General features: G+C 34.8%; 11 protein-coding genes and 1 pseudogene across 29 annotated transcripts in view; 3 read left to right on the top strand and 9 right to left on the bottom strand.

The window, feature by feature from the left end:
* LOC147412228 (LRR receptor-like serine/threonine-protein kinase ER2) overlaps positions 1–2,878 on the bottom strand; it is an 8,743-nt gene extending 5,865 nt beyond the window's left edge. Inside the window, exons 1-8 of one of the 3 annotated variants that reach the window (XM_086457933.1) lie at positions 2,368–2,878; positions 2,039–2,132; positions 1,757–1,892; positions 1,568–1,639; positions 1,339–1,410; positions 418–489; positions 252–323; positions 104–175 (exon numbers count right to left, since the gene is read on the bottom strand). In XM_086457933.1, coding sequence (XP_086314059.1) covers positions 104–175; positions 252–323; positions 418–489; positions 1,339–1,410; positions 1,568–1,639; positions 1,757–1,892; positions 2,039–2,132; positions 2,368–2,382 — 605 coding nt within the window. In that variant the 5' untranslated portion in view covers positions 2,383–2,878. Of the gene's footprint in view, positions 1–103; positions 176–251; positions 324–417; positions 490–1,338; positions 1,411–1,567; positions 1,640–1,756; positions 1,893–2,038 lie in introns of all 3 variants that reach the window. The other 2 variants (XM_086457924.1, XM_086457940.1) reach the window with 2 other exon arrangements.
* An 8,551-nt stretch (positions 2,879–11,429) lies between these two features.
* Positions 11,430–14,382, top strand: LOC147412227 (GCN5-related N-acetyltransferase 6, chloroplastic-like). 4 transcript variants are annotated; one of them, XM_086457908.1, is made up of 10 exons: positions 11,433–11,877; positions 11,954–12,010; positions 12,359–12,569; positions 12,683–12,735; positions 12,949–12,985; positions 13,101–13,166; positions 13,265–13,369; positions 13,474–13,627; positions 13,870–13,946; positions 14,034–14,382. In XM_086457908.1, coding segments are annotated over exons 2-10 (771 nt in total). In that variant the 5' UTR covers positions 11,433–11,877; positions 11,954–12,008; the 3' UTR covers positions 14,100–14,382. The 4 variants fall into 4 exon arrangements, 3 of the variants coding, with proteins under 3 accessions (XP_086314043.1, XP_086314034.1, XP_086314026.1); XM_086457917.1 differs by having other exon boundaries at positions 11,430–12,010; positions 13,474–13,532; XR_015182645.1 differs by having other exon boundaries at positions 11,431–12,010; positions 13,775–13,946; positions 14,034–14,106.
* Positions 14,187–17,262, bottom strand: LOC147412226 (pentatricopeptide repeat-containing protein At1g11290, chloroplastic pseudogene; annotated as a pseudogene).
* A 2,358-nt stretch (positions 17,263–19,620) lies between these two features.
* LOC147412225 (uncharacterized) lies at positions 19,621–27,843 on the bottom strand. The gene is made up of 2 exons (XM_086457876.1): positions 27,527–27,843; positions 19,621–20,322 (listed from the first exon to the last, which is right to left on the bottom strand). Exons 1-2 carry the CDS (start codon positions 27,591–27,593, stop codon positions 19,736–19,738), a joined length of 654 nt encoding a protein of 217 aa, XP_086314002.1. The 5' UTR covers positions 27,594–27,843; the 3' UTR covers positions 19,621–19,735.
* Positions 27,844–33,053: 5,210 nt separating this feature from the next.
* On the top strand, positions 33,054–38,999 carry LOC147412224 (O-fucosyltransferase 35-like). The gene is made up of 9 exons (XM_086457815.1): positions 33,054–33,617; positions 34,914–35,054; positions 35,170–35,242; positions 35,333–35,403; positions 35,498–35,586; positions 36,521–36,653; positions 37,116–37,348; positions 37,548–38,024; positions 38,230–38,999. The coding sequence occupies exons 1-9, from the start codon at positions 33,186–33,188 to the stop codon at positions 38,420–38,422; spliced, it is 1,842 nt and encodes a 613-aa protein (XP_086313941.1). The 5' UTR covers positions 33,054–33,185; the 3' UTR covers positions 38,423–38,999.
* A 5,598-nt stretch (positions 39,000–44,597) lies between these two features.
* Positions 44,598–49,127, bottom strand: LOC147412223 (cytochrome P450 CYP72A616-like). The gene is made up of 5 exons (XM_086457825.1): positions 48,511–49,127; positions 46,552–46,772; positions 46,188–46,432; positions 45,736–46,099; positions 44,598–45,296 (listed from the first exon to the last, which is right to left on the bottom strand). Exons 1-5 carry the CDS (start codon positions 48,977–48,979, stop codon positions 44,871–44,873), a joined length of 1,725 nt encoding a protein of 574 aa, XP_086313951.1. The 5' UTR covers positions 48,980–49,127; the 3' UTR covers positions 44,598–44,870.
* A 1,138-nt stretch (positions 49,128–50,265) lies between these two features.
* Positions 50,266–54,021, bottom strand: LOC147412222 (ubiquitin-like protein ATG12). Of its 6 annotated transcripts, none has more exons than XM_086457848.1 (6): positions 53,935–54,005; positions 53,746–53,804; positions 53,280–53,348; positions 53,109–53,171; positions 52,039–52,144; positions 50,434–51,002 (listed from the first exon to the last, which is right to left on the bottom strand). In XM_086457848.1, the coding sequence occupies exons 1-5, from the start codon at positions 53,966–53,968 to the stop codon at positions 52,085–52,087; spliced, it is 285 nt and encodes a 94-aa protein (XP_086313974.1). In that variant the 5' UTR covers positions 53,969–54,005; the 3' UTR covers positions 50,434–51,002; positions 52,039–52,084. The 6 variants fall into 6 exon arrangements, with proteins under 6 accessions (XP_086313992.1, XP_086313974.1, XP_086313968.1 ...); XM_086457842.1 differs by lacking the exon at positions 50,434–51,002 and adding an exon at positions 51,132–51,369; XM_086457834.1 differs by lacking the exon at positions 50,434–51,002 and adding an exon at positions 51,636–51,943.
* A 4,637-nt stretch (positions 54,022–58,658) lies between these two features.
* Positions 58,659–60,228, bottom strand: LOC147412221 (transcription factor MYB1-like). The gene is made up of 3 exons (XM_086459369.1): positions 59,991–60,228; positions 59,744–59,873; positions 58,659–59,454 (listed from the first exon to the last, which is right to left on the bottom strand). The coding sequence occupies exons 1-3, from the start codon at positions 60,124–60,126 to the stop codon at positions 58,776–58,778; spliced, it is 945 nt and encodes a 314-aa protein (XP_086315495.1). The 5' UTR covers positions 60,127–60,228; the 3' UTR covers positions 58,659–58,775.
* Positions 60,229–63,056: 2,828 nt separating this feature from the next.
* LOC147412220 (uncharacterized) lies at positions 63,057–73,397 on the top strand. Of its 3 annotated transcripts, XR_015182610.1 has the most exons (16): positions 63,057–63,428; positions 63,527–63,614; positions 64,864–64,939; positions 66,877–67,013; positions 68,188–68,258; positions 68,340–68,421; positions 68,507–68,637; positions 68,946–69,116; positions 69,200–69,583; positions 69,864–69,911; positions 70,017–70,057; positions 70,352–70,442; positions 70,535–70,733; positions 70,809–70,940; positions 71,751–72,521; positions 72,752–73,397. XR_015182610.1 is itself a non-coding variant. In XM_086457759.1 (15 exons), exons 1-15 carry the CDS (start codon positions 63,260–63,262, stop codon positions 72,430–72,432), a joined length of 2,502 nt encoding a protein of 833 aa, XP_086313885.1. In that variant the 5' UTR covers positions 63,057–63,259; the 3' UTR covers positions 72,433–72,805. The 3 variants fall into 3 exon arrangements, 2 of the variants coding, with proteins under 2 accessions (XP_086313885.1, XP_086313895.1); XM_086457759.1 differs by having other exon boundaries at positions 71,751–72,805; XM_086457769.1 differs by lacking the exon at positions 69,864–69,911 and having other exon boundaries at positions 71,751–72,805.
* Positions 73,398–76,329: 2,932 nt separating this feature from the next.
* LOC147412219 (mechanosensitive ion channel protein 10-like) lies at positions 76,330–85,749 on the bottom strand. Of its 5 annotated transcripts, XM_086457791.1 has the most exons (7): positions 85,444–85,749; positions 78,609–79,705; positions 78,166–78,524; positions 77,939–78,062; positions 77,549–77,842; positions 77,258–77,460; positions 76,330–76,841 (listed from the first exon to the last, which is right to left on the bottom strand). In XM_086457791.1, exons 2-7 carry the CDS (start codon positions 79,602–79,604, stop codon positions 76,601–76,603), a joined length of 2,217 nt encoding a protein of 738 aa, XP_086313917.1. In that variant the 5' UTR covers positions 79,605–79,705; positions 85,444–85,749; the 3' UTR covers positions 76,330–76,600. The 5 variants fall into 5 exon arrangements, with proteins under 5 accessions (XP_086313917.1, XP_086313902.1, XP_086313925.1 ...); XM_086457776.1 differs by having other exon boundaries at positions 78,166–79,705; positions 85,444–85,746; XM_086457799.1 differs by having other exon boundaries at positions 78,166–79,552; positions 85,444–85,743.
* Positions 85,750–94,538: 8,789 nt separating this feature from the next.
* Positions 94,539–107,441, bottom strand: LOC147412218 (mechanosensitive ion channel protein 10-like). The gene is given in 9 exon segments (XM_086457751.1): positions 94,539–94,983; positions 95,352–95,554; positions 95,651–95,944; positions 98,527–98,535; positions 99,226–99,228; positions 100,793–100,811; positions 100,941–101,033; positions 101,141–102,656; positions 107,214–107,441. Coding segments are annotated over 8 exon segments (2,382 nt in total). The 5' UTR covers positions 102,556–102,656; positions 107,214–107,441; the 3' UTR covers positions 94,539–94,637.
* Positions 107,442–131,103: 23,662 nt separating this feature from the next.
* LOC147412217 (mechanosensitive ion channel protein 10-like) lies at positions 131,104–137,313 on the bottom strand. Of its 3 annotated transcripts, XM_086457734.1 has the most exons (7): positions 137,050–137,313; positions 135,302–136,816; positions 135,097–135,220; positions 134,021–134,314; positions 133,738–133,940; positions 132,016–132,333; positions 131,104–131,402 (listed from the first exon to the last, which is right to left on the bottom strand). In XM_086457734.1, exons 2-6 carry the CDS (start codon positions 136,801–136,803, stop codon positions 132,060–132,062), a joined length of 2,397 nt encoding a protein of 798 aa, XP_086313860.1. In that variant the 5' UTR covers positions 136,804–136,816; positions 137,050–137,313; the 3' UTR covers positions 131,104–131,402; positions 132,016–132,059. The 3 variants fall into 3 exon arrangements, with proteins under 3 accessions (XP_086313860.1, XP_086313856.1, XP_086313866.1); XM_086457730.1 differs by lacking the exon at positions 137,050–137,313 and having other exon boundaries at positions 135,302–137,043; XM_086457740.1 differs by lacking the exon at positions 137,050–137,313 and having other exon boundaries at positions 132,025–132,333; positions 135,302–137,043.
* Positions 137,314–143,321: the final 6,008 nt, after the last annotated feature.

The following is a 143,321-nucleotide window of genomic DNA, read 5'->3' as shown; positions in this document are numbered from 1 at the left end:
GCAATGAAGGGAAAAAAGAAAAGAAATTAAACCAATTATCCATCGAACATATAAATTGAACGAAAAAAAAAAATCACTAGAAGACAAAATTTTGCATACTCACAGATATTGTAGAACTTCGTTCCAATAAATAAGCCTAGGTATGTCACCACTCAATTTATTTTGGGCCAGGTCCCTGGATTCAGATATTGTTATGGCCATACTAAGAATGGGATAGAAAAGGGATGAAATAGAAAAATACTGAAACTTACAATATTTTTAAGTTTGGAATCTGAGACAATGTCGAAGGAATGCGTCCAATCAACTGGTTATTTTTCAAAATTCTGAAAATATCCAACCAAAAAATTATCACATGCCATAGAACCAGTAACTTGAACAAGTTAAAACCAAAGCCATTCTGCATTTAGAAAAGCTTACAGTGATTCCAACTGCTTCAACTTTGAAATTGAAAATGGTATGTCCCCATCGATCTCATTGAAGGACAAATCCCTAAGAGAAAAACAAGGTATTCCATAATGTAAAATGATTGACATTCAGGTTTGTCGAATAATAAATATAGTAAGCCAGAATACAATCAATTGATAAACCAAGCAGCATGGACCCACAACCCTCATGCCACCAAACAAGACTTGCAAAATCCATAAACAAGATTGATGATCAGATCAGGATCATCGAACTATAATACAGTATGTGAAAATAAAATCAAATGCTTAGCCAAGGGCATAGACCCACCACACTCAAGTCACCGAACAAGAATAACAGGATCCATAAACGTGATCGATAATCATGTTTGTCGAATTATAATATAGTAAGCTAACATACAATCAAGTGCTAAACAGAGTGGAATAGACCCACAACTGATGTCACCAAACAAAGACTTACAAGACCCAAAAACATGATCGATGATCAAGTTTTTCAAATTATAATATAGTAACTCAAATAAAATACAATCAAATGCTAAACTGAACACATGGACCTACTAAACAAGACTTTCAGGACCCATAAACATGATTGATGGATGATCAGGTTTGTCGAATTATAATACAGTAAGCTAAAATACAATCAAATGCTAAACAGAGCGGCATGGACCCACCACTCATGTCACCAAACAATACTTACAGGACCCATAAACATTTTCAATGATCAGGTTAGTTGGATTATAATATAGTAAATGCTAAACCGAATACATGGACCCACCAAACAAGACTTACAGGACCCATAAACATGATTGATGGGTGATCAGGTTTGTTGAATTATAATATAGTAAGCTAAAATGCAATCAAATGCTAAACCCAAAGACATGAACCCACCACATTCATGCCACCAAACAAGACTTACAGGCTTTTCAGAGATGAACAATCACCAATCTCATCTGGAATCTGTCCTGAGAAATGGTTTCCCCTAAGATCACTGCCCAAGAAGACACCCAGTCAACAATATCAAAATAATAATAACTTGTAAACTATAATTCAACTCCACAATAAAACTTAAAAACAATACACCCAAAAAAAAAAAGGTCTAAATTTCAAAATAAGAAAAAAGACTTGAAAGAGTTATGAAATAATACAGAGAGAGTAGGCCTTTCAGATCTCCTACTGCGGGCGAGATTTCTCCATTGAGATTTAAACCAGACAGATTACTGCATTGATATAACATAAATTAAAATTACTGCATCTTCTACAAGAATTACTGAAGAAAAATCATAGAAACTGCATATGGAGAAATTGGGGGAAAAACAAAAAGATTGGGATCTTACAGAGCCATGACATCAAAGGTGACGTTGTCACAAGTTACACCTCTCCAATAACAGTAATCCGAAGTTGTATCAGTCCAGTCGTATAATACATTATCAACATCATGAATACCCTTCTTCATCTCCAATAGTGTCGCTCCTTCAAGGAAAGAAACAAAGCTAAGGATTAGTGTCTCGAGTCTCAACTCTAAAGAAATTAAAAACAATAGAAATTTCACTTGGAATAACTCCATAAAAATCAGAGAATTTAACATTGAAGAGGAGATGTGCTCAAAATACACTCACCATCGTCCGAATCAGCACAACAGAAGCTAAAAAGGCCGAGAAAAAGCAGCTGCAGAAGAAGTATTCGAAGAAGAAACCTGTGGGCTCGCTCGAACTTGAAACAGAATACCATTTTTACTTCAGGAACAAAGAAACTCGTCTATCTAACTAGGTCAACAAAAACCCATCTCAATCCTCTCTCTCTCTCTCTCTCTCTAAAAGATATAGAAGAGAAAAGCAGAAAAAAGTTTGGTGGAACCAAAGAATAAGAAAAATTCAAGGAAAATGAGCTAAACCCATTGTTTCAGAGAGATGAAAAAGACAACAAGAGGGGAGTTCAAAGTTCAAACCTCAACAGCCAGCATTTCCACTGCAACGACAACACTCTCTCAGTCTCTTTCACTCTCGTTCTCAAGATATAGAACCAAAAAAAAAGTTGGTGGAGGCTAAAAAAGAAAGCTTGACGGAAAATGAGTAAAACCCATTGTTTGTTTCGGAGAGACGAAGAAGAAAACAAAAGGAGAGTTCAAAGTGTTCTCGCATTCACCACCCGACATTGAAACGACGTCGTCGAAGGATTCAGAGAAATAGAAAGATATTTAGTAATTTGAGCTTTTGGAGAGTGGAGAGTGGAGAGTGGAGAGTGGAGAGTCAGTCGGAAGAGGTTTGCTTGTAAGATCACATCGTTGTGGTTGTGTTGTGTGCTCCCTCGCTCCTATAAAGGTGTAACTTAGTTCTCTCATATTCAAAGGAGAATGAATTATTTAGAAGATAAAGTTAAAATCCCTCCTGCCATCAAACCTGCAACTGCAACATTACAGCTATTCTTCCTCTCTCTCTGCTTCGCTTTCTGAGTAGCAGAGCTAAGGCTGCAATCCTTTTTCGTGTTGAAAACGACGAGTTTTACCTATCTCTCAAATTCGATAAAAAAATTTAAAAGAGGGATTTACCGGGCAGACCTATCTGTTATAATTTTATTAAAAAAAACACCCTTACTTTATCACGTTGGTTACCGAAGAAACCGTATTTCATGAAGAATCAGCTTATCATGACTAATTTAAGAAGATTCCAAATTTTACTAAGGTCGTTGGCCCACACAGATTGTCAAATTTTACTAAGGTCGTTGGCCCACATAGATTGTCAAATTTGCAATCGAATACCAGAGTCTTCTAGATTTCAAGTAAAAATTTAGATTAAAAGTTAAAAAATAAAAAATAAAACCTTTTTTATTTTGATTGAAGATGTTGAAAAAGGATTACTACCAAGTCCAAAATTTAAAATTTAAATTTAAAGATGAAACTTTTTTTTTAATCTCATCAATTTTAATTTTATGGCATGGATTCCCCTCCAAGATTTGTTGGGTAACAAACTTCATACAATAAGGAATTTTTTATAATAAAAGTGAAACAATTAAATTTATCAATAATTAATAGACAATTTTATACCAACTAAAACCTCTTCAACGACATTATCTCCCTGTTACTCACAGTGCTTGTAGGGTGATTTAGATACCACCTTACGTGTTTGAAACTGATGGAAATCTTTTTTTGAAGCGGATAACCTGTGCGTTTCAAAACTTTGAAGGACAAGGCATTTTCAAGGAGGTATTTCAAAATTTGACAAAATTACAGGAACATGAAATAAATTTAAAATATCATTTATCTTATAACAAAAGGGTTCCTTCAAAATTAACCTAACACCCTCATCTTTAACCTTTAAAACCCTTGATTTTTTCTAATAAAATTCTTCCATCTCTAAGCTATTTAAACTCTCTTGTAATTATTTTTAATCTATTCAACATTTGCTTCAATCCGTATAATTTATAGACTCCGCAACAAATATTCGAATGATTAGGTAGCTTTTTTCTTTCAACATTTCTTTCGTGGGGATGCAATTTGAGGTTCAAAATCTCAAGAGACTTATTTTCTTACAATGAGTAGATTCAGAATTAAAATAAGGAATGATAAATATGAAAAAGGGCCTTTGTTCATAAAATTTGTGAAAAATGTTGACTGATGCAAAGGCGGGGGCAAATTATAGTTATTTGTTCCAACTTGAGGTATGAACAGAGACAAAGATAATCTTTCTAAAAATGGATTCTCAATATATTTAGAACTGCCCTAACTCTTTATAGAAAATTGTTGATATTGTTATACCAAATTTTGTTGTCCTATTTCTCCAAAATTTTAATTTGTTCTTGGGATTTAAAGTAGAACAAATATTAAGGTTGGAAATGACGATGAAATTTTTTTACTTTAGATGTTGAAGATGACAACTTTTTTAGAAAAAGTCCACAATTTTAATTAAAGGTTAATGACAAAAACAATTGGATAATTTTATGACTCCACTTAGCACATCGAAGCCAAGAGGTTTACTATAACTTAAAAAAAAAAAAAAAAAGGTTATCTCAAATATTCCCCACAATGTGCAGGTTTATGACTAATTCACCTTTGAAAATTAGGATAATCAAGGGCTACCCATTGAGTTTTGGTGAATATTTGATATATTATGCACACCTTGATCTTTTATATAATTAACATAAAATATCAAAATATCCACTTTATTTCTCTTGCCACAAGATCTTAGTTCTTTAAAAAAGTAATATAAAAAAAGATTCGACCAAAATATATTTAAATCAAGGGTTCTAAGATAAATTCATCAAAACATCTATGTACCACCATCCAACATATAATTAGTTTAGTAAAATTTATACTCACAAAATTAAAAATGGAACATTTTTCATAAATATGGTGAAACCCCAAGGGGTTAGTCTAGTAGCAAGCCAAGCCTTATTAAGTTTATTAGGAAGGGTAGGTCAAGTATTTGAAATCCCATGAAACAATGAATTCCTTGTGGTCACCCTCCAAGGTTTGGATGACTCTCGACTCAACCAGTTGTACGTAAGACTTTTGAAGGGGGCGATGCGTGTGACTGTAGAATCAGTCTCACCTGAAGGGTTAGGATTCCCAAGATAAGAAAAACAAAAAAATTAAAAAATGATGTGGTGGATTTAATAATTTTTGTAAAAGACTCAACTGTTTTAATAATTTTCCCTCAAACAGGGGTGAGTGAAAAAATTAAAAATAAATAAATACTGGATATAGTTGATCAGGTCGAGGACAAGTGAAACTTTGCAGAGGAGGGTAAGTTGTTGGGTGCACAACAACAAGTAGATTAATACCGTGAAAGGAACCCACGTGAAATGGACCCCACGCCACTTCGTACCTCTGCCACTGCTTCTGCGCGGATGTAATAAGGATCTCGAGTTACTTTCAATTACCACCATTGAATTATTGAAATAAGAAGGATTAAAATTTATTTTAAAATTACCAACTTAATGATGAATCCTTCTTATTTCAAAAATTAAATGGTGTAAGGAGGCATTTCTAAATACTGGACTAATAAGAGAATGTTATCGTAAAATTACTAGTTTGAATTAAAATTCGAGAGCTGCTATTGGCACCCCAATTTGTACCTATTATATCACAAATTCTTAAATTATTTATCATACCCCAGTTAAAGTTTAAAACACACTCTTCCAACATTACAAAAGTATGACTTAAATCATAATCTCAACATTACAAGAGATTATAAGACTTGTCCAACAATATTGACGGTTGTTTACATTAGACAATTTTAGTAGTTAGACTCATGTAAAATCTTAAACCGAAGAATAGAAATTTAGAAAAGAAGAATGAGAGTATTTATATTGGCACCCCGACTTTTATTTATTTTCAATCATTTTTTATTGGGTGAATCTTCATTTCATGCGGTGAATAAGACAAAATTTTGAGTCCGATACATTGTTCATTTTAATTCTAAAATATGTTTTTCTAATGAAGTTGTCACTTTTATCTACAAAGTCATTGATAAAATATCAATGATTCTGTCATATCAACAACCTCGCTAGTAATTTATCAACAAATTTATTGATTAAAAAAGTGAAAAATTCATCGGAAAATATATGTTTTAGGAATTAAAATGAACAATATATTAGAACTATAATTTTGTTATAAGGTGTGCACGTTTTGGGCAAAAGGATCGACTAGTTGCACATCACTAATCATTGGTTGCAAATCAATCTTAAAAATGTTCTTTTTTGCTTTATTGTCTATAATTACTTTTTAAGGTTGCAAACACAATTTTAAAACGTTTAATTTATTTTCTTGCAATTTTATATTCTCTATTCATGTTCTACTTTGCACATGATCTCTACTGGTTTTTTATTTTTGTTGTGAGTGATTTTGCTTGTGTTGTCTTTTGAACCAAAGATTTTTTGCAAAATGATTTTTAAATATACAGTTTTGTAAACATGATTTAAAAACGACAAAGTATTTCTTGAAAAAAATTATTGAACCAACAATAACTTCTATGGATATAGGTGAGGAAGATGAAAAAAAGAAAAAGAAATTAATTGTAGAATGTAATCATCAAAATGGAGTACAAATGGAAAATTTTAAGTTATAGAGTGCAATTGATATTGTGTGGTGTGCAATTAATTGATCCCTTTGGAAAATATCTCTTCTTTATTTTTAATTGTGGTGTAATAATTAAAAGTAAAGGGTGCCAAATTGCAGCGTGTATGCAAGCAGTTACGTACAGGTAGACAGATTCTATCGCCACTAAGAAGAAATTGAAACAAATTATTAGCGCGGCCTGGGGAAGGATGGTGGGACCCGCATAAGAACATCAAGTGGCCGTGTAACGGTGTTAGTTGAAGCCATTAACGTCGTTTTGCAACAATTTTTAACTTGTCTGTTAAAGGTTATAATAATATTCTTTAGCGCTTTTCACCAAATTCAGGTTTGTTAAAATAATAGGTAACCAATCATGATCGAAAATGTTCCCCAGACACCGGATTAGAGACTGCTCCCCCTACGTGGAGCACATCTCTCTATTTCTCACACCCAATGACAATGACACAGCTGGAATTCATTATTTTACATTAAAAAACTGTTACACTTGGAACAATGGTCCGTGACTAAAGCCAATTTTGTGCAATTATTTGACACCCTAATTCTACGTGCTAGAGCTGTTAATGGATCTGGACTGGGTCGGAGAGCAATTTAAGGCCAATTCGATAAGGATTGGATTGGAACGTGACCAATTCAATAAGAATTGGAATAGATCCTCATTGGATTTTTCTTTTTTGAATCTAAATAACGAGATTCATTTTCGATTGAATAATTATAAAATGAAACTTTCAAACCTTACGTTTTTTATATGTCCCTGACATGGTAGTGTATAACATAGATCTTTTTCCTTGCGTGTATCGAAGAATTATTAGCGCGGCCTGGGGAAGGATGGTGGGACCCGCATAAGAACATCAAGTGGCCGTGTAACGGTGTTAGTTGAAGCCATTAACGTCGTTTTGCAACAATTTTTAACTTGTCTGTTAAAGGTTATAATAATATTCTTTAGCGCTTTTCACCAAATTCAGGTTTGTTAAAATAATAGGTAACCAATCATGATCGAAAATGTTCCCCAGACACCGGATTAGAGACTGCTCCCCCTACGTGGAGCACATCTCTCTATTTCTCACACCCAATGACAATGACACAGCTGGAATTCATTATTTTACATTAAAAAGCTCTTCTCATTGGTTGATTAACTGTTACACTTGCAACAATGGTCCGTGACTAAAGCCAATTTTGTGCAATTATTTGACACCCTAATTCTACGTGCTAGAGCTGTTAATGGATCTGGCCTGGGTCGGAGAGCAATTTAAGGCCAATTCGATAAGGATTGGATTGGAACGTGACCAATTCAATAAGAATTGGAATAGATCCTCATTGGATTTTTCTTTTTTGAATCTAAATAACGAGATTCATTTTCGATTGAATAATTATAAAATGAAACTTTCAAACCTTACGTTTTTTATATGTCCCTGACATGGTAGTGTATAGAATCATAGATCTTTTTCCTTGCGTGTATCGAAGAAAAAGATATATGATTCTGTGCATTGTCATGTAAGGAAATGTACAAAGAGCGTTAGTTTATCACAACTCTTTTTAATGCCCTTCACAAAATGTGAAAAAACTTCATATATTTTGATAAAATGTATATTATTTCTTCTATTTTATTGGATTGGGAAATATTGGATCCAAAATTAATCCAATAGGTTTTTTAATCCTTATCTTATAAGATCTTTATCGAAATGTTAAGTCCTCGATTTAGATCCAAAGTTATTGAATAGAATGAATAATATTTCAATTATGATTTAATTCACTCAAAGTCCTACTACCGACAAGTTAGACAGTGTCGATGAATGCATTTTCAAACCAAATTTTTGTAAACTCAAAAACATTTTATGGTGTTTAATTAGTGTTTCTTGATAGAACTAAAAATTTCTTGCAAAAATAAGAAGTCGGCTTCGACATCTCACATTTGCACAAAGAATCTTTCTCTATTGAATCATGTACCAAAATTCATGGTCATTCAAATACAATGTAGCATGTTAAAAAAAAAATCCTATTCCAAACAACTTCATTAGTTGCGTAATCGAGATTCCACCATAAGTCCATCCACTGAATAGAAATCTATGTTGTAGGCACCACATTCCAAACCAAGATCTTATGAGGCACCAAGGTTTTTAACCCAAGTAGGCAGCATCAACACACAAACTTTACTTATTACGTTGTAGTAACTAATGGATGAAAGTGAGTTTTGAATCCGTGTATTTTTGCTATTGGAAGTGTGGTCACATTCGTTTTCACCGTCTCAAATCTCATTCATTTGAGTCTTTCTATCGTTGTTTTAGAATTTCAAACTTGTATATTTCTTCTAACAAGGTTTTAAATGGCCTTCATTGAACAAGGTTTTAAATCATCTAATTCAACTTTCTTTTCATTTATCTTCCCTACTGGAGTTATTCTTGCATTTTCTTGAATTCATTCATTTTTTTTTTCTTATTATTTCCACTCATTGCACACTCAAATTCCAAGGGAAAGAAAAGCTTTGAAGCCACTAGCCTGTTTCAAGGTTCCGAACCTTCCACTTTATGTGACATGTGGCGTCCCCACCAATTGGTGAATATCTGATGCTGATGATAGCATTAATGTTTTTTTTGCATTAGTTCAAGAGTGCCATAACATCAGTTTAATAAAGATAGAGTCTTGCTGGAGTGACCTCAAGATTGTATCTCATATCTCACGTCATAAAGTGAAAGTGTGTAGGAATCACAAATGCTTTTTGACTTGTATTCCAATGAAAATTTTATGATTCTTAAACACTTTCACGTCAGGATATACGATATGATGTACTATCTTAAGGTCATTTCAGCATTATTCATAAAAATAAGGAGATATCCCAAGTATTTTAAGTTGGAATCGTGTTGGAGTGACCTCAACCTAGAATCTCATATCACACTTCTTGATGTGAAAGTTGATAAAAATCATTTTTCACTTGTATCTCGATGAAAAGCATCTATAATTCTCATACACTTTCACGTCAAGATCTGCAATTTGAGGTTTCAGCTTGAGATCACTTAAACATTATTCTTTCATAAGAGTTGTAATAGAGTAACTTTAAAATTTACATTGATTCACACTTTGTCGACATGGATGGAATCATAGTAAGGAAAGTGTGAATCAATGTAAATTTAAAAGTCACTACAATATTATTCATCTTAAAAATATAGAGAATATGTAATTGAGAAAAGAAAAGACAATGATGTATCATGTAAAAGGCAGTGTTTCATGCAAATCATGTCGGACCCATTATAAGATCTTGTCAAATTAAAAATTATCCTCTTGCACATTGAGAAACTTATGTGTGGTTAAGGTATACAACCAATTAATCCTTTATCCCAAGAGAGATGTGGGATACCCTACAATATTTAAAAGAAAAAAAGAAAAAAGTCCCATCAAATTGGAAAGATACTACCACATGTCGGGCAGTTTGAATCATTTGATTGTGTGATTTTTATGAGCTGCTCCACCAGAAATAACATTGCTTTTTACTGTGCAGGTGGTAAGAAAAAGGAAAACGCTGAAGTAACATTTAAATTGACAACATTTGGGACATTACTGATGTGTTTATAGAACTGTAGATGCTTTTCATCGAGATACAAGTGAAAAACATCTATGGTTCTGTTCACACCAATATCCAGAATATAAATACCTGCCATGTGGGACTATGCTATATCTATCCACTTGGCCTAACTAACCAACCCGGTAATTGGAGATATACCTGTCTGTTTCGGGTGAAAGTATATGAGATACCCCCAACTATTTTGAACCCTCGTCTCAATAGGCAATAAAATGATCAATTTTTTTTTTTTTTTTTTGATAACGAAGGGTATCTAGACCAGCTTACGCGCACCAGACTAGTCCCTACGTCCCGCACCCAGGCTTTGTCCATCACGTGTTAATCTACACATGTGCGACAGTGCGTGGCCACCAAGATTTTTTATGGGTAGTGGGATTCGAACTTGAGATAAAAAAGGAGCAGACTCCTTGACCCCAAGTCGGTATCATTCAAAATTTACCCTCACGTAAAAAAAAATGCCAAAACTTTTAATTTTTTTCTTTTCTCCCAAAAACCCCTTGTCTTTAAGCTTGGAATGAAAACATCCATTTATTTGAGATGGTCATTTAAGACTAACCGTTTTTTTTCTTTTTTCTTTTTCTTTCCTCTCCTCATCATTGATCTAGAAGATAAAAATCTATATAAAAAGTCAATTAGTTATCGATCAAGTTGAGGGGACAACAATTGGCAGTTGAATCATTAAAATTCAAGATTTAAGATATTTTTTTTATAAAAAAAATCAAGAATTTTGACCAAGAGATTGAAGATGAGAGTTTTGCCATCATTTTATTAATATCTGAAAGAAGTCAAATAATCATGAGGGTACGTCATTGGTTTAGAAATGTAAGGAGGTATCTCAAATATTCATCAGACTCGTGAGGGTATGTCTTTAAATCACCCTTCTTCTATGCCAATCAAGTGCCACGAACAAAATCAGTTTGTGACACGATTTATTTTTGGATTCATAAATCCTTGATCCCTACTCTTTTCATTGCATGCCAATGTTTCATACTAATTTGTAAATTTCTATTAATGTGGACCAAAAAATGGAAAATCATATTTGGTCAGGACCCACTAACACACTTCATCAGTCCATCAGAATGATCAGATAAATCAGCCAACCATTACTTGATTTGGACTCAATACAAACAACATCAATGACCATATTATATCTAGCCCTCTTAACCAGCGGCAGCATGACTCATAATGCTACTCGGGAAGACCATATATTAACTCACATATATTTATTTTTAGTATCTTTTTTTAATGTAAGGTAGAAAAGGAAGGGAGTTGGCTTCCACATTCCTCTCTGACAAACTATATCCATCCAATCTAAAATCCCAATCCTTAATACTATAATTAGTAGTTTCTCTTCCAAACTATGTTACTTCTCCCACCACACCAAGATTAAAAAAAAAAAAAAAAAAAAAAGGCAAACCAGTTATGACAGTTATATTGTCTCTTTAAGATCATCACCTAAAATTGGGCTCACCATTTCTAATATCTTCCCTGTAATTGGTGCACCTTAGCTACATTTGAAGTAATCCAGTGGGCTGCAACTGCATAAGCTTTTGCTACTCCAGAACATAGCCATTACAACACAGATTAACTGCTTGTATGAACTCAATTCTTCATCGGTTCGATCGGAATACAGGATGAAGTAATCTGGTGGTTGTTGTAACGGAAAGTCCAAGATTGATATGGCGTACCCAATGCCAGCTACACTGTTGCATAGACAAGACTAATTAAAATTTTGCTTCTTCTTCATGGTCCATCCCTCTCTCTAATATATTGAAAGCTTGTAGAAGTTTTCTCTCTACTCTTTAATTTTCTCAGGTAAATCTGGAGGGAGCAAGCTTCATCGATGTCGATTATTGGGTTTCAAAGGCCCAACCTCTCCAGATTTTCCTGCCATGGGATCGAAAACTGTTTTCGATCTTGTAGAACCACTGTTTCTCCTACAATGTTAGTTGTTCTCTTCTTTGTTCTGATTCAGATTTCTCTGCTTCCGCCGATAAGCTTTGAGTCTCTACCTGAAAATTTTTGGTGTTTCTAGCCCAATTTTTGCAGAATTTTGTTTCTCGAACAACAATCTTACTAATTTTAATTTGTATCTTCTTGAATTCAGTTTTTATTTTTATAGTTCAGATGGAGAAATTAAGGTTTAGAAATCACCCATGATTTAAGGAATTTCTGTAGGTCTAATAAACTGTTTCTACTAATGAGAAAAAAGTGTTTCAATTTACTTTATCCACAGAAATTCCACCTCATTCAAATCCAATTCGATTTTTATGAGATTGCTGAAAAATGCAGGAATTTCAATCAGCCAACCTCCAAGCCAAAAAAGAAAGAAGAATTCTCTGTTGAGCTTCAACCACAATTGGTTCCCCAACATCACACTCCGACACCTTCTAATCTGCGCTTTGATAGATCATTTCCTTCAGATCAAGGGAGTAACCACACACATAAAATTGATTTTGGACGGTTTGTGGTACGAGAGGTCATACTGGATGAAGAATATTGGGTAAGATGTGTTCAAATGAAATGGAATAGCAACCATGATTTATTTTTTTTGTTTTAGTTGTGTTTCGTTTATTTATTCATGTTCGTGGTTGTGGGGTTTTGATTTCATGGTAGACAGCAGCATGGTTGAGAGCTGAAAGTCACTGGGAGGATCGACCAAACGAACGGTTTGTATTAAATATCAGAAAAAGGAATTCCGAAGAACACCTTTTTTTAACCATTCAACCTATTGCACTCTATATAGAATGGATGGTTAAAGCAATTCAAGGCAGGTCGTGCTCCCCTGCATGTCAGCCGCCCTAAGATGGCTCTGAAAATTTCAAATATAAAAAAATGGAAGCATAAAATACAGCTAATTTTATAACCGGTTGTTGACACAGCTACATTGAAAGCTACAAAAGAAAATTCGCTGACCAGGTAAGTTTCAAATGTCATCTTTTAAGAATTACTTATATGCCCAAACATACAAATATAAACACACATATACTCAATTTGCATGTAATATCTCCTAATGAGTTCCTCTTGTGCCTAGGAATTTAATGAATTAAAGAGGCGATGCAGTGGGAAATATATAAAGAAGTGTGCCTGCATTGTTGCGGTATGATGTCATTGAACAAAGTTTGCATAATTTCCTCTCATTTACTCATGATTTACATAATAGGGGTTCTCTAATCCAGTTTGTTTGAAAAATAACAGGTAAAGAAAGATGAGAAGAGTGTGAAATGTACCATACTGAAGAGTGTGGTTGGAACTCTAGATCTAAGTTTCCAACAACTATTACTGGGAGAGACGTTTCCTGGGGTACAATTTGTTTTGATTGATCCATCTGATTCTGAGTTTCAGTCCATTGCCGAGTAATTATAATCTAATGTTACCTTAACCTGGTATTGGAATTCAACTAACAGGAACGCGTGAAGGCCCGGATGTTTTCCAGCATCAACAGAACAAGCCCACACAAATATGGGTATGTAGCAAATTTAAGTGTTTCCAAATTTGCACGTCGTCAGGGCATCGCAAGCAGCATGTTGCTTTTTGCTATCGCATCTTCCAGATCAAATGGTAAGATTACAAGCATCTAGTGCAACAACTTTTGTTTTTACGAATCGACTTTTGGGGCAAAACCCAACTTTCGTTTGTGCAAGCTGACTTTAGGGGCGAAATGCAATTTTTGTTGTGGGTATGCACGTGTATAATTCACAAATGAAGAAATGTAAAGCCCTGATGCATGTACATGAAGAAGCATGTGTGGGAGTGCACGGGAGCCGAAATACATTCTGCTGAAGTTGATGTTCATGTGGCAGGTGTAGAGCAGGTATTTGTGCATGTAGATAGGCAGAACATACCAGCAAGGGAACTATACCAAAAGATGGGGTTTAAGGTAGATTCATTTTTTTTTTTCTTGAATTTCTGACATCAATTTCTGCTCAGGATGACCCATTAAAGGCTGATGTACTGGTTCCCACAGATGGTTGAAATGGCAACCCCTCATTTGTTAGAGGAGAAGAAATACTTGCTTTGTTATAAGGCATGAAATACTCTCAATACATTGCTGGCCAGCCTCCCTTGGCAGTATGATCAAACTTGTCGACAACACAATTTGTGAAAATCTGAGAATTTCTGACCTTGACACATTAAACCTGAGAATCAGGTGGCGAAGCTGGCATAAGAAAACTGTTACAGTGCATTGTATTATCAAAATCGTAAATTCTTTATATGAATTGGATTATTATACTTGCACTACTGAATTATTCATGCCACTGCTGTAAGGTATCTCATTTTTAATAGAATGAAATTTTATTATTATTTTTTTCAAATTCTATTGCAAACAATGAACCTGAAATATATTTATATTATATTGTGACAACAACTTTTCTACTTCATTTATGTTGGAGAGGTAGAGAGAGAAACAAGGATGCTAAAAATGCTAATCATACCAAGTTCACATAAGTCACCTGGTTATGTCTTCCACCATAATCATGACTATATCAGGATTTGAAACAGAAAGATATGAGTTTAGGATGTAATACATATGACATGGGAAAAGTTGCTTGAGTCCAAAAACTTATTGGCTTAATTAATCTTGTACAAATAAGGAAACATATTAATAAGAATGCAAATAAGGCATAGCTATGAAATGTTGCATGAATTTGATGCTTTATTATCGATGGGATATCATAATCATCAATAACAAAAACAACAGTGCCTCATCCTAACTGTTTAGGGACAGGTGGGATATTTAAAATTTTCAACTCCTAAAATATGCACTTTAAGTGTAAAATTAAATGAAAAAAACAATCATTCATATATGGGGTGAATTGGTTGAATCTTCAGTGGCTCAATCTACATGATAAATAATTTGTTGCAAGTTGCAGTCAACATTTGCTGGTTCCCACTTAAAGCAAAGCGCCACCATCAGAACTCATGTTATCCCTCCAAGTTAAATCAATATTTGACTATTCTTTCTTCTAACCCTGAAATACCGTCAAGCCTAAAGAACCAATGAGTAGTTTAGCTATATTCATCCATGCCAACTAGTACATTGGCAGACAGTATGCGACGCTTTAAATGAATTCTGATTGTACATCAAATTAATCAATGAAGTTGAATAAATGCAGTATAAAACACACCCTTTCAAGTTCTCAGAATAGAATTCCTTTGAGATGGCTGAGTTCATCAATAATCAAATATGTTCTCTTTCATAAAGGACGTGATTTTGAGCCTGATAGAAATGTATGGAACCTCCAATTTATCTCAACCAAACTACGGCCAGGGATCTTCTTTAACTCTCTTTCTCTAATCAGTTTTCTCAACCTTTCTACATCTTCCCACCGACCAGCTTCTGCATAGATATTCGACATAAGAACATAGTATGTGACAGTTTGAGGATCCAATTGGAACAAATTCTCCGCCACAAGCTCAGCCAAATCAAGATTCCCATGGATTCTGCAAGCCCCGAGCAAAGCTCCCCATACACCGACATCGGGTTCGACCGGCATTCTCTTGATGAACTTGTAGGCCTCATTTAGCTGACCAGCTCGACCAAGAAGGTCCACCAAACAAGCACATTGTTCAACACCCGGCACAATTGAATAGTCTCTTGTCATGCTCTCAAAATGCCTTCTCCCTTCTTCTATGAGACCTGAATGCCTACAAGCCGTCAAAAGGACAGTAAACGTGAAACTGTTTGGTTTCACACCCTCCTTTATCATTTTTGAGAAGAGCTCAAGAGCATCCTTCCCATGCCCGTGAGCTGCACAGGCCCCAATCATTGCAGTCCAAGAGACTACACTTCTTTGAGGCAACCTCTCGAAAACATTTTTAGCCAAATCTATGCTCCCACATTTAGCATACATGTCTATAAGTGCATTTGTAATCGAAACATTGGTTTCAAGTCCTTTGCTTGTGACAAGCTCATGAACCCATCTTCCAGTGTTAAGTGCTCCCAAGCTAGCGCAAGCTGAAATCAGACTAACCATTGTGATATAATCAAATTCAACTTTTTCGGTTTGCATCCTCCGGAAAATCCTAATTGCATCCTCACCCGCATCGTTCTGTTCATATGCAGCAATCATGGCATTCCATGACACCAAGCTCCGTACATGCATCTTATCAAACAAAGAGCGAGCTCTCTCAACATCCCTACACCTACCGTACAATGCGATCAAAGCATTAACCAATGTGATATCAGAATCCACTCCCACCTTAAATCCATACCCATGAATCAACTTTCCTAAATTCAAAAATTCTAATCCCACACAAGCTGGAAGGATACTCACAAGCGTCACTGCATTGGGTTGAGTCCCCGAAGCCACCATATGCCGGAAAACACTCAACCCTTCCTTATAAAGCCCATTTTGTACATAGCCTGCAATCATCGCAGTCCAAGAAACTATGTTCCTTACAACCATTTCAACAAAAATCAATTCTGAATTTGAAGTCTCCCCACCCTGAGAGTACATCGTCACCAAAGAGCTCTGGACAAAGACATTTGAATCAAGCCCATTCTTAATTATATTACAATGAACTTCTTTCCCTTCTCTCAAAGCCGATACAACTGCACAAGACCGAATCACGAACGGGAAAGTATAGTGATCGGGCAACAACCCAGACAAATGCATGTTTTTGTAAAGTACTAGAGCTTCTTCGCAAGGACCCGAATCGGCATATCCCCTGATCAAGGTGTTCCAGAGGAAAACATCTTTTTGTGGAACTTCGTCGAACAGTTTGCGAGCATAGTACATGGTAGGCGCTAATATACACGCTAAGGTGACGAGTTTTGTTGATAGAAGTAGGTTTTGTGAGAAACCATCTGTTAGAATTCGGGCATGGATTCGTTTGAGATCCGTTAGAGAGGAACAGGAGTTCAAAAGGTAGTTATAAGGGAGGGAATGGTAGTTAGTACGGATGAATGATGGGAGTAAGGACAAAGGTTCTACTCTTCTTAAAAGCCTCGCCGACATGAATAATACATTGGTTAGTAGAGAGATAGGAAGTTAATATATTAAAGAGTTAAGCTACTAAATTAACCAAAACATGGTTGGAGGCTTGTAGCAAATCTCCTTAGTCCAACTAAGGTGAGCTTGTTTTTAAATGGATGAATTATTTTTGCTCAGATGAGTTCAAATTCTTATGGGTAATTTATATATACCTCTCTCGGGATATGTATAAATTAGAAGTGCATCCTTTCGAAAAAAGTGTAAGGTGTCATGTTCCTATATAAGAGGTAAAATACATTTGGCTCTTAACCAAGCCATTTTCTACATTGCACGCAGTCCAATGTATTAAATCTCTAATCAAAACATGTAAATAGACACCACATGTTACTACAGGAATGGGACACAATTCTAAATTGCAACTCTTCAAAAAAAAAAGAATAGTACTAAGAGTAATAAATTGAGAAAAAGTCGACTAAGATAATTTAGGTAAAGATTTTAAATGTGCTTATGTCCCAAAGCAAGTGCCAATTAACTTAGTTGGTAAAGTTGTTGGGTGATGATATTAAAGACCTGAATTCAAATTTTGTTAGAATCGAGTAATTGAATTAATTAAAAATTAACTTACCAATAAAAAAAGAAAAGATGGAGACAGTGAAAAACCTATATAACAATAACATAAGACTTGACTTTAAACAAAGTAAAATGAAGGATAAGACTTGTTTGGCATATTCTAAATATTTGGAATAAGGTTTTGTTATTGTTCGTTATAACTATTCTAAGTTTCAGTGAATATCTGAGATACCAATCTGAATTTCAATACCATGAAATGTCTCATTGATTGTACTTATTTTGTGAGAGAATTTAGATGGAAAATAACAAACTACCCCATTTTTCCTATAAACCTTTAGATATTGGTGACAAGATCACCACTTATTCTCGTCACGATATAATTAATTACTTAATCTTTTACTATTATTTCATCCAAAATTAATGAGAAGACGCCAAATAAATGTAAATATATTTTGTGGAATAAATATGTGTTTCTATTCAAATTCATTCATAGACTGTTATTACCATTATCAGATCATTTGTAAACATCTAAAGAAAAAAATCCCATAGTTCATAGATCACATATCCACAACCATAGTACCAAAATGGTTTCTAACAAAGAAGATCTTGTTCATGGAACTCAACGAATGGGAATCCTCAAATGAGATTGATTTCCTATAAAACCTAAATTGAAGACTCAAAAGCTTTAGCAGATCCTTCTTGGGATCTTGGGTGTTGAAGCAACTTAGTTATATTTACGGTGTGATCATGCTGAGAATTAGAGCTGTCAATGGATGGGCTTTGGAATGGATTGGTATTAAATTGGTGGTATGTATTATTATAAACTATGGATCTAATCTGATTCGATAAAAATATATACAAAAAATAATGTGTGTATATATATATATATATATAAATAAATATGAATTATTCATGTATTTTTTAATATATCATTGGATCCGGACATGGTTGATCCAAAATCAATCCAACAAGCTATCAAAGCAGGTCCTCATTGGAACCCAAATCCTTGATCTAAACCCAAAGTTATCAGATAGGAAGGGACCGTGTTTTGGATCTGGATCCATTGACAGCCCTACTACAGGTGATTTAAAGTATTCTTTTATTTAAAAATTAATGCATGTTATATAAAGTTCTTAATTTTTCATATAAACTATAGATTGAACTTAAGATGAGCTCTCTTCTAAAAAAATCATTATTTTTAAAGAAGATAAATTTTTATTTGAAAAAAAAAAAAAATCATTAACTGATATTAATAGTTTAATAAATTATAACAAAGTTAATAATTTTGTAGATAATACATTGATTTTTTGAAAGAATTTTTATAATTATAATGGTTTGAAATACTGTTTGCCACATTTGATTCTTGAGAATCAGAACCTATCAGTACCCTAGTTTTTTGGTAGTTTTGGTTCTGATTCCATTTATTTTGGAATCAAAACCAAAATCAACAAGAGTCAGAACTGAAAAAAATATAATGGTTATGGTTATAAGTGACCTACGAACTGAATTGGAACTGACCCATTGCCACCCCTACCTTGAGTTTTCGACGAGAATAATACTAAATTGACTCAAAAAGAGACATTCGAATACACACTCAAGTGAAATGTGCGTGGAGCCATGGATTTTTTCCTTGTGGATCTCACGAAAAAATAAAAAATCTGTGGATCCATGCGCATTCCACATCATTTGAGTGTTTTTTTAGTCAGTTTAGCACGGCTCTTTGAACAAAGGATCACCTGGTCCATCAGTTTATAGCATTTGCAAATTTTCTTTCAAAACTTCAGGGCAAGAAAAAGGTACAGTTCATGTACTCTCAACGCACACAAAAAGAGCGGGAGATTAAGAAACAAACAAATACAAATCAACAGAGGCCAACCCAAATTCCAATCAGGAAAAGATCACAACCCAAACACATACGATACTGTAATTAAAATTCCTGTGATATATGGCAATAGAGTTTTTTTAGTCAGTTTAGCACGGCTCTTTGAACAAAGGATCACCTGGTCCATCATTGATAAGCATTTGCAAATTTTCTTTCAAACTTCAGGGCAAGAAAAAGGTACAGTTCATGTACTCTCAACGCACACAAAAGAGGCGGGAGATTAAGAAACAAACAAATACAAATCAACAGAGGCCAACCCAAATTCCAATCAGGAAAAGATCACAACCCAAACACATACGATACTGTAATTAAAATTCCTGTGATATATGGCAATAGATGGCTTCGAGAACTTTCAACACCATTGCAATCATCATTGGTTCCACTAAAGCACCCGGGATGCTGTGGCTTTGCCTCACCACTATCCAAAACAAAGCTGCTTCCGGGTTTTCCACTGCTGAATAGAACACACCAGAAATATGGAGACCCACCATCAGAGCCACTCACTGCTGCTCCCACTTCAGTGTAATTCTTGTTATATATTATCTCCAAGCTCTTGTTGTTTGTAATCAGGAGTTTAGAGAATGCTTCCGAAGCACTGACGTAATGCGGCTGACACCCAAGTAGTCGGCCAGTGATGGGACCAAGACTTGAGACCTGGACACCACAGTTTGGTGCGAAAGTCTCAGCAAATTCAGCATCAATTGGCTTCTTGGCATCAGGTCCTCCAACCTCACCACATTTGCCTTGGTATGCTTTTATGTACTGCAAAGCAATGCAGGCCAGTCCTGCATTGTCGGCAAGGGCAGATGATTTGTGGGCAGTTCGATTGCTGTTGAGCACGGACACAAGTCCATCGGCTGGGTTATCTTTTTTTTTCCAAAGAAGGGAGATTTTAGTTAGAGCATGTGCACAATGATACCAATAAACAAAGATACAAATCAAGAAAGAATGGACTCAACAATTTAAAAATGCAAAGGATTGTGATAGCAAGAAGTAATAGAAGTCTGAATTAAAAGTAAAGCATTTAAAACATACAGCTGACAAATGATATTAACGTAGATTCATTATTTTTTTTTTCTGATATAATTGGGAAAATGAAATATAGAAAGCATATTTGATTTCATGTAAAGAGATGATAAACTTCGGAAAGAGAAAGAGATCAGGGGTGAAGACAACAGGTGAGTTATCCATTCTTGGACGCTACACACCTGGGATCAATGGCAAAATGTGTTTAAAGGGGAACAGTCGTACTCATAGATTTCTCACATTCTAGCCATTCTTGGACACTAGACATCTGGGATCGATGGCCAAATGTGTTTAAAGGGGAACAGCCTTACTCCTAGATTTCTCGCACAACATCGAGAGCACATTTTCCATCAATCAGTTAAGAGAACCCCTGGGACCTTATGGTGCTCTGGAGTTACAAGTAAATGAAGCAAACCTAAACCCAGCTTAACAAACAGAAAAGGTAGTGAACCCTAGTCATCAATTACAATCTATCAAAACAAACTTGCTTTTAAATTTAAACTTGTGTTCAATTTTTCACATGTACAAAGTATGCTGTTCTTAGTTGAGTGAGTTTCAAGTGAAAGCTAAAAGCCCATCATTTCAGTATTATGCAAATCACTCATAAATGAGCTGTATAGACATATATTCTTTTCACTACTAGCTGCATCAAATACTTATCTGATAATTTTTTGATAAGTATAATATATTAAATGAAGGAAAAAAAGTACAAAGAGGCCGAGGAAGCCTCTAAGAGAGCAACAAGCTAAAAAGAGAACAAAGCATCAAAGACTACATAAAGAATTCCATCTAAAAACGAAATCATCAAAAGTGATCCCCTTGAAATCGATGTTCTGATAATATGATACATTTAGTTCAGGGCATTAGATACTCAACACATTTGGAGAAAGCTTTGCTTAACAAGTGTGTGAGTGTAACCCTTAAATCAAAAGAATCATAGACGGAAGATTATTTTAGTTCATTCTACACAGTGAGTTCCCAACAATTCACTGGTATCCAGAAGCAACTCCAGTTCATAATGGCACACGGGAATATGCTTCACGTTAGCAAACTACTGAGGTACATAATATGTTATACAATACACACAGATAAAGTTGATGTTTCATACATGGGGATGATAGAGCTGGACACTCAAGTTGCAGCTTTTCTCAGGTTAATTGCACTATCTGAAAATCTGTTGCCTGGGGACATTCATCTTTTGGTTCCAATATGCTACATCTTTTTGGTTTTCCTAGATCACTCCAGGGATCAGGTGAGGGTGTTACGGGTCCTTTTGTTGTTGTTTCGAGGCTATGTCTGGTTTACATATCAATTTGCAAAAGAGCAAGATTTTTGGGGGTAGGAAACGTGAGTGATATACATCTGATGGCTGCGACCTTGGGATGTGGGCATGATGTTTTCCTACGACTTATCTGGGATTACATTGGGAGTTGGGAGCACCCTACAATAGCATCAAAATTTGGGAAGGGGTGCTAGAGAAAATGGAGAAAAGATTGAGTATGTGGAAGGCCAAGTACTTTTTTTTTGATAAGTATAATCTATTGATAAAGTGGTAAAGAGTACAAGGAGGCTGAGGAGGCCTCACAAAGAGCAACAAACAAAAAAAGAAAAGAAAGATAAAACTTCAAGAGTTACATAAGAGTTCCATCTAAAAACAAGTCATCAAAAGAAGTTCCCCCAAAGTCGATGTTCTGTTTAGACCAAAGATACAAATACCCCAAAATCTCCAAAAAACTGTCGTGTGGACTTCTCATCTTATTGTTGAACACCCTGTTATTTCTCTCATTCCACACCCCCCAAGCAATAGCCGAGGGAAGTATAGTCCAAAGGAATCTTTTTCTGGATGAGAAAGCATTGTTGGCCCACTCTACTAATAACGAGGAAAACTTACAAGGAAAGACCCAATGAATCCGGAATAGATCAAGGAAATTTGACCAGATATTATGAGAAAAGGAACAATGAATTAAAAGATGATCTACAGATTCTCCATCCCTCAAACAAAGTGGACAACAATTTGGAATGATCCACCCCCGAACAATCAAATTATCCAACGTAAGAATCCTCCCAAGGGAGGCCAACCAAACAAAAAAAGATATTTTAGAAGGAACTGACTTAGACCAAATGATGGATCCCAAGACGGATCTCTCGGCAAGGGGGGTAAGACACTTGTAAAGAGCACCTTGACGAGTATCCCGGTTTACCTTCTATCCCTATTCACGCTTCCTAGGTCGGTGGAAATTAGATTGGAGAGGCTTATGAGAAACTTTCTATGGAATGACAAGAATGGTAAGAGGAAGTATCACCTAGTTAGATGGAAGGTTGTGTGTATGCCCAAGAAAAATGGGGGGTTGGGGATTAGGGGTCTTAGACTTGCTAATAGAGCACTTTTAGGGAAATGGTTATAGAGGTTTGGGGAGGAAAGGGGTAGATTATGGAGGAGGGTCATTTTGGCAAAGTATGGGGAAAAGAGACTGGGTTGGTATAGTGGCGAGGCTAAAGGCTCGTACGGGTGTAGTGTTTGGAAGGGTATCTTGAAAATGAACGAGGAGTTCGAGAAAGGGATTAGGTTCAAGGCGGGAACGGGTAATAAAGATCAGATTATGGGAGGATAGTTGGTGTGGCACATCACCTCTAGCAATTCAATTTCCGTCTTTGTACGCCTGTTCTACAAAAAAGAACTGCTCGATTCAGCATGTTTGATTCGCAATGAGTTCACTTCCACTTGGGATTTTGGGATTCAGGAGAAGCTTTAATGATTGGGAGATAACTGATGTGATATCTTTCCTTGATCTCTTACACTCGTGTCCTCTCAACGAAAGTGAACAGGAATTGTTGTCCCCTGTGCATGAAAGATGGGGAGTCTGTCGACCACATCTTAATTCATTGCACATTCTCTTATCAAATTTGGGTCATTATTCCTGGTCTTTTTCGTATTCAGTGGGTCATTTCCTGTAAGTTCTCCTTGTTGTTAGAAGGGTGGGCCAATAATGTTTTCTCTTCCAGAAAAGATTCTTGTGGGCTATTCTTCCCTCGGCTATTGCTTGGGGGGGGGAATGAGAGAAATAACAGGGTGTTTAACATAAGATGAGAAGCTCCCACGGCACTTTCTTGGAGATTTGGGCTTGTTATACCTTTGGGCGAAGCAGAACATTGAGTTCAAGGGGATACTTTGGATGACTTCGTTTTTAGATGAAACTATTTATGAGTCTTTGAGCTTTTATTTCTTCTTGATTTGTAGTTTGTTTAGAGGCTTCTCGGCTCTTTGTCTTTTTGTTTCTTTCAATCAATTACATTACACATCAAAAAAAAAAATATGCTACACCTACACCCCGTCACCCCCACTAAATCATCCAAAAATGCTGTAACTGTTTCTTTTTTGTTTCACTTATTCCTCTCCATATCCTGACTTGAAGACCTCAGTTCACATATGTAAGTCAGCACATGTATTGAATACGATACACAATAATAAGTCACATTTTAACTCTATGTTAGCTCTCTAAAAATCGGTTTGCCCCCTTGACATATCTTAGTTGCCTTGTAAAACTCAGCATTGCCTTCTTTTCTCTGCATAGAAGGCAAACTTAAGATGACCTCCAGTATACAGATCATATTTCAAAGACATTTCTACATTCACAAAGCAATATAAACGGAATATTGCAATTAATCCTTGCATGACATTGGTTCAGATGTGGATGCTAAAAATCTTAAAAGAGAGTTGAATCCAAAGTGGAATGTCCCTATAGAGTTTGGAGAATTTATGATTTCTTGTCCATAGGTAAACTATATTCATCCATTTACAACTATTGAGATGACCTAGTTGGTCTAAGGCACCAGATTAAGGTTATGGTCCGAAAGGGCGTGGGTTCAAATCCCACTCCCAACAATATAATAATTTGAAGGTGCCTACTTAGCTAAGTTGGTAAAGGCGTGTGGAGTGTAGATCCATGACCTAGGTTAAAATCTCGTTGAACCCACCGATAGATTGCCTACTAACCACCTTGCTTGCCTAGCGGGAAAAAAAACCTATATTCATCCAATAACTAACTTCAGTAGATGTTTCCAAGGGATACCCTTTAGATCAAATTAGCCTTCCATCCGTTCTTCCCAATATTTAGGGTTTTTCAAGTCATTCCTAAGTGAAGGGGAAAGAAAGCAAAAAAGTTAAGAAAAATGAAACCTTAAGCAACAAGAAAGCATGAGAACGAGTAAAGGAAAAGAGAAGGTGACCCTGTTGGTTTGGATATGGTGGGTTGTCTAGGGAGGAGAAAATAAGAATTGGGTGTACGTAAGAATCACAACAGAATGAAAAGTAAAATAGGCTAGAATTCCCTAACAAGAGATCCATACAGCTCAAGAGTCAAGATTGCAAATCATAAGGAGTTTATAATCAAGAAAACTAGAGTCCATTTTGGTCATTATTGAAGCCATATCCCTAAAATTGGAAGTTAGTAGAACGAATTACATTGCTCCCCCATTCAATTATGTCTAAGAATTAGAAGAAATGCAGAACTTTTCATAGATTTCCATGCTTCTTCATGCCATTTTTTTATAGACAAAAGGAAATTACAAAAGACAATAAAGGAAGGTCAAGATGACCAACCCAGAAAAAGGGAAAAGCACAAAGCTAAGACTTCGATAAATTACACACTCTATCCCACTGAACTAGAAAAGCCTCAAAAAACACCCCTTTGAACTCTTGGTAGATCTTACACCAACAGAACAAAAGACCTAGGACAAAAATAAAGATTTCATGGCTCGAATGCACCTTTCCTTAGAAAATTCTAGAGTTACTTTCCTTCTAAATACCCCAAGTAATAGCAAACGGTGTAAGACTCCCAGATGACACCTCTAACTGATCTCGGGAAGCAAGATTCCACTCCAAACAAAGACAAGAAATGATTCCACAAATCCTTTCCCACAACACAATGGATTAGCAAATGATTAGCCGACTTCTCATCTGACAAACACATACAACAGTAGTTCGGACCACAAAAACCTCTTCATCTCAACTGATCAAGCATAAGGCCCTTTGAACTCTTGGTAGATCTTACACCAACAGAACAAAAGACCTAGGACAAAAATAAAGATTTCATGGCTCGAATGCACCTTTCCTTAGAAAATTCTAGAGTTACTTTCCTTCTAAATACCCCAAGTAATAGCAAACGGTGTAAGACTCCCAGATGACACCTCTAACTGATCTCGGGAAGCAAGATTCCACTCCAAACAAAGACAAGAAATGATTCCACAAATCCTTTCCCACAACACAATGGATTAGCAAATGATTAGCCGACTTCTCATCTGACAAACACATACAACAGTAGTTCGGACCACAAAAACCTCTTCATCTCAACTGATCAAGCATAAGGATCCTTCCATAAATTGTTGTCCAAACAAAGAAAGCCACTTTAGATGGCACCGTTGGGCCCCAAACAACAACATGAGGAAAGGTAAGATCCCACTCCTATTTAGATCATTATAAAGCTCTCTCATGGAGAAACATCCTTTACTATTAGTACTCCAAAATCTCAAATCCTCTCCAGTTGAGCCTTTTGTGACGCTGTCAAGGCAAGCTAACAAATCTACAACCTTCAAGATCTCCCAATCATTCAATGGTCTCCTGAACCCCTAGTTCCAATTTGTAATTCCAACATTTATCACCCGAAAATGAGCAACAAAAAGGTTCATCTTCCTCAAAATGGAAAACACCGATTCAAATCTAACCTTCAAGGGTCCCTCTCCACGCCATGAATCCTCCCAAAATATTACCTTGTCTCCCCTTCCAACCTTAAAGATCACCCTCTTTTGGATTGAGGGAGAACCTTTAGGGTGCCTTTTCAAACCCCAAACCCACTCTCCCAACCAAAAAGTTCCTCCCCATACTTTGCCACAATCACCTTGCGCCACAACCCTTCCCGTTCCACTCCAAAATTCCAAAGCCACTTTCCTAACAAAGCCTCATTCAAAGAACCCAGTTTTCTGAACCCAAGGCCCCCCAACCTTTTAGTTGTGCAGGTATTTCTCCAATAAATCCATTTCCAAACAACTATAGCTCAACATAAGACCACTGGTTCAAGTTCTAGAGTCCCACACATCATCAAGATTATAACTTCAAGTTCTAGAGTCCCACACATCATCAAGATTATAACTTCCTCGAAGGTTGATCCACAGAGAAAAAAAAAATCACAGATTACCATCATAATCTAGTTCCCCATGGACTAAAAGCCAAAGAAAAAAAATTATATACGAAGTGTAGGACACATTTACCGCAATGAAGATGACACGTGTCATCTCAATATATGAGACAGGCACTCGGTCTAAGTCTTTTATTATTAAGAGTGAGTTCATATCTTCTGCTTTCACTATCTCCATTCTTGTTCTTTTGGGTCATTCTCTTGATATTTGAGGACTTTCAACTTGAATATTTCTTCTAATTGAGGCTGTAATCAGCCCTCGAACTACGCAAACTATCTCAGCCAACTTTCTCCAATGCATTGCCTACTAGAGCTACTCCAAGACAGCTTGATGTTCAACATTATTAATCTTAAGGAGTTTAAACTAGGATCCATTTAAGGTTGAACTTTTCATAGATTTCTTTGATTCGTTGCCCCTCTCATGTCTCAGAAGTACAGTAAATTCTACAAACAGTTAATAACAAAGGTAGTATCAGCTAATCCACTCTCAAAAGTCCTATAACATAACTCCATTCGTTCCAATTCATAAGCTCCACACACACAAGGATCAAATTTTTCACGAAAAAAAAAATCCGAAACTTTAGCTAATGCAGATCAACCGAAAAAGAAACCTAATCAAACTTAACGGCAACTCAAATTTACAGCAATCAAGAGTAAAAGAGAAAATGTATGACGATAATCTACGATTTTTAAACCAATAATTACTGCATTTCACATCTATAGAGATTAGTATATAAACAAGCAGATTTGCACAGTTATTTAGCAGATCTACAAAGAAACCACAACTAAGAAACGTCACAGACGAATAGATTTTCTCTTCGATGGATGTAAAAGAAGAGAATGGGAAACTTACTTTTACTATCTGCAGAAGCAGAGATGAAGAGAAGAGAAGCGAAGAGAAACAACGTAGCAATCGCCATTACTGCTCAGCTTCTCTGGCTCTGAAGCGAGATCTGCGTTGATGAAACAGAGATGGACTGGTTCAGATTACAGAGAAACCTCGAAGTAAAATTACGGAAATGACCCCAACTTGAGACTCGGGTTTTTGTCCAGACGGGCAAATTGATGAGAAAATGTTGCCGTCAGTAACATTGTTTCTTTGAGAGGCAGGAACCGTTACCCATTTCCCTTTTTCTTTTGGCTAATGATGGCAAGAGTAGGTTGCACTTCAAATGATATTTTCCTTATTTACATTTAAATAATTGAAATAGAGAAAGAAAAGAACCCCCCAACCGCACATAAAAATAAAATATGTTTTTATAAAGAGTGTTACTATTGCCACACCAACTTTTGCTAATAGCACACTAATTCTTATGTAAATCATAATTAGTGTAGTATCTCTCTCTCTCTTTTTTTTTTTTTGTTGTTGTCAATTCTACCTTCTTTCCTTTCAATTAAAGAAGTTCCTTCATCTTACCAATTCAATATGAGTTAGTGCAATGACCTGTCAATAGTTCTCACGTTAGTGATGAATGATTGAAATAAAGAAAAATATATGCATATAAAGCGATCTAAACATACCCCTAGTGATTTTGGTGAATATTTGAGACACCCTTGACCATGGTCCTTTTTCTTTTCTTTTTTATTTTTTTAGAAACAACTCAAAGTGATGAAAATACCCTCATATCCAATCTCTTGGCAAGAAAACACCTCTATTTTCTTGAATAATGTTAAAGTAACTTTTTTTTTCCTTTTAACAACGCAAAATGATGAAAATACTCTTTCTCCAATCTCTTGATAATAAACACCTCTATTTTTCTTGAATAATGCTGAAGTGACCTTAAGATTGTTCTTATATCGCACTTTTCTGACGTACAAGTGCGTAGGAACCATAAATACTTTCATTGAGATACGAGTGAAAAAACATCAATGATTCCTACACCCATGTTAGAAAAAGGTGATATGAGGTCACTCTAATACAACTCATTTTTCTTATGCAAAAATTCATTTCCTTCATCTCTATTGGCAATGAAAATTATTTTTCTTCAAAATCTATTGAGAAAATGTAACGAATTCGGGGAGTTGCATAATAATATATGCTACGTTTCACAATAAAAACATTATTAAAAAATAAAAAAGGCTTTGTGACCATTAGGTTTTGTGGTGATCTATTGGATCTGTACTTAAATGGCTTGTTGCTAATTGGGTCTAAAATTCTTAGCCCACAAGTATATATATATATATATATATATATATATATATATATATATATACCTTTGACAATGACAACCTTATCTTCCGATCCCCAATCCAATTTAAGATCTCTTACTTTGAATTTAAAATGTTGATTTTGACTCCATCGATAATGGTTATAGTGAGAGATACTTCTGTTCTATACAAAAAAAAAAAAATGCAAATATTTGCATGACGCGATGGGATACCCCACATTATTATTTATATTAGCATACAAACTGGAATTACCTGGAATCCTTTGTATTGAAAGGGATTGATAGTTTGGTCGTAGATGAATAAATTATGAATAATGATCTTACACTCCCACGTGGCATGCTAAAATATTCTTCTGACATGGGATGTGTCAGATCCATAAATTTTCTCTCCAACTACACATATTTATGGAGATGTGTAATTGTGTATCTCGAGACATAAAACTTATGGTTCTAATACATGCCACGTCAAGAGAGCATTTTGGATATGCCTCATGGGGGGTGTCAAATTATAACCACTCATAAATTATAAGCATGAAATCATAAATTTCATCCAATAATCACTAATTGCATATTAATCCCACATCAAAGGTGAAATTTGTGAATTAATTTGGTCTCTAGATTGAATGGCTCTCATGGTTTTGGGTATCCCAATGAAGGGATTACTATATAACCGCTAAATTGGTACCTATTAAATAAGAACTTTATTAGATCTATTCCCAATGCAAATTTCAGAACTCATTTAATGTTTTCGATTGTGTCTAATCTAATATAATTTCTCACATATTGCTATTGCTAAATCTATGTATACATATATATTAAAAAAAAAAAAAAAAAAGTTTTTGATAATGGGATGTTTAGTGTTTGATGTACACGTGGTATATATAAATATAAGAGGTACACGGGGTCCACTAATGTTCTGAATTTGTACACGTGGATATTTAGTGTTTGATGTACACGTGGTATACATTAGTTGGCAGAAGTTTTAAAAATGACTTGGAGTTGGATAACATTAATCAACTTGCAGTCGATCACCGCCCGAATTATTATTCTTTTATAAAGTAACCAACAACTATCTATCATTAGTTTTTGACAACCATTATTCCTTCGCCGCGTCCTCCGCCTACACTCATTTGTGAAATTACTTAAATACCTTCCTCTCATTTATTCTTCTTGATGCAAAAGTAACCATCCCTACGTGTGCGTTTAGATCTCTTTAGCTTCTGTTTTAGAGATCATAAAACATCATATTGCTTACAAATAATAAGTCAGTCCTCTTCTACTCATAATTACATATTTGACAAAATAAATATAATTTTTTTTAGAAAATTGTTATTGTCACTGACTTTTACTAATATCACACCAATTCTTATGTAAATCATTAAAGAATTACACATTATAGATGTAACGATAGTAAAAGTTGGTGTGGCAATAATAGTTTTTTTTATATTTTAATTTAATCAAAATTTTTAAAAAGAATCGTGATGAATGCATGCGATAAATCATATGTGGTTGATGAGACAAGAATATAAAATCATACATATTTTTCTTTAGGATACATAAGAAAAAAGTTTTTATGGTTTTGTGTCTTTGTCACATCAACCACATGCAAACTGTGTATGATTTACCACATACATTCAACATTAGCCCATTAACAATATTTTTTTCCAAGAGGATTCTATATTCTCGGTCGGCAAATTGACTATCAAAAATTCACTATTTTTTTTTATTTTTGATTTTTTATATATTTTAATTCTTTTAAATAAAAATTAACTTTATTTTATTCTCCAAGTTTATAGGGGGATTGTGCATCCATTAATTTTAGTAGATTATAGAGTATGGACTGTGTCTAGAGAATTGATTTCAATTTTAATATTACTACAGCATTTTCCTTAAAAGGCTTCACATTATTCCAAATATCTCTTCTTTCCTATCTTCTTAATTTTTTAATTGAATTTTATTTAATAATTAATTATTTAACTGCATATTCTTTTTTAACAAATTATCTATTTTAATATCAAAATTAAATCTAATTACCATAAAAGTTTTTTGTTCTACAAACTCGGTGAAGTTTTATCATTAATAAAGGTAGATTTTGAATATTTTGAGGGGTAATCTTGTCTATTGCGATGGAGGTCAATGTTGGTGGGCATTGAAATGGCGATGAGTGTTTATACGTTCAAACGGCAGCTATCATTGTCACGACTACTTTTATTCTAAGACGTGTGCTTGGAAAATCAGGCTCAACATGCAAAACCATTTAAAATAATTAATAAGAAATTTAACACTTTCATTAGAAACTGCCCCGAAAACTTCAAAAATTTACCTCCTTGCCTCCTTTAGCTTTAATTTTCCGAAAGAAACTTCTAGAAAAAAGAGTGTATCAAGTTATGTATATTCCTATCCATTAGAAGTACCCGGCAACCAAAAATATGATCAATTACCACATGGATGTAAATACAAAAATTTAAATAAATAAATATTTTTCATTGTTCATTAGTGTATCTTAAATTTGGGAGATTAGAAGCCAATTAGTAAATGCACGTATGCATGGACCATACATTCAAGCCTTAACACAAAAGAGTCGTGATGAATGCATTCAATAAATCATATGCGGTTGACATGACAAGAGCATAGAATCATAGATATTTTTCTTCAAGATACACAAGAGAAAAAAGATCTACGATTTTGTACCCTTGCCACATAAACCGCTTACAAACCATGTGCATTCATCATTGTTTAACACAAAAGCATGATCTGATTTCATGCATATATAAAATACAAAATACGAAGAATCTCAATATAAAAGTAACATTTTTCATCTCCACGTGCTATCTTGTCGTTTCCATATGTCATAATTTTTTGCCACTTTTCTTTCAGTTGATCTTCATAGGGGTGGAGTTATCAAGGAGTCGGTGAGGGCAATAACCCCCTCTTAATTTTCCCTCCTTCTATTTATGCCTTAATTTTAGATGTTCTTGTATTTTGAACTAATGACATTGCCCCATTTACCCCCACTTCCACACCTTCTTCCGATTTTTGACCTTCCCTCAATATTTTGAAGATGATATTGCCTCTTGAATTGGGCCTTCTCTCATAGATTGATTGAAAGTGACTTAAATACCCTTTTCTTCAATTTATAATAATAATAAAAAATCATTGAATTTTCTCTAAAAAATCATTCAACTTCAAGCTCTTTAGCTTTACCACTGACTAAACTTTACCCCAATTGCAAGAGAATCCTACCTCTGTCCCTGGATCTTCACACATAAATTATTGAAGATCATTTTTTATCATTGGATATGTCAATTTTCATAAGTCATGAGCATTACATTTCACTTAAAATAAATATTTTTATTTTATTTTTACGATTTTCATTAATCATTGTTGATAAACTTATTTTTAGAGTTTTCATTAGTTATTATTGAAAAAGTTTCTCGTAGAGTCATGCTGAAGTAACATTGTGGGGGTCATTTCTGACGTGAAAGTGTATAGGAGTCATAAATGCTTTTCATCAAGATTTCAAATATTTTAGAATTATCCTTTTCCGTATTAAACCCTAATGGTTTAAGTGCAAACTCTATATTTGACTTTATGGTGATCCCATTATTGAATCATGTCATAATAAAATTTTATAAATTAAACTAAGATACATCATATATATATATATGGAAATGTTTAGCAACAAATATTTTGACAAAATATTATTCAAAACATGGGTTAGAGGTTTTGGAATGGGCTGATTTTTGGTGAGGATGATCTCTATGGTGAGGAGATTATCATCACCAAAAATCAGCTCATTCCAAAACTTCTAACCCCATAAAAAATGGTTTACAAAAAATGGATGATCCACGATTTTTCAACTTGTAAACTGGGACTAGAAGTTTTGGAATGGGCTGATTTTTGGTGAGGATGATCTCCTCACCGTAGAGATCATCCTAACCAAAAATCAGCCCATTTTAAAACCTCTAACCCATGTTTTGCCAAAATATTTGCCAAAATGTTTGTTCCTGAACGGGACCCATATATATATATATATTAAACAAAAATGTATAATGTAATTCTCATATCAGATTTGGATTTACAACAACGAGAAGAAGAGGGAGGGGTAGTTTCGATATTATCGTGGAAAATAGGGGCACTCTAGTGTTCTAGTCACCTCATTCCTTAAATCTTCAAACGTTTTTTTATTTTATTTTCTGCTCTTTTTTAAATTATATATTATATAATTCAGGGTTCCATACATGTGAGAAAAACTGCAGAACTAGTTCGTTAAATGGAGAATTCCATCTCCACCAATATTCTCATCCGCCATTAAAACCCATCGATCCGATCCTTTATCCTTTGATGGGTTTGCAACAACAGCATAGCAACAACTGCGATGGTCTCTCTCAGAGAATCAACAGTCCAAGATTTTCAGGCCCAATGACTCGAAGATCCCAATCCTTCAAACGCAACAACAGCAACAGCAACCAAAATACCCATCACGAGATCGATCTCCAACTCAACTCCCCAGGACCCGAAACCCCAAATAATACTGTTTTGATCGATGGGTTCGAGTTGATTTCGGAAAAGAAACAAACCAATCTTCCGAACCAGAGAGTACATCATGTGGGGTCTGTTGCTGTCCCTCTGTTCGGGAAGAATATAAGGGAGAAGAAGATACTGGGGCGTTGGTTGTTCTTGGTGTTTTGTGGGGCGTGTTTATTTTTGGGAGTTTTGAAGATTTGTGCAAATGGGTGGTTTGGATCTGCAGTTGAAAGAGCTTGGCCTTATCAGGTTAGTTTCCCCTCCAAAGATACTATTTTTCTTCTTAAAATTTGCGGGCTTTCCTTCATTTAGTTGGTTTTCACTTGTAGTAGTTGTTGTTGTTGCACTTTCACATTCCAATTATACATTCGAGCAAAAAAGATAAAAAAAACAGCACTAAAGAAAGAAAGAACAAAAAAGTTGTTTTCTTTGAGGAAATTTGTAGTTATGAGGATTAAATTGGGCATTTTGGCTGGATGCCTGGATCAATTGGATTTTTTTTTTTTATCCCTTTTTTTGGCTTCCTATAATTTGAGGATAAATGGTTGGAAAGTTTTTTCTGGGTGATTGTGAATATGTGCAATTTGTTGTTTCATTTAGATTTATTTTGTCTTGGGTGCACATTCTGTAGCTTAATGGTCTGTTTGGATCCGCAATGCAGAAAAGCAGAAAATCTATTTTTCGCGTGATAATGTCAATCCAAACAGATTCTTACGGATGTAGAGTTTTCAGATGATTTTTTATCTATGTAATTTGGCTCTCTAAATGGTAAAATCTTACCTCTTGTTACATTTTTGGGTGTTGAGGAAGAGGGGGGGGGGGGGGTGATCTCATCTCTTTGGCTTTGGTGGTTTTTTGTGCGATGATATTATCACACCATTATATTATGAATACGCACCATAAGTGATTTTATTATGATCACACTGTCATACCATGAATGAATGGATGCTACCGTCAGCATGGAGTGGGGACTCCATAATGTACACAAAGAGTCACTATGAATGGATAACTCAAACGCTGATGATATATGGCATTAGTGTGGTATTATTGCATTTTTTTTGCAGGATCAATATCTCATAATCAAGGATGGAAGGGAAAATGATGAGAACCATTCTCCGTGTTCTCATCTCATTGGTTTTAGTGGATCTTAGGAAGCAATATTTTCAAGTTACTGCTTTCGACTACAAAATGTATGGTTGTATTTGTACACATCAGTGGGGCAAGGGAACACTGTCATGGTGTTTGCTGACTGTAATTTGCTATACGTTCATATTTTGTAATTGTAGAAATTAATGTACCAGTTATTTTTATAGAAAATTGCTATATGTTATGATTTGATATTATAATTTTTATACTTAATCAGATTCATGTTTTATACATAAATTATTGTTTGTTTTGATTTTTTTTCCAGCTGAAGCACCTTTTTACTGTCATCTAACCTCGTGATAAGATTTTTTCTTCTTTGTGTTTTCCTTTTCCTGCCTTCTTTGTGGCCTCTTTTACCTGTAATCTTATTATGTCTAATTTATTCTCATTTCTCATTAGGATCTATCGAAAACCTACATTACTGATCCAACAGTCACAAGCTCTCATGAAAACGGGCGTATAGAGAGTGGAAGTGATGTTGAAAGAACATTAAAGATGGTAGAATTAGGGACAATCAGCAGCCAAAACAATGTGATTGAGGTGAGTCTCAATGGTCTCTCATTAGAGGACAAATTTATAGTGTTTCAAAAATTCCTTTAAGATAAAAAAAAAATGAATCCATTACGTCATTCACGAAGCTTCCTTCTTCTTTCAGTATTCAGGTATCTGGTCAAAGCCCAACAGTGAGAATTTCACACAGTGCGTCAACCAGCCTAGAAATAACAAAAGTAACCAATCTGTGCAATTAGATGTCTCTTATACTATTGTGGATTCCTTTCCACAGGATTTATTCTCATTTCCTTGTTTTTCTTGTGCAGAGTTGGATGCAAAGACGAATGGTTACATTCTCATAAATGCAAACGGTGGCTTGAATCAAATGAGATTTGGGGTCTGGCTATTATGTGTTCTAATGATTTAAATAGTCTGCTCTTGAAATGTTAATTCCAGCAATTCTCTGATAAATAAATATTTTTAGAATGCAGATCTGTGATATGGTTGCTGTTGCTAAGATCATGAAGGCCACACTAGTCCTTCCTTCGCTTGATCACAACTCCTATTGGGCCGATGAAAGGTTTCTTCTCAACTTCCTTTGTTTGGTTCATTCATTTTGAATTCATACTATGTTACAAAATAGTCAAAATTTTCCCCTAGATTTCCGAGGTTGAAATTCATTTTGGGACAATGTTCGAAACACTAACATTTGATTCCAATGTCCCTAATTGGCTTGGGTGTGAGAGGATGAACAAGGCTAAGTATACCTGGAGCCATAGTAATTTGATTAATTTGGATAAATTCAAGAGATTTTCGAGAAAAAAAAAACCTGGGAAATTTTGGGGCGTATGACCTATTGCATAGTTTGGAACCTTGTCAGCTCCTATCATATCGTCAATCTATGCATGGGCATCCTCGCTAGAAGAGAGATGCTGTCCCTTAAAGATGGGAGGGAAGGTCTCCTGCCCATGACTACTAAACCTTACCCTTTGTAATATACCTCTATCCATCAACCAGTCTCAATTTCAAGTCATCTCAAAGCACGTAATCTTTTCAAGGGATGACATCAAGAAGACAATGCACACAATGCCTTGGAGACATAGCAGTCGACACGCCAGATATTAGACAATGCACCCAGTAAAGAAAAACTATATGATCGTCGAGTTTTTGAAAAGTTGTGCAAGTTCAGTACCAGAAAAAATCAAGACTGTTGTGTCCAAGGCAACTCATGCAGTTTTCTCCTCTCTTCAGAACCATCCCAGAAACATGCATTAGCCACTCAACTCCACATCCATTAGAACAAAGAATTAGTTTTATTTTTCTGTTAGTATTACTTTCCAGTTTCTTTTTTTGAAGTATTATCTGCCTGTATGTGCTTTCATATTATTAAAAAATTTAAAAACTTTAATTCTATACTACTGATTTTACCTGTTCCAGGTAGATGTGTTTTTTGTGTCCAAGGTGCATAGGATCTCTACTCAGAATCTAACTGATACTTATGGTCTTATTTACAGTGGCTTCAAAGATCTATTTAATTGGCAGCACTTCATAGAGACACTTAAGGAAGACATCCACATTGTCGAGACCTTACCCCCTGCCTATGCTGAAATCGAACCTTTCACGAAGACCCCAATATCCTGGTCCAAGGTGACCCAGTTTGTTAAACTTTTTTCAGAAATTATATTATTTATAGGCCTGTGCATCACCATAGATGGTGTTGCAGTCCCTCTTTGATAACATTACTCTTGTCAACATAATTTGCAGGGACACTAATATCAACTGTCCTATCAGTTACTTTCTTTTGAACAGTCCTAAAAATATGTTGAATGGTCTGGATAGGATTTAACGGATGGTTAGATCCATCTTTTTTTTTTGTTGATAAATATACATATATACATATATACATTTTATTAAAAAAGGAGGTCGACGAGACCTCCCAAGATACAAGCAAAGGACAAGGACTAAGAAGAAAGATGGTTAGGGCATATTTGCTTCACTATAAAATAATTTTCATACAAAAGGTTGCCAATTTATTTGAAAACCTCAATCTATGCTCGGATACACATGTAGCAATTGATGACATTCAACTGACCCAGTTGCTTTGTTCAGGTCAGTTATTATAAGTTAGAGATTCTCCCACTTTTAAGGCAGCACAAAGTCATATACTTCACTCACACTGACTCCCGAATTGCCAACAATGGGCTCTCAAGTTCTATACAAAAGCTGAGATGCCGAGTAAACTACAGGGCACTGAAATATTCTGCCCCGATTGAAGAACTTGGTAACACCTTGGTTTCAAGGATGCGGCAGAATGGAAGCCCATTTATTGCTCTCCATTTAAGGCAAGTTCCCATTGATTTTTTTTCTATGGTATACTTCTATTGATTTGGTTGATGGTGTCCGTGATAGAATTTTTAGGTTAATATAATACATAGTTGGACTTGAATATAAAAAATGAGAAATCAGTAGGTTTATAAGGTAGGATTGCTACTATCTTGTTTGGATTCTTGTTTCCAACCTTTTTGTTATCTCCCTTTCCAGATATGAGAAGGATATGCTGGCATTTACGGGATGCAGTCATAATTTGACAGTGGAGGAAGATGAGGAGCTCCGAAGAATGCGGTATGATGTCAGCCATTGGAAGGAAAAGGAGATTGATGGGTCTGAGAGAAGGAAACTTGGAGGCTGCCCCCTGACCCCAAGGGAGACATCTCTTTTGCTCAAAGGATTGGGTTTCCCATCAAGCACCAGGATTTACTTGGTAGCTGGTGAAGCTTATGGGATTGGAAGCATGCAATATCTTAAGGATGAATTTCCCTATATCTACTCCCATTCTACACTTTCCATGGAAGAAGAGTTAAACCCTTTCATGAATCACCAAAACATGCTTGCTGGGTTGGACTATGTTGTCGCCCTTCAGAGTGATGTTTTTGTTTATACCTATGATGGTAATATGGCAAAGGCTGTGCAAGGTCACAGGCGTTTTGAGGATTTCAAGAAAACCATCAGCCCTGACAGGTAATGTTTAAATTTCTAATTTGTTGTTGTTAAGTGCTAGTGTGTTGTTGCAACCGAATGCATAGGGTTTGGGATAAGTAAGCAGTAGAGATGCACTCACATATCATTGTCAGTTTGTGAACCAATGGATTTCTTTATAACTCTTCTCATTCAAAGTAGGGGTTTTAAATGTGTATACAAATTTATTTATTTGTTGTTATTGCAGGATGAGTTTTGTAAAAATTGTTGATGAATTTGATGAGGGGAAGATCACTTGGAAGAAATTCAGTTCTAAAGTGAAAAATCTTCACAAAGATCGAATTGGAGCCCCATATAAAAGGGAGCCTGGAGAGTTTCCAAAACTGGAGGAGAGTTTCTATGCCAATCCTCTCCCAGGATGTATATGTGAAACAACATGAAACAACTGATACCCAAAATTACAGGTTTTTCTTGCTCTATTACTGTCGCGATGTGAGCCCTTGGTCCAACTGAGGAAGTTCTTGGCTTTGCTGCAGAGCAATTTATCGAGAAGTTGCAAATTCAAGATTCCCATACCCTGAGAATCATTAGACTATTCAAAATTCCTCAGTTTTAGGGATCTGCTTGGGGTTTGGTGAAACATGTATGATGAGATTGTTATAACATATGCAGTCAAACTACAGATTGCAATGAGAGATCACTCAGACAGATAACTTCTGAGGGATTAAAACAGAAACCAATATTCAAGCTTAAGGGCCTGCAACCACACAATTTCCCCTTTCACACAATTCAGTCGGGAAAAGTGGCACTTTGGGAGATTTTTGGTTTCGTGGTTTATGAAGTTTGTATAGTTGACGAGGATAGCAAAGGCAGGATAGAAACAAAATGTGTTGTATGTCATTCTATTACAATTATCTAATAAAGCTCAAAGGGAAGAGCTTGCTGTCTGGAACAGTCTTTCTTTGTAGTACTAATTACTGAATATCTGAAATCAAACTTTTTTTTTTCTTTTTTTTTTTTTCAAATGCTGCGAAAACAGGTTGTGGATTTCCAGTGCTGCACCCCCACAACATAACCAGGGAGTGTTTATCTCCTAATCGCAACTCAGGCAAGAACGTTGTTGCTTAAATTGACTAGTCATAAACAATGTTGTTGCTAGTAGAGCCTAGTTACATGGTACATAGTGCTTTTAGGTGTCAAAATTGCTTTTGGTATGGAATTGTAGATTGATCGCCAAAACTAAAATACCTCAGTTTTGGCTTGTGGCTTTTGTAGGAATGTGGTTGCAATGGGCAAAAACATATAAAATGGGATGAACATGTCCTCTTTGATCATATTTATAGAAACGCTCTCTCCAATATTCACACATCTTTAAGGGGTATTATGGTCAACCAAATATAATCAAGTAATCATAGTTCCTACAGAAGTGATTTCACAGCAGCGCTTCGATTGAAAGCATGTCTGGAATGAGCCCTTAGTCTCTTCCATCTTTAATATTGATGACCTTAAATTTAGGAATAATGCATACACAGTGATGGATGATGTTGATCATTTCTCATAGTTCTACTAAAAATATTCTACCAATCAGAGAGTGTGGATCAGTTACCAGGATGGTTTATGCAAATATTCTACTAATACTACTGCATCTTTCTATGATACACCAAATAAAAAGAAAAATCAAGAAGAAATGCTCAACTAACATGAAAAGATTTCCTGAATCTCCCAATTTTCAAATTGAAAAAGTCAAAACAAAAGTGGGGCTGTGAAAAAACCCAAAAAGTAAAAGAGAGAAGTAGAAGGGCTGGCTATACAACTTTGTTCTTTCACAATTTCACTACATTTCAATCCCACTCCCTTGTTTTGCTTATGGGTTTGAGTAAAAGGTGGAAGAGAAAAAAGAGCACAAACAAAAGTACTAGAGCAGAAAAAGAAGCATAAGAAGCTTTATCCATGAACAGAAGTTTTCTGCAACCAATAGACTCTGAATGAATACTTCCCTAAATATCAATGATGAGAAGTTTTCTGATTATTCTTCTTTTCCATGGTCTTTGAAGATTTTTTGTTGATTCTTCTAATGATGAGTGCAAGAGACAGAATTCTTTTCACTGTGATCGAGTTGAAAGAGCATGAGCATCAAACACTCATCTTCAAATACAAGGTATCAGGAATTTCCATCCCACCTGATCTCCTTTTTCCCTCTCAACAGAAGCTTGGACTATTCAATCTCTTCAGGGCTCTCCCGTCACCAAGCAAGTAAGAGAAGCAAGATAAACATCAAATTTACTATCTTATTTTCTGTTCAATTTGTGTGTGTGTGTGTGTGTGTGTGTTGAAAATGGAATCTGGGCATCTGTGGTTGCAGTGGGTAGGGGCTGTTTTCATCATGGCTAATTTTTATTTATTTTACCAATGATGGTTCTCAATTGTCTTTCCTTTTGTGATGAAGAAACAGGTATGTTCATGGATTGAAGGAAGAGGTAGATGAGAGGGATTTCTTCCCAGAAGCTTCAGGAACTCTTGAGGAATGTGCACTGATCTATCTATACAGCAACAAGAACAGCATTGCTTTGTTTTGGATAGTGATTTCAAATAAAAAAGACCTGTGAAGGTGAAGAGAGAAGAACAGCAGCAGCCAGTCCACCACTTCTCTTCCCTGATGAGTGGCCACTCAAGAGTAGAGACTCCTGGAGATCCATCCAACCAGGCATTGTTTTCAACAACCCAACTCTCAACTTTCATCCCCATGTCTTTTCTAGATTTCCCAGTCTCCAATTCCCAAACGCACAAAGGTAATTAAACTCCATTGATGTACACTTTCAATGTGTCATTGTTCTTGATTGTGTGTGTGGTGCACGTGTGTGTCTAACAGGAGGATTCCTTCTTTTGCTTTCTTGATTTTTTATCTTCCGTCTTCCCTTTTATAACTAGTTTTGAATGACTGAAGAGGGGATTTAGATAATCCCATGTCTTGATATTTTTGCTTTTTCATTGTTTGCAGTAAAGCATTTGTGCAGGCTTCCTATTATGTTTTATTTTTAATTAGTAATTCTCTAGTTAATCATTATTTTTAATGCATTAATGTAGTAGTTTTAGGAAGTTTTTTCTCATAATTGTGTATGGGCAAATCCCTAATTCAGAGAGGAACACATTTTAATATAATTAGGATGTTAGTGGCAGTAAGGAACGCTTCCCTCAACCCAGCGACCATATTTTAGTTTAAATTTACCCCTTTATAAGAAGAGAAGAGAGATATTTACATTTTCACCCATTTGTTAGTAGAATTCATGATATATGATTGAAGTTCGTAGGAGGGGTTGTATTTATTAAGCACACAGATTATTATTATTTGATAGATGTGTATTAAGCACACAAATATAGCTATATATCTAGGGTCCCGTTCAGCAACAAACATTTTGGCAAAACATTTTTCAAAACATGGGTTAGAGGTTTTGGAATGGGCTGATTTTTGGTGAGGATGATCTCTACGGTGAGGAGATCATCCTCACCAAAAATCAGCCCATTCCAAAACTTCTAGCCCCAGTTTACAAGTTGAAAAATCGTGGACCGTCCATTTTTTGTAAACCATTTTTGATGGGGTTAGAAGTTTTGGAATGGGCTGATTTTTGGTGATGATGATCTCCTCACCGTAGAGATCATCCTCACCAAAATTCAGCCCATTCCAAAACCTCTAACCCATGTTTTGAAAAATGTTTTGCCAAAATGTTTGTCAAAATGTGTGTTGCTGAACATTTCCCATATATCTATTCACATATTGTCTGCCCCAATTCTTTTGGGCAACCCTGGCTATGCTATATCATAATTTTGATTTGTTGCAAAAAGACTTACAAGCTTAACATTCTACGAAATATGACTTATGCTCTTTTAGGTTCTTTAAATTCCGTAGACGGTGTTGTAGCTACCAAGATTAATGCTGTCAATTATGTTTCTCTTAGAAGTTGATTAGTTACCTTTGATTTTTTTGGGTTCCTCTTAGTCAGCTTACTTGTTTATGTAGTTTGAAACACCCAAAACATCTATACAAGTAAAGAAAGTACTAGGAAAATGGGAGAAGGGCGAGGGGGTGTATTCAATTATTGTGAGAAGTGGTTTTGGCAGTATGATGTCGCAACATAACAATCAAAAGGTACTCAACAGAGAGAGTGCTTCAAGGTTCTAATGAGTTGTGGATTAATTCCTAAGACCACACTCTTGAGAAGTGAGTCCCGTTAGCCTGACAAACATAGTCGTTTTATGGTTTATCCTCAAGAAGCCAATCACTCTTGACAAACTTGGGTTTTTCATTTGATGAACTTATTATTGTTTCTTGTTTCCTAGAAAATTCTTACATCTTGCATGATATCTTAAGTTGTTTCTAAATTGTAGTAATAGATGCACATGCACGCACACGCACAACAAGAATAGATATTCTGAATTTCAATTCGCTCTAATAGAATGGTTATTATCCAAACAAGATCCAACTCCTCATCATGATTCCATTTCGCAAATTACTCACAAAAAACATGGAAGGATACAAGAAATTTTAGTAAAGAGAAAAAAAGACCAAAAAAAAAAACTGTTTAGCTCTCCTTCGAATTACAAACCGTGTGATCAAAAGATAAAAAAAAAAAAATGAAAGGAAATGAACTCAAAATTAAGTTTCAATGAAGAAGAAAATGCCAATTAACATATACCGATTTACAGAACAATGGCAAGAGCCCGATTCAAGAATTACAGCTCCATCAAGCAATGGGTCTTCGTCTTTCAACTTCCCCACCAAATCACCAAAGAAATCTCAATCAACAAAACCCGAATCAAGAAGAACAACTGTTATATCTGTCCTGAATCTTTGAAGTCTCCCATCTCATAAAAACTATGAAACCAACAACTACAACCTGCAAGAAGCCCGCGATCACAACAAACAAAAACCCAATCTTCTTCCCAAGATTAATCTTTCGATCTGCTGTCTTCTTAGGTGGACGATGATGATGATGAGCTGAGTGTTGATTATGGTGAGAGTTGAACGATTTTCCCGTAACGTTGTTCTTCGAACCATGTATAAATTTCGTCGAAGGGGATGGGGGTGGTGGTGGAGGCGGCGGAGGTGGCGGCGGAGGTGGTGGTGGGGATCGTGGCGGAGGCGAGGAAACGATGGAGGGTGTTTGCGGTGTGAGATCGATTTGATTCTTCTCTAACAAAGACAGCGCCAATAGCGGGAAAATGCTTCCAATAACTCCCAAAACTATGAAGATTGAGGACAACAATGAAGGTTCCATGAAGAACAGAGAAAAAGGTACTGCTTCAAGAGGAGGAACTAATGCCACTATTAGGGTTTCTGTTACGTCTCTGCATCTGGGTGTCGCCTTTCTTGCTTCTTCTTCACATTTAGAGTAATAGGCTTCTCAAAAGGTTCTTAAAAAAAGAACTTGCTTCAAGTAGAACTCGGATTTGATTAGGGTTTTCGTTGCATCTCTGCTTCTGGGTTTTCTTCCTTTCTTGCTCCTTAGTTGACTCAGTCAACTATTAGGTTAACAAATACTCTTGAAAATGATCTTCATTTCATCTTCTTTCGATCCAGATCCATCAAAGTGATTCTTCAGAGAGAGAGAGAGAGAGAGAGTACAGGAATCTGGATTCAACAGTTGGCAAAATTTGGGTGACAGATCGGCAAAGACAACGTGTCACTGTAATTTAATTTGTTTTATTGTAAGACAGTTTATTTGAGATTCACCCCTACAAAATGTTCTATATCAGTGTAACCTCCATTGAAAATTAAAATTAAAATAATGTTTAATATTGCTTTAATTTGCTTGCATCTACATCAAACATTCTACTGCGATGAGATAAAACACAACGGATTTCTCAAAATCCTTAGGAATACACCATTTTGTTTCATTTATTAAATTTCATCCATTTAGATACTCTTTTTTCAGATACCCCCCACCACAGAACCATAGATCCTTTACTTTGGGATACACAATAAAAAGATTCCAGTTCAAGGAGCGCGCATCAGGGTCATCTGAAAATAGAGATTATCATTAGTCTCATTTTATAAAAGAAGTTGTAGTAGTGTTGATGTAGGATCCAATGTTGTCAATGGATCCCATCCGTATTGGGATCTTTTATTGGATCTTAATGTTAGTATCCAAATCGAATCAGATAACAAACAAATTGAATCTGAATCAGATCAAATTGGATTTAATACATCAACTACAAGTGAACTTCATATATTGATGGGTGATTTATCCTCGCTTCAATAAGAGGTTATTGAATTGGGACCTATCAGAGTAAGCCATGGTTGACTCATAACCGATCTAATAGATTATCAAATTGGATTCTTATTAGAATTCAAATCCTTGATCCAAATCCAAAGTTATTGATTGAAATGGATCAGATTTGGGCGGGACTTGAACCATTGCCCTATTAGGATGTCTTTGACTGAGATTTAAATATGGATTTTTTTTTTTCGAATACCTCCTGTATTAATGTGGCATATTAGACATGTCTCCCTGAATTCAAAAGGAATATAAATTGCCTTCCTTTAATCTTCCTAGTTCTTGTCTAACAAATCGTAACATTGATGGGATTTGAACAAAAGGACCAACTCACGTCCATATATTGAACAAAATCAGTCATCCAAACTCTTTATTATGAAAAATTACAGTGCCTTTGTACCCTCTCCGGCCAAGAACATGGCAAAATATCGGTCCAGAGTTGTCTCAGTTGAGAAAAAAATGAGACTTTCTCCGGACAGAACAATGTCTCGAAACAAAATATTATACTTTAAACCATAACGGTGAACAAAACCATTCACCTTCTGTGATTCAAAATCACATTATTCTCACATAATACTTATACATATCGTGCACTATGAATATGTGCAGCGTAAACCTAAACTCGATGCATTATAAGTTGAGCTCCATGTTGGGGTTGAAGAGTTATGATAGTGTAAGGTGCGTGTGTATACGAGGGCGAGATTTCAAATGAGAAATGTTGCAGAATCATAACAAGAGCCATTTTAGCTTCTATCATGGCAAAGTTTTGGCCAAGGCAGATCCTTGGCCCCCACCCGAATGGAAAAAACGCGAATTGTTCCTTCGCGGCCTTTGAAATCCCTTCCGAAAATCTCTCTGGTTTGAATTCTTCTGCATCATCACCCCAAAACTCGGGATTATGATGAATGAGGAGGGTTGGTAACATGAGTTCGACCCCAGCTGGTAGTGAGAAATCTCCAATCTTCATTTTCTTGTAAGTATATCGAAATTGATGGATCACAGGTGGATATAATCTTATGACTTCATACAGTATCATGGTTACCTGCAATTGAAGTTTGTAAGCTGGTCTGTTTTTCTCAGATCAAATAACTACTAAATAGTGCCTTTAAAGATTTGAAGGGTTCGAAGTTAACGAATTATACTTGAAATTCTCTTAGGCTTGTAATTCATACCATATGATTGTTCTTAATAAAATATTAGATATGATGAATTGTAATAAGGTATAGCTTGAAGCTACACCAAACTAGGTCAGATTAGTTTTTCTTTAAGAGTTCAAATCTAATAGATAGATTTCAATTGTTCTCTACATAAGCCCTAGTTGGGTTCTTGTAATCTCATCAAGAATCAGTATCTACATTGTATTAGAGCTTCGTGTTATTACAGAGCATCGATCATATCTAATACTATATTATCTAATTAGGATTTGGAATTAGAATTCATAATCAAATTGGGCTCGGGTAAATTGAATTAGAAGTACTTACAATCTTGAATTGGTTTAAATTTTCGAATTTCGGCGTGTTCTTCCCACAGATTCGCATAATCTCTGCTCTTGCTTTCTCTTGCCAGCTTGGATGCATGGCTAAGACGACCATTGTCCATGTTAGCCAACTCGCGGTAGTTTCTTGGCCAGCAAAGTAGAACAACTTACATTCTTCTATCACCTCTTCTATTTTCATCTTATTATAGTTTGCATTATTAGATTGTAACAGCATGCCTAGTAAGTCATCAGAACTTGATTCTCCCATACTCATTGCTCGCTCTTTTCGAAGGATCATATCTCTTAACATTGCTTTGATCTCTTTATCAAGATTCATTCTCCTTCTGTTCTTCTTTGTGGGAACAAATCTATAAATAAAATTGAATTGAAACCTTAATTATCGTAACTCATAATCCGTAATTTGATGTAGAACAAATATAATTAATGTCAATGTACCTGAAACCCGGTACATATACCGATTGAGAAGCTTCGATGACAAGTATCGATTGCTCTCTTTGAAGTTCAAAGATCCTCTTTCCTTCCTCAAAATTGCTTCCAAAGGCAGTCCTTGAGATTACGTCACCACTAAAATGTTGGAGTTCAGGCCATATATCAACCTCACAAGATCCATTGCTACTAACCAAATCATCCAATCGTTCGATCAACTCAGTACAACTAGTTGAAAATGCAGGTGTCATCCCCTTTAATCAGAAACATAATCAATATTAGATGAGAGAAAATATGAGGTCTCCAATCAGCTAACATAAAATTCATTTTCCCTTGAAAATGATTTCTTTGTAAAATGATTAGAAAATAAGACCTGCAATTTCTCAAGATGGAAAGCAGGAGTCATTATCCTTCTGTGTTTGGCCCACTTTTCTGATTCCAAGCTTGAAAGTCCCAATGTTAGAAGATCAATAAGAGGATTTAATGGTGGCTTTTGAAAGTGACCAAACTTGTTAGACAGTATTTCCTTCATTACTTCTGGTTCAAACACAATCAGTCTAGGAGCTGTCCCAAACCAAAAGAAAGATACCTTCCCTGTGTAGTGTTCCCAAGATCCCACCAACACATCAGAACTAAACATGGTTTTTAAACTCGGTATTTGGTCTCGTCTCGTTCACCTCTGATACCGAGTTGACTCGGACGATACGTCTCGTCTCGTCGAGTCGTCTCGTTCAACATTGAAACAATGGTTTTTAACCATTTAAAAAATTTTAAAAAATCTGAAAAATTCAGGAAAAATTCAAAATTGATTCCTATTAAAAAATGAACCCCACAAAAAATATAAAATTAAAAAAAAGTTCATAATATACCTATCAATCAAATTCTAGGTAATTAAATAAGGGTCCCGTTCAATGGCTAATTTTTTGGCAAAACATTTTTCAGAAAATGACTTAGAAGTTTTGGAATGGGCTAATTTTTGGTGAGGATGATCTCTACGGTGAGGAGATCATCATCACCCAAAATCAGCCCATTCCAAAACTTCTAACCCCATAAAAAATAATTTACAAAAAATGAACGGTCCACGATTTTTCAACTTGTAAACATGGGTTAGAAGTTTTGGAATGGGCTGATTTTTTGTGAGGATGATCTCCTCACCGTAGAGATCATCCTCACCAAAAATCAGCCCATTCCAAAAATTCTAACTCATGTTTTGAAAAATGTTTTGCCAAAAAGTTAGTCATTGAACGCTACCCATTAAATAAAACACATGTTTCCTAAAGATTAGTATAAATTTCTAATGAAATTTTCATCAAAAAACTTCTAAAGAAAAAATAAAACAAATTATCAAAAATACATTTAAGTATTTATCACAACAAATTACAAATTCATTTGTAACTTTTTTTTTTTCGCAAAACTCGGTTGACTCGGTTAACTCGGACGAGATTTTGAAAATCTCGTCCGATACAACTCGTTTGTCTCGCGAGTTAATGTAAAATTTATAATGTCTCGGATATCTCGTTTGTCTCGGACGAGTTTTGCGAAAATATCGTCCGAGACGACTCGCATATCTCACGATACGCGGTTGTCTCATGACTCATTGTGAGTTTGTATCGTTAGGCTGCGATACCGAGTTAACTCGGGCGATACGTCTCGGTCTCGGACGAGTTTAAAAACCATGGTACTAAACTATATATTTATTTTTTGTTGAAATTAAAGTGTCAAAAATAGAAAATATAAACACACAAGATCTCAATTTAAAAACAAATTTTTTTTGGTTGAAATGAAAGTGTACGGATCCAATCCAATAAAATATGAGAAAATCTCTACTTTATATATCAAATTGTATTCCATCGTAAAATGATTCAATCCCATTGTTATCGGTTACGATTGGTCCCAGGACCCAGATCCGTTGGTAGCACTTTTGACGGATTAGGCTTACTTATATGGGAAATGTTCAGCACCCAACCATTTACCCAACAATTTGCCCCACAAGTTTCGTCCTACTTGGGTTAGAAGTTTTGAACTAGGCTGATTTTTGGTGAGGAGATCATCCTCACCAAAAATCAGCCCATTCTAAAACTTCTAACCCCGTCACAAATGGCTTACAAAAAATGGACAGTCCATGATTTTTCAACTTGTAAACATGGGTTAGAAGTTTTGGAATGAGCTGATTTTTGGTGACGATGATGTTTTAACCGTAGAATCAGCTTATTCCAAAACTTTTAACCCATGTAGGAGAAAACATATTAGGCAAATGGTTGGGTGCTGAACATTTCCCTACTTATGTAGTTCAGAAGTTTCCATTACTTTTAAGGATGATGTGTTCACATACCATAGGCTTGCACCATTTGATGGACTAATGGATTGACACGTGGAATAATATTGTGCGCAAGATTCATGGGTTTGGACCAAGCTTTCTGCGACGACTTTACATAGTCTTTCAAGTCCCCATGGAGAAGTCTGTAAGGAGAACCTTTTATCCCCTGTCCTTTCAATTGCTTCTGTATGCTTCTGGGTTTCCACCAAATGGTGTGAAATACTCTAACCGCACACCACAGGAGCAACAAAGATTCTATAGCACTAAAGAGCACAAGATATTCCATTTTTTTTTCTTTTTTAAGACGGGCGAGAGCTTGTAGTGGAGTTTTTGGTGCGTAAGAGACTGGAATGGAGGGGTACTTATAAGTGACAATCGTGATGACACGTGTCCTTACTTGGGGATCAAGTTGTAGGAAGCATTTACTCAAGTCAAAGCCACTTTTGCAAAAGTCTTGCTCCTCAAGCATGAATTCAGTGTGCATGAAAGATATGTCATCCTTATTTAGCAAATAAAGACATACGCTCTGGATGTCGGCAAATATTTAAGATAACCCCCCATTATCTTTTGAAACTAACGACATACCCACTTTTCATTGAACCTTGGGTTCTGCTGAGAAGATCCCAATTCGTTCTCCAGTTCTCCATTGTTTTTATCTACTAAATGAGAAAAGTTAATTATTATTTTTTTCATCCTAGGTGGCTTTTTTAAATAAATCAAGGGCTGAAAATGATGGTTCGTGGGGAAAACCTAAGAATATTTTCTACAGAAAAATAATAATAATCAAAATTTTAAGTTTCAAAAATGACATCACAATACATTAAATATTTATTTATTGTTATATAAGAGTCAATACTGTTGAGGCCAAATCTGTCTTAATAAAATGTTCAAATAATAAAAATATCTTCACATTACATTAAATGACACATCTTATAATACTTTAATATTTTTATAAAATTTCTAAAACAGTTTTTTAACTTAAGTATGAGACAATTAGCCTTATGAAGAATGTGCACGTACCAGTCATCATCAAACAGAGATTTGTTATTTTGCAATTTAAGAGTTATGCTGATGAACCAACGGGTTGATATCAAGTGTATTTAAAAAAAAAAAAAATTACTAAAATAAAACACTTAAAGTGCTTCAAAATTTATTACCAATCACTTTTGCTCATTTAATACATTGGGCGCGTCTTTGGCACATAAATTTCGAAACCCCAAATCTTCCACTAGTATTTATACTCTCACTATATACTTGTACTTAACTCATAGAATAATATTATTATTTAAACTGTTGTGTAAGAATCTAAAGATGGGGTTGAGACCATCCTTAAAATCAACTTCTTAGTTGTCAGATAACTCTACAATTTGTGTGTACTTGGACCAAATGTGTATGACTCACAAACCAGCTGAATTTCAGTGTGGATACACTAAGAGGTGTGCCTAGGGCTGCAGCCTAGGTGGGTTAGAGGCTGAACCCTGACTCAACCTAACTGGTAGAATCTTCAACCCGGTCATTGGGGTTGAGCTCACTAAGCTGAGTTCAACCCAAGCTTGATCTTCTAAAATGAGATTGAGCTTGGAAAAGCCTGAGTTAGGTAATTTTGGACCAGTTGTATGAGTTGGCTCGTTGAATATCCTTAATTTCATTTTAATCAATAAATAAATTTTATATCTTAAAAAAAAAAATACAACTTAAAAAAAAAAAAACCATTAATGAATGAAATCACATACCACCTCATTGACAGAATATTTAGACAAACCACACTTAATCAAAGCCTACGTTAATAATGTCCAATTGTCCAAGATCCATAATAATAACATGGAATCAGAAAGTCTAGAAAAAAAAATTGTAATTGCTATAAATTATTTATATGTTAGTACATACGAGAATTGAGGTCGGGTTGAGATATTCTAACCTAGTCTCAACTCATTTTCTACGTAACTCAACTCAGGCTTGCCCATCAATGGGGTTGAGCATGGGGTGTGCCAGCTGTTTATGGTGTTACAGTGACAAAAGGCTTTTGGGTGACAACTTTAGATGCAAGAAATACATTTAAGACATGGAAGAACATATTCAATTATTTAGAATAATTTTATAATTTATTTAAGGTAGAACAACTATTTCAATCCATATACCTATATTTTGAAGTAGTTCTATTTTTGTTCATGATTTTCTAAAGCCATTAACTCCAATTGGTACGTGGGTTGCCCATAAAACTAGTCTGATCATTTGACTTTACATCTTTAGAATGATACACACATTAAATATTATTTGAACTGCTTATAATACCTGACATTTTCATTTCTTACCAATGACAGAAATACATAAATATATAATATAATCATTTTATACATTTTCTGTAACACGCTTGGATCATCATTTGTTGCCCATTCAATTCCTCTTCCTAAAGGAGCCTATGATTTGTAGTGGATAGGCCAACATCAGTCCCACCTTGAATCTTCATCAAGTGTTTGTTTGTCACCAATCAAGATTAGTCCAAATATCTGAGGGATGGCCGAAAGATCATTTTCCTTCCATCAAATACTATTTACACCCATATTAATTTATCACATTAGAGAAAGTAATGCTCTTTCGTAAAGTTCAATAACATTGCCATAGAAAATATACTCAAATTTGTACTAGTATAAAAATGCATTGCAAGCTTATTAATAATGGTGATTCAAGCAAAATGCTTAGATAGTGGCTGAAAAGGTAGTTAAACCTGTGTGTTATAACACCAGACTTGGGATCGAAAACCCACCATCACACTTAACCTATGAAAAACAAAGAGGAAAAAAAATCTGGTAGCAATGATGATGTGACAAAGGGTGTGTGATGAACACGACGATTTTCATGCCTGTAATATGTAACCTATAGAAATAAAAAACATTCGAAGGTTAGTCATTCTCCACGCTGAGTCCTACCAACTCAATTCAGTACTTCAGAAAGATGAACATGAGCCAATCCAAAAGGTGTATCGGTATGTAGTTAAGTAAACCAACCAGTGCCATATAAATGGGTTAATATGAATTATTCCAAACCATTTGAGACAGCAAGGTTACTTTTGTTCAATAAAATCAGTTGCTAGATGCCTTCCTAAATGCTAACAATTCTGGAACTTCAACAAAAAGAGAGTATAAAACAAGACCAGAAGAGGTAAACTCCCTGACAAGAATCTTCTATTTCTAAAAATGGAATATACACTTGACATACCAATGCATGAATCCAAACCATTCAAATGTTGGTGGCCTCTTAGATTAGAGGAGTCACAGTCTGTTCACTATACCTATCAGACCATACTAACTGCTTGAAGCGTGAACTTTTAATAGAAACTAAGCTTTACATTTTTTATAAGTCTCATTGAATCATAATGTTCAAAAGGGGTGCCCAATGATGAATGGAGATGATAAGAAAATCATTTCTGTAGTGCTGAACAGCTTTGTACCTATTAATGTTTAAAAAAAAATTGTTCATCAAATACTACAGAAGGTAACTTCAAGAGTGAATTGTTGGCATGAAAGCCAAAACAATAGCACTTACCAGATATATAGTTGAAGAAGTACAGATCAAGACACCATATTGACTATCATCCCCATGCCATGGAGCAAGCATAATTAACCACCAGTTTCCCATCAAACCCAAAATTCTGTAATTTCAAAGAACAAACTCTTTCACATATCATCTGATATAAAAAATAAAAATAAAAACTAGATAAAATAAATGCAAATACCATCATGCATGATTTACATTTAGATTACAACAAGGCCCAAGTCAAATTTGACAAGAGTCTCAATTTTTCAAGGACAATTTTTTTTAGACGTTGGCAAGGTGCTTCAATGACCTAAAGCGTGAAGTTCAATGTGTAAGCCCCAAGAGCATACTGTTTTAAATGAACATTAAAGATAAGCAGATAAAAGAATTAAGTTTAATTACTCAGCAAACAAAAGAAAGAAATTGATTAAAGAGTGAAATTTAGGAAAAGCTTTAGAAGAAGGTCCTAGCTTGCCAAGTTGGTTAAACGTTTGTGCGTGTTGATACCATGACCTGGGTTCAAAACGAGCCTTTAGCTACTAACCTACTAATTGCTAACCATTAATCTCTCTTGCCTAGCAAGACAAGTAGGAAAAACTTTGGAAAAGAATTATCCATTACATATGAGGTAAAGTGATGCAATGGTTTATGTTATTTAGTCTACAATGGGGCTTAGCATACTTCATAGGATAGGGGAAACTAAAAATAAAAACAGAAAATTAAATTGTACTTTTTAAGCTAAAATAACCCCTGACACGAGGCAACAAAGCTATCTGTTTCATTTTACATAAATTATATTTTATTTTCAAAAATTTGTTTAGAAAGGAGAAATGAGAAAATGGACGCCAAAATGGGAATAAACAGTAGGATTTGAGACCAAAACAGAATGCCACTTTCTCTATCCTTGGTCACCATAACTTTGAAGAAGTTATCCTTCAATGCAATTTTCCCAATAATTACAAAAACATACAAGCATGAGAAGCAAAAGCTCACCAACATATATAAATAAATTTATGAGAAGCAAATAAAGAAAATAATGCGGTGATCTCATATTAGGTCAAAGTGGTACAAGAACTTACGTTATACAAATCAATCACCAATTCATCAGGGTTGGGTGAAAAGGCACTGTTAACATACACAAACTGTTGAGTGAAGGAAAATTAGTTAGGATTTGCACATTCAGAATAGGTGATTGGTACTATGCTACATTTCCAGGAAAAACAAAAGAGAGGAAAAACAAAAAACACTACCAATGTGTCTCTATGAATTTGTCGGCGAAGAAATTCAATTACTTTGGCAAACTTGTCCGATCCCGCTATCTACCAATCCAATAGTTATTAGCAGGCAAAAGCACATTATTAATGAAATTTCTAATGATCCAGTCTGGAAGATTTTCAAGATCAATTTAAACTGATCAACTAAGTGCCACAATCGGATTAATGAACCGTTTTTTTAATCTAATCAAGGTTAGTGTTCAAAATTTTTCTTCAGAATTAAAGTGAATAATGAAACTTTGTTGGAATCTATCTGGGGTTTTCGATTGTTACAACTTGCAACTATCAAATCGAGAAATAAATGATTCTAGGGTTCCAAAAATTAAGTTCAAACATCCCCAATTCTCAGACAGTATAAGAAAACTGGAAGCAAAAGTAAACCTAAATCATGAATCATGATGATAAACAGATAAATATGAATTTGGCAAGGAAGGATAAATACCTTGAACTTGGCTTGCTTGAGTATCGGAACATCTCCAGTTGCCCTCAGATGGACAACCACTGCAGGAACAACCAGAAACAGATCGATACCTCCAATAACGAACGTAAAAAAATATGAAACCCTAAACCTAATCTTGATATCAAACAGAGAAGAGATTTGGAGGGGTTTGTTAATGGACGAGAGACAAACCTTTGCGGACTGAAGTAGGAGATTCTGCAGCCATGAATGTCTTGGTTTCCACATTCTACAAGGGAAACTAGTTCATGTATGAAGGGATCCATTTGGGTGCATAGGTCCAAACCGACCCGGCCCGCTCAACCAGTCCTTGTTCTGGTCATCGTGAATGTTGAGTTGGGCTTGGGCTTTGGGTAATCCGAACATGGACCTAAGTTACCTGGTTCGTGGGTTTGCCACTCTAGACTGAACCGGTTCGTAGGGGTAGGTAGAGATAATTAGTTTATTGGTTCACTTTCGTTTCCTAGATTGGTTCGCTTGTGTTATACAAGTCATAAGCACAATTATAATGTTAACAAATTCTAAGTTAAATAGAAATAAATTAATAATTTTTTTAAATATGAACAATAAAAATAATATAGTAAATTGATTCGGTTCACCGAACCAATTAAAAAATTATTTGGTTCATCAGACCAAATTGTTGGGTTCGTTGAACCCAACTAGAATTCAATGGGTTCATGGTTTGCTTGATTTTATGAACCCAGTATGAATCATACCACGAATTAGTTCACTTTGTATCGTGGTTTGGACTAGTAGCAAAGAGTTGGGTAACAAATGAAGACGAGGGTAGTGGGGAGTCATGATCTAGAATGGTGTCTCGTTCCTATAACAAGAAACCATATTAAAATGGGGAGCAGATCCCCTATAGTACTTTATTCTTGAAGTTTCCTGTAGTACTCTTCTAATAGTAAAGTATCCATGTTGGAAATTAAAATTTAACACTTTAGCCCTATCATGATCATTATTTAGACCAGATTTGGAAAAAAATAAAAATAAAGAAAAACTCAATTTTAAGTTTGATCTGTGGCCTTGAAACTCCTATATTTCAATGGAAAGATTTTGTTGTTTGAATCGTTTAACGTCACTACAAAGGATCCACTCCCATTAAAATGGCTTGTTTAGAAGTCTTACAAGTTTTAAAACACCAACCAAAACTTGCCAAGTAGACACAATTGCTATTCTATAGAAACGGGACACTATTCTCGATCCTGATTCATTAGTGGGATCGACTAGTTTGTAGATCACTTGATACCGATTTCACTCCATCACTTAAAATTCTTCCTTGCACTCCATAATCGTGATAGAAAAGAAGAGGTTGCCCTATTAGTTTTCTTCTTCCTTGAGGTTGCAATCCGTTATCATCACCTTCTTCTTTACCTTGATTAGCCAAAGTTTGCAACTGGTAGAGACATCGCCATTTGTCTCCTTGTTAAACATGACTACAAAGAAGAAGAAAAATTGCACTCCATGATCGTTCATGGACTGGAGTGTCAACGTGTAACTAATAGACATTCCGGTGACAGCAACTTGGATTATGATCGTAAGTGTTCATTGTTGTGTGATGAAACTCTAATATTTGTGGCAATTTCATAGATTTCTTTCTTATAGCAATTACATTTTTAGAGTTATAAATCGAAGAGCAACACAAATTTGATATGGTGCTTTAGGACATAGTAACCAATTTTGGATTTGGGCACCTATTCAACAAGCGTTCAGTTTGATAAATTCAGATATAATTTCTTGTATGAGAAGATGATGATGTACTCCTACCAACTAAATGAACCTGAATAAATTTCTCAAGTTGGGCCCTGGCCAAGAATCTCAGGCCACAACTATAATCAATCAAATCTTACAAGAAGCTAGCTCTAAGTCTCTATTGATTAAGCGAGTTTTTTGGTTTCTATTACCAGTTCTTATTGTGGCTTGTCAGATCATAGAAATATTCTTTAGAATCCTAAATCTCATTTGGTTATATTTTTTCTAGAAGCTGATTTTTAAATACAATAACTTAGATAGAACTCTAAGATCCGAAGTATAAATCAATAAGAATCTCACAAGATACAAGATATACATAATTCGGTCAAAGCATTGACCTATGTTCATAGGCGAAAACGGCGATTTCACTATATTAACCAAAGAAGAACTGGGTTATAAATTTCTCTCTGCCTCTCATATATCTCTCACACCCTTTAGGGTTTCATCTCTTACCCTTTATATACTTAGGGTATAAAGAGGTTAAACGGGTTTGATCCAAATTCAAATCAAATCAACTCAATATTTTGCCTGGGAGTTTCCCCCCAGACCCCTGGTAATAGTAGGGAAACTCCACACATTACCAATTAAACGGGTCATGCAGGTTGTTAAAAGATCATCAAAAAATTTGGGTTAAATATACGACAACTCTCCATATACAAGAATAGAAAACATAACCCAACACAATCTTAATTATTTTTTTGGTGACCATTTTCCTTTCATATTGATACAGAAACAAACGTCAGTTTGTACAAAAATATGAGAGTTAATCTAAACTAAAGTAACATCAAGTATCATATATAATCCGAACGGAACGCCCTCTAACCATGACTTTGTGTGCAATGTTCAATAATTAATGTCGTACTCGTTCGTATCATTCATAAGGAAGATGCATACATGGCCTTTGACAGATTGTCATATTTGCCGTGATATAATTGGATAAAGCAGTCATGACCATGGGATATCCATCCAAACCTGTGGCAGACTTACACGCCACATGCAATTTTGGAATTGATAATCGAGTATAAATGATCTCAATGTCATCACATATGTATAGTCCTTAATAAGGTGGCCAAACAAACCACCAAACCAAAAGAAGAAACGAAATTAAAGACTTGGGCCAATTGGATATATATCACACTTCTCCACATTAAGGATTACTAATTTACTATTGGACTTTTAGTTTTGTTTTCTTTTTGGTTTTGCCCTTAGATACAACAAATTTAGCGAAGAGTAGAGCTTGGATTTTTATATATAGAGGGGGTATCCCCATTTTGCAAAATCTTCACATATGGGTCAAGATTATTTTGATACGTTTGGTAGGATTCACACGAATATTAGGTGTTTTTTGAGTATGAAACTCCATTTCAAACTAGAAATATATATATATGTAGCAAAAATAAAATAAAAAACAAACATAACACAACAATATTTATTTGGTGGTTTGATAGTGCCCATTTCAACAATTGACAAGAGGGCAATTTACTAACTCTGTAAAAGATATTACAGCTCTCGTAAGGATCGTAGCACATTTTATTGTATATCGAGGGAGGCATACTAGAGCCTTTCATTCATAAACAATTTAATTTTTAGTGTCAGGCCACAAATCAAAGGTGCTAAATGTTTGGAACAATGGCCACACATGGGACAAAATCGAATGACAATAGTTAAACTATTCAAACTTATATGGATAATCTATGTAGAGCATGTGTACTATTACACAAACACCTTTTTTTCCGTAGTTTTAAAACTTGAAAACTCATCTCGAATGGATGTTCATCAAGTCAAGTCAATTTGAAAACTCTCGAGTCTACTTGGACGAGTCAAATAATAATACAATAAGAAAATAAACATATCTTAATTTGTTTTCAACAAAATTCTTTTATACCAAATAACACGACGGAGTTTCAAGTCAACCCAATGCTATTCTTTTTTGGTAGAGATATTTACTGTAATTCAAATTTTAATTAAAATCCTATAAAGCATGATAAATTCTAACAAACCCATGGTATGGTCCCCTCCTTGTGGTCGACATCAACCCCTAGATCTAGAAATCTGCAAGGTTGATGTTTTTATCTAATCTTTAGCTAAAAATGGCTGAATTGAAGACATGGGCAGCTACAATATTTCCTCACAACATCTATTTATATTGTATTCTCTGCTATCGATCTTATTAACAAAAGTAACCAAAATAAATGTCAGACAGAATTTAGTTTGGTTTTTTTTCAATGCTATGGAGCCCATATACCAAAAACATCTGATGTATATTTCTTGTCCTCTCCTCCAAAGTCATCAAAAAGTTGCTTTCTGATGAGGCTTTGAGCATATATATATAATAAAGATTATGACCTTTGTGTTAGAGAAAAAGAGAATATCAGGTGTATGTCAAGTAGACTTTTAAGACTACATGCAATTGATCTACTAATAAGCCAATACCATTGATGCACATACAATACAAGTAGGTGGGTCGTCCTATGTGATCAATTAACACAAAACTACAATTTCATGAATCTCGAGTGTGACCGCTGTGTGCATGAAATCATATAAAAACCAGTAAAAATTAATTAAAAGGAAAAAAATGAGCACAAAACACAAAAAGATTTATGTGGTTTGGCAGTGCTTATAATTATATCGTCATATATACATGATGTTCGGTTAGGTATTGTCGATTAAGGTCCTTGTGGATATACTGTTCATCGAATATTTAATCTGGGCTGTAATAATATAAGTTAGGGTTTTCAATTGGGAAACCTGGAGTTAGGATTTTAATTATTCTCAATAGTTATCTATCACTCTCATCTTTCATCCATGAACATAGGGTTAATTGTTGTGTTTTCTTGATTTAATATTTCCCAAATATATATTTTTATGTTATGTAATATATCATTAGATCTATGGATTCAAAAGTTCACAAATTGGTTGTAAATAAGACCTTTTCACTACATCCGGGGATGATAGGGCCCCACTTCTTTGCATGACCTCTCCTACATTGTGGTACTGGGGTGGTGGTGGCCTTGAGATTAAATCAAGATGCTGTACCTTATGGATAGCTTAGAACCTTTTTTTTTAAGAATGTTTGAAGTGAAGAGAATTGATTTAAATTAATGCATGAATTATATAACCATTTGTTATTTTATGACAAGAGCTGAAGGAGAAAGATCAGTCTTAGGTTCTCTTCTAAGGCATATTATACAAGAACAGACATGGCAAGTCTTACATATTAGAAAAGTGAGAATATATGGAAAGAAATTACGTTAGTTTTTCTAATCATTCTTCAAACTTAGCCAATCCTCTTCCGTGTCGAGAAACAAAGCCAATGATTGAAGATCTGACGATATATCGTGTTGTGCACAATCGCTTTCCCTCCAATCATCCAGCATTTCTTCAGTGAATAAGAAAGGTGCCTGATCACAAGATCGCAACGAGTCATTATTATTGTTGTTGTTGTTGTTGTTGTTGCTGTTGAATTGGCACAGTTGGAAGAAATTGGAATCTAGAAGATTAGATAGATCCATATTGAAATCCTTCATGAAATCACTGGGATTTTCCTTTGGAGTGATCAATGTCATTCCATCGTAAGATGTCGATTCTACTCCATTATTGCTCAGAAAATCTCCGACAGTAAGCGATCCAATTTTTATGTTTGGGTCAAGACCTTCGACATCGTGTGGCTGTGGACCAAAAAAAGCCTTGGTGCACCTTAATGCCTTGGTTCGAACCACTTGTGGTGGTTTGACTCTCAACAGTGTTCGTTCCTCAAAGGGTTTCTTCTTCTCCTTAAACTGGGTCAAATGCTTTCGAGTGGAAGTTGAGGTTAGCTGAGTTTGAACCTTCTTTGCCGGGGTTAACTGACCTTGAACCTTCTTTGCTAAATTGGAATTCCAATAGTTCTTGATTTCATTGTCTGTTCGCCCCGGGAGCCGTCCAGCTATCAGAGACCACCTACAAACACAAACAAAAAAATTTCCAACAAAAATGATTTTTCTTCAAATTTTTTTATCTATTGTACTTGATTGCACCTAGGAAAGTGTCAAAAAGAGAGTTGAGTTTGAGGGTGAGGCAATCATTTTCCTTCCAGGTAGGAAAAATCGACCATTTTCTCAAGAAAAATAGTTGTCCCTTGAAATGCATGCGCAATCATATATAGAGAGTTCGAGACCTTAAATGCGCAATTATTTTATTGAAAAAAAAAATTAATTTCTTGAAAAATATTTCAAAGAAAGAAGAAGACCTGTTCCCTAATAGTCTATGAAGCCTGATGATGAGTTCCTCTTCATCATGGGATATGTTCCCCCTCTTGATGCCTGGTTTTAGATAATTCAACCAACGTAGTCTGCAACTCTTCCCGCATCTCTTAAGACCTGCATGACCCATGAAAATATAACTTCATAAACATAATTTAATCAACCTATATATGTTCAATTTTAACCTCACAATTACAACAAAAAAAAAAAAAATTGTACTCTTCACCATCTCACCTGCTTTACCAGGAAGGTTTCTCCACCCTCCTTCACCATGGATTTTAATGTAATCTGTGAGAATTTTGTCCTCAGAAGCAATCCATGCTCCTCTATTCAAGCCCTCCTTAGAGCAACAAGGTCTTCTTCTACCCATCTCTCTCTCTCTCTCTCACACACACACACACACACAAAAAAAGTCTGAAGTTTCGTGAACCTGAAAGTATTTCCTTAAGAAGTTTACAAGTAATTGATCTCCTTGATGGTGTGTGTGATTCTTATAGTTGGATTATAAGTTATTATATATTACCATAGTTTAACTCATGGAGTCGACTCAAAACTGAGCCAAGTCAACTCAAGTTTATTAGATTTTGAGGTGACTCGGCATAAAACATGATGGATTAGCAACACAGTTTTTTTTTTTTTGTTAACAACAAACAAATGTGGACTTCTAGTAATAAGGGAATTGTTTTTATTCCCTTCTCTTTTTTTTCCTGTGAAACTTTATTAATTGTTTTTTTTTTTAAATGGTTATTTTTGCTCCTAAAGGCAAAAAATTTCACTAGAAATTTTTTTTCATTGACTTTCCATACGTTTTCTTTGATGCCTTCAGTCATACAAAAGGCTGAGATATAGGAGGAAAATACAAGTTCTCCTGACCATCAGTAAATGTTCCTAGAGATCAGCATACTTCTTTGGGATTCCTTATGAAATCCTCTCATTTTTCCTTTGATGGAGTAACTCAAACCTTTGAGACTAATATTTTCCAAGAAACATTTTAATGTTTGATGGGAATCCTCCAGACCTTGGAGTGTCTCCTTCAACACAACAAAAAAAATTGTTGATTAAAAAAAAAAAAAACAAAAAACTGATCCAGGCCAAGAATCATGAAGAACTGAATTGTTATTTCTTTTTTCAATGTGGCAATCTATTAAGGGTATGTTTGATTGCATAGAAAGTCACTTTCCATGGAATTTGAAATCCATGGAAAATTAGTTGTGGAAAATAGGTAGGGTTGGAAAATCAAATTCCATTGTTTGATTTCACATGGATAAAATCATGAAAAATATGAGAAAAAAGAAGAAGAGGAGAAGGAGGAAGAAGATAATAGGAGGGGGAGAGGAAGAAGAAGATGACGAGGAAGAGGGAGGGGGGAGGATGTGACGACAACGGTGGCGGCCACGACGGCGACGGTGGCGGCCACGACGGCGATGATGGCGGCTACGACGGAGACGACGACGACGACGGCGGTGACGGTGACGATGAAGGTAAGTGAGGAAGATGGGGGGAGAACGTGGTGGTAGTGGTGGCGGATGAGGTGAGGGATGGAGAAGAAGGAGAAGAAGAAAAAGAAGAAAAGAGATAAAAGGTGGTCGGAGACGGAACCGATGGCGACGGCGATGGTGAAGACGGCGATGACGACAACGACGACGACGAGGTTAGTGTAATGGTGATAGTGGTGGTGGTGGTGGTAGGGAAGAATTGATGATGGAAAATATGGGTGGATTCATTTTCCCACCCATATGGGTGGAAAAGTGAAATCCATGATTTAGTGAACTTTTTGAATGGGGTGGAAAATGAATTCCATTTCCATGTGCAATCAAACACTTAAAAAATGTCATTTTCCATGGAAATTGATTTTCCACCCTATTTTCCATGTGCAATCAAACATACCCTAACTGTAAAATAGAGTGCTACAAGGAATTATAGGAAAAACACATTACAAGGGATCTGCTCCCCAAATATAACACCATATAATGTCCCAAGTCACCAGAAACATTAGAAAAAGATTCTACACTTGGAATTGGGATTTTCATAAAAAAATGGAAATTAAATTATTTTATGAATGAAAATACAGCTTAGAACAGAATTTTTAAATGTGAGAGAGATGTCGGATAAAAGACTCCTATTAATTACTAGGTCTAAACACAATTGTCAAATTTAAAATTTAAATAAGTCTCAAGGATTTGGATTTCCAGCTTGACTCACTGAGAGTTAAGGATATAAATGCATTCGAAAAATGAGAGATCGCTATGACATGTAGGCTATCCCCAGTGGGAAAAAAATTCCCTGAAAACATCAATGCTAATAAAATAAGAAAAATCATTAACGATTTTGGTTGGGCTTGCATGGGACCCTTAATCTAACTAAATAGTATTGATATTTAATAAGAAATTATTTTTATTAGACCATTGTCTTAGTAAGTCAAAACTAGATGTCTAACGGTGATTTAGACACACCCCTCCACATTTTAGTAAATATTGGAGATGCCCACCTCCGTTTTCAAACTATTATATCATCCCCTTGACTTTTGTCTTTTTTATTTTTATTTTTATTTTTTCACTATCACTATCTCAATCCACAGACCCTTGTTGGATCTAATTTCCATTTTTATATGATCTCAATATTAGGATTCAAATCCAATTTGATCATCATCGGATTGAGTCCAAAATGTTGAAAATTTTATTTACATTTTCAACTTTTCAAATATTTTAATAAATAAAAGTTATTTGCAGTCCAATTAAAATTTTGATTTTCTTAAAAAGGAAGACAAATTATCAATTGGTTAAGTTTCCAATTACAATAGGCAAGTGGTTTCCCAATTCTTAATCTTTGATGAGTGGATTATGAAGGTTGATTTTCTGTGAAGAGTGGAGGCCGTCTCCACTCTCCATCCCAAGCACAGACACATACAAATATAAATCAATTTCATATATTGTTAAATAAAATATTTAATATAATTACATAACTTTTGACAATTTATCGTTGGGGGACCTCTTGGATTGTCAAATGGTTGATCCAGGATTGTTTCCCTGAGACAATAATTTCTCAATAAGCTGATACGATAGATTATCAAATTGGATCTTTAGTATCCTCAATCTAGATCCGAAGATATATAATACGATTTCCAGTGTAATCGATCCATCAATAATCTAACCGGTTATCATCACTAAACGTTGAGAAGTCTACCGATTCTACCACGTGCATCGTACGCGTGTTTCCCATCGTATCTTCTCACGTGACCGCTTGGCTTCCACGCGTGCATAGATTTGGTGTCTATGCTCTCACCGCTCAAAAACAGAGGCCTTTAAGTAGGAATAACGTGACGATTGACGAACCCCTTCATTGGCAAATTGGAAAATAAAAACCCTAGGACAGGTTTTTTCGAGGTAAAATCTTTTACGCCAAGAGTCTCTGATTTCTGTTTCAGACTTCAGTTCATTTCGAGTTCTGTCTTGATCTCTCCACAATCGATCTCAGAGATTTCTCTCACACGATTTTACTCAACGATGGCCGTTCGATTCAAATTCAGGAGCTCCGTCGACTTCGATTCCATCGATATCGACGGTCGCCCTTTCATCTCTGTTCGGGATCTCAGGTCCAAGATCTTGGCTCAGAAAAACATGAAGATTGGCCAAGATTTCGATCTTGTAATATCTGATGCCGATACAGGAGAAGGTAATTTTATTTGATTCACGTTTGTAAGAGATTCAATTAATTAATTTTTTTCTTGATTTTGGAGGAATTTGATTGCCCTTATTTTGGCTGAAATTCAGAGTATAAAGACGAAAATTATCTCGTCCCCAGCTGTGCAAGTGTAATTATCAAGAGAGTGCCCGCAGGAAGATTGGTGCCTTCGCTTTTGTAAGATTGTTCTTCGGATATCTTTATTTCCTAGCTCAGCTTTGTTTCATAAAAGTGATCATATAAAGAACATTATAATGATGCACTTATTTGGAAATTTAGAATTCCTAGAAATCGTGAAAGTGGGTTTTCTTGAGAATTATGAGTTATACAAGATAAAATTATGTTTATAAGGTATAGAAATGAATAAGTGTATAATGCCCATGCAATTTACAATGATTTAGAGTAGGCCGAACGAATCATTAAAAGTGTGTTCATATCCGCTTTCACACTATCTCAATTCACAATCTTTTGGGTCTTCCTCCCACACTTTTATGACCTTCAACTTGCATATTCTTACTGACTGGGGTTGTAATCGGCCTTTGTTGAAGTTCCAAAACTATCTCAATCACTTTATCTTACATTCTACTAGAGCCATTTATACATTTTCTTGAATGTATTCATTTTTAATTTTATCTTATTGTTATTTACACTCTACATACTCGAATGTTTCAACATATTCAGGTCTTTTAAAAACTTAACAAATCAATGAAGTAGAGACCAAAAAGCTAATTAAAGAGGCTCTACTTTCCACACTTCTCTTTTTCTCTCTTCCCTTGTACAAACGAATCCTAGCTAGAACTATTTATTGGGCTGGATTCTAGTGAAACCAAGGTGTTGACACTTTTGAAAAGTTTGAAAAATCTCCTTAGATCTTTCCCATGCATAATTGGTATTGGGGGGTGATTCTTCTAATTTTATTGTCATGGGCCACGTCCTTTGAGGCTTACTAATATCATCAAAGTCATGTTTTGATCAGCCAAAAGAATACCATCAATCATATAAGGGGCTAAGTAAAAAAAAAAAAGATTTTGGATGATTTTCATATTTTTGTAGTAACCTCATTTAATATTTTATTGTTCATCATGTATTCGTATTTTGCTCATCATTGAAGAGAATAAGTTATCCCATGAACTTCTTGTTAAGTCTGCATCTTATATACATTTAATGACATTCATCTACTAAAATTTATCACATGAATTAGTATTATTACTTTTTTTTTTTTTGGATAAGCAAGCGGGTTAGCGGTTACTAATAAGTGGGTGAAGGTGGGTTTTTCGAACTTGGGTTGTGGTAACAACACACAACCTTTAACCAACAGCCTTTTTATTACTTAATGACATCATATTTAAATGCATCATGTTTGGTGATGCTTAGAAATAAGATCTTATATTGTCATTTTCTCTCATATTATGTAAATTTGGTGCAGGCCGCCCATTGATTTGGTGCAGAATTCGGAGAAACGAATTAATTTTGTTCGAACCATTGAGTCTACCCCTTGTGTGGTATGTTGAAATGACTAGCTTGTTGATGCGAAGACTTGATATGAATATATACATTTGATGCATACATAATCTTGGTGTACTTGTCCTTGATTTTATTGTAACTTGGAAGAACAGCTAATGCATGGATTTTTTTATTTAGGAAATGGATACAAATTGTTGATGTGTGCATAATCTAAATGTATGAAGATATAGTTGGATGATTCCCTCGAAGGACTTGACTATTACCCTAGTGACATTAACCAAATATAATATGAGATATTATTAGGATGTGTTTTCTTGCGACTCTACCCTTGAATTGCAATGATTGACATGGATAATTAGTACATGTGGGCCACGTGGCGATCATATTGGATATTTGTGCTGATATTGGGTAAATATCGATTGATCATATTAGATAAATAGTTTATATGTCATGTCTATTTCTCGATGTTCTTGATCATCCTTGATGTAGGAATATTAGGATGTTTATCCATTATGATGAACCTTGATTACGGGATCAATTTCTCTCTCTTTTTTACAACCATCTGTGTGCCACATGGTGATCGTATTGGACATTTTAGCCCACAGTGAATTGTCCCCACCACGTTAATCCTCACCAACAAAAAATCCATCCATTCTGACACTAGGTTTAATTGGATGCTCTAGATGTTTTAAGTCACTTTAGTATTGGAATGTCACTTTCAGTTCTTGGAGATGCATAGGTCGTAGATTCCAAAGCCTAACAAGCCAGGAAAAATGCACCCTATAACACCATGCAAGAAGGACCTCATTGTCATGGAAGCCCTTTCCATACTCCTCAATATAGTCTATGAGGACGTCTTTCTGACCAACTCTCATGGCTTTAGGAACGGGAGAGGACCCATTACCTTTTGCTCATGTTATCAAAATGGACTAATTTTTATGAGGTTTCTGTCCATGGCATGGACAACTATTTTTTTATGTTAGATTTTCCAACATGATCCCCAACAATGGGTGTATTAAATGGGAGTTAAAGTTGTGTTGATCTAAACTAACTCTTTGTTAAAGAAATTTATGTTTTATCTCTCCCTCTATTTATCCATTGAAGAGTCCTATGGACTTTTAGGGTATGTTTGATTGCACATGGAAAATAGGGTGGAAAATCAATTTCCATAGAAAATGACATTTTTCAAGTGTTTGGATTGCACATGGAAATGAAATTCATTTTCCACCCCAATCAAAAAGTCTACCAAAACATGGATTTCACTTTTCCACCTATATGGGTGGGAAAGTGAAATCCACCCATATTTTCCATCCCCAATTCTTCCCCACTCATATCTTTTTCTTCCCTACCACCACCACCACCATTACATTAACCTCGTTGTCGTCGTCATCTCCGTCGCCGTCATCACCATTGTCGTCGCCGTCGTCGTCTCCGTCATCATCATTTTGGCCACCTTCCTCTCTCTTCTTCTTCTTCTCCTTCTCCATACTTACCTTCGCTGTCGTCACCATTATCACCACGTTCTTCCTTCTTCTTCCTCGCTTACCTCCACCGCCACATTGCTGCCGCCGTCACCACTGTCGCTGTCGCCGTGGTCGTCGTCTTCGCAGCCGTCGTCACTGCCGCCGCTACATCCTCCCCCTCCCTCTTCCTCCTCATCTTCTTCTTCCTCTCCCCCTCCTCTCATCTTCTTCCTCTTTCTCCTCTTCTTCTTTTTTCTCATATTTTTTCCATGATTTTATATAAGTAAAATCAAACAATGGAATTTGATTTTCCAACCCTATCTATTTTCCACAACTAATTTTCCATGGATTTCAAATTCCATGGAAAGCCCCTTTCCATGCAATCAAACATACCCTTAACTTTTTTTTATACTGTATTTTAAATATTTGGCGTTTTATTCTCTCTCTCTTTTCTTCCCTTTTTTGTGTATTTTTTGTGTATTTTTTACTTGACATTCATTGATAATTTGCAGAATGTGGATGTGGAGAACTTTGATGACTTTGGAATTGATTTATATCCTACTATGGGGACATCCTTGTTGGATTATGATTCTGATGTTGATAAGATGAATTGCATTAGCAATGGGAAGGCAGATAATCTAGTTCCACGGTATAGCTCTTCTCTTGGATTTTTGACATCTATTGGCACATTTTCAACTTATCCAATTTTGCTTCTTCTGTTGTTTTGACATCGACATCAAGATAGCCATGTTCTTGATCATTCTTTTGGCTACTTGAAATGTCATTTGCAACAAGGTGCCCAAACTACTCTATTGACATTTTACATGAGGGGATGCGATGAGCATTTTGGTGAGAGTTTCTTTTATGCTTATCTCATTCCACAGATAGAGAAATGGGTCATTATCATCATCATCTTTATCATAAGTGGTAGTAGTAGCTTCCAAAGTCTCTACTACATGGGTTTAGCTATTGGCTGCATGAAGCTTGGCTCACTTTCTCATTTGTATTGCCATTTGTATTTGTTGCACTTGATCAAATCTTCTAAATTGATTATCATTAATTAGGTATGAGATACTTATAAAAAATTTAATGAAGCATGAGATAAGCATATTCAGTGAGAGTTCCTTGTGGCATGCATTCACTGCATATAGTTGGAGTAAAGGTTCATCACCACTACCACAACCATTGTCATCAACATTTGTAGTGCACGTCTCAACTTTGAAATCTTCTACCTAGGATGTGATACCGCTTCCAACTTACCAAATAAGGCACTAGTATGGTAAGTTCTACAACTTACCTAATACACTAAAATAGCTCTGCTTGCGTCCATCAAGAATATGTTTTACATCTCACAGAATAGCAAGGATCAGCTTCTTCATATTTAGGCAGATTGTTTAGTCCAGGTATATTCTCTTATGCACTATTTTACATTATTTCTGAACTTTGCCGAACCAATGTTATGGGACAAAGGCCTAAACAAAGTAGTATTTGTAGACTGTAGTCAGTCAAATTATCCTCTTTCCTGACCAAATCCAATAGCTGTCTATGTTAGTGTTTTGCATGAGTTTCAAACTTGCAAACATTCTGTGGTATATATGTTTTGCATGCACAACGTGAGAACATCTCGGGTATGATTTTCAGTATATGTGGAAGTGTTGAATACCGGAGAGAAGCCGTGGGTATCTGGTTAATATAATGTGACCTTGTAGTATAAACGCATGGCAGGGTCTACGGGTGGTTATCAGTTTACTGTCTTTTTCCCTTTCTCCATGATCAAAATGCTTTTCAAATCAAGAATGACTGCATTTGGTATGTTGATTCAGATGCTCTGAGCCATCCATAGCAAGACATCAGAACCCTGAATCAAGTGATCGTAGTGAGGCTATTGAAAGAGGTAAATATTGGCAATTCTTTTAATGTAAATCCCTATATAATGATCTAAGCTTTTAACGTGTGTGTGTGGCGCAAATATCAGGAGCAACGCATTGTGGGATAGAAGATGGCACATCACAAATAAAGTTAAAATCAAAAATGGAAGAGCATACGAAGTTGGATAAGTAAGACTTTTACTTGCTCGTGTTGGTTCAGTCTCGTGATATTTGTTTAGTGTCACATGTTTGTAACTTTATTTTTCGAAACCAGTGTGGTGAATGCAAGTTTTCCAACAATGCCAAAAACTGATTTGCCGTCAGAATTGAGATGCTCCCTTTGCAATATGATATTCAAAGAGGCTGTGATGATACCTTGCTGCCAGCATAGTTTTTGTGAAAAATGTAAGGTTCTTCATGCAAAAGCTATATTTTTCACACAAGATTAGAGAACATTATTGACAATATACTATTTTACAAATTCAGAACATTTATTCAAAACTATTTTGGTTTCAATTTTATGGATAGTAACTTTTATAAATGACCAATACTGCCGGTCAAGCCTCAAAAGTTTGGAAGAAAGCGTGATACTCAAAACTTTCTGTCATTAGAAAGTTCAACAGATTGTCCTCTGATTGAATATGGGAAATGTTATGTACCAAATATTTTCATGTTTGGTATTTGCATTTATTGAATGTGGATTCTGGTTGCAGGCATTTGTTTGGTGTTGGTTGAGAAGGCAAGGTGCCCCAAATGTTCTTCTACCAAATGCAGAGTAGGAGATTTACTGCCAAACGTTTCTCTTAGGCAGGCAATTGAACATTTCCTCGAGTCTCAAGTTCTTATCAGTGGTTCAGACAATATTCTTCCTAAATATGCCCCAGGTGAACATAAGTAATTGTTAGTTTATTTTGCAAAAAAGTACAATTTTAAATGAAGAATAACCTCTGAAATTTTCAATCTTCAGATGGAGAATCAGGAATCCAAGTGAAAGAGGTTTCTTGCGCTGTGTCTATCTGTCAAAAAGAACCAATATTGCCACATTCTCCTTCTGCAACAGGGAAAGGATCCAATCAAGTAATGACAGAATCTCCATATGAGTCGATGGTCAGAAACAATAGATTAGCTGCTTGTAAAGGTTCCCATATCATTCATTTAGATGTAGTAGGCAAATCTGCCAAATCCGCCTCTTCATCACACAAGGTAGAACAGATGAGAAGTGGAGAGAACGATGCAGTTGTTCGTCCTGCAAATTTCAAAAGTGCACCAGAAGTCTTCGAATCTGTTACTGATTTTCAAGGGGAAAGCCAGCCACTCAAATTGCCTCCAAATCTTATGCAAAAGGAGGAAGGTTTGATTTTTGTTTGCTTATTGCTTTGTTGTGATTTTTTTAATATGAGACAACCCTTTGGTTGAGACTGAAGGGAACTGATATACCATACCCCACCTTGTATTGGTTGACATATCCTTGGTCCAGAGATGTGGACGAGTACAAGTTCAAGTATACCCTAAGCTGATATTGTTTGGAGAAGTGTGGGTTGCTTCATTTTATTTGTTGTGGTAGTTTTTCTTTTATATTTGGAACCATAATTGAGTTATTGTCTTGCAATTTCATTCTCATGTCACAACAGCTAGTTCCACAGTCAAGAAAAAGAAGGGATTGTGGGTTAATACTGCAGGTAAAGCCATCATGTTTTAATATTTGTATTGAGTGGAACCTCAACTAGACTTGTTTTCCAACATATTGTCTGTTAATTTTAGAAATAGCATTTGGCTTTTTTCAGATGGAGCTGGATGTTTTACAGCTACAAGTAGACACAGAAAGGTAGCTACTTTTATCATGAATCTGCATTAGTATTTTTACAGTCTTTTCTGTTGTTGATGTTAATGCTTTCGCTGCTACTACTACTATTGTATTTCCAAAAATCCCCGGGATCTTGGTTCCTCTTGCCTGAAAATTTTATTATCTCAAATTCCGAATGTAGTTTAACAATTCCATGGAACGTATAAGGAAAATTGTGGAATTATTTCTGCATTTGAATGTATAGAATTTTTATTTTTGTTATTGTTTTAATCCATTGTCTATGGGATACCCCTAATGTTTCTTGTTGGAAAACAGGGAGATCGTACATGTTACATGTGCGGTTCTCCGGATCATTTCATAAGAGACTGCCCAGCAGCATCCAATCCATATCCTATGCTTCAGACAGGTAAAGATATAGGTGGTTATGTAAGCCCTGCATGTTTTTTTTACGAGTAGATATACTCCGAAAAGTTTGTGACGTTAACCTTTGGATTTCAGGGGATGCCATGTTCCCAGGAGGCATGTCAACTTATGGACCACATTATTGGCATGGGGCTTCATTGCCCAACATTAGACCTTTTGCAAATATATATGCTACACCTGGAGTCATGCCATTCAATCCCACCATGGTCCCAGTTACACCTTACAGAGTTCCTTCTTATATGTCATCTATGTATGCTGGTTTGTCAATGCCCTGGTAAGTTCGTTTTTTTGTTAATATATTTCGTATTTATCTCAATACATCTTTTAAGATACTTCAATCATTTTGTAGTGGACTTATGAGGATGGGTGGTATGGTGCCTCCAATGGTCACTGGAGCAGAGCGGCCTGTAAGTCGAGCAGAGATTATGGAGCTTCAGGATGGTGAACAAAGACAAAAACTTTTAAATGCGCATCAACATAGGTAAATCTTATAATTTTAAATATTCAAGTATGACTTGGTGTAACTTATCCCATGATTACCAATCAATAGAATTTAGTCATATAGTTTAATTTTCTAAGTAATGGATCGGCTTGAAGATGAGTGAATTTCGGATAGCAATATATTATTAGAGTTTAATTTTCTCCGATCTTTGTTGATTCGGAGAAATTCCCCCCCCCCCTAAAATATGGTGCAATTTATCTTACGCTGAAACACACCAGTCTTCATGTATTGATGATGAGGAAAATTTTGTGGATTGTAGTAGCATGGTTTCATCTCATTTATTTAACTGGAAACGTGGATTCATCAGAGAGAAGGGGAGGGAGGAGGGGGGGGGGGGGGGGTGGGGGAAGGAAGAGGAGGCTAATGCTGGCATACATTCTAACGTACAACATTTTGTCCAGATTACTACATTAAATATCACTGAGTCCACATCTATTATCCTGCATGGGATGTGTGGTTGATGAGGTTCAAACATGTGAACCATCACTAAGGTCCAAACATGCGAACTATCGCTAATGCTGGCATACATTCTTACGTACAACATTTTGTCCAGATTACTACATTAAATATCACTGAGTCCACATCTATTATCCTGCGTGAGATGTGTGGTTGATGAGGTTCAAACATGTGAACTATCACTAATGTTCATTGCTAATCATTCTACAACCTTTTCAGCTGTAAACGTGTTAATTACCTTCTTGTTTCTATGATTGCTATCATTTTTTCCCCTTAGTTGTAGAATCCTGGTGGTATACCTACTTAAAACTCAAGAATTCCAATTTTTGTCAGAGAAAAACTACGTGATGGCAGTGATTTGGAGGAAGGCTATTATTACAATGAACCACAAGGATTGCAGGATTGCAAACATCAATTTGACAGAGAGAAACATGCGAGCTACTCTGAAAGCGATACTCGAACATCACAAAAGAAGCACACACGTGACAAACATTCAGACTACTCCCATCCAGTTGATCAAAGACTCGAGAAAGGATCTCGTTCCTCAGCTACTGGAAGAGATTGCAAAGCATGTCACAATGATGCATCGAGTTCCGAAATACATGATGTGGCCGATAGCTCCAACCAGTATAGCAAAGAGAGGCATAAACACCATCATAAAATTTCAAAGAAAAGTGGAAGAAGGGGACATTGTGGCAATGATTCTGGTAGGAGTCGACACCATCATAGCCACAAAGAAGCATCCTCGAACAGAAAAAAGGTTGATAATGATGTCCAAAGACACAGTCGGAAACATCACGACCACTCGGAATCTGGTTTAGAACCTAATTCTTCTCGAGATCGGAAAAGGCAATGGATAGAGAAAGAATCTAGTCACAGTTCCAGGCATTCAAGGCACAAGGTAAAATCCATGGATGACCAATTGAGTAATGAAAGGTGGGAGATGGGCAATGGCTTGGATGAGGACTTCAGGGAAGAGTATCATCATCACCACAAACGGAAGAGAAACCACTAAAACATCATAGCTTAAGACCTTCTGTTAATAACAGTATTTATGGCAGCAGAAGATGCAAAGAAACCATTACGACTGACTTGTCTTATGAGGTAACTTTGTATATAATACAACGTATCCATCAATTTAGGAGGCGATCTATCGGGTACCCCATTAATTCCCATTTTCTTTTTAAATTAAGATATTTGTACCAAGTTAGTTTTGTTGCTTTTCTTTTACTTCATTCCGAAGCTTTGGATTTACTAAGGTAGTGGTGTCAGTTTCTAACATACTGATGTTATTTAGATCTAATGTGAATTCTCTGTTGGTTTTGTTGATACAGATCTTATATAGTGGTCAGCATTCTGATTGTGTTCCATTGATCATTCTTCGATAATATCTGGTACTCTTTAACACTTTTTCTTATTTTGAGGTGCGGAGAACAAAATGTTTACAAGTGGATGTCAATAAGTAATAGGGTTTTGATGGTTTTTAGACAAGATCCAGCATCTATTTGCAGAGATTGTTGAGCTATTTGAGGTATGTATGTCACTTCCTTACCCTTTTTCTTTGTCATCTGGAATCCCTTTAAAAAGGAAGGAAAACAAAATAAAACAGTAAGGCTCACGACTAGCTGGCCCTCGTAAATTAGTAACAATGAGGACCATAAACATAAATTCATCGAGGACAATCTTGGTGTGTCTCAGACTCTGCATCATTGTATGGGTGGCACAAGTTTGTAATTACAATTTATGTGTGACAAGGGTCAGATCTTTGGGATGGGCTTGGTTCCTTTAGATTTCATATGGGTTAAGAGATGAGGATGTTTGGACAATAAAGAAATATTTGCATAGATTGGGCAGATGGGAGATGAAGATATGATTATATGGATTAATAGGTAGCATGGTTTGTATAGAAAATCAGGTGGAGGTGCGAGATCCATTCCAATTTTTTGGGTGAGGCTTTGATGACGATGTCTCTTGAGATCACTAGGCGTTTTTATAATTTATGGGTGGTGATTCTCTGTGTGTTGCTAGTCATCTCTAAGTCATTTAAATTTACAAAATTACCAAAGTTCAAACAAAATGTATTTACTTGCTATTTATTACTTTCTCTGAATAGTTTCTTTTTAAAAAGATTTTTCATAACAAACTTTACTATTATAACGAGAGAAAGTGGAGTAGAAGTGGTTTGATAACAAAATTTGAGTGGTTGTCTTCAACCTTTAGCCAAAATCCTTATCCCCCCTCCCACAAAAAAAAGAAAAAAAAAGTCATCTTGAAATCTCTTTCTCCCCATCTTCAACTTTAGGATTTTATCTATTTGAACCAATAAGGTTTTTGGAGTTGGAGGTGATGGAATTTTGGATAGAAAAACCAGGGTTTAGATGGTTTTGACGATGATGCATGTAAGATGAGGTTGAATAGGTTAAAATTAATTTACTGTAGAGGTTGAAATCTTAGAAGATGGTGGTTTTTTTTTTTTTTTGGAAGAAAAATCCCTAGGTTGAGCATGTAAGGTTTTGGGTTGAATTCGATTACGGGCATCTAGTTCCTTGTAATTTTTTTTTTTTTTGTTTTCCCCGACTCTTTTCTAATTATTCATGATCTATTCAAAGCCTGAATTAAATCAATTAAAAATACTTCTAAAGGTAAAAGTACAAATTAACTCTTATTTTTATATATATAAAAAATTCTTTCTTAATATTGCATTATAATATTTTCATCTCTCTTGACACTTAAAAAGGTTTCACCATTAGATAATCACCAACCAATTTTTATTATCGAATTCAAGATTATTTATCTAAAAGTTAGTTTTGTCACTTTTTTTTTTACCCTCTCCTCTCTCCTTTCCCTAGATTTTTTTGAGCGGGAGTCTTGCAACTCAAGAGTATGTTTTGTATAATGAAAATTTTGTGTTAATAATACAATTAATCATTTCAAAAGATTATGTTCTTAGTTTTAAATTTGTTTTATATGCTATTTTAGAATAATAATTAAAATGTGTAAAAGTATCTACATCTTAATTAATTAGTGGTGAATTGATGGCTAGTGATGATGATTTTTAAAAGTGAGACAAAAGGTTTTTAACATGCGGATATGAGTATGTAAATTTTTTCTGAAGTTTTCTAGAGAGACTCGAATTGTGCACAAACTTTTATTTGCATGGTATTTTTGTCGTTCTCGGGAGTTTTTGATCAAATTTCAAAACGCTGTTTGATGTATTTTCCAAATCATATTTGATGAATTAATCCTGTAGCGCTTCTTAGCCCTAAACTAAATTGTTAACTATGATTGAGAGAAGATTGTTTTTATTTAATTACAACAATCAAGTAATCCGTTTCATAAGGGGACGTTCAATGAGATCAATCTGAAAACATGATGAGAGGCACATAAATATTTGGACCTATTTATGGTTTGGCCTGCGCAAATTATTTTAGATATTATAAAATATATTACAAGTTATTGGAGTAGTGGACATCGTCCCCTAGCCCAAGATGGACCTTAAATATGAAGAGGAGGACGACCTTGCCTAATAACCAAACAGGTTTAGTAAGCACTTAAGCCTGGTATACAATATGTAATGTTGGGACCAAACATGGTCCAATTTACAGTCCTACTGACCACGAGAAATGGTGTCTCAATCTATGATGTAAAAGCCGAACTTCACCATCTCTTTGCTACCCAAAGAAAGCCAGTGGGATCTGTGACCATCTATTTGAATATTTTTCAGGAATGGCTTATTAGCCTTTGGGTACTTTGTACAAGATGATAAATTAAGATGAAAATGAATTTTGGTAACAATAGTTGGACAAATGGTTTAGTAGTGGTGCCACAAAATTTGTTTGGGCTGAGGGCTTAATGCATACTGCAACCACAAAACATGAAGACAAATTCGAAGTTGTAAGTTTTGACCTTACCGTGTATAGCATGATTATCTACTGTATGAATAGTTAATAATTTTGTGAAAGATTCTTATTATGAGATTTTTATCAATTCATGAGTAGTAAGCTTTTCAATACAAACAGAGATTAAAGCAAGAGTTGGATTCAAAGCTACAAGGTGTTAAAAATTACAAATTGGGTGGCTTATTATAATACACCTGATTATAATAGCAACTGTAGGGATTAAATAACTTCGCTTCTCTCTGCAATATAGCCAAGGGAGTGATTTGGAAGATTCACAAGTATGACCTAATGGGAATTGTTGGAACTACTATTGAGGTGAGGTTAGTTATATAAATATATGAATATTTGAAGTACATGGATAAGCAGCTGATGGACCTAGAGTCGGGGTGAACTTTTTTAATGGATTGACAACAACTTAGTCAAGTGTTGTGGCTGTAATGATTTTCAGTTCCTCCTAAAGACTCGCACTTTGCTTGATTCCAACATATATGAGGAATACATTTTCAATCACATACGAGGATACATTTCATCCCAACAGGGGATTCAGTTTGTTGCTTTGCTTAATTTTAATCATATTTGAGGATACAGTATGCTTATCTTATTTATGGATAATTTAGCACTATATCATAATTTATTGAAATTTATTATTATATATTATTATTAATAGCATAATTTATCACTATATCCAGACGTAAACCACATTTTTATTTTTATCATTGTCAGTCAGACTTACATAAAAGCTAATTAACTGATGAACCAAGCAGAGTATTAACTAACAAGAATAATAACGAGGAGAGTAGGACATATTAATTTTTTTTTGATAATTGTAATATATTAATAAAAAGGAGAGAAACGACAATCAAGGAGGCCGAGATGGCCTCTAAAAGAAACCAAACAAGGAAAAAAATCAAAAATCACAAAAAGTGTTCCATCTAAAAACAAAGTCTTCAAAAGTAATCCCAGCAAAGTCTATGTTATGTTTTGACCAATGGTACAATAGGCCCAAGACCGTGAGAGCTTCTATCTCTACTATTGAACACCCTGTTATTTCTTTCGGTCCAAACCCCCCAAGCAATAGCCGATGGAAGCATCACCCAAAGGAATCTTTTTTTGGATGAAAAGACATTACTATCCCACTCTATAACACTATAGCAACACATAATACACATTGATGCCATGATACTACTACTAATACAACATTATTAATTAATTAGCACAAGTACGAGAAAGGACAGCACTTGCAGATCATGGAGAGTTGTTGGTGCTGTTGCTAGCTGCTGCTCATCAGCCAATATAACTCAGGTGAACTTCTTGAGGAAGGAGACGATATCTAATAGAAAGCTCTTCAAGTATTTTCTTCAACTCGATAACTAGGTCAGATCTGCGGCACCCTTTCTCTCCCATGTTCTGATAGTTCATGGTGTGAGAAAAATAGAGACCCATCTCCATCTTGTTCACATCCATTATGTCCTTCACCAAAACATCGTGGCCAGCATGCCAATGCTGAGGCTTGCTCTCTATGTACCTTAATTCCCAACAAAATCCAACCATCCATTCTCAACAATAGAATAAAGAAAATTAACTCTACAATAAGGTAAGATATATATAATTAACTGAAATTCCACACTTTCCATTATTAGTAAGAAAGATAACACCAGTGTCATGTGTCACTCATACTAAACTGAACCTAAGTTTCATACATAGATATCTATTTATTGATAACCATGAATCTGCTCTGTTCAATGAGATCTCATATATATACTCTAAGAAAAGAAACAAGATGTGTAAAAATAATAATAAGGAAAAATTATTGAGTTGACTTAATAGTTTAAGAGAAGAGAAGAATTAAGCATAAGCACAATATCGTGGATTTTAACTTAATTATATGTATTTTGTTACCCATGCATGCTAAGAAATAGAAGGCTAGAGTTGACATCATACGTCTTTATTCTAGCTTTTAGAGCTCCAACGATCTCCATTGAAGTTGAAACGTCAACAGAGAACTCAATAGCATCACCCATGTCTGGGCTTCTGTAATAGTTGCTAATGGGTTTGGTAGTCAGCACTGAATTTGGATAGTATATCTTCTCGTTGTCATATCTCAGGAAGACTGTTGTCAAAATGTTCATCTCTTCCACCAACATCTGCTAGGTTACATGCAGTTTAGCAAACACAGTTAACCTAGTAAACAGTATATATATAATAAAGCAAGAGGATTATATATAGAGTTACCTCAACTCCATCAACGACACAACGATCACCAACATCGAATGGGTGCCTCACAAATACAAATATAATGGATTCAAATATAGTCTTGGCGGTGTTTCCGAACATGAATCCAATCAGTATCATCTGTGATGAGAGTAATACAAACACTTGAATCGTTGCAAATCCCATTATTAGCAGCCACACAATACCGATCACAATACTCACAGCCCCGGTTAAGAGTCTGTTCAACTGCTTTACAGCAGTTTTTGTATCACTTAAGGAATGTGCTAGTGATTTACGTTCAAGATAGATCTTCACCTATTCGTACAAGAACCACGTTAAAGTAAAACACCATTCTCATAAGAATTAATGGAAACTATATAAAGACAAATTAAGTTGAAATATCTTAATTACCACCCAGTTCCTCAAGGCCTTCTTCTTGATCTTTCCAGTCTCCCGGGCACCTTCAAATAGTGGGAGAACATCATGAACCTCCTCCTCGTTCAAGAATCTATGGAGGTCCTCCTTGTCAATGTACCTAGCAACAAGAACATACAAGTAATAATTAAGAGAGTGAAAGAATGGATCATCGAAACAAACATCATAAGAAACTCTCAAATTAAGATATATGATGTCCTCACTTGAAACCATATCTGGCAACATTAATAAAAATCTGGTGAGAAGCAGCCTTCGCTTCCCACTCATTAGTAATCTCCTTATCTATGTGCTCGTAGCCCTCTATGTGCTCGTACTCATCGTCAACTTCGTCAATAGTTTTCAAAATAGTGGACAGCCCCGAAGTCATTATCACATTAATTAACCCCTTCATGGTCCAAGCAGACACCTTTCCTTGCTTTATCTTTTGAAGCTTACCCACATCAATTACCTCTTGTTTATCTTCTTCAGTTCCTTTCTTTTTATTACGGAAATTCATCTGCAATGTATGCTTTGTGCTCCCAACCCTCTCTGCTAACTCCATCAATGGTGGACCCGAAAGCGCCTGAAGAACATATTGATGGAAGATTGATTCTTGAATCCTGTCAAAGAATGTACTGACATGGAAAGAAGCAGCTAAGATCTTTACCAAGAGAGTTTTCACCAACCATATAAGCGCCCCAACTAGAAAACAAGCAAGAGCCCTAGAGACATAATTCAAAATCTTGGTTGCGTTTTGGGATCGCTTGGCCCCAAGCTTGAACAACAATTCCCATGCAAGAACAACCAAACCCAACCAAATGCAGTTTTGGACACCCTTCTTCAACCCGTGAATGAAATACAAAACCTTCTTCTTGAACAAGAAGTTTCTTTCTATCAAGAAAACCAAAACTCTCATAAACCACTTGGTAACCAATCGACCACAGACAATTACCAGTACCAACACACACCATTTCCAAAACTCCAATCCCCAAATCATCAATTTTTGAAATTTGTTAACAGTAAAGCTAGCTATTAAAAACCCCATTATGCATACCAATGCAGCCCACTGAACCCAAACCATAACTTTAAATCTCTTTTTATGTGATTTTTCCAGCGCTTTTTTAACTTTCTCGCTCTTGTAGATTTCATCATCATCATCATCATCTGATGATGCCACTAATGGTGTTTTTGGAGAAATTGGAGCTGTTCTGGTACCCTCTCTGGGGGTATTATTTGCAGAAGATTTGTTGCTGGGAGAGGTGCTGTAATAAGAATTCGAAGCTCGATCTTTCTGCACCAATTGATTGTGATCTTCATCGAAAGGACAAGATGGTTCTAGGAATCTCGATTTCGGCTTAGAGAAGGAGGACCTACTAAGTGAAAATCGTCTTTTAGAAGGTTTATGGAAACTAGAACTGAACTTGGAATTCTCTGGAGAAGGAGAGATCATGAATGTGGACATTTGTTCTTTTGATTTGAGATTATCAAAATCTGAGATTCCCACATTCGAATCCTTGGATTCTCTCTGCTTTGTCAAAGCTTCCGATTCCTTCATAGCGAAGTTCGAACTGGAAACCCTGCTCACCTTATTCTCCAAAGCTTCGTCTTCGCCTGAAATAAATAAAACTACTTCACTTCCATCTGTTCCTATATTCTCTATCATCTCTATTTCTTTTGTGAGAGTTTTTCCTTTCGAAAAACACCAAAAAACCTACTCTTTTTCAGTTTCTCACGCCATAAAAACTCGTGTTTCCACCATTTCAGCTTAAAAAAATAAAAAATAATAATCAGAACTTTAGGTAGATTTAACGATGATAATTACCAGAAAAACAATCCGAGAGCTTTACATGCAGAACTGATCAAATCATCGAACCATTAAAACACGAGTTTGGGAGAAAATATAAAATAAAACAGAGAACGAAGCATGCATGTTTTCTTCGTCGCTTTCACTCGTGTCCATGGTTTTAAAACTCATTTTGACTTCTCGTTCATGAATGAGACTGAGTCATCTTGTTTAACAAACACCCTCCGCCCTATTTTAGAAACACATCAGGTTTGAGATGACTTCTCAACCCGTCTTGTTGGTGGACGACACCGAGACGTATTGGATGACTCGTCTCAGTCTCGGATGAGAATTAAAACCATGCTTGTGGCAGCTTAATAGCACTCACTTTTTTGAGGCATCTACCTCCACTTAATTTTTTTTTTTTTTCCGAAAAATGGGTCCTATTAATATTAGGACTTGAAATTGAAAATCCTAAACTTCTTCTTGAACCTCTGGACAAGAAGGAGAACTCTAAAGTTCTTCCATTTTTTTTTATGAGTCTAAGTTCAAAAGGCTCTGAAAATAATTTTTTTTGACAGTTTACATCAAATGGAAATTGATTACTATTGAATCTCATTATAATTTTTAATTTTCTTATATATATATATATATATATGGGAAATGTTCAACACCAAACATTTTGGTAAAACATTTTTCAAAAAATGGGTTAGAAGTTTTGGAATGGGTTGATTTTTGGTGAGGATGATTTCTAAAGTGAGGAGATCATCATCATCATCAAAAATCAGCCCATTCCAAAAGTTCTAACCCATGTAGAACAAAAATGGTTGGCTAAAATGTTGGCCAAAATGTTTGGTGCTAAATGGGACCCCATATATATATATATATATATGGGAAATGTTTGGCACCCTACACTTTACCCTACGTGTTTTGTCCTACATGAGTTAAAAGTTTTGGAATGGATTGATTTTTGGTGAGGATGATCTCTATGGTTACAATATCCTCATCACCAAAAATCAGCCATTCCGAAATTTCTAACCCCATGTTTACAAGTTGAAAAATTGTGGACCGTCCATTATTTGTAAACCATTTTTGATGGGATTAGAAGATTTGGAATGGGCTGATTTTTGGTGAGGATGATCTCCTCACAAAAACTTCTAACCCATGTAGGACAAAACACACAAGGTAAAGCGTAGGGTAAAGTGTAGGGCGCCGAACGAGACCATATATATATATATAGGGAAATGTTCAGCATCCAACCATTTGCCCAACATGTTTTGCCCTACATGGGTTAGAAGTTTTGGAATGGGCTGAGAGATCATCCTCACAAAAAATCAGCTCATTCCAAAACTTCTAACCTCATGTTTACAAGTTGAAAAATCGTGGATCATCCATTTTTTGTAAACTATTTTTGATGGGGTTAGAAGTTTTGGAATTGACTGATTTTTGGTGAGGATGATCTCCTCACCATAGATATCATCTTTATTAAAAATCAGCTTATTATAAAACTTCTAACCCATGTAGGACAAAACATGTTGGGCAAATGGTTAGGTGCCGAACGGGACCCATACATATATATAGGTCCCATTCGACACCCAACATTTTGCCCAACATGTTTTGTCCTACATGGGTTAGAAGTTTTGGAATGGGCTGATTTTTGGTGAGGATGATCTCCTCACCAAAAATCCGCCCATTCCAAAACTTCCAACCCCATCACAAATGGTTTACAAAAAATGGACGGTCCATGATTTTTCAACTTGTAAACATGGGGTTAGTAATTTTGGAATGAGCTGATTTTTTGTGAGGATAATCTCTTCACCATAGAGATCATCATCATAAAAAATCAACCCATTCCAAAACTTCTAACCCATGTAGGACAAAACATGTTGGGCAAAATGTTGGGTGTTGAATATATATATATATATATATATATATATGTGGAAATGTTCAGCACCCAACCATTTGCCTAACATGTTTTTTCCTACATGGGTTAGAAGTTTTGAAATGGGCTGATTTTTTGTGAGGATGATCTCTACGATTAGAAGATCATCCTCACAAAAAATCAGCTCATTCGAAAACTTTTAACCCCATGTTTACAAGTTGAAAAATCGTGGACCGTCCATTTTTTGTAAACCATTTGTCATAGGGTTAGAAGTTTTGGAATGGGCTGATTTTTGGTGAGGATGATCTCCTCACCATAGAGATCATCCCCACCAAAAATTAGCCTATTCCAAAACTTCTAACTCATGTAAGACAACATGTTGGGCAAATTGTTGGGTAAATGGTTGGGTGCTGAACGGGACTCATATATATATGGTGGCGTTCTTTTGACAAAATCCTAGACAATATTCTAGACAAAGTATTTTGTCTTATATGGACTAAGTTTTTTAGAATGGGCTGATTTTTTGTGAGGATGATCTCTATGATGAGAAAATCATCATCACAAAAAATCAACCAACTCTAAAAATTTCTAACCCTAATTTATAAGATGAAGAATCGTGAACCATCAATTTTTATTGTTAGTTTGGAACTACTTTTCATTGGGTTAGAAGTTTCAAAATTGGCTGATTTTTTGTGAGGATGATCTACTAATTATAGAGATCATCCTCACAAAAAATTAGTCTATTCCGAAATTTTTTAGCTATATAAGATAAAACATTGTCTAGAATGTTGTTTAAGATTGTCAAAAGAACACTATATATATATATATATATGTTTGAACTCAGATATATGATTTCCAAGATCTCATTTTAAAAAGGGAAATAATTCAATCAAATAACCATAATTATTATGAATAGGATAGTTCAAAATTTGTGTATAAATTTGTATCTTTCCATACATTTATCGATTTTTGTTTTCGTATTTTACACTATACAAAAAATAAAATAAAATTATGTATCGACAAGATACGTTTAACATGGCTTAAGCTGCCAATCGTATCTTTTTGACGCAGTTTTTAAGTACAAAAAAATATGTCAACAAAACACATCTAACATGACTTAGCACATGTTTGACTTTTTAAGGTCGACATAAAGCAAACAAAAAAATGATTTTTTTAGTTGTTGTTATTGTAGATTTAACACCATCATCAACAAGTTCATGTTATTAATATTCTTTAAAAAACTTTTGTCAGCTTTTTAAGTATTTAAATATTGTACATTATAGTTTTAACCCTAATCTAAATCAATTCTTACCATTTGCCTTAATTTTTGTACCGATTTCTCCCGTTACAAAGTAGAGATAATAAACTAATAAAAAAGAACTTAAGTTTGATATCTTGCAAGATTCAAAGTAACTCTTGATGAAGATGAAGATGGTTTGTTGTGAAGTTTTTTGTGGGACAACGATATGGTCGAGTTGTGAAGTTCAATCGTAGACGATATCAAAATGCATTTCGTTGATGCACTTACCATGTGGGTGTATTAACAAACATGTTTTTAAATTTCGTGGGTGCAACTACTAAATGGGTATAGATGTCTCAAAAGCAAGTGGAACAATACTCACCCTTCAGTTATAGAAAGCTTTAAAAAAAAGTTGGAGAAAGATGATCAAGTCGAGGAAACATCAGATAAATTAAAAAATAAAAATATATTTTTTAAGTATAAAAAATATATCACTGTAGCTCGGGAGCAGATCCTCTTTAGGTTTGTTTTCCTGTAGCTCTCTATAACGCTATTGGACGATTAGGAAAGCGCCACATCAACAAATTTATAAAGACAAGATGACCACCACCGTTTAAAATTAGTGGTTCGCTGACCATCCATTTTCAAAACCATGGTTCAGGTAGAAAAAGTTTATCTGCATATATATTTTTTTTGTTAAATCAGATCTAAGACACTAGCACAAGAGGGCTGTGGTGGTATTTTTTCAAACTGTGACACTCTCTGGATTTTAGATAAAGCACTACAGGGAGCTACACAAAACGAAGCTACAGAGGATCTGCTCCCTTATGGCTCGTGGGAGCTTTCAAAACAAAAGGAGAAAAACAAAAAAAACAAAAACAACAGAGCCTACGTTAATAGCCACACCTTGTCTTTACATGTGAAGGATTATATTTAAGATGTAATTTTGAATGTAAACTAGGGGTAGAATTGAAATTCTATGTGCATTGGTACAGCAGGTAGATGATGCTTTCCATTTAAATGATGAAAACTAGGTTGTTGCTCAAAATGGCATTTGTGGCATTATAAAATATAAAAAAAAACATCCGATGCTACAGGTTGTAGAGGACAAAATTCTATGCACTTTCAAGAAAAATAAAATTCAAAAAAATATTATTTTTTACAGTTGAATTTTAATTCGATGAGTTCCATGGAAATTTGATAGCGGCCTATTTCCAATAAATAAATAAACTTATTGAAAAAGTTTTTGCCACAATCTATTCAATTATTTTTATTGTTCTATGAGAAACTTCCCTTTGAATTATTTTCATAAGAATCGGATTGCAAAGTTGATTGATCGATGATAGTGTTTTGGAAGTGTTTTTTGGGGGTTTATTAGATTTGGGAGTATCGAGTAAAAAGTAGCTTTTGCACTACAGATTGTATTTGTTTGTTGTAGGGTTGTAACTTGGGTAGGCTGGCTGGAGCTCAACCTAATCGACGGGTAAGGCTGGTCCGAGTTTTGTATGATATGAGTTGATCATGAGTTAGAATAATTCAACTCAACTTTTCATCCGGGTGAAAGTAGCTGGACTTGCATGTGGGCCCCATTATAGGAGTTATCACCTAATTTAAATCTAAGAATAAAAAATTGGCTTTAAATGAAATTTAAAAATTGGGGTCAATCTACAATAGAGGCCATGGGGAAAGGTGTTAGCACCGATTCCACCCAATGGCTAACATGAATCACAAATCAACTTAATGCCACTGATCAATTCCACTTTAACAATTATGAACAAATTGAGATTAGCGGGCATCCAAGTACTCAACAAATTTGACATTGAAGCATCCTTCACTAGAAATAATTCCAAACGGTGGTACAAGAATCCTTAACTTTTCAATATAACGTGTAAAACAGTCCCCAAAATGAAAGGGTCCCTTGGGCAGCCAAGGTTAGGGAGCCAACGACTTTGTCCCATATGACTTAAAATTATTGTTTTGTCAGTGAAAAGCTAATCAAGAAAATCAGAAAATCTGTCTCTAACAGCAGCAAAACAGTCACATGAGCAGCCGCCCTAGACATCCATCCCAATTGTTATCAAGCAAGCAGTCTCAGACCATGTGTTGTTTTAACCGTAGCTCAAGACAGGAATCATAAAAAATCTACCAGCATAGGTTTTACCCCCAACTCTCCTATGTGGAAGAACCATATATTTTTCCTCGGGATACACAACTACAATCTTAAGGAAAACAATATATGGTTGTTGCACTTGCCACGTCAAGAGAGTTAGAAAATCACGACTCTTAAATCAATTGATTTTGACCCAAAAAATTGGTTGTACTGAATATAGAATCTGACTTTGAAATTCATGCAACAAGAAAACCAATTTTGAAGTACATAATTGAAACCACTTTGACCACAATCGGGTTTGAACTTACTGGAAAAAAAAAAAGATTTCATCATCTTTAAAAAAAAATGGAATTTTGATGAGTGCTAACTTACAACACTAAATATTAAAAAAAAAAAAAAAAAACATGTAAGTTGATTGGTTGACTCAACTAGTTGATTTCCATTATCAATCAGGTTGATGCCATGTTAGAAGCAAATAAAGACATACCTTGATTATTGTGAATCCTTGATCATTGTGGTTCCTTCAGACAATGATAAAGAATCCTTCTAGAGTTCGAGATGGAATGATCAATATATAATCTTCTCTTGAAAGAAAACCAATTGGATTATTGGATATATTTATATATCAAGATAGAGAGTTCTTGAAGATGCTCCTTGGGCCAGTCGTACAAAAGAAAGTAAGAGAGAAAGAAAGATTGGCTCTTGCTAGACTATGTGACGAACTCACCTTTATAGATTTTTTGTGTACAAAATTTTGGAATGTCTTCTACCGTTCTACGTATTCCAACCCCCCATACACGACTGAATAGTATTTTCTTTTAAAAAAGAGGTTTTTTCATCCACCTTTAGAAAGATATTTCTAGGCTTTCCTATTCCTACAAAAAATTTCTTTGTTAACTTTATTTCCGGCGTGGATTATTTATTGAACACCACCTTCCATTCCTCTGGAGTCCGACGTGTGTGAATGTGGTTGTTTTCTTTTTAAAGAATTTAAGCTGAAGTTTAAGTAGGTGGGTCTGGGTCCCCCATTGTGTAACTCGTGCAAGGAGGTTTCCTAGTTGAGTCGTGATAATCTAACTATCCCACGTGGCAAACTCAATCGACCACTTGACGTGGCAAGTTCGAAAACCGAAGATCTATACTCTTTGGGATACACGATTCCCTCGAGATATATTATTTCAATGGTGAAGTGCTGCCACGTATCCCAAGGAATGAAAATCTATAATTCCCGAACTTGTCACATCAGGGTAGTCGATTGAGTTTGCCACGTGAGGTAGTCAGATTATCATGATTCTTCATAATTTCATACTTTTGTTAAATTGACATTGGATTTGAGTGCTGATTTTATAACTCATTCTAACAAGGTGACTAAAAAACTCAACGATGTGGCATGAGCAAAGAACTGTAGATTCTTACCCTTAGGATACATAACTGACCTTCCATCTGCAGTTGTATATCTTGAGCGAAAGAACCTACAACTCTTTGCGCATGCCTCGTCGGTGAGTTTTTTATTCACACTTTCAGGTTGACTTACAAAATCATTATTCATTGGATTTGGTATCTTTATGAGCGATGATTTTGTAACTCAACCTAACATGATAACTCAAAAACTCACCGACATGGCATATGTAAAGAACAATAGATTTTTTGCTTTAGGATATACAACTACACATATTTATGGGGATGTGCAGTCGTGTATCCCGAGGCAAAAAGTTCATAGTTCCTTGCACATGCGACCTTGGTGAGTTTTTGAGTTATCTTGTCATGTTGAGTTACAAAATCATTACACATGTTTTATTTCATGAGTCTTAATAATATGACTCGCCAGGTGGCATACTCAATTGATTCCCTAACGTGTACAAGTTCGGGAATCGTACATATGTACATCTTAGGATACATGAATCCCTCAGGATATATTATGGGGAAGTGCAATCATGTATTCAGAGGCGTACAGATCTATAATTCCCGAACTTGTCACATCAGATAGACAATTGAGGATGCCACCTGGGGAGTCATAGTATCACGACTCTTTATTTCATTGCTTGCTAAGTTGTTAGAATATTTGTAGGGTCCATAGAGATGAGAGTCTATGAGACGTGAGGAGTGGATCCTCTATAGCACACAGTTCCTGTAGCACCATGTAGCACTAATATAATGGATGAAAGATAGGCATCCCACAAAAATATTTTTGAAAATGAATGACTACTAAATGCCCAATATTTTAAGTGTGAGATGTAATTGTTGTTGAATCAAATGTATAAATCTGAATCAGAAAAATATTATATTAAATTCGACAATAAGAATAGTTGGAATGAACTTATTGGTTTGAGTGATTGAGACACGAAGAAGCCATTGTCTTTAAAATCAATTTTACCCTCTTAGGATGATATCCACAATGCACAACACACTCAGTGTACGAGTAATAATAATTAGAAGAACAGAAGAGAGATGTCAGACGTTTCTATATGTAGTATGTATTTCTGAGTACAAAACTCTAGGACACACTTCTCTTTTATAATAGTTAAAGCTCAAATGGTACAAAGAAACCCAATGGTCTAATGAATTAATAGCCTATTTTTGAACGTTGAGAATTGAGAATTGAGATGAGATCTTTAAGTAAAGAATGATCAAACAAATTTGAGTCTTTCACACGCACCTATATGAGGCTTAAATTAAATATTTGCACCCCTCTATGCGCGTATCGCAGGCGTACACGCGCACCAAGGGTTTTCGACGGGTTGGCCCAAACACAATGGGTTATAGTCCCATGGTGTGTTGGGGCCTCCTTGTGCGAGAAACGCCCAACCTCTTTCTCTCTCACACTCAAGCAAGTAGGAGAGTGAGAAAATTTATAAGTTGAGCATAAATCTTATATTTACTAGATGTGGGGCTTAATATTTAGAGAGTTGCCTCTACAACTCTCAAGTGAAAGAAAAAGAAAGAATCTTTGACTTTTTAAGTATAACAAATAAGGAAAATCTTCTTTTAACTAAGGTTTCACCAAAAATGAAAAAATCCTGTACCAATCACACTCAAGAGAAAATAAGATCTTGAGTTCAAATCTTGCCTCAAACAAAATCCAATAAATAATATTAATTATGAATCCTATAACAATTGTATGGCTAATGTAGCGCTCTTTCAACCATTGGATCTATGTTACGGGAATCATGTACTACAGAGGATTTGCTTCTAGTGCAATTTTCCTATAGCCTTATGTAGCGCAATTCAATAGTTGGAAGAGCGCCACGTCAACGAGATACTAAAATCCTACAGTTTGAAATTGGGGGTTCATTGACTTCCATTTTAAAAGCACTAGATCTTGTTAAAAAAATTATCTTTAAAAAAAATTAAAATTAAAATCTTGGCCATAAACACTGCAGGCCTATGTTATTATTTTTTCTCAGCATGAATCTCTCTCGCCTATGAAGAGAGTGCTACAAAGAACTATATGGAATTTGTGCTACAAAGGATCCACTCCCATGGGTCATGTGGTGTATTTTTCTAAAGGAAAATATGTTCTCTTTAATTTAATTTGATTTAGTTTTTATTAGTTAGATTCCTTTAAATTTTATTTTGTTCTTTCTTTTCTTTATTTGATTTTGCAGGACCTCCTTAAAATTTCTAATAACACTTATCAGAGCCCACCATCTTTTAATTTTGTTTTTTGGATTAATTAATTTTTATTCTTTTAAAGTTTCCACTCTTTAAAATTTTAAATTCCTTAATAGGATTTGTTAAGATATTTTAATTTTTGATGTTTTCTTGATATTTTTAACTTGTTAATGTTTTTTGTTATGTTTACCTTTGTTTAAAGTTGGATTCAGATTTGATTAAGATATGAAAATTAGTTAAAAGTTTTAAACTTTCTTAAAATGATTTTTACTTTGATTTATTTGTTTGAATTGATTTTTAAGTTTTATTTAATCCGTTTATGTTTAAGTTGTTTAAATTTACAAAGATTTCTCAAAGTGGGATTTTGTAGGGGTTTTGTTGAGAGTGTCAATTTCAATTATTTCATGGTTCTTCAATGTTGACAAATGTGGCGGCCCAATTTTGGAAAATCTTCATAAATTTTTTTTGGAGTTACAGTTTTGTTTCGATTTATCATTCCATGTGTTTCGAAGTGTCCTCCTAGGTGCAACATGATTTCTAGGAATGTTTGGCATCAAGGGTAATATTGTTAAATTTTGCGATTTATTATGAAAATTTTGATTTGATTCCAGAATGATGATTTTTATGTCTCGAAATAATGTGTTCTTAGTATAGTGCGGTCTCTAAGTGTATCTCGAATATCTAGGTTATATCAGTCATTTATTCAAATTTTATAAATTTCAAGGTTTTGTATGAAACAAACCTAAGCTTGTATAGTCACTATGTCTAGGGGTGTCATTGGTGAAATGGATAGAAAGGAGTCTTAAGAGTTTGAGAATGGATCCAAGAGACATTACACAAGTTTTTCAACTCTGTGTTATCTTTCGCTTATCATTAAGAATCTACATCAACTGGGGCACAAATTGCTAAATTAGAGGAACACAAAATGGGGTGTCCTCACCGGGTTGAGCACTTGGGCAACCTAGCTCAATCCAAACCCACCATTTTATAATAATAATAATAAATATCATAATAATTATATATTTTGTAAGTATTTTTTTAATTATTTTTTATATAAGAATTTTATAAATTGTATTTCTTGCTTAAGATATAAAATTTATTTACTAGTCAAAAAGAAATTAGACTTGTTTCTAGAGTCTTATGATGATAAGCCAGAAGCAAGCTCTTCGATTGAGTATGTGTCAAACTCTTCTTTCTCGTATGATTTGGCACTTGCTGCAGAGAGAGGCGATCGGGCCTATGAATTTGATGAGACCAATGCCTGATGCTTGTCGGCTTTTGTCCATTCTTTGAAAGAGAGATTCAGCTTAGTATGTAGTAAAGTGTGAAGCGACATGCTTTTCCGGTCCCGATTCAGTGAGCGTCTCATGCGCGCTCAAATTCCCCAATGACACTCTTATCTTAATTATGTGGAATTGACATTCCTTTAACGGGTGAGGGGGAAAAGCCTTCTCAAACCGACCAACCATCCCACGAGACAATTCGTTCAACGAGTCCATTCCACCCAAAATTATATAACTCGGATTAATCCGAGCTCAACTAGAATTTCGATGCATCGTTAATTATTATTTATATATATAATTTTTTAAAGTGTAGCCCACCATGTCATACATGCATATGTATTCCATAGTCCTATTAACTTCAGATAAAGCTTAGCCCAACATGTCATACATGCATACAAATGTGATGACATTACCCATAAAAAAAAATGTACTCTAAAAGTCTCAAATACCAAGGAAATCATTTTTTATTTTAAAGTCAACATTAACATGCTACAATGACCATAGATGCTTTTGCTCATGTACAATAGGAGCTGAAGGCGGTGTTATGAGGAGTCATTGTAGCAGGTCTCTATCTTTAAAACTAAGAGCCTTGATGGTTGCAGTGATATTATTTTCACTGAAATTCCAGATCATACAACTAAATTCCAAAACTTGTTTGTCCGTCCATACCCCACGAAGCATGTAAACAGACATGTGGGTCCAGCCTAATTGAGCTGATTCCAAGTCTATGAAAATCACAATCCTCATCATCAAAATCTTATCCCAAACAAATAGACTTGAGGTCACATATGTTTCTTTCATATAATTTTAAATCGTGATTTGTAAATATTTATTCTCGGGATGCACATCTCATAAACATGCACGTGTATCTCAAGAAAGAAAATCTACAATTCTTTCACATGCCACGTTAGGAAAGTAGAAGAGGAGTCAAAAAAATCATTATTATTAAATTTTATCTTAAAAATGAATGGTCCCCACCCACTGATCACTTAAACAATTCACTAATTAATGATTTGAAAATTTTCACTTGATTTACACTCGACTGATGTGGAAAGGGCGCATAATCATTGATATTTTTCCTTCTATATCCCAAAGAAGAAGATCTATGATTTTGTACCCTTGCCACACCTCAACTGCATCAAGATCGCAGCGACAGTTTTCAAGTCAGAAAATCAGGACTCTAAACATTTTTTTTTTTTTTTTTTTTTTTTACAATGAAGGAACTAAGGTCCATAATCTTCGGTGCACCATTCTTCTGGAGTATTATCCTTATATTCTAACAAAAAGACAAACTAATAAAAGTTAAGATCCGGAATGGTGTCCCGTCCCTGTAATAAAAGTAAAAAGTAAAAAACGATAAATTTTTATTTTGGATTTCAAACTTCAACAAAGACGGATACACATCTTATCTTTAATTATGGGATTGGGACAAAGGTCTTTATCGCGACACAAACTATAAAAGAACGGTGATAAATCGATGCCGCAAAACATAAGCAGTCACTGCGTGTCTGACCTGGCAAGGGCACCAAAGCATCGATCTTTTCTTTTGATACACAAGAAAAAAAAATCAACGTTTTTGACCCCTTGCCATTTCAATCACAGATGTTTTGCCGCATCCATTTATCATTAATCATTATAAAAACTAAGTTTCTAATATAAAATTTAATGATAAATTGACACGATAAAATATTTGTGGTTTGTATGCATTTAACATGGCAAAGGCACATAATCATTAATTTTTTTCTTGTGTATCCCAAAGAAAAAGATTTATGATTATGTGCTCTTGCCACATATTCGTGTATAGATCATGTATGTTTTGCCGTGTCGATTTATTATAGTTTTAATATAAAATCTCCTCAATTAATCACACTCATCAGTCAAGTCAAATTGTAAGTAGAGAGCAGATAGTACGCACCCAAGATGGAGGATTGAAGTCTTTTAATTCTCCCACAGCCCAATGTACATAAAGTAAGTGATAATTCAAGAAAAATTTTACAAGGAGATATTTTAGGTGTTGAGTCCTTGGATTATGACTTAGTTAGCATGTATTGGGGGTGTGGGAAGAGAGTTTCAATCCTCCACCCTGGGTGCATACGATCTGGACTCATCTTAAGTATGAACAGGTCAACACTCATCTGCCTTGCTTGAGTTTGATTTTGGAGATCCACACTATAGAGACCTCGATAAACCCCACTCCATTATTGGCCCAAGTGGCACATTACTTTTTACTATTTCTCTCTCATATTTTATTTTATTTTATTTTATTTTTTCAAAAACTAACCACTAATTTGTGGGTATATCATTTTCATAAAATTGTGGGTGGCATGTAAATTTCATACTGAATAAGGGTTGTGTGGTGCCAGGTTCCAAGGGTATTTCAGGGGCACGAAAGAACATTGGATTATAATAATTTCATTTCTATCTCTTTACAGGTAAAAGATTTCACCATTAGATAATCATCAACCAATTTTCATTATCGAATTCAAGCTTATTTATCTAAAAGTTAGTTTTGTCACTCATTTTTTTTCCTCTCTCCTCACTCCTTTCGCTAGATTTTTTGAACGGGAGTCTTGCAACTCAAGAGTGTGTTTTGTATTATGAAAATTTTGTGTTAATAACACAATTAATCATAAAAAAAAATTATGTTCTTAATTTTAAATTAGTTCTATATGCTATTTTAGAATAATAATTAAAATGTGTAAAAGTATCTACATCTTAATTAATAAGTGGTGAATTGATGGCTAATGATGGAGATATTTAAAAGTGAGATATAAAATTGATTAATCTTATTAAGGTAGGGTTTTTATTTTTATTTTTTATAACATGTGGATATGAGTAAGGTAAAAAATTTAACATATATATACATGAATATTTTAAAGTTTTCTAGAGAGACTCGAATTGTGCACAAACTTTTTGATCAAACTTCAAAATGCTGTTTGATGTATTTTCCAAACAAATATTTGACGAATAAATCCCGTAGCGATTCTTAGCCCTAAACTAAATTGTTAACTATGATCGAGAGAAGATTGAGGTCGAGGGGTACGTCGAATATCAATTGTTTCTATTTAATTACAACAATCAAGTAATCCGTTTCATTATGAGACGTACAATGAAATCAATCTGGAAAGGCACATAAATATTTGGGCCTATTTATGGTTTGGCCTGAGCAAATTATTTTAGATATTATAAATATATTACAAGTTATTGGAGTAGTGGACATCTCTCCCTAGCCCAAGATGACCTTAAATATGAAGAGGAGGACGACCTTGCCTAATAACTAAACAGGTTTAGTAGTAAGCACTTAAGCCTGGTACACAATATGTTATGTTGGGACCAAACATGGTCCAATTTACAGTCCTACTGACCACGAGAAATGATGTCTCAATCTATGATGTAAAAGCCGAACTTCACCATCTCTTTTCTACCCATAGAAAGCCAGTGGGATCTGTGACCATCTATTTGAATATTTTTCACGAATGGCTTATTAGCCTTTGGGTACTTTGTACGAGATGATAAATTAAGATGAAAATGAATTTTAGTAACAATAGTTGGACCAATGATTCGGTAGTGGTGCCACAAAACTTGTTTAGGCTGAGGGCTTAATGCATATTGCATATTGCAACCACAAAAAAAAAAAAAAACATGAAGACAAATTCAAAGTTATAAGTTTTGACCTTCTCAAAAGGTTCTTCTTACCGTGTATAGCAAGATTATGCTCTAATAATCTATTGTTTGAATAGTGAATAATTTTGTGAAAGATTCTTGTTATGGGATTTTTATTAATTCATGAGTAGTAAGCTTGTCAATACAAACAGAGATTAAAGCAACAGTTGGATTCAAAACTGGTGTTATTAGCAAATTGGCATATTATACAACTGATTATAATAGCAACTTATTTTATTGTTAAATTATTATTATTAATAGCATAATTTATCATTATATCCAAACGTAAACCACCTTTTTATTTTATCTTTATATTTCCAATAACTCTTCCGCAGTAAAGATTGGTTTTTTCATTTTGCAAATCTAATTTCTTAAAAAATAAAATGCAAACAATTTGAAACTTTTAAATTTAAATAAAGAGTATGGTTTAGAATGTTGAAATTTGAATCACAGATAAATCTAACTTATATACATATTTTATCAAAAAATGACCTTTTTGTTATTCAATTTTTTATACTTGAAATTGTAGTTATTATCTCTAAATTTTGTTGATGCACTACGCTATGTGCCATTAAATATTTTAGTTTTAAAATTTGTTTTGACGACTCGTCTTATCCATGAAAGGGACCGAGTCGTCTTTGACAATTTTTTCCAATTATACATTCGAGTCATCTTGTTCAACGATTAGAAAAATGAAGCGTGATTTTAAATCTCGTCTGAGACGTTTGACTTGTCTATCCATCTTGTTGGTAGAAGATACCGAGACATATTGGACGAGTCGTCTCAGTCTCAAACAAGATTTAAAACCATGAATCCTACCCACAGTTTTTAATATTCTGATCAGAACATATTAGTTTGGAAATTGCACGATCTCTAGCAATCAAATAGGTTTAAAGAAACCACAACTAACAATCTATATTAATTTTATTTTAAAACAGTTAACCATCTATAAGTGTGCATCAAATCATCGTCGGTCAGACCTACATAAAACCTAATTAACTGATGAACCAAGCAGAGTATCAACTAACAAGAATAATAACGAGGAGAGTAGGATTAATAACACGATAGCAACACATAATACACATTGATTGATGCTATGCTACTACTAATACAACATTATTAATTAATTAGCACTAGTAAAAGAAAGAACGCACTTGCAGATCAACATTAATACGCCACCATGGAGAAGTGTCGACCAACAGTTGTTGGTGCTGTTGCTAGCTGCTCATCAGCCAATATATCTCAGGTGAACTTCTTGAGGAAGGAGATGATATCTAATAGAAAGCTCTTCAAGTATTTTCTTCAACTCGATAACTAGGTCAGATCTGCGGCACCCTTTCTCTCCCATGTTCTGATAGTTCATGGTGTGAGAAAAATAGAGACCCATCTCCATCTTGTTCCCATTAATGATGTCCTTCACCAAAACATCGTGGCCAGCATGCCAATGATGAGGCTTGCTCTCTATGTACCTGAATCCCCAACAAAATCCAACCATCCATTCTCAACAGTAGAATAAAGAAAATTAACTCTACAATAAGATATATATAATTAACTGAAATTCCACACTTTCCATTCTTAGTAAGAAAGATAACACCCGTGTCATGTGTCACTCATAGTAAACTGAACCTAAATTTCATACATAGATATCTATTTATTAATAACCATGAATCTGCTCTGTTCAATAAGATCATATATACACTCTAAGAAAAGAAAACGATATGTAAAAATAATAAGAAGGAAAAATTAAGCATAAACACAATATCATGGATTTTGACTTAATTATATACTTAGTTACCAATGCATGCTAAGAAATAGAAAGCTAGAGTTGACATCATACGTCTTTATTCTAGCTTTTAGAGCTCCAATGATTTCCATCGAAGTTGAAACGTCAACAGAGAACTCAATAGCATCACCCATGTCTGGGCTTCTGTAATAGTTGCTAATGGGTTTGGTAGTCAGCACTGAATTTGGATAATATATCTTCTCGTTGTCATATCTCAGGAAGACTGTTGTCAAAATGTTCATCTCTTCCACCATCATCTGCTAGGTTACATGCAGTTTAGCAAACACAATTAACCTAGTAAACATGCTATGTATATATATAATAAAGCAAGAGAGGATTATAGATAGAGTTACCTCAACTCCATCAATGACACAACGATCACCAACATCGAATGGGTGCATCACAAATACTAATATAATGGATTCAAATATAGTCTTGGCGGTGTTTCCGAACATGAATCCAATCAGTATCATCTGTGATGAGAGTAATACAAACACTCGAATCGTTGCAAATCCCATTATTAGCAGCCACACAATACAGATAACAATGCTCATAGCCCCGGTCAAGAGTCTGTTCAACTGCTTTACAGCTGTTTTTGTATCATTTAAGGAATGTGCTAGTGATTTACGTTCAAGATAGACCTTCACCTATGCGTACAAGAACCATGTTAAAGTAAAACACCATCACAAGTGTTGAGGAATAAACCAAAATGAGTTTTTCCCATTCTCATTTTGAAACTACATAGAGAAGAAATTAAGTTGAAATATCTTCTTGATCTTTCTGTTGGGAATTAAAGAGAAAATTGGAGAGAATAATTTTGGATGGAAGAGGTTTTTTATTATTGAACTCAACTTGATCTTTTTTGGATGATACAAAATGGTGGGAGAACATCTCTATTTATAGGACTCTATGGACAATTCTAGATACACCATATCTTAGATTATTCTAGATACTTCCTACATACCAATTAATAAATGAGTGTTTCTAGAAAATACAAGAGTATTTCTAGTGACTCTAGTAAATAAAAGAAAATTCTAGAAACTCTAGCAATTACAAGATAATTCTAGAAACTCTACCAATTACAAGAAAATTCTAGAAACTCTAGAGACAAACTATGATAAATCAAGTTTATTATTTCAACACCCCCCCTTAAACTTGATTTGTGACTCCAAGAATACCTTGTAATTTGGTAAAAGCTTCTCTCTTGAGTGGCTTGGTAAATATGTCTGCTACTTGATCTTGAGATTTCACGAATTCCAACCTTACTTCCTTTCTTCCAATGCATTCTCGTATATAATGATAACGAGTGTCGATATGCTTACTTCTTTCATGAAAGACAGGATTCTTTGCTAGTGCGAGTGCTGACTTGTTGTCAACACGAATCTCGACAGGCTTTTCTTGTGGTAAATTTAATTCTTTCAACAAGTTTCTTAGCCAGATAGCATGACAAACACATGATGTTGCAGCAACATATTCGGCTTCACAAGTTGATAGTGTGACGATTGGTTGCTTCTTTGACATCCAAGTGAAAGCAGTGTTTCCCATAAAGAACACAAATCCGGTGGTGCTCTTTCTATCATCCAAGTCTCCACCCCAATCGCTATCACTATATCCAACTATCTCATAATTGTTAGAAGATGAATAAAACAAGCCATAGTTGGTTGTACCTTTGATGTATCGAAGTATTCTCTTTGCAGTCTTGAAGTGGGTTGTTGTTGGAGCTTCCAGGTAGCGACTAACGATTCCAACGGCATAGAGAATATCCGGCCTAGTACAAGTTAGGTAGCGCAAACTTCCAATAAGACTTTTATAGAGAGTTGGGTCCACCTTTTCTCCTTCATCATGCTTTGACAACTTGATTCCACATTCCATCGGCGTGCCAACTGGATTAGAGTCATTCATCTTGAACTTCTTAAGCACTTCCTTAGCATAGCCTTCTTGAGTAATGAAGATGCCTTTGTCCTTTTGCTTTACTTCAATGCCGAGGTAGTAAGACATGAGCCCAAGGTCTGTCATCTCGAACTCTTTCGCCATTTCTTTCTTGAACTCCTCAAACATACTCGGGTTGCTACCTGTGAAGATCAAGTCATCCACATACAAGCATACAATCAAAATATCTCCATTTTTAACTTTGATATAGAGTGCATGCTCATATGGACACTTGGTGAAATTCTTATCTTGAAAGTACTTGTCAATTCGAGTATTCCAAGCTCTCGGCGCTTGCTTTAGGCCATATAAAGCCTTCTTCAACCTCAAAACTTTATCTTCATGTCCTTTTACTTCATAGCCCAATGGTTGCTCGATGTAGACTTCTTCTTCAAGGAAACCATTTAAGAAGGCGGACTTTACATCCATTTGGTAGATCTTCCATCTATTTTGAGCTGCCAAAGAAATTATTAATCTAACGGTTTCAAGACGAGCAACAGGAGCAAATACCTCATCATAGTCGATGCCTTCTCTTTGACTATAGCCTTTAGCCACTAATCTTGCTTTGTATCTCTCCACGTCTCCTTTAGCATTCTTCTTCGTCTTGTACACCCATTTTACTCCAATCGCTTTGTGTTCTTGTGGAAGTGTAGCTAGCTCCCATGTGTTGTTCTTTGTGATTGAATTGATTTCTTCATCCATAGCGTCTTTCCATTTCTTGTTTTCTACCGCTTCTTGGTAGCTTAGAGGTTCACAATCACCAAAGAGACACAAAAGAGTGATATCATTTTGATTTTCGGTTACCTCATAAAGTTCTTGTAAGCTTCTTAAGCGTGGCGTCTTCTCATTAGAACTTTCACTTGATGACGAATCTTCATGCAGGTTTCCGATTGGTGAGATCGGTGGAGTAGTAGGCTCTCGAAGTTCTTGTCTTGTTCTTCTATCCTCGGTTGCTCCATTTCTTCTTCTTCTTCAAAGTAAGGAAGAAAATCATACTCGTCTTCTTGTGTGTTCCAATCCCAAGAATCTTCTTCATTGAACTCTACATCACGACTAATGAGAATTTTCCGGGTAATTGGGTTGTACAACTTGTAGCCTTTGGATCTTGAGTCATAGCCAATGAATACGTACTTCTCACTTTTGTCGTCGAGCTTGGTTCTCTTTTCATCAGGCACATGAACATAAGCAACACTTCCAAAGACTTTGAGGTGAGAAATTCCGGGCTTTCTTCCACTCCATGCTTCTTGTGGTGTCTTCTCATACACACTTCTTGTTGGAGAGCGATTTGCCAAGTAGACTGCACAAGCCACCGCTTCGGCCCAAAACTCCTTGGGCATTCTTTTGCTCTTGAGCATGCTGCGAGCCATGTTGAGTATGGTTCGATTCTTCCTCTCTGCCACTCCATTTTGTTGGGGGGATCTCGGCACCGTTAAGGGACGACGAATTCCATGATCTTCGCAGTACTTTTGGAACTCGTTTGATGTGAATTCTCCTCCTCGGTCAGATCTCATGGCCTTAATAGCAAGACCGCTTTCTTTCTCAACAAGGACTTTGAACTTCTTGAAATTCTCGAACACCTCCGACTTCTCCTTTAGGAAGTAAACCCACGTTTTCCTTGAAAAATCATCAATGAAAAGGAGAAAGTATTTGCTCTTACCAAAAGAGTTTGGTTTAATTGGTCCACAAACATCGGTGTGTACGAGCTCGAGCGGCTTTGTAGCTCTTGATGATGACTCCTTCGGAAAGCTTCTCCGGGATTGCTTCCCAAGCAAACATCCTTCGCAAAGCTGATCGGGTTGGTTGATGCATGGTAGACCTCTTACCATCTCCTTCTTTTCCAAAAGTTCGAGCCCGCCAAAATTGAGGTGTCCAAAGCGTAAATGCCATAACCATGACGAGTCATTATAGCAAGCTTTTAGACACATTGGAACATCGTATTGAATGTTCAAGAGGAACATTCTATTTTTTGACATGGGCACCTTGGCAATCAAATTACTTTTACTGTCTCTTAAGAAAAGGTTATTTTCTTTTAAGTGAATATCATACCCTTTCTCTAGCAATTGACCCAAGCTCAAAATATTATTCTTCATGTTGGGCACAAAATAAACATTTGAGATGAATTGATGGCCTCCATTTTTTAAGCGTATGAGAATTTTACCTTTGCCTTTCACGGGTATTTTTGATTCATCTCCAAAGGAGACATTCCCTCCTATCGCTTCATTGAGCTCCACGAACATTTTTCTTTGTCCACACATGTGATTGCTAGCGCCGGTGTCAAGATACCATTTATTTTCTTGGCCTTCATCTTTGTCTTTGCAAGCTAGCAGCAACGTACCTTCTTCTCTACCTTTATCTTCGATGAAATTGGCCTTTTCTTCGACCTTGCTTGGCAATCTACACTCGGAGGCATAGTGACCGAACTTATTGCAATTATAGCATTTGATGTGAGATTTGTCGTTCCTTGACCATGAGTTGCTTCTTCCGTGCCCTCTTGTTGCTTGTGGATTTCGACTTCTTTCTCCGTTGTTGAAGTAATTAGAGTTGTTGGAATTGTTGAAGTTGTTGTTGAAGCCGCCCCTTCCTTCTTTTCCTCGTCCACGTCCACGTCCTTGGCCACGTCCTCTTCCTCTTTGATTTCTATTATTTCCAAAATTTTCTTCCTTCAAGTTGAGTTGTAGTAGTTGCTCTATAGTCTCCTTTTGCTTCTTTTTCCTCTTTTGTTTTTCCTCATAGGCTTGTAAAGAACCCATGAGTTGCTCAACTGTCATGGTTTCTAAATTTTTATTTTCTTCAATGTTCGTAGCAATGAATTCAAAATTTGGATTCAAAGTACGAAGAATTTTCTCCATAACTTTCACTTCACTAATATCTTCACCATTTCTTCTTAGTTGATTAACAATGGCCAATACTCTAGCAAAATAATCAGAAATTAATTCAGATTCCTCCATAAATAAAAGTTCAAACTCACCTCTAAGAGTTTGAAGACGAATCTTTTTAACTTGCTCGACTCCTTTGTTGCAAGTTTGAAGCTTCTCCCACGCTTCTTTGGCCGTAGTTGCATTTGAGATCTTCTCGAATGCATCTTCATCTACTGCTTGATAGATGAGATAGAGAGCTTTCTTGTCTCTCTTTCTTGAATCCCTCAAGGCTTCCCGCTGGGTTTGGGAAAGAGCAACATCGTCTTGCTCCTTATGGCCTTTCTCGACAACTTCCCACACATCTTGAGCTCCTAGTAACGCCTTCATCTTAATACTCCAATTGTCATAGTTGCTCTTGGTGAGCATTGGAACTTGGAAGGGGACCATTCCTCCACTTGCCATTTTTCTTCACGAACCTGGCTGCTCTGATACCACTTTGTTGGGAATTAAAGAGAAAATTGGAGAGAATAATTTTGGATGGAAGAGGTTTTTTATTATTGAACTCAACTTGATCTTTTTTGGATGATACAAAATGGTGGGAGAACATCTCTATTTATAGGACTCTATGGACAATTCTAGATACACCATATCTTAGATTATTCTAGATACTTCCTACATACCAATTAATAAATGAGTGTTTCTAGAAAATACAAGAGTATTTCTAGTGACTCTAGTAAATAAAAGAAAATTCTAGAAACTCTAGCAATTACAAGATAATTCTAGAAACTCTACCAATTACAAGAAAATTCTAGAAACTCTAGAGACAAACTATGATAAATCAAGTTTATTATTTCAACACTTTCCAGTCTCCCGGGTACCTTCAAATAGTGGGAGAAGATTATCAACCTCCTCCTCGTTCAAGAATCTAAGGAGGTCCTCCTTGTCAATGTACCTAGCAACAAGAACAGACACAAGTAATAATTAAGAGAGTGAAAGAATGGATCATCGAAACAAACATCATACGAAGCTCTCAAATTAAGATATATAAGATGTCCTCACTTGAAACCATCTCCGGCAACATTAATAAAAATCTGGTGAGAAGCAGCCTTCGCTTCCCACTCATTAGTAATCTCCTTATCTATGTGCTCGTATCCCTCACCGTCTTGATCGATAGTTTTCAAAATAGTGGACAGCCCCGAAGTCATTATCACATTAATTAACCCCTTCATGGTCCAAGCAGAAACCTTTCCTTGCTTTATCTTTTGAAGCTTACCCACATCAATTACATCTTGTTTCTCTTCTTCATTTCCTTTCTTTTTATTACGGAAATTCATCTGCAATGTATTCTTTGTGCTCCCAACCCTCTCTGCTAACTCCATCAATGGTGGACCCGAAAGCGTCTGAAGAACATATTGATGGAAGATTGATTCTTGAATTCTGTCAAAGAATGTATTGACATGGAAAGAAGAAGCTAAGATCTTTACCAAGAGAGTTTTCACCAACCATATAAGCGCCCCAACTAGAAAACAAGCAAGAGCCCTAGAGAGATAATTCAAAATCTTGGTTGCGTTTTGGGATCGCTTGGCCCCAAGCTTGAACAACAATTCCCATGCAAGAGCAACCAAACCCAACCAAATGCAGTTTTGGACGCTCCTCTTCAACCCGTGAATGAAATACAAAACCTTCTTCTTGAACAAGAAGTTTCTTTCTATCAAGAAAACCAAAAATTTCATAAACCACTCGGTAGCCAATCGACCACAGACAATTACCAGTACCAACACACACCATTTCCAAAACTCCAATCCCCAAATCATCCATTTTTGAAATTTGTTAACAGTAAAGCTAGCTATTAAAAACCCCATTATGCATACCAACGCAGCCCACTCAACCCAAACCATCACTTTAAATCTCTTTTTATGTGATTTTTCCAGCGCTGTTTTCACTTTCTCGCTCTTATAGATTTCTTCATCATCATCTGATGATGCCACTGATGGTGTTTTTGGAGTAATTGGAGCTGTTCTGGTACTCTCTCTGGGGGTATTATTTGCAGAAGATTTGCTGCAGGGAGAGGTGCTGTAAGGCCAATTCGAAGCTCGATCTTTCTGCACTGATTGATTGTGATCTTCATCTAAAGGACCAGATGGTTCTAGGAATCTCGATTTCGGCTTAGATAAGGTGGACCTACCCAGTGAAAATCGTCTTTTGGAAGGTTTATGGAGACTACAACTGAACTTGGATTTCTCTGGAGAAGGAGAGCTCATGAATGTGGACATTTGCACTTTTGATTTGATCTTATCAAAATCTGAGAATCCCACACTCGAATCCTGGGATTCTCTCTGCTGTGTCAAAGCTTCCGAATCCTTCAAAGCGAAGTTCTTACTGGAAACCCCGCTCACCTTATTTTCCAAAGCTTTTTCTTCGCCTGAAATAAATAAAACTACTTCACCTCCATCTGTTCCTATATTCTCTATCATCTCAACTTCCTTTGTGAGAGTTATTCCTTACGAAGAACACCAAAAAACCTACTCTTTTTCAGTCTCTCACGTCATAGGAGCTCGTGTTTCCACCATTTCCGCTTAAAAAAATAAAACAAAATATTCAGAACTTTAGGTAGATTTACAGATGATAATAACCAGAAAAACAATCCGAGTGCTTTAGATGCAGAACTGATCAAATCACCGAACCTTTAAAACAAGAGTTTGGGAGAAAATATAAAATAAAACAGAGAACGAAGCATGCATGATTTCCTTGTCTCTTTCACTCGTGTCCGTGGTTTAAAAACTCATTTTGACTTCTCGTCCTTGAATAAGACTGAGTCGTCTCGTTCAGCAATGAACCCCCTCGGTCTTATTTGAGGAACACATCAACCCATCTGGTTGGTGGACGACACCGAGACGAATTACACCAGTCGTCTCAGTTTCCGCTCAGAATATGCTTGTTGCAGCTTAGTAGCACTCACTTTTTTAGGCATCTACTCCCACTAAAAAAATTGAAAAATGGGTCCTATTAATATTAGGACTTGCGCTCATCAATGTAACTAATTATTTGAAATTAAAAACCCTAAACTTCTCCTCCAAACTGTGGGAAGACAGGGAGAACTCCACTAAGTTCTTCCATTTTTTGATGAGTCTAAGTTCAAAAGGCTCTACAATAATTATTTGGACAGATTTCACGAATGGAAGTTAGTTACTATTGAAATCTCATTATAATTTTTAAGTTTTCTCATATGTATATATTGAACCAAAATAAATGATTTCCAAGAACTCAATCTAAAAAAGAAAATAATTCAATTAAATAATCATAATTACAATAAATAGGATAGTTCAAAATTTGTTTATAAAACTTGTATCTTTTTATATATTTATCGATTTTCATTTTTGTATTTTACACTGTACAAAAAAATAATTATGTGCCGACAAGACACGTTTAACATAGTTTAAGCCGTCAACCGTGTCCTTTCGACACAAAGTTTTTAGGTACAAAAAAATATGTCAACAAAACACATCTAACGTGGTTTAATCAATGTCAGTTGTGTCCTGTCAACATGACTTAACACGTCTGACTTTTCAGGGTCGACATAAAGCGAATAAAAAAAAGATTTTTTGTGTAGATTTAACACATTATCAACAAGTTCTTGTTATCAATACTCTTTAAAAAACATTTGTCAACTATTTAAGTATTCAAATATTGTACATTATAGTTTTAACCTTAATCTAAATCAATTCTTACCATTTGTCTTAATTTTTATATCGTTTTTCCCCATTACAAAGTTGAGATAATAAATAAACAAAAAAGAACTTAAGTTTGATGTTTTACATGATTCAGAGCAATTCTTAGTCGAAGATGAAGATGGTTCATTGTGAAGTTCTCTGTGGGACAACAACACGGACGAGTCGTGAAGTTCAATTGTGAACGATAACAAAATGCATTTATTTGGTGCATATACCTTGTGGGTGTATTAACAAGCATGTTTTAAATTTCGTGGGTGCAACTACTAAGTGGGTATAGATGCGTCAAAAAGCGAGTGCAACAATACTCACCCTGCAGCAATAGATAGCTTCAGAAAAAGTTGGAGAAAGATCGATCAAGTTGAGAAAATAACAAATAATTTTTTTTAAGAATAAAAAATATATCACTGTAGCTCGGGAGCAGATCCTCTTTAGGTTTGTTTTCCTGTAGCTCTCTGTAACGCTATTGGACGATTAGGAAAGCGCCACATCAACAAATTTATAAAGACAAGATGACCACCACCGTTTAAAATTGGAGGTTCTCTGACCATCCGTTTTCAAAGCCATGGTTCAGGTAAGAAAAAGTTTATCTCCATTTTTTATTTTTTATTTTGTTAAATCCGATCTAAGACACTAGCACAAGAGGGCTGTGGTGGTAATTTTTATAACTGTGACACTCTCTGGACTTTAGATAAAGCGCTACAGAAAGCTACAGGAAACGAAGCTACAGAGGATCTGCTCCCTTATGGCTCGTGGGAGTTTTTAAAACAAAAGGAGAAAAAAAAAAAAAAAAAAACAACAGAGCCTACGTTAATGGCCGAAAACACCTTGTCTTTACATGTGAAAGATAATATTTAAGATGTAATTTTGAATGTAAACTAGGGGTAGAATTGAAATTCTATGTGCATTGGTACAGCAGGTCCATGTTACATCGTCCAGATCCAAGATGCTTTCCATTTAAATGATGAAAACTACATTGTTGCTCATAATGGCTTTTGTGGCATTAGAAAAAAGAAAAGAAAAAAGCATCCGATGCTACAGGTTGTTGAGGACAAAATTCTATGCACTTTCAAGACAAAAAAAATCAGAAAAATATTAATTTTTACTGTTGAATTTTAATTTTCAATTTGAGTGTTCCGTGGAAATTAGATAGCGGCCTATTTTCAAAACCCTACGTCAAGCCCAATCAGAATTGTTTCCTGAATTATTATTATTTTATCTGAGTTCTTCCATGAAATCTAGAGGGCTATGGTGTGAGATTTTCAATGTGGTAATCCATCCGTAAGATTGTAAATCCTAAGTTAGTAAGGAAAATATTTTTTTATTTTTATTTATATATATATTTTTTATTTTGCCTCCATGAACGGTCTTTATTTAAAATAAATAAATAAACTTATAGGAAAAGTTTTTACCAAAATCTATTCAATTATTTTTGTTGTTCTATGAGACACTTCCCCATGAATGATTTTCATAAGAATCGGATTGCAAAGTTGACTGATCGATGATAAGAGTTTTTTGGGGTCTACTAGATTCAGGAGTATCAAGTAAAAAGTAGCTTTTGCACCATGGATTGTATTTGTTTGTCGTAGGGTTGTAACTTGGGTAGGCTGGCTGGAGCTCAACCCAATTAATGGGTAAGGCTGGTCCAAGTTTTGTATAATATGAGCTGATTATGGGTTAGAAAAATTCAACTCAACTTTTCATTAGGGTGGAAGAACTTGGACCCGCATGTGGGTCCCATTTTGACAGTCATCACCTAATTTAGATCTAATTTAGGTTCAAGAATAAAAAATTGACTCTAAATAAAATTCGAATTAATCTATAATAGAGACCATGGGTAAAGATGTTAGGCACCGATCCCACCCAATAATTAACATGACTCACAAATCAACTTAATGCCCAACCGTGAGATTAGTGGGCATCAAGAACTCAACAAATTTGACATTGAAACATCCTTCACTAGAAAGAATTTCAAATGATGGCATAAGAATCCTTAACTTTTCAATATAACGTGTAAAACAGTCCTCAAAATACCCTATTTTATGAAAGAGTCCCTTGAACAGCCAAGATTAGGGACTGGGGTGGAGCTAGTAAGGAGCTGGTGGGAGCAATTGCCTCCAAAGAACTTTGAGGCACTCCTATAATTTCAACTAATTACATGCCCTATTTGTCCCCACTCCCTCAACTCTCTTCCCATTTGTCCCCACTCCCTCACCTCCCTCCTTATACTAATTGAAAATGATCTAAATATCTCTTTCTTCAACTTCTAACCAAAAATGTCTAAATTTCTCCCTAAAATCATTTATCTTCAAGTTCGTCAACTATACAACTAACCATAATTTGCCCCCCACTACAAGAAAATTCTGGATCCGTCCCTAGGTAGGGAGCCAACGACTTTGTCCTATATGGTTTAAAAGTTTCGGATTAATTTACGACTACCCTTTATGAAATCAATCCACAAAAATTAATGTTTTGTCAGTGTCAAACTAATCAACAAAATCTGTCTCTAACAGCAGCAAAACAGTCCCATGATCAACACATGAGTTATTTTCTCAAGCAACCAGTCTCAAACCATGTGTTATTTTAACCGTAGGTTACAAGAAATTCCAAGATATTATTCCCTTTGAAATAGAGAGCTAGCTCAAGACAGGAATCATGCAAAATCCGACCTGCAATAGGTTTTACCCACAACTCTTCTATGTGCAAGAACCATATATTTCCTCGGGATACACAACTGCAATCCCAAGGAAAATAATACATGGTTGTTGCACTTGCCACGTCAGGAGAGTTAGAAAATCACGACTCTTAAATTGCTAGACAGAATCTGACTTTGAAATTCTTGCAATGATTGGGTTCAAAGCCAATCAAGAAAACCAATTTTGAAGTACATAATTCTAACCACTTTGACCACAATCGGTTTTGAACTTAATGGAAGGAAAAAAAAAGATTTAATTATCTTAAAAAATTGGTTCTACTGAATATAGAATCTGACTTTGAAATTCATGCAATGATTGGGTTCAAAGCCAATCAAGAAAACCAATTTTGAAGTACAACCACTTTGACCACAATTGGTTTTGAACTTATTGGAAGAAAAAAAGAAAAAAGAAGATTTAATTATCTTTAAAAGAAATGGAATTTTGATGGGTGCTAACTTACAACACTAAATAAATTAATTTAAAAAAAAAACCATGTAAGTTGATTAGTTGACTCAACTAGTTGAACTCCATCATCAATGGTCTGAATTAAGTGAAAGTGTGTAAACTTCACAGACTAAGTGTGTGAACATAAATGCTCAAATAAAAAAAAAATCAATGTGAACGTTACAGCAAACCAAGTCAAATAAGAAAACTCAAAATAAAATTAACAATCAGTCGATGCCATGTTTGAAGTAAATAAAGACATACCTTGGTTATTGTGATTAGAAGTCCCTCAAAATCCTTTAGAGACTGATAAAGAACCTTCGTAGACTTCGTGGTGGAATAGTTAATATATAATCTTCTCTTGAACCAATTAGATTGTTGGGTATATTTATATATCAAGATAGAGAGTTCTTGAAGATGCTCCTTGGACAAATCGTTCAAAAGAAAGGAAGAGAGAGAGAGAGAGAGAGAGAGAGAGAGAGAGAGAGATTGGCTCTTGCTAGACTATGGGACGAACTCACCTTTATAGATTTTTTGGGTACAAAATTTTAGAATGTCTTCTACCGTTCTACGTATTCCAACCTCCTATACACGACTGAATGGTATTTTCTTTTAAAAAAAGAGAGGTTTTTTAATCCTCTTTTATCACTTTTAGAAAGACATTTCTAGGCTTTCCTAGTTCCCACAAAAAAATTATTTTTAACTTTATTTCCAACGTGGATTATTTATTGAAAACCACCTTCCATTCCTCTAGAGTCCGACTTGTGTGAATGTGGCTGTTTTCTTTTTAAACAATTTAAGTGAAGTTTAAGTAGGTGGATCCCCCATTGTGTAACTCGTACAAGGAGGTTTTCTAATTGAGTCGTGATAATCTGTCTAAAATCTATGCTCCTCGGGATACATGGTTATCTTGAGATACATATTTTTTTATGGCGAAATGCAGTCACATATCCCCTGAGGAATGCAAATCTATGGTTCCCGAACTTGTCACATTAGGGTAGTTGATTGAGTTTGCCACGTGGGGTAGTAAGATTATCATGATTCATTTCACATTTTCATTAAGATGACATTGGATTTGCTCCTTGGGATACATGATTACCTTGAGATACATATTTTTTTAAGGGCGAAGTGCAGTCACGTATCCTGAGGAATGCAAATCTTTGGTTCCGAACTTGTCACATTAGGGTAGTTGATTGAGTTTGCCACATGGGGTAGTAAGATTATCATGATTCATTTCACATTTTCATTAAGATGACATTGGATTTGAGTGTTGAATTTATAACTCAACATCGTGGCATAGGCAATGAATCGTAGATTCTTACCCTTGAGATACATAAACGACCTTCCATTTGCAGTTATGTATCTCAAGCGAAAGAATATACAATTCTTTGCGCATGCCTCATTGGTGAGTTTGTGAGTCGCGCTATCAGTTTGAGTTACAAAATCATTACTCATTGGATTTTGGTATATTTTATGAGTGATGATTTTGTAACTCAACATAACAAGATAACTCAAAAACTCACCAATGTGGCATGTGCAAATAACATTAGATTTTTTTGATTTAGGATACACAACTGCACATATTTATGGTGATGTGTAGTTGTGTATCAAGAGGCAAAAAGTTCACAGTTCTTTGCACATGCCACATCAATGAATTTTTGAGTTATCCTGTCATGTTGAGTTACAAAATCATTACACATGTTTTATTTCATGAGTCCTAATAATATGATTCACCAAATAGCATACTCAATCGATTCCCTGACTTGGACAAGTTTGGGAATCGTACATCTATACGCCTTAGGATGCATGAATCTCTCGGGATATATTTTTAAGGGGAAGTGCAATTGTATATCCCGAGGCGTACATATCTATAGTTCTCAAACTTGTCACATCAGATAGTCAATTGAGGATGCCACTTGGAGAGTCATATTATCATGACTCTTTATTTCATTGCTTGTTAAGTTGTTAAAATATTTGTGGGGTCCATAGAGATTAGAGACTATGACACGTGGGAAGTGGATCCTCTGTAGCACATAGTTCTTATAGCACCATGTAGCACAGGTACAATGCATGAGAGAGAGATATCTTAGAAAAATATTTTTGAAAATGAATGGCTACTAAACACCCCAATATTTTAAGTGTGAGATGTAATTGTTGTTGAACTTGATGTATAAATCGGAATCAGAAAAATGTTATATTAAATCAAACAATAAGAATAGTTGGAATGAACTTATCGGTTTGAGTGACTGAGGCACGGAGAAACCTTTGTCCTTAAAATCAATTTCGCCCCTTTGAGATGATATTCACGGTGTATTGCACACTCAATGTACGAGTAGTGATAATTAGAAGAACAGAAGAGAGAGAGAGATCAGAAATTTATGTTTGCAATCTGTACTTCTGCATACAGAACTCTAATGCACACTTCTCTTTTATAATAGTTGAAGCCCAACAGTCAATAAATTAAAGGCCAATTTCTGAACGTTGGGATGAGATCTTTAAGTAAAGAAGGATCAAACAAATTTGAGTATTTCATACGCACCCATGTGAGGCTTAAATTGAATATTTGCACCCCTGCACACATATCGTATGCACACTCACCTCAAGCAAGTAGAAGAGTGGAAGCATTTATAAGTTGAGCATAAATCTTATATTTATCCGATGTAAGACTAAATATTTAAAGAATTATCTTTATAATTCTCAAAAAAAAGAATCTTTAACTTTTCAACCATCACAAATAAGGAAAATGTTCACTTAACTAAGGTTTCACCAAAAAAGAAAAAATCTTACACCAACCACACTGAAGAGAAAATAAGATCTTGAGTTCAAATCTTGCCCCCCACAAAATCCAATAAATAATATTAATTATAAATCCTACAACAATTGTGTGGATGATATGGTGTTCTTTCAACCAAAGAATCTATGCTACAGTAACTGTCTGCTACAAAGGATCTATTTCTAGTGTAACTTCCCTATAACCCTCTGTAGCGCGATTCAATAGTTGGAAGAGTGCCACGTCAACAAGATACTAAAATCCTACAATTTGAAATTGGGGGCTCATTGATCGTCCCTTTTAAAAACTCTAGATCTTGTAAAAAGAAAAAAAATTTAAATCAAAACATAGGACTATATGAAATTTAAATCAAAATAGATACTGCAGGCCTGCGTTGTTACTTTTTCTCAGCATGAACCTCTCTCGCCTATGGAGAGAGTGCTACATAGGACTTTATGAAATTTGTACTACAGTAGATCCACTCCCATGGGTCATGTGGTGTAGTTTCCAAAAGGAAAATATGTTTTCTTTAAATTTAATTTGATTTAGTTTTTTTTAGTTAGATTCCATTAAATTTTATTTTGTTCTTTCCTTTTTTTCTTTGCTTTTGTGGGACCTCCTTAAAATTTCTAATAACACTTATTAGAGCCCACAATCTTTTTTATTATTATTTTGGATTAATTAATTTTTAATCTTTTAAAGATTTCACTCTTTAAAATTTTAAATTCCTTAATAGGATTTGTTAAGATATTTTAATTTTTGATGTTTTCTTGATATTTTTAACTTGTTAATATTTTTGTTATGTTTAAGTTTGTTTAAAATTGGATTCAGATTTGATTAAGATATGAAAATTAGTTAAAAGTTTTAAACTTTCTTAAAATGTTTGTTTTTTTTACTTTGATTTATTTGTTTGAATTGTTTTTTAAGTTTTATTTAATTTGTTTATGTTTAAATTTTTCCAAAGATCTTTCAAAGTGGGATTTCGTAGGGTTTTCTTGAGAGTGTCAATTTCAATTATTTCATGGTTCTTCAATGTTGATAAATATGCCGGCCCTATTTTGGAGAATCTTCATAAGCTTTTTTGGAGTTTCAGTTTTGTTTCGATTTATCATTCCATGTGTTTCAAAGTGTCCTCCTAGGCGTAAGATTATTTCTAGGCATGTTTGGCATCAAGGGTAATATTATCAAACTTTGAAATTGTTATGAAAAACTTGGTTTGATTCCAGAATGATGATTTTTATGTCTCGAAATCGTGTGTTCTTAGTATAATGCGGTCTCTAAGTGTATCTCAAATATCAAGAGTATATTTGTCATTTATTCAAATATTATGAATTTCGAGGTTTTGTATGAAACAAACCTAAGCTTGTGTAGTCACTATGTCTAGGGTTGTCATCGACGAAATGGATAAAAAGGAGCCTAAGAGTTTGAGAAGGGATCCAAGAGACATCGCACAAGTTTTTGGATTATGCGTTGTCTTATGCTTATCATTAAGAATCCACATCAACTACGGCAATAAGTTATTAAATTAGGGAAACACAAATATCATAATAATAATAAATATCATAATAATTTTATATTTTTAAATATATTTTTATATATGTATTTTATAAATTATATTTCTTGTTTAAGATATAAAATTTATTTACTAGTCAAAACAAAATTAGACTTGTTTCTACGGCCTTTTTATGATAAGTCAAAAGCAAGCTCTTCTATTGAGTATGTGTCAAACTCTTCTTTCTTGTATGATGTGGCACTTGTAGAGAGACCAATGCCTGATGTTTGTGAGCTTTTATCAATTCTTTGAAAGAGAGATTCAGCTTAGTATGTAGTAAAGTGTGAAGCGACATGCTTTTCCGGTCCCGATTCAGTGAGCGTCTCATGCGCGCTCAAATTCCCCAATGACACTCTTATCTTAATTAAGTAGAACTGACATTCCTTGAGCGGGTGAGGGAAAAAGCCTTCTCAAACCGATCGACCATCCCGCAAGACAATTCGTTAAATGAGTCCTTTCCACCCAAAATTATCTAAATCGGATTAATCCGAGTTCAACCTGAATTTCGATGCATCATTAATTATTATTTATATATATGTAATTTTTTTAAGCTTAGCCCAACATGTCATACATGCATGCAAATGTGATGACATTCCCCATTAAAAAAATAATTATATTCTGATAGTCTCAAATACTCAAAGAAATCATTTTTTAATTTAATGTCAACATTAACATGCTAAGTAGACCATAGATGCTTTTCCCCATGTACAATAGGAGCTGAAGGCGGTGTTGTGGGAAGTCATTGTAGCAGGTCTCTATCCTTTAAACCAAGAGCCTTTATGATTGAAGTGATATTATTTTCAATGAAATACAAGTTTCTTGGGAAGACAGTTACGAAGAAATGAATTATGCATAAAAAAAATTAAATTACTGTTGAAAGTAGAGGTTTTTTTTTTTTTTTTTCTACATTAAAAAAATATAAATCAAATCTGATAATCATAACATATAATTATGATTAAGTTGAATTAAAATATAAATCAAATCTAATAATCATAACATACTATTATGCTTAAGTTGAACTAAAAAACGTAGCCCTCAAGAAATTCCAGATCATTCAAAAATTCTTTGTCCGTCCATATCCCCGAAGCATGTAAACAGACATGTGGGTCCAATCTAATTGAGCTGATTCCAAGAAATTAAAATCACAATCGTCATAATCAAAATCTTATCCCAAATAGACTTTGGGGTCACATATGTTTCTTTCATTTAATTTTGAGTCGTGATTTTTTTACTACCTCTGACATACCTCCAACGTGGCATGTGACAGAACTGCAGATTCTTTTTTCTCGGGATGCAGATCTCATAAACATGTGTAGATGTGTATCTTCAGGAAGAAAATCTACAATTCTTTCACATGCCACGTTGGGAGAGTAGATGGGGGAGTCAGAAAATCATTATGCTTTAATTTTAACTTAAAAATGGATGGTCCCCCACCCACTCCACACTTAAACAATTCACTAATGATTTTCTTACTAGAAAATTTTCACTCGATTTGCACTTGGCTGACATGACTAGGGCACAAAACTGTTGATTATTTTTCTTATGTATTCCGAAGAAAAAGATCTATGATTTTGTGCCCTTGACACACCTCATATGCATCCAGACCGAGTGCCAATTTTCGGGTCAGAAAATCATGACTCTATAAACATTTTTTTAAACAATGAAGGAACTAAGGTCTGTAATCTTCAGTGCACCATTCTTCTAGACTATTATCCTCAGATTCTTACTGCTCTTGCTTTTCTCATATAGTGGAAGATTAAAATCTTCTAGTTTTAAAGAGTCATGATGAAGTGACGTTAACATTGTACCTCATATTATACTTTTCTGATGTGGAAGTCTGTAGAAATGATAGATGTTTTTCATCAAAGGAAAGTGTGATATGAGGTACAATGTTGAGGTCAGTTCAGCATTAGTCCGTTTTAAGGCTTCGCTTCAGCTCTTTTAACGTTTGTGTGGTTGATGATTTGGATGAGCCACATTTGTGGGTATGCGCTCTAACTTTCTTCTAGCTTCACCACTCAATTTGATTTGATTTTTTTAACTCTTGTAATTAATGTTGTAGATAACTTTGGACAATTAAATTAATAAAAAATAATAGATAATGAAATGTATCAAAATTACAATACACACCTTTACCACCATCACCTATACATTTACAAGATGTCTGAAACCTCGCGCGATGAATCATGTTTGCATTTGTGAAAGCTCTTTTGAGCATTATGAATACATTATTAATTTCTTATTTGGGTGGGCATTCCAATGTTCTTCTTATCAAATCAATTCAAATATTGCCATAAAAGGCATGAAGCCTTCATATTTTTCAACTCCAAAATGATTGAAGTGATCTTCATTGGAGTGGACTCAGTATTCCAGTTGTTGGGCTGCGTTGACTTTGCTTACGATGGCACACAGAAGATATCTTGTGGGACCCTTCATCCATCTTTGGGCATCTTCAACCATTCGATCTTGATCAGATAGTTGCTAGTCAATTTTCGCAAGAGGCATGGATAGTACCTGAGACTTAAAAGAATAGGACTTCGGTCCACTTATTGCTCACTAAAACTCAAAGCTCTCACTATTACTGTAGTACAGGATCAATAATACTCCTTGAACAAATATGCCATGGCCAATTGGCCATATACTCTGATCAATTTTATGACCGCTCTTTTTCCAGCGTGTCTTCCAGATTATTCAAATATCGACATGTGTTTCTTTGTGATTAACCAAAAAGATAAAATCATAAAGAGTTAAAGATCCAGAATGGTGTCCCGTCCCGATAATAAAAGTTAAAACGTTAGGTGTCTACGTGACACATTTTTATTTTGGATTTCAGACTTCAACAAAGACACGTACACATCTTACCTTTAATCATAGGAATGGGACACCGTTCTATATCATGACTCAACCTATAAACGAGCGGTGATAAATAGATGCCACAAAACATACGCCTTGTTAACAATTCGAATATGGTAAAATTTTGATTTGTGAACAATTCGAGTTTTGTTTGATTTTGGATTGCAAAAGTCTGATCTAAAATTCGGCCAAAAATTTAATAAATGAAAAATATGTGATATATCCTTCATCGTGTATTATTCATTTCATTTCAAATTTCGGATATATAATAGTGATGTTAATAATGATGGTGATGATGAAATTGATGATGTTAATGGTGATGGTGAAGGTGATGGCAATAATTATGATGGTGATAATAAGGACACTTAGGTTATTGTTCCATTGATTTTTAAAAGAAGGTTAAAGTTAATAAACAAATTCAATTTGAAAAATTAAGGTGTAATCTCAAATAAATGTAGAGGGTTATGTCATTATTTTTTTTTTTTTAAAGATAAAAAAATATTTGTCATGTAAAAATGTGGATTCCTCCAAAATTTTGAAGCATGGTCATTTCAAAATCAACTTGTATTACAAATCACAATTTACAAGTTTACACTTAGCAAGGTACAACAAGTTATAGTACCATTTTATTTCTACTGAGTTCTATAAAAATTTGAAAAAATTGTAAAATTCATAAAAAAAATAAAAAATAAAAAATAAAAATGGGTTTTATTCTTTTCAAACTTAAAATACGTAAATTACTCAGAGTAGATCAATAATCCAAAGAATAATACTTTCATTGAAAAAAAAATGAAAAATCATGAATTTTTCACTAATTAAATGGGAGATTGCTAACAAAACATACGCAGTCAATACATGTCTGACGTGGCAAGGGCACAAAATCATAGATCTTTTTCTTCAATACACAAGGAAAAAGATCAACTTTTTTGTGTCCTTGCCATTTCAACCACCTATAAATGTTTTTCCACATCCATTTGTCATTAATCATAATAAAAACTAATTTTATAACATAAAGACTAATGATAAATTGACATGGCAAAACATATGTGGTTTGTATGCAACTAACATGGCAAAGGCAGATAAACATTCTGTATCTCAAAAAAATAAATTTATGATTTTGTGCTCTTGCCACGTAGTCATGTATAGACCACGTATGTTTTGCCCTGTCGATATATCATGGCTCTAATATAAATCATCTCAAGTAATCACTCATCAACCAAGTCAAATAGTAAGTAGAGAGCGGATAGTACGTACCCAGGGTGGAGGATTGGATCCCTCCTCCAATAGCCCAATACTAACGTAAGTGGTAATTCAACAAAATTTTAAAAAGAGATATTTTAGGTGTTGAGTCATTGGATTATGATTTAGGTGGCATGTATTGGGGTGTGGGAGGAGGGTTTCAATCCTCCACCCTGCGTGCATATGATTTGGACTTATCTTAAGTATGGACAGGTCAACTCTCGTCCGCCTTGCTTGAGTGCGATTTTGGAGACCCACACCATATTGACCCCGAGAAACCCCACTCCATTATTGGCCCATGTGGCACGTTACTTTTTCCTATTTCTCTCTCATACTTTTTTTTTTTTTTTCCAAAAACTAACCACACTAATTTGTGGGTATATCATTTTGATAAAATTGTGGGTGACATGTTCATTTCATACTGAGTAATGGTTGTGTGGTGCCATCTTCCAAGGTTATTTCAAGGGCACGAAAGAACATTGGTATCTCAAAAGAGCCAATGTAACTCAAAATTATCTTTTTCATTTAATTTGTTTGAACAGATGTTTGATTTTGATCTAGAAATGTGATCAAAAGTTTGATGCCAGCATGATGAAGAATTCTATAAAAAAAAATTGGGTATGAACTATAAATCATGACGATCTTGGTAAAATGCAATTTCTTTGCGTTTGATTGTGCATTTTTATAGGAAAATCATTTTCTCATAAAGACTGATTTCGTTTTTCAAGCAAAACATTAAATTATTTACCGACCTGGCCTCCCTATCCTCACAGGAAAATGATTATTATATGAAAGAAGGTAAATCCTAATATTTTCTCTCATATTACTCCACCCTTAAAATTAAAAAGTCTCGATAATCTGACTCACTTTTTTGTACACTCCCTTCGTACACAATGTGAAAAAAAAAAAAAAACCAAAATTTAACGGTCCTAAACTGTCAAATTTCATAAAATTTGACAAATTAAGTGGTCAAATTTTTCATTGTCAAAATTTTTTTTTCGACAGGTTGAAACTGTGAAATTAATAAATGACAGAAGAAATTCAATAGCTCTAAGCCATCAAATCTAGAAAAATCAAGAATTTTGACGGTCTTGGACCATCAAAATTCAATTTCTAAAATCCGTGGAACTTGGCCCATCAATTTTTTTGTTGAATTTTCCAGTTTTCACGTAGTGATAAAATTGTACAAAACTATAAAGATCTATCCTTGTGTATCTCGAAGTAAAGGATCTACAATTTTATGAAGGGAGCATACAAAGCGTGTACAAAAAAATAAGTCAGATTATCACGACTCAAAATTAAAAACCAACCCTATTTTATCATTTTCTTATATATATATATATATATATATATATATATATATATATATATATATGCAATCAAATATTTCTTGAAAATTCATTTTCTTAGAAATTATTACCCAATAAAGCATTTTCTTTGTAATCATAAATGACCTAACGGAGTTTTTGGAAAGGAAATCCACATTAGATTTTCTATCTAACAAAATCACTTGCTCATTTATATTTTGTTCTATAATTAATAATAAATGAGACAAAAGATATACACAACCAATATTTCACTTATCTAACAAAATCACTTGCTCATTTATATTTTGTTTTATAAATAATAATAAATGAGACAAAAGATACACACAACCAAATATTTCACTTTTCGAGGTATGGAATTCTTATTAAAGGGTTCATCCTAGCTACATACCCCATAGCTGATCAAACAATTACACAATCCGAAGGCCCCTAGCTTCTCATTCAAAATAATGGGCTATTTGAAGTATCTCCTTTATGTGTTCTTCTTGATAGCCATTTCTTCTCTTCGGGCTCATGCAGCATTCGAACGCCTTCTAATTGTTGTTGACGTCTAAGGCGGTGTTTGTTTGCGCTATATTTTAGTGCTTATTACTGAAAAAAATTAAATTCAGCACTTTTGTCAAAATAGCGTGTTTGTTTACTCGTGCTTATTGCTGAAAATAAGTGAAAAAAATTCAGCACTATTTTGATGCTGAAAAAAAGTGCTGAAGCGATAAGCACTTCGCTTTTTTCAACACGGACAAGTATGCCCTTTGTTTTTTTGAGCATGGACAAGTATGCCTTCATTCTTAAAAGGATATTACCTCTTATATCCCATGGATAAGTATATAAACACCCCACAAATTAATAAACCCACACCATAGCTAAATTATTTTGTCTTATATGGGTTAAAAGTTTTGGAATGAGTTGATTTTTGGTGAGGATGATTTCTACAATGAGGAGATCATCCTCACAAAAAATCAGCACATCTTAAAACTTTTAACCCTATCAAAACAAGTTCAAGAACGTAAATTGTCCCTTTTTTTTTTTTTGAAAACTATTTTTAACGAGTTAGTAGTTTCAAAATAAGCTGATTTTCGGTGAGAATGATCTCTAGACCATATAAACCATCCTCACTAAAAATTTGCTCATTCCAAAAACTTTAATCCATATAAAACAAAACAAAAAATGGCTATAGTGTGGGTTGCCCTTATTAATTCATAAGGTACTTTTATAATTACACATCCTTCATTTCCATCGAAAATTATTCATCCAAAATTAAGTTTTTTTTAAAGTTGATTTCAAATTTTGGTGACTTGTATGACATTATTATTTTTAATTTGAAATTTGTGGGCTTTTATAAATAGAAATTATTATTTATAAATTGAATATTTGAGTATTATTTATTATTTAAAAATAAATTGTATTTTAATTTTATAAGAAATAATATATTTTATTGTGTTTGCTAATAAATAAGCATTTGAAACATGCAAACAATGTATAATATGATTGTAAGGGTAACAAAGACAATTTATCAGTTTTAGCAATGTGTAACAAACATGATTCAGCATCTAAATAAATAATTTTTTCAGTACTTAAATTCAGCGCTTATAAGTTTCAATGCTTAATGCTATTCAGCACTTATTTTTTTCAGTTTAACAAACAGCACCTAAGCCTTCTTACCTATTCATCCTCTGCCATGGGGATTGTTAGACTTTTTCTTGCATGTTTTCTATATTGTCATTTTATTTTATTTTGTCCTCACAAAGATATTTGATTTTAATGCATGATTATACAGGATGCGATGGTGAGTAATGCAAATGTTGTTATGCACAATGGTTTGGACAAGGCCATTTTGCGCAGGATGCTGCGAAGATGGGGAGACTACCACCTCTCAGCTAATAGAGATAAATCTATATAAACCCCATGACTAAATGTAATCATCATCTAAGAATTCTGATATACCTTATTGATACTAATTGAACCTAATGGATGCAAATCTAATATCTTCAAAATATGTGATGAGATACATCATAGTATTGATATAGTGTATCTCATGCACATTATTGTAATACATACATCTTATCTCTATTATCAGCTACCGTAACTCCCTATGAATGGATTATGTATTAGACATGACTTCACCTGTGAGTCCTTACTTCAAAGATGGAAATAAGATGAAATAAAATGGTCTTCTAAATATATATATATATATATATATATATATATATATATATATATATATATATATATATATGGGAAGCGTCTAGAGGCCTTGAGCGTCGAACATTTTTAAAAATAGGGGTTAAATTTTTTGGAATGGGTGATTTTTTGTGAGGATGATATCTATGGTGTAGAGATTATCCTCACCAAAAATCAATTCATTCCAAAACTTCTAACCTTCATTTACAAGTTGAAGAATTGTGGATAATCCAATTTTTGTAAGGCACTTTTGACGGGATCAAAAGTTTCATAATGGGTTGATTTTTTTTGTGAGGATGATCTCTATGATGAGAATATCATCCTTACAAAAAATCAGCCAATCCAAAACTTCTAACCCATACATTGAAAAAATGGTTAGCACAATGTTTGGCATTCTTTAGGGCCTCTGAACGCCACCCTATACAAACATTTTTCAAAATAGGGGTTTGAAATTTCGGACTGGACTAAATTTTTATGAGGATGATCTCTATGGTGAAGAGATCATCCTCACCAAAAATCAACTCATTCCGAAACTCCTAACCCTAGTTTACAAGTTGAAGAATTGTGGACCGTCTACTTTTTGTAAATCACTTTTGATAGGGTTAGAATTTTTAGAATGGCTGATTTTTTGTGAGGATGATCCCTACATCAAGGAGGTCATCCTCAAAAAAAATCAGCCCATTTCGAAACTTCTAAACTATACATTAAAAAAATATTTGGCACAATGTTAGGCTTTTTTTTAGGGTGTTTGAACACCACCTATATATATATGTATATATATATATATGTGACGATTTGTTGGCCCCTTTTTATTTATTTATTTTTAATTTCATCATTGATCCCACCTCAAAGATCATGTGAGCACCCATAGCTAAATTGAGTAATCTTTCAACTATGGCCCTGCTTGTTTTGGAATCTAATTTACAGATGTTTGGTTACATTCTGAAATTTTTTTTATTGCAAATTATTTTGCATGCACCTCTTAAAGCTTTCATAAATTTCAGCAAATAGTTTGTAATCCAAAAAGTGTTGCATGGTACCAAGCAGTGCCTATATGTAAAGATTTTGATTGTGCCTTAGCCAACCCTAAAGTCCCACATGGCCTTAATTATCCCAAATCCTAGCTCAGTCTAGACAAGCCCAAGCTTAGTTCGGGTTTAATAAAGTTTATTTTAAATATTTTTGTCTCCTTACTTTCTATGGAAAAGGTCAAACGAAAAAAGAATTCTATGAAAAAATAAATTTCATGTTTGATTATTTTTAGGAAAATGTCAAAAAGAGAATTATTTTTTAGATAAAGGTGAGGAAATGACAAAAAAAATCATTTTCCTAGGAGGTCATTGGTTGGGAAAATATTTTTTAGCCCAATAAGAAATCTCTTTGGGCAGGAAAATGATTTTCCGAAGAATGTCGGTAGTCAAATATAAAATTTACATTTTTTAAAGATACCATTTTCCAAGCATAATCATATAGACCCTAAAGTTACATGTTGGCTAGTTATATTCTTAATCAATACGTAATTCATTTAATTCCAATTTTCTTTGAAGAGTATTTTTTGTCTTTTTCCCTGTAGTTAGGGAACACAAATAGACAGTGATAAGGCTTCATTTGTTTTTTCAGTTGATTATGATGGTGGAAATGGAGTGGTGTTAAATTGCCAAAGTTGTAATCCATGTGCCTAAAGACCCTTTTTAAGATTCGAAATCTCAAAAAATAAACTTTGTGGGCAGAGGGGCAGGTGAGAGAATTTTGTCAATCTATGCTTATGTCATGAGTGTCACATGCCAAGCTGCTATTTTGCTGTGTGAGTAAAAAAAAATCACTTAGTGGGAATGCTGGTTATTGATCAAGCTTGGTAAAATTCAGCAAAATTCATGCCAAAACTCTTTATTGATACCAACTTGTCAAAGTTCTCAATTGCTATTCCTCAACAACGAGAAATGCAACTCCAAATTCTGTACTATAATTATAGTTCGAAAATTTACATAGTTGGAACCAGAATAGTTTAATAGGATTTGAGCAAATTTGATCTCATCCCTTGGAGTTTTAATATAATCTGAGTTACTCCAACAATTTTCAAATGTCATGCTCCTTGATCATTGTCTTATGTGAGAGACCCACGGTAGAACAACCCTCAATTTTTCTCCTTCATCTATATGCTCTTCAAGGCTTTGAGGTTTTTGCCTTGTAGTGTTTGAAGTAAATAAAATATTTAAATTGAAAATGACTAATTTTTAAATTGAAAATTAAAGGTTGAAGATGACATTAGATGATTTTGAGAATAAAAATCAAAGGTTTTTAGGTATAGATTAAACATTTTTTTTTTAGGGGGTGGGGTTATAAAGTCAAATCCCATTTATTTAATGACTCAAATATTATTGGATATCCAATAATTTAATTGGATTTGAGTTCAGACGTTGATTTATAATATTTGATTTGATGGAGAGGGGGGGGGGGGGGGGTTGTTTTATAAAATCATCAAATCCCATTTACTTAATGCCTCAAATATTATTGGATATCCAATAATTTAATTGGATTTGAGTTCAAACGTTGATTTATAATATTTGATTTGATGGGGGGGCGGTGGTTTATAAAGTCATCAAATCCCATTTACTTAATGACTCAAACATTATTGGATATCCAATAATTTAATTGGATTTGAGTTCAGACATTGATTTATAATATTTGATTTGATTTCAAATATTAAAAATATTTTTTGGATTCTAATATTAGTGTACTCGATACAATTAATATTCGTAGACAGCCCTAATATAGCAGAGAGCTATGGAGTATGGTGAAGAAATCAGCTAGTGTATCATGTGGATCAGTAATTTAATGGGGGATATGTAAAAATAGTAATAATCCATAAACGGTGTGGTGGGTTAGGAAAATCATAATCAGGATAGTGGATCCAAAGATGTGTGTAGTAGGTCTCTTTTGTCGTAAAGTAGTCTGTCTTAATTATTATTTTATCGGAATGATTCGACCATTGAATAGAGTATGAACAGCCTGAATCAACATGCTTTTTAATTTTGTAAAGTAGTCTTACTTAATTATTATTTTATCGGAATGATTCCACCATTGAATAGAGTATGAACAGCCTGAATCAACATGCTTTTTAATTTTGTAAAGTAGTCTTACTTAATTATTATTTTATCGGAATGATTCCACCATTGAATAGAGTATGAACAGCCTGAATCAACATGCTTTTTAATTTTATTCCACTCCACAATTCTTCCTCTATTGGGTTGGAGAAATGGAGATAGAAATTGTGTGATTTGTCAGTAATATGTGTTCTAGTGGTCAGTGGGGCTCTTGAAAGAATGAATGATTGCATTTTGATGTAAACTGAGAATTCTTGATTGGACACTTGTAAAACTCACGAGTGGAATTGAGATGGAACTTCAACTTTACCAAATTGTCGGCGCACAAACCCATTTTCTTAAAGAATCGTGATCAATGACTCCTCTGATGTGACATGTTCTATAATGGTAGTTACGTACTCATCAGAATACACAACTCATTATTTATTTATTTATTAAGATGTGCAGTTAAGTATCGTGAGAGTACAATTCTCATACATATCATGTCTGGGAGTGGATTGAGTATTTTTTCTTAAATAGGTGCGATAATCTGACGCGATTGACGTGGCAGTGCATAAAATATAATTCGTTTTCTTTCTTGTGATTCTGTGCATGTGCCACGTCAATTCGTCAACAACTGAAACAATTTATCATAAATCTTTCTTAAAAATTTAAACTCAAATAACTTTTAAATGCAAGATGATGTTCTTATCTTCTAAAATATGGGTTTTAATAGATTCACAAGATCAAATCATATTCAATTCAAAGGATCAATCTTTAGTGTGACATGTGTTAACATGATAATATTGATTCTAATATTAATAAAAGTTACTAAATGATATATTATTTCTCCCCACCATCCACTTACACAAATGCTTACACCGTCCTAAATAAAAAACATATGTGAATGTTAATAGAGTAACGAAATTGATGTGTTGCGTTTAAGAAATTCAAGTAACATAACACAAAAAACAAATTTAACCTTAATTAAAATTAAATAATGTAATAAAACTAAATAAGATAATCTAAATTTATTTTTATCATAAGAGATTTGAGGTTGATTTAGTGAATGGAGCACTCTAAATTAAAATAAAAACTTCAATCTAAATTTAACCTTAGGTTTTGAGGTTGATTACAAAAGAGGAGTAGGTCGTCTTAAGAGTTACCAAAGACAATGTATCCCTATAATCAAGATTGACAAAATAATAAATTTAAAATCATTATCACCTTCATTATTTAATATCTTAAGAGTATATATTTATTGTGGAGATCATTTTTGTCACGCAACACAATAAGGACACATGCCACTAAGAAATGAAGGGGGCCCACTAAAAAATTATGAGCCAACGTCTTAAATCACATCAGTGAATAGGGAAGCATCGAGTTCTACTTCTTGAACCAAACACATTATAATAAGAAGAGAAGTAGAAATCCGTCTGCCTACCATATGGAGTACGAAATACGATTTCAACAGAACACTAGAGATGTGGTCATCACTGCCACAGACAAGTTAGAGGACTAATGCTCCTACCGAGGTATGAGAAATGAGCCTTTAGATTATCACAGACTAAGATGAGAGTTGAAGGTGCATAATTCAATACCTTAGCAGGGCCTACGATGACAAGGAAGGAATTAAATCACCTAAGTCAAACTTAAGTTCGGTACAAACCGAGATTACCAAAAATAGAGTATGGCTAAGACATTGGGTTGATAGGTGTAGGACAATAAGTCGTGTTAGTTTAAAGGAAAACAACCAGTTCGATCAAACCTCAGCTCAGACTCAAAGTCAGTAACCTAATAAGATAGGTTTTTAAGGAGATAACAGCTCTCCCATACACTAAGGTGTTGTTTGTTAAACTGAAAAAAAATAAGTGTTGAATAGCATTAAGCGCTGAAATTTATAAGCGATGAATTTAAGTATTGAAAAATTATTTGTTTAGATGCTGAATCATATTTGTTATACATTGCTGAAGCTGGTAAATTATCTTTAATACCCTTACAATCATATTATACATTGTTTGCATATTTCAAATGCTTATTTCTTATCAAACACAATAAAATATATTATTTCTTATAAAATTAAAATACAATTCATTTTTAAATAATAAATAATACTCAAATCTTCAATTTATAAATAATAACTTCTATTTATAAAAACCTACAAATTTCAAATTAAAAATAATAATGTCATACAAGTCACCAAAATTTAAAATCAACATTAAATAACTTAATTTTGGATGAATAATTTTTTATGGAAATGAAGGATATGTAATTAAAAACACCCTATGAATTAATAAGGGCAACCCACACCATAGCCAATTTTTTTTTTGTTTTATATATGTTAAAGTTTTTAGAATGAGCAAATTTTTTGTAAGGATAGTCTATATGGTCTATAGATCATCCTCACCAAAAATCAATCCATTTTGAAATTTCTAAGTCGTCAAAAATAGTTTTCAGAAAAAAAAAAAAAAAAAAGGGGGGGGGGGGGGGACAATTTATAGTTCTTGAACTTGTTTTGATAGGGTTATAAGTTTAAGGATGTGCTGATTTTTGGTGAGGATGATCTCCTCATTGTAGAGATCATCTTCATCAAAAATTTACTTATTCCAAAACTTTTAACCCATATAAGACAAAATAATTTAGCCATGGTGTGGGTTTACTAATTTGTGGGGTGCTTATATATTAATGAAGAGATCATCCTCACCAAAAATCAACTCTTTCCAAAACTTTTAACCCATATAAGACAAAATAATTTAGCCATGATGTGGGTTTATTAATTTGTGGGGTGCTTATATACTCATCCATGGGATATAAGAGGTAATATCCTTTTAAGAATTAGGGCATACTTGTCCATGCTTAAAAAAACGAATGGCCTACTTGTCCGTGTTGAAAAAAATGAAGTGTTTGTCGCTTCAACACTTTTTTTCAACATCAAAATAGTACTGAATTTTTTTCACTTATTTTCAACAATAAGCGTTGAAAATATAGAGTAAATAAACGCACTATTTTGACAAAAAGTATAAGCGTTGAAAAATAACGCAAACAAACACTACCTAAATCTCCTCACTTGTGCCAATTATGGATGATCTCCTCATTGTAGAGATCATCTTCATCAAAAATTTACTTATTCCAAAACTTTTAACCCATATAAGACAAAATAATTTAGCCATGGTGTGGGTTTACTAATTTGTGGGGTGCTTATATATTAATGAAGAGATCATCCTCACCAAAAATCAACTCTTTCCAAAACTTTTAACCCATATAAGACAAAATAATTTAGCCATGATGTGGGTTTATTAATTTGTGGGGTGCTTATATACTCATCCATGGGATATAAGAGGTAATATCCTTTTAAGAATTAGGGCATACTTGTCCATGCTTAAAAAAACGAATGGCCTACTTGTCCGTGTTGAAAAAAATGAAGTGTTTGTCGCTTCAACACTTTTTTTCAACATCAAAATAGTACTGAATTTTTTTCACTTATTTTCAACAATAAGCGTTGAAAATATAGAGTAAATAAACGCACTATTTTGACAAAAAGTGTTGAATTTAAGTTTTTTCAACAATAAGCGTTGAAAAATAACGCAAACAAACACTACCTAAATCTCCTCACTTGTGCCAATTATCGCAAAACTCATCATGGTGTCTAAATGCGACATACCCTGACTCACCTGCTCAAAATATGAAGTTATCCTTACGAGAAAAACGTAGTCCGAACTCCCAAACTTATTTAAATTTGATTCATATCTGAGAGATCGCATAAGGATCTAATTTTGAGCTCATATTTGATCCCTAACTCATACTTGATTTAAACCTAAGATTGTATTTTACCTTAGCTAGCTCATTTATGATATGATCTTTAGTTCGTATCTGACCTAGTCCTTAACGCATAGACAATCTCGGGGCAAGTATTTGAGTTCGAGCATCCTTTCATATGGATAAATACAAAATCAGATCTTATCAAATTGATAGGACATCACGTGTCAGAGATCTTTATTTTTTTTACTTTGCATTGATGACCTGTAACATTTATACATCATATCCAAGTCTTTTTTGACAAGTAATGGATCTATTTTTTAAAGCACTCAAGTGCATCTCAACTATTCAACTCATCATATATCTAAACAAGTAATGCGGTGACATCTATTTCCAAGGCTTGCCTCTAAGTATACCCTTTAAAGATCTCAAAGGAAGTTGGTTGATTGATTGGTTTACTAAATTCTAAGTTCTAATCTCTAGATCTTTGAGCACTATTTATCTTTTTCGTCATTCATCTTTTTTCTATCTAAGTATTAATTTGACTATCAGAGCATCTTTGACAAACACCACATCGAGACCTCAATTGTTCTACCGTTCAAAGTTGAAGAAGATTTCGAGAGAAGCCTCTTAATCAAGAGCTTCACAATCATCAGCATCAAGGTTCATCTTGAAGAAAGGAACATTAAAAAAGCTCTCCACATTTATATTATTAATTTGTATGAAAAAGTTTCAAATTTTTAATCCAACGAGATTTGAGAGATCTAAAGAGATTAGAAACTTTTATATGAAATTATCATAAAAAATGATTTGCAATTTATAATGTGATATTAGGCTAGGACCAACCCTTATTGTGTGGTCACTCTACCTTGATAACTACTAATTCCACCATCATGTTAAATATATTTCCAAAAAGAAAATGTGACACAGTACGAATTCATGCAATTTCATTATTCTTAATCTTATGTTTTTTTTTTTCTGTTTAATCATCGGGATAATTTAAAAAATGAAATTCAATCCAAAAGTGAGTAATTAAATTTTTTGATCTTTATATCTACAATATCCATGGAATTAGGAATTAAAAGATCACGTACAAAATTGGATAAACTGTGAGATTATATAAGATCAACGTGGCCGAGTTAGCTAAAAAATGCATTTAGTCAATTAAAAAGCTTGACCGAGTTTTTTTTTTTATTAATATTTTTGTAAAAAAATATATATAAACATTTTTAAAAATTATTTTTGAAGTATTCATACATATGATATGATTTCATTTGAGTTCGATTTGCAAGTTTTTGAGTTGATTTGATGAACATTCAGCCGAGTTTTAAAATTCTAATTTAAATTTTTTAATAAATCTAATATATGTTGATGATCAATGTTAAGCGGCATATCATTATCACTAGTTTTAAAACGTAGAGGTAACTCAAATATTCACCAAAACGTGGAGGTAGAACCTCTCAAACATCCCCATCTCTTTAAATTTCTAAAGTTGTTGGAGCTTTTTCTTGCTAGTACCATACATATTCTATGATCCTATCATTTTAGATGAGACTTTTTGGTATGTATAATATAGAAAAGAGAGATTTATCAGGCGGACCTATCTGTTGCAAATTTATTACAATTACTCGGACAAATTTTAGTAAGATTTCAAATCTTACTAAAAGTTGTTGGGCCCATGTAGATAAGCAAATTAGCAATCCAACAACACAGACTGGTAGATTTCAAGGGAAAAAAAAACATATTCAAAATAAAAAGAATTCAATAAAAAAACCTTTGTGCTTGATTGTAGGTGTTGAAAAAGGATGGTTACAAACCTCCCAAATTTAAAATTACAATTTTACAATGAAGATCATTTATTTATTTATTTTTCCTTTTTTTTAGTTTCTTTGAATTTTTTTTCTTTATAATCATGTGGCATCAGATCATGATTTTGGATGCCACAAATTGAAGTTGTTAGAACCCTTGAAGATATCTTAAAGTAACAAATTAACTACATAAATTTGAATTTTATGACGTGGATCCCCACCCTAGGGTTTGTCAAGTAACAAATTTGATAAAGTGAGATTTGGTTGGTAGCAAACTTCTTAAAGTAAGATTCCCTTGGAGTTGCCAAGACTCTAAAGGAGATTTTGTAATAAAGATGCAACAATTGTGGGCCGAGAATTTTTCACTCTATGCTTATGTCATCAGTGTCACATGTCCAGCGGCTATTGTGATGTGTGGGCAGAAAAAAAAAAATCACTTAGTGGGAATGTTGGTTATTGATGAAGCCCAATTGAATTCAGAAAAATTCATGCCGAAACTCTTGATTGATACCAAGTTGTCAAAGTTCTCAATTGCTATTGCTAACAACGAGAAATGCAACTCCAAATTCTTATAGGAATTGAAACCAAGTATCTTAGATTGAAAATTTCCATAGTTGGAACCAGAATAGTTTAATAGGATTTGAGCAAATTTGATCACATCCCTTGGAATTTTAGTATAATCTGAGATACTCCATCAATTTTCAAATGTCATGCTCCTTGATCATTGTCTTCTGTGAGAGACCCCATAGAATGACCCCATGGAAGCCTCCCTCCCTCCCTCCCTCCCTCCCAAACACACCACCACCTAAGAACAACCCCTGATTTTTCTCCGTCGTCTTTATGCTCTTCAAGGATTTGAGATTTTTGCCTTATAGTGTTTGAAGTAAATAACATATTTAGGTTGAAGATGACTAGTTTTTAAATTGAAAATTAAAGGTTGAAAATGACATTAGATGATTTTGAGAATAAATTATAGATTAAATATGATTATTATTTATTTTTATTCTTTTTTGGGAGGGGGGAGGAGTTTATGAAGTCAAATCCCATTTACTTAATGACTAGAATATTAAATAGATATCCGATAATTTAATTGGATTTGAGTTCGGACGTTGATTTATAATATCAAATTCAAATTCAAATATCAAAAATATTTTTCGGAATCGAATATTACTGTTTTGGATACAATTGATATCCGTTGACAGCCCTAGTATAGCGGAGAGCTATGTGGTATGGTGAAGACATCAGCTAGTGTATCATGTGGTAGCGGATCGAAAGGTACGGTGTAGGTCTTCTGTCGTAAAGTAGACTTACTTTATTATTATAATTATTTTGTCGAAATGATTTCATCATTGAATAGAGAGTATGCAGAGCCCTAATCAACATGCTTTTTTAAGTTTTACTCTCTCGACAACTCAACTCTTCCTCCATTGGGTTGGAGATAGAAATTGTGTGACTTGTCAGTAATATGTGTGGTAGTGGTTAGTAGGGCCCTTGGAAGAATCACTAATTTCATCTTTGATGTAGTGTAATTAGCATAAGTGCATCTAACTGAGAATTCTTGATTGGATACTTGTAAAAATTCACGAGTGGAATATGAGATGGAACATCAACTTTAACAAGTTGTCGGCGCACAAACCCATTTTAATCTATGACTCCTCTGATGTGACATGTTTTATAATCGTAGTTATGTACTCAACAGAATACACAACTGTAGTGAAGTATTCTAACGATTACGATTCTCATACACATCATGTCGGAGAGTCGATTGAGTATGCCACTTGGGGGGAGTCAAGTTATCATTATTCTTTCTTATCAAAAGAATCAATTTATCATTAATCTTTCTTAAAAATTTAAACTCAAATAACTTTTAAATGCAAGATTATGTTCTTATCTTTTAAAATATGGGTTTTATAAGATTCACAAAAACAAATCATATTCAATTCAAAGGATCAATCTTTAATGTGAGATGTGTAAATTGGCATTTTGTAAGTGCTGTCTCCCCCACCATCCACTTACACAACTGCTTACACCGTACTAAATAACACATATGTGACTGTTAATAGAGTAACGAAATTGATGTGTAGTGTTTAGGAAATTCATGTAACATAACAAAAAAAAAAATTAACCTAAATTAAAATTAAATAAGATAGTCTAAATTTATCTTTGTCTTAAGAGATTTGAGGTTGATTTAGTGAAAGTAGCAAACTTCTTAAAGTAAGGTTCCCTAAATCTCTTTATAATAAAGATGCTAAAATTGGATCTGTTGAGTAAATCTCTTTATAATAAAGTTGCTAAAATTGGGTCGGCCGAGTAAATCTCTTTAAAGAAAATACACCTTTGCAGGCATTCCCCCTTTTTTTTACATTCTCCTTAACTGGATCAAAGTGGCGGCCCCATCTCACTGATTCTCTCTAAAAAAAAAAATAAAGATAAATAAATAAAATGTGATTTCTGTTGGTGTGTGTTTTTGAAGAATTGTTTTGTTGCTGTTGTGATAAGAGTTAGAAAAAGAATGAAAGGAGAGTAGGATAATAGAGAGAGATGCAGAAATTTGAGATTTCAGCTGGCCATGCCATCTTCCTCTTTGTCCAAGGGAGGAGCCAGTACGGAGACATTGGGGGCAATTGCCCCGACTCAATTTTTTTGGGCATTTTAGATATCCTTAAATTTATGCTTAAATTTGAGAAAATCCTGCATTTTGAACTATTGAGATGCCCCGTTTGACCCTATTGCTCCCAATCCCTCATCTCCCTCCCATTTTGCACCTCACTAATAGAAAATCCTGACTCTGCCCTTGTCTTTCTCTAATTAGCTACACTCCACCAGTCATGGAGGAAAATTGAAGAAATGGGTTCTCTCTCACACAAAAAAAACAAAAAAAAAATTATTATTATTGTGGAGGATATTTCTCGAGCAAGTGACAAGTGACAATCTCAAGGAATTGTTGCCAAAGAACCGAACTAAATGATAATTTAACCGATCACCCGACCTTCCATTAAGTCAGTCTGCCAGGTTTCGAAGGCATGGAGCTCGAAACAAATCCCGCAAAATAGATAATATGTAACTACCTTCACAAAAATCAAGGCAAATCCCTAAAAGAGCATAACCATTCAAACGAGAATCATGGAGAAAATCCAGAAAAATCTAAGGGCAAAAATCCTATAAAATACAAGGATGCTTCACGCCACAAAGGTACACAATTCCCTCTCTGAAAATAGTCTACACTAATTGTGCTAGACTGACTTGGGCATTGGAGTGATTTTATTGCAGGCCCTCCCATGAGCATAGAAAAAAGAGAATATTTATATCAGTGGGGATCACGAAGTAGAGCAATTTTTGCATCTAAAATTATCATGTTTATGCAAGGCCATGTACCGTTAAATTTTAGCTTTAATAAGAAATAACCCATACTTTTAGTAGTCTGATACTTGGAGCTCAGCCTTATACAATAAAAAGACATTGCGTCAACAATATTATTTGGAAATTTTCAGGATCTCAAGCAATCAAACAGAATAAAAGGAACCAACCAAAAATTGACATCACAAGTTGATTAACCATTTTTTATAAAGAAAAAAATTTGAATAATGAACTGCAAAATAGGCCCAAATATTATAAATCACAGGGAAATAATACAGTCATCGCCAAGTACAAACTTAAAACAAAGCAAATGCACCCTTCAAAATAAGGACCTAATATAGCTCTTCCATCGCTACAAAAATCTATGTAGAACAAGCATGGCATTTTTGTACTTCTTTCTTTAATACATTCCAGCTTGGTATAATTTTTCCTTACTACGACCAGAATCACCTCCTGATTTGTCGAATTTCCTTCATATATAAATTAAAGTAGTCTTCGCAGTCTTCATATCCATCAGCTCTCAACAAACCTGCCATTCACAATGTACATAAAATTTGAAGCCATCTTAGTGATTCATTTATAAACAAGGGGGAATTTACTTCATTTTGAGGCCAAATTTAGTTCCACACCATGGATCCTCAATCCACTTCATTTAATGCTGTGTGATTCAATCAATAACTTTTTGTTCCTTGTGTCAACATAGTTCAATAATTACAGGTTGCAGGACCAAAAATCTGCAATATCATGTAGCACCCTAACTTTCTTGATAAATAGTGATAAAGAAGGATTATCCTTACATAAGTATTAAAAGGCTTCTAGTTGTAAAATGTCAAACCGCAGACCCTTCTAAACATGCCTTGAGAAATGCATGTTTTACATCAATACACATTTTCAATTCATCAGTAAACTCTCAAGTGCTTCGCATATTTCCCACAAGCAACCATCCAAAAGACACTACAGTTGTTAAATCAATCATTTCCATATGATAATGTTTGCCCATTAGTTTTTGAGGTTAGAAAAGTTAATCTTTAATTAGCTTTTTTGGTGTATTTATCGGGCTAATGTTAGGGATTTGAACCTCCAGGTGCATCAGATAAGTTAAATTCATCAAAATGAAATTAACATAAGAAGAAAGGACGCACTTGCAGTACATTATGTGAATTTCTTAAGCCATGGAGAGGGATCATCAACGTCCAACAGTTGTCGGTGCTGTTGCTGCTGAGCCAATATAACTCAGGTGAACTTCTTGAGGAAGGAGATGATATTTAATAGAAAGCTCTTCAAATATTTTCTTCAACTCAAAAACTAGGTCAGATCTGCGACTCGTTTTCTCTCCCATGTTCTGATAGTTCATGGTGTGAGTAACAAAGAGAGCCATCTTCATCTTGTTCACATTCTCGATCTCCTTCACCACAACATTGTGGTTAGGACGCCAATGTTGAGGCTTGCTCTCTATGTACCTGAAGCCCCAACAAAATTTAACCATCCATTAAACAGTAGAATAGATAGAAGTAATACAAAGAAAATTCTACAATGAGCCCTAAAAAAGATAATTAACTGAGATTCCACAGTTTCCATTAGTAAGAAAGATAACACCAATGTCATACTAAGCTGAACCTAAGTTGCATACATAAGTATCTATTTATTAATAACCATGCATCTGCCCAATGAAATCATACTCTAAGAAAAGAAACAAGATAGGTAACAAAAACAAGGAAAAATTAACTTATGAATGTAGAATCCTCAATCCAATCCGGGATGCTGCCTGCACCAAAAGAGACGTCACCATTCCAAGCTAAAATTGTTTCAATTACTATTTGGATGAATCAGATGGATCATTTACAACTTGGATGAATCAGACGTGAACCGGAGAGGTCATTAGGAATTAAGAGGAGAGAGCACTCACTCTTTACAGGACCCACCTAATTTTGTTGCGAAATCTCTCTGAGAGAAGTGGAAGTATAGTTTCTTTTAAAGATCAGGTCTATCCCTCCTCCATTATTCTAGTTATCAAATTAGGTAGGACACTCGACCGTAAGGAGAATTCCCAGGCTCAAATTGACTCGGACAGGGTCAGTGGAAAAAGATAGAGATGTGACTTTTCACACAAACTGAATTAAGCCAATATAAGCTATGACTTAAGACTTTATAACCTTCAGCATGCACACACACTGGCACATTTGGGGCAAGGAAGATAGAACAAGATATCATCCAAGATTTTATCGTGGATGCTGGTTGTAAAAGCTCATTGATGCCAGCAGCTTTGGTATGGCTAGCAAGAAATTTATCTATTATGGGCACCAACCAAATAAGAAAGTCTGGAATATCTGAATCTAGCAGTGGAGTAATTATCATATGATGTGCTCTGCCAGATAGATAGGAAGTTGTCTAATAAGCAATGTTTGTGGGGGGTGCAAGCCCATATGCTTACAACTAATGCAATCCAAATTTAATGCCACTCCCAAGCAACTATGGACCATACACTTAGGAGGAAGCTCAACAGATTAAATTAAAAGGGAACATTTGTGGAAAAGAGAACGACGAGACGAAGAATAAACAGTGCATACATGTTCAAGCCCAAAACCATCAACTCTATATTCATAATTTGATAGCAATTTTTTTATTATAATGAACTGTGGAAAATAAACAGTGTCGTAAATTCAATACAATTACACAAGCTAACTGTTCGCATGATTCTCTAGTTCATGGTGCATGCTTTTAAGCTTAAGCAATCAATAGTTTGAGAGAAGAGAAGAATTAAGCACAAACACAATATCATGGACTTAACTTATACATTTAGTTACCCATGCTATACAGTGACATGATAGAAACTGAGAAATAGAAAGCTAGAGTTGACATCATACGTCTTTATTCTAGCTTTTAGAGCTCCAACGCTTTCCATTGAAGTTGAAACATCAACAGAGAACTCAACAGAATCACCCATGTCTGGGCTTCTGTAGAAGTTGCTGATGGGCTTGGTAGTCAACACTGAATTTGGATAGTATATCTTCTCATTGTCAAATCTCAGGAAGACTGTTGTCAAAATGTTCATCTCTTCAACAATCATCTGTTAGGTTATACAGTTTAGTAAACACAGTTGACCTAGTAAGCATTCTATAATAAAGCAAGAGAGGATTATGGAGTTACCTGAACTCCATCGATAACACAACGATCACCAACATCAAATGGATGCATCACAAATACAAATATAATGGATTCAAATATAGTCTTGGCGGTGTTTCCAAACATGAATACAACCAGTAACATCTGAGATGAGATTAAAACGAACACTTGAACCGTTGCAAATCCCATTATTAGCAGCCACACAATTAGGATCACAACAATCACAACCCCGGTTAAGAGTTTGTTCAACTGCTTTACAGCCGTTTTGGTATCATTTAAGGAATGTGCTAGTGATTTACGTTCAAGATAGACCTTCACCTGCATACAAGAACCATGAAATGAGACATGAACCAATTTCTTAACCAAAATGAGTTTTCCCATTCTCATTATGTACTGAAATTGAAAAAGATCGGTTTCTAAATCAGTCTGTACTTTTCCATTGCCCACCAATCAAAAATACATTTCGATTGTGCTGCTATCTCCATACCAAAATAATATTATGTCCCTGCTTGCTATGATAGAAAAATCAGTAAATCGAAGAAAAAGCAAAAAAAAAAAATAATGAATTCTGGCAACTAGTGCTTGGTTGCCACTGTAAAATCACCAAAACATTGCGAGTGCTTGATTGCCCTTCACCAACCATAAAATTTCCATGCACCCATGTTTTGCTTTAAGAAATCCCACAGAACATTGTCAAACGAAAAATACCTCCAAAACGTTTTAAAGTTTCGTGGAGCAAAAAATTTCAGCACTAAACTTTACTCCACAAAGTTTTGTCCTGCAAATTGGGAAGTTGCTAATAATAGATTACCTAGAGAAAAAGGTAAAAGAAATTTCAACCCAAGATTTAATGGTTGGTCCATTCTCATCCTAGGTAAAGTCCATCTTGTTGTCATCAGATATGACTTTTCTCAGGTGTACCACGCACCACCTGAATGTTCAAGCTTGAATCTCTGTCTCAATCAATGACAAGATGAACTTACGAACTAAACATATATAAGTAATCCTCTACAGGATTTAAGAGATCCGAGAGAAAAAAAAAAAACATTAAGAACCATTGAAAACTTTAAAGTTGAAAAACAACAAAACAGATATCTTACCACCCAGTTTTTCAAGGCCTTCTTCTTGATCTTTCCAGTCTCCGCAGCTCCTTCAAACAGTGGGAGCACATTATCAACCTCATCCTTGTTCAAGAATCTCTGGAGGTCCTCCTTGTCAATGTACCTAGCAACAAGAACAGAAGTGAGATAATGAAAGAATGGGTCATCGAAACATCATAAGAAAACTCTCAAAGAATCTCCTCACTTGCTATCAGCTTTGGCAACATTCATAAAAATCTGTTGAGCCGCAGCCTTCGCTTCCCACTCATTAGTAATTTCCTTATCTTTCTGCTCGTATGCCTCATCATCGACTTGGTCGATAGTATTTGAAATCGTGGACAGCCCTGAAGTCATTATCACATTAATTAACCCCTTCATGGTCCAAGCAGACACCTTTTCTTGCTTAATCTTATGAAGCTTGCCCACATCAATCACCTCTTGTTCCTCTCCTCCATTTACTTTCTTAGTACTCCGGAAACTCATCTGCACCGTATTCGTTGTGCGCCCAACCCTCTCAGCTAACTCCATCAATGGTGGACCCGAAAGCGTCTGAAGAACATACTGATGGAAGATTGATTCTTGAATCCTATCAAAGAATGTAGTGACATGGAAAGAAGAAGCTAAGATCTTTACCAAGAGAGTTTTCACCAACCATATAAGTGCCCCAACCAGAAGAGAAGCAAGAGCCCTAGAGACATAATTTAAAATCTTGGTAGCATTTTCGGATCGCTTGTCCCCACGATTGAACAGCAAAACCCATGCAAGAAGAACCAAACCCAACCAAATGAAGATTTGGACGCTCTTCTTCAACCCGTGAACAAAATATAAGACCTTCTTCTTGAACAAGAAGTTTCTTTCTATCAAAAAAACCAAAACTTTCATAAACCACTCGGTAACCAATCGGCCACAGACAATTACCATTACCAACACACACCATTTCCACAACTCCAATCCCCAAATCTTCAAATTTTGAAATTTGTTAACAGTTAAGCTAGCTATTAAAACACTCATTATGCATACCAATGCAGTCCACTCAATCAAAAACATAACTTTAAATCTCTTTTTTTTATGAGATGCTTCCATCGTTGTTGGGACATTCTCGCTCTTATAGATTTCTTCGTCGTCTTCTTCTTCTTCCCCTGGTGACGCCATTAGTGGCGTTTTTGGAGTAATTGGAGCTGTTCTGGTGCCGTCCCTCGGAGTATTAGTTGCAGAAAATTTGTTGTTGGGAGAGGTCCTATAAGGCGAATTCAAAGCTCGGTCTTGTATCGATTGATTGTGATCTTCAACCAAAGGACCAGATGGTTCTACGAATCGTGATTTCGGCTTAGAGAAGGCAGATCTAGCAAGTGAAATTCGGGGAGTTACGGTTTCAGTTGGGATTTTGGGAGGTTTATGGGGACTAGAACTGAACTTGGAAATCTCTGGAGAAGGACAGCTCATGAATGTGGACATTTGAACTTTTGATTTGAGATTATCCAAATCTGAGAATCCCACATTCGAATCCTTGGATTCTCCCTGCTGTGTCAAAGCTTCCGAATCCTTCGAAGAGAAGTTCGAAGTCGAATCTCTGCTGACCTTCTTCTTATTCTTCTCCAAAGCTTCTTCTTCGCCTGAAATCAATAAAACTACTTCACCTCCACCTGTTCCTCTGTTCTCTTTCATTTCTACTTCGCCTTTTGTGAGAGTTTTTCCTTTAGCATCCATCGAAACCCTATATCTTAAAACATCAAAAACCTACTCTTTTTCAGTCTCTCACGCCATAAAAACTCGTGTTTCCACCATTTTCAGCAACAACAACAAAAAATCACAACTTTAGTTAGATTTACGATGATAATAACCAGAGAAACAATCCGATAGCTTTAGATGCAGAACAGATCGATCATCGAACCATTCTGGAGGAAAAAATAGTAAACTACAGAGAAAAGCAGACAGATTAATTTCAAGGGTTACCGTTACTCAAAAAAGAAAGTTTGGTGACGCCATTGTTGACTGTATTTGATCTTTGACGGAGAGAAAATCTCAAATGTCTCGTCACATTCGCTGTGGAAGGTTTTAAACAAAAAAGAAACCAGCAGACACTACGGCCATAGCCGAAAAATACCTTGACTTTACATGCAAACGCCGTTATTTTAGGGGTAATTTTGAACGTAAATTAGGGGTGGTATTGGTATATTATGAGGACCCGTCTATCAAATCCAAGATGCTTCCCAGTTTTCATTTTTAGCCGACTAGTATTACTAACTTATTAAGAATGTCACCTTTACTAAGACTCCTCGGCTCACTTTGTAGCATTTAAAAATATGATCTCATGTGTTAAAGCAGAAGAAGATAAAATTCTATAAACTTTAATACAAATTCGGTAGTCATTAAGAGTTAAATTGAAGAAAATTATTCATTCAATTGATCTCAAACCGTCCTGATAAGACTTTGATGAAGATAGTGATGAAACCTCGGGATCATTTTATGAATTTCACATCAATTTTGATGATTTTAATTCCTCGAGATGCCTGTTAAATCCAAATTTCTTCTCCCACACGGGCTAAACGAGGTGCATGATTCATCATTGAAGGATGAGTCGTGAATGGGTGGAAGAAATGATTTTATTTTTTGATAAAATATAATAATACCTAACTCCATAAAGACGTGAACGTGAAAACGACCTGATTAAAAACATGAAATAAAGCTATAAAAAAGAAAGAGTTGAATTAATAAAGGTATTTGTTTCTTTTTTGTCAACATCTCATTTCATGCTACACACGGTTGGTTTCCTAATTTTTCATTTATCCACATGTGCCAATCACCAATTGGTCCATCACAGAAATCGAAACCATCCAATGGTCTGAAATCCAGGATGATGACTATGAATAATGATAAAGGATGTTAATATTTGAATGATGGACCACGTGGCATTTCAGGGAGAAGGGGGCAACAACATTTTCAAACTCCTCTTCGTTTTTTTTTTTTTTTTCAAATTTAAAATCTGAGATTCCCCCTATGTTGTAAAACTGATGACATGCCCCTGACCTTAGTCTCATTCACTTAAAAAAGAAAATGTCTAAAATAGCCTCAACTTCGAGTTCTACACCAAGGGTGGAGGATTGAAATCCCATTTTCATTTTCACCTCAACACATGCCATGTAAATCACAATCTTAAAAATTAAAGTTTAAAGACTTATAATTTTCTAATTCGAATAGACTCACTTGGTCTTTTCCTAGTGTATCTTGAAGAAAAAAATCTATGATTATGTGACTTTGCCATGTCAAACGTGTACAGATCAAGTAGGTCTTTTCGACTCGGGACACCACCACTCAAGTTTAAAAAATCTCCCTTTCATAATTTCCTTAAATTGTGGTTTACGTGGCATGTTTTGAGGTGTGGGAAGAGGGAGTAGATCCTATGTAACGCTATTTTCTGGTAGTTTTACCAAGAGTTGAAAGCGCACCACATCATCAAGAAAATATATTTGTACTTTTAAATTCAAGAGAACAATGATCGTTAATTTTCAAATATTTGATCAAGTATTAAAAAATGGCTTTTATGAATTTTTTTTAATCTAATCTAAACATTAAAACCAAGAGGATTGAATTGTTATTTTTTACTCAATGAAGTGTTTTATGTCCTTTAAAAGAAGAGCTACAATGAGCCACAGGAAAGTAGTGCTATAAGGGATCCCCTTTGGTGGGAGCTGAGGAGGGTTTCAATCCTCAACCTTAGCCTGGGTGCACACGGATTGAGTAAGAATTTTTGTTAATAAATCATTGTGCTAAGTTGATGAACCAATGGCATGACGATATGTATATTTTTTTTTTTTTTTTTAAAACACTTAAAAATCCGGACTCTAAACCGCTTAGAAATTTTCTCCCTAATTTTTCTCTCCACCAACCAAACACACTTTCTTATTTTTTATTTTCAAAACATATGGTGTCATATCATTGGTTCATCGGCTTAGCATAGGAATTTCCTAACAGAAAATTCGATCGTACTTGAATATATAATAAATAAATCGAGTTTCCTTAAATATAATGTTTTAAAAGAGTTGGGGGTCTACCTATCCCCCTTCTAATCGTCAAAACAAAAAAGATCTCATTAATGTGTTGAGGTTGTACCAAATTGCATTAAATGTAATATTTATTACGATGAACCAAAAGAATAATATTGAAGCGGCCCGAAGCTTGGACCTCACATCGCACACACTGGTATGAAAATGCATGAACCATAAATGCTTTCCTCAAGATATGAGTAAAAAGCATATAAGGTTCCTAGCCACTTTCACGTCAAGATGTGTGATATGACATCCAATCCTGAGGTCACTCCATGGCTTGAATCAAAAAGACTAATTTACCCATTTATCCTCAATTGAAGCTTAGAATATATTTTCTAAGTCGTGTTAGGGTGATATTGGATTTACCGGTTTTTACATGTTTGACGTGGCTGTACGCACATAACTGTAGATGTTGTTTCCTTGCAATACGAGTAAACACATCTACGGTTATGTGCACACCTCCACATCATAAATGTAAATATCGCAGTAAATCCAATGGCACTCCAGCAGTAGTGATATTTTCTGGCCTCTTTTACTATTGTTGAAAACAATTAATAACTTATTAAGGGAAAATTTTGAAGAAAAAAATCCACATTAATTGTGTGCCACTCTCATAATTGTGAACCTATCACGTCAAGGGTGTTGATTGAGTATGTCACATGGGTAAGTCAGATTATCACTATTCATTTTTTTAAATTTTGATTTCTATTATTTTTTCTCATAATAATATTTAATATTATTGATTGTATGTACAGTATGTGCCTGGCCATGCATGTGTGTTGTATGTGCACAATTGACGGGGGAATGGCAATTTGCAAGATGTGCCGTGGGGAAGAGGAGACTACCAACTCTAATCAACTACCATAAGACCTTATGAAATGGATTATGCATTGGACATAATTTTTTTTTTTTTTTGTCATATCCGTCGTTATGTTGCCAATGGAAAATAACATAATAAAATAAAATAAGGACTTATATAATCATTTATCGAGCTCTACTCCAATCATAATAAAATATGGACTTGTATGATTGTTCTTTGCTATTATTTTGTTTGTATTTTTCTTTATTCTTAAATAGTACTAGTTGGACCCGAGTAGGATTAGCTTATCCAAAGATAAATAAAACTAGTCTACTTGCCTCAGCATTTTTGTGTGATGGGCACACTTTGAACAAAAAGAGGAGATCTCTGTGAAGATCCTCAATTCAAATTAAGCCGCTTTCCAAGTATTAGGGTTCACATTGTCTTGTCTCGTCCATGAACGAGACCGAGTCATTTCGGATGAGTTTTTCGTTATGTTTAAGACATCTCATTCAACAATGAGAAAAATGAATATGGGTTTTAAATCTCATCTAATATATTGACTTGTCTGTCCCTCTTGTTGTTGGACAATACCAAGATGACTCAGACAATACGTCTCGGTCTTGGACAAGTTTTGAAACCATGAAAGTAACTCATTAATACAAATTACTACCATAATCTGATATTAGATTGATAACAAATCTGGACTTGAGTCCTAATTATAAAATGGAAGATTGTAAGATTTTTTCATGTTCCAACCTTTTATGTTATAGATTTTTGATTTATTTATACCTTTTTATTTAGATAGAAATAGCACTAATGTTGTTTTATTTAGGGGGAACAACTATGTTAGTTTTTCTATTCTACTAGTGTAAAGTCTTGGGGGAGGGGGGGTGAAATGTGTACTTTTTTTTATTTAGGTGGGAGTGGATTTGTAAGGGGATATATAGGTTTCCTCATTTTGCTGTATTTGTATTTCTTCTCCTATTTACAAGAGGCTCAACCTCCTATCTTTTCTCAATTTTAATGAAAATTAATATTTTTAAAATTTATAATTGAAATTTAGCTATGAACTTGAAAGTATAAGTATGTGTAGTTATGTATCCTGAGAAAAAGAATCTATGGTTTTAGCACATGCCACATCAGTGATCATGTGTCATAGGAGGGCCTAGGAAAATCATTATTGAAGGGGGGGAATCTTTTCAAACTACAAAGTCAGTGAAATTGTTTAGTAGTGTCCACTGATGTACTCCGCATTCAAAAAAACAACGCTCACCCAAAAAAAAATTCAAGCTCCTCTCTAAGGGTGGTTGATATAACTTTTTTTAATGAAGAACATTTCATTTATTTATTTTGAATGGTAGAGATTCTTTCCTTTTTTCAAGATATATTTTATTATTATTGGCAAGGATTTTGGTAAAAATCTTTAACTAGCCCAAAACTCATATCTCGATGATAATCCTCCTCTTAGTCTCTGTAAAAAGTTTCATAACTGAAAGGGGTTTCCGGATCAAGAACCTTTGATGCTTAAGTTAGTAAAAATAAAAAAATTAGAGTCCTGGCTTGCAGAGATTAAGGGGGTCTTTTCTATAACACTCGAGTCCAATTACATCAACCATCTCCTTGAAGTTCAGATGCAAGCAAATCAAACCATCTTTCTTTTTAGTATGTTATCGAACCCTGCCATCCCAACAAGATAGGGCCCTTCCTTATAGTAGGGCAACTAGGAAGGACCAAGGAATGGAGTAATAGATGGATCAGTTTGGCTCAATGGGATCCGGAGAGTGGGAAAGTGGTAGCCATTGCCTATACGAAGCACCAAATGAGATCACTCCCCCTACCCTGCCCATGAAGTAAGTATTCAATCTAGTGCCAAGTGTCGGAATAGATGATTCTATTACTAAATGCCCTCCTCTTCCGGAATCCTTCTTGATTTTAGTATCTTTCCGAATCACGAAATTTTTAATCTTATCATTTATACTTTCATGTTCGTTCCATTAGACTTTCTTGTAATTAACATCCTAATGATCTCGGAATATCTTTAATTATGATTCATAATGATTTTCTTAGTTATCTTTATGTTTTTTTTTAATCATTAAACATATTTTTAATGAGTTCAATAACTCGGTGTTCGTGGGACTTGAACCTAGGTCTCTAGCTAGGTTACCTAATTCACTAGTTAAGTATCGAACCAATTCGTGGTACGATTTGCTGAGCATTCGTGAAAAATAGTGATTTAAGTGAACTCCACTTTACTTTGCTATTTTATATATCCTACTCACTTTGATAATATTTGAGACATCCCCAGTATTTTAAATTGATAACATGCTGCTTTGACCTTAGTATTTAATAATGGACTAATGCAAAATAACAAAAAAACCTCATCTTCAACATATAAATAAATTTAAAAAAAACATATAAATAATGTTTTATTTCCAAAATCTTACCTCATCATTTCAACCTTCAAATGCTGTCAACTCTGTCTACCCCTAAAACTGGGTCCATTCTCAGTGGCAAATCATGAATTGCGAACCTAAATTCGAATTGAATGAACTACAAATTAAATAACATAGGTCTCTAATATATATCTTTACCCAAAGACTTTAACAACTAAGCTAGCCTTGCACATGTTATTTCCATGTTTTTTTTTTATAAAAATCACTCAGCCAAAACTATCCTCAATCGAGTGCTCTCTTTAGTCATGTGTGATTCTAATTGAGTCTTCATTTGCAGTTAATTAGTAGAGAAACACATGACAACCTCAGTTAATCACACTCATAATCCAAGTCAATTCTTAACCTTGATTAAACTTATTCATACAATAGTGAAAACGTGAAAATTTCTTATTGGTCTATGTCACTGGGTGTAATTATGCACTTACTAACGTAGACAATATTATAGACAATGATAAGATGAGTATAATGCTTGCAAAACCATATTTCTATATGTTTATGGGTATCTCTCATTTTTATAAAATTGTGGGTGACATGGGTCATATCATACTCAATAATGGCTCTGTGATGCCATGTTCCAAGGGTATTTCACGTGTATGATAGAAATATATAGTCTTATCTCTCTTTCTCTTTCCTATTTCCTTTTTTTCGAATTGATAGGTTTGATTTGATCTAGAAATGTGATCAAAAGTTTGATACCAGAATGATGAACAGTTCTAAAAAAAAATAAAAACCTATGAGCTATAAATCATGATGATTCTTGGTAAAATGCAATTTCTTTATGTTTGATTGCGTATTTTTATAGGAAAACCATTTCTGCATAAAGATCGATTTTATATTTTTCTAGCATAATGTTATATTATTTACCGACCCTCCTCCCCCTTCTCACAAGAAAACAATTATCACGTAAGAGTAGGTAAATCCTAA

Source organism: Akebia trifoliata, chromosome 1, assembly GCF_017979445.1.
Source record: "Akebia trifoliata isolate Shusen 1 chromosome 1, ASM1797944v1, whole genome shotgun sequence".
NCBI lineage: Eukaryota > Viridiplantae > Streptophyta > Magnoliopsida > Ranunculales > Lardizabalaceae > Akebia > Akebia trifoliata.
Note: the sequence above shows the minus strand (reverse complement) of the source record. Positions and strands in the feature narration are given on the sequence as shown.

What these genes read in the sequence shown, in the direction of transcription:
- LOC147412227 (XM_086457900.1), top strand. Translation starts at nt 11,910, where the DNA reads ATGTCGATTATTGGGTTTCAAAGGCCCAACCTCTCCAGATTTTCCTGC. An exon ending in ACCACTGTTTCTCCTACAAT is followed by an intron (nt 12,011 to 12,358) that starts GTTAGTTGTTCT and finishes TGAAAAATGCAG; the next exon opens with GAATTTCAATCAGCCAACCT. An exon ending in AGTGTGCCTGCATTGTTGCG is followed by an intron (nt 13,167 to 13,264) that starts GTATGATGTCAT and finishes GAAAAATAACAG; the next exon opens with GTAAAGAAAGATGAGAAGAG.
- LOC147412225 (XM_086457876.1), bottom strand. Translation starts at nt 27,593, where the DNA reads ATGGCGATTGCTACGTTGTTTCTCTTCGCTTCTCTTCTCTTCATCTCT. An exon ending in TGCTTCTGCAGATAGTAAAA is followed by an intron (nt 20,323 to 27,526) that starts GTAAGTTTCCCA and finishes GGAAAAAAAAAG; the next exon opens with ATAACCCAGCCGATGGACTT.
- LOC147412224 (XM_086457815.1), top strand. Translation starts at nt 33,186, where the DNA reads ATGGGTTTGCAACAACAGCATAGCAACAACTGCGATGGTCTCTCTCAG. An exon ending in CCAGCCTAGAAATAACAAAA is followed by an intron (nt 35,243 to 35,332) that starts GTAACCAATCTG and finishes TTTCTTGTGCAG; the next exon opens with AGTTGGATGCAAAGACGAAT. An exon ending in AAAACCATCAGCCCTGACAG is followed by an intron (nt 38,025 to 38,229) that starts GTAATGTTTAAA and finishes TTGTTATTGCAG; the next exon opens with GATGAGTTTTGTAAAAATTG.
- LOC147412223 (XM_086457825.1), bottom strand. Translation starts at nt 48,979, where the DNA reads ATGCACACTGAATTCATGCTTGAGGAGCAAGACTTTTGCAAAAGTGGC. An exon ending in GTATATGTACCGGGTTTCAG is followed by an intron (nt 46,100 to 46,187) that starts GTACATTGACAT and finishes TTTTATTTATAG; the next exon opens with ATTTGTTCCCACAAAGAAGA. An exon ending in ATTTAAACCAATTCAAGATT is followed by an intron (nt 45,297 to 45,735) that starts GTAAGTACTTCT and finishes CTTCAATTGCAG; the next exon opens with GTAACCATGATACTGTATGA.
- LOC147412222 (XM_086457848.1), bottom strand. Translation starts at nt 53,968, where the DNA reads ATGGCTGCAGAATCTCCTACTTCAGTCCGCAAAG. An exon ending in TCCTACTTCAGTCCGCAAAG is followed by an intron (nt 53,805 to 53,934) that starts GTTTGTCTCTCG and finishes TTGTTCCTGCAG; the next exon opens with TGGTTGTCCATCTGAGGGCA. An exon ending in TGGTGATTGATTTGTATAAC is followed by an intron (nt 52,145 to 53,108) that starts GTAAGTTCTTGT and finishes TTGAAATTACAG; the next exon opens with AATTTTGGGTTTGATGGGAA.
- LOC147412221 (XM_086459369.1), bottom strand. Translation starts at nt 60,126, where the DNA reads ATGGGTAGAAGAAGACCTTGTTGCTCTAAGGAGGGCTTGAATAGAGGA. An exon ending in AAACCTTCCTGGTAAAGCAG is followed by an intron (nt 59,874 to 59,990) that starts GTGAGATGGTGA and finishes TGGGTCATGCAG; the next exon opens with GTCTTAAGAGATGCGGGAAG. An exon ending in CATAGACTATTAGGGAACAG is followed by an intron (nt 59,455 to 59,743) that starts GTCTTCTTCTTT and finishes TTGTGTTTGTAG; the next exon opens with GTGGTCTCTGATAGCTGGAC.
- LOC147412220 (XM_086457759.1), top strand. Translation starts at nt 63,260, where the DNA reads ATGGCCGTTCGATTCAAATTCAGGAGCTCCGTCGACTTCGATTCCATC. An exon ending in TCTTATGCAAAAGGAGGAAG is followed by an intron (nt 69,584 to 69,863) that starts GTTTGATTTTTG and finishes ATGTCACAACAG; the next exon opens with CTAGTTCCACAGTCAAGAAA. An exon ending in CTACAAGTAGACACAGAAAG is followed by an intron (nt 70,058 to 70,351) that starts GTAGCTACTTTT and finishes GTTGGAAAACAG; the next exon opens with GGAGATCGTACATGTTACAT.
- LOC147412219 (XM_086457776.1), bottom strand. Translation starts at nt 79,604, where the DNA reads ATGATAGAGAATATAGGAACAGATGGAAGTGAAGTAGTTTTATTTATT. An exon ending in GTGTCGTTGATGGAGTTGAG is followed by an intron (nt 77,461 to 77,548) that starts GTAACTCTATAT and finishes GTAACCTAGCAG; the next exon opens with ATGTTGGTGGAAGAGATGAA. An exon ending in CTAAAAGCTAGAATAAAGAC is followed by an intron (nt 76,842 to 77,257) that starts GTATGATGTCAA and finishes TTGGGAATTAAG; the next exon opens with GTACATAGAGAGCAAGCCTC.
- LOC147412217 (XM_086457734.1), bottom strand. Translation starts at nt 136,803, where the DNA reads ATGGATGCTAAAGGAAAAACTCTCACAAAAGGCGAAGTAGAAATGAAA. An exon ending in AGGCCTTGAAAAACTGGGTG is followed by an intron (nt 134,315 to 135,096) that starts GTAAGATATCTG and finishes TCTTGTATGCAG; the next exon opens with GTGAAGGTCTATCTTGAACG. An exon ending in GTGTTATCGATGGAGTTCAG is followed by an intron (nt 133,941 to 134,020) that starts GTAACTCCATAA and finishes ATAACCTAACAG; the next exon opens with ATGATTGTTGAAGAGATGAA.